This window comes from Botryllus schlosseri, chromosome 2, assembly GCF_051294905.1.
Source record: "Botryllus schlosseri isolate E-star chromosome 2, Bs_hap1, whole genome shotgun sequence".
NCBI lineage: Eukaryota > Metazoa > Chordata > Ascidiacea > Stolidobranchia > Styelidae > Botryllus > Botryllus schlosseri.
In genome coordinates, this window is record NC_137237.1 from 39,127,705 (window position 1) to 39,271,883 (window position 144,179).

The window sequence follows — 144,179 nt, forward strand, 5'->3', positions numbered from 1 at the left end:
AAGCTGGGGCCAAATATCTACGTTAAACTCACCATGTCCATTGCTGGTACACTCCGGACAAATCTAATCATATCGGCATGCTATGGGCACCGAGATCGGGAATATAGTCATGTTGTGAAGATGAGCAACAGGGATTCGCATACCGTAGTCGCGCGAAGCGTGAAAATTTTTTCATGTTCATGAGGGGATTTCGTCATTGTATTATTAGTATTGTTTCACACATAACTATCAAAATTCATCTTTTCTCGGCCCATGTGATCAGATTCACCGGTACAGTTTAGGCAGGGGGTGTCTTCAAAAACGTAGAGAAGTTATTAATGTTGTGGAGCATCTTTGGGTGGGCCAATTCTCATTAGTCTCCTATGTTGCATGCAGTTATTTCTTGAATTCCTATTATAATTGTCGTTATAGTGGGAATATATTGGATTCGCCAAAACGCAGGCCTACCAGAAAAAAAAATAATTCGGGATGAGGAGAACACAATAAAAAATTGGTATTTCTTTATTGGGCACATAATTTTTCTCTGCTGTTCGCATCTGTACTGTGGGACTCAGATAACAATGGTCACTGCTATATTAACATCAAAAATCAACTCGCATTGACGCGCGCGCAGCGCGAAGAAAATTTCAAGAATAATTCAAACATCTCATTAATTAGGGAGTCAATTCGTAAATTCAATTTGCATAATGTTGACAGCCGCCAACACATCATAATTGAATTGAGTGTCGACGCCCGCATAATTTTTCTTCTACTGCCATAGATTGGCCGCCCCAGGATTAAAGAATCGATATTGGGGTGGTTAGTTATAGACAAGGTAGCCTATTTGCTGGAAAACTATCTACTCGTAAAGCAATGGTCTCTTGTAGAGCCCGAAGTCGTTTATCAAGCCTCCCGGTCTTGGCAGTGGTTGGCCATTGCACGCCAAGGCAATATGCGCATTCATATCAGCAAATTATTCCTCCATAGAATGCTATTACCATGCCGAACCGAAGGATTAGTGATATTGGGCATAGTAGAATGGCTTACTTTGAACAACAACAACAATATGTTTAAACTGAAATCAATTTCGGCATTTCGAAATGGTTCGCTGAGCGTTCTTCCAAAATGTCTCCAAATCGGGCCGCGGGCCGCAAAACATGACCTCGCGGGCCGCGTGTTAGTGACCCCTGTTATAAAGTGTAAATTCCCTCTAAAATTGCTCTGAAAGCCTGAAACTATTCATCAAACTTCACTATCACATCAATTGCAAACGCTACCATGCAGTGGAAGATTCACTATTTCGCCACATTTTCACTCCATGATGATAAAACCTGACCCTAAGACGATTCGTGACTGAAATTTGTGAGTTGGATTTGGACGCGACCTTTCTTAAAATTACTTGAACTCGGGCTGACTCGATGGAAAAATGAAAATGGCTCGAGTGGACTCGGAGTGACTCGGAATGCCGTGAATTTGTTAGAACCACGGACGCAACAAACTAGTCGCGTGTCATGGGAATAAATAAATCAGAAGGTCGCAGTTTGGTATTTCGCTAACTAAGCAAGTAGTTATGACAACCAGTGGCCATCTATTAGTTACATCTTAGGTCGCTTAGTCGCTGAACCATGTTATTAAGGCCACTTCAAGGTACCGAGTAGCCTACCGTAGTGGTACGCTCCAACGATGGCTCGTTCGGCGTTCCGACATTTCTATTACTAGGACGCATTCATTAATATATTGATGATATATTTATATATTTTTCCGCTCCTATTTTCGAAGATATTTGACCATGAGATTAATAGCCTACTTATCAAGAGTATACCCGCATCTTGGATTGGAATTACACTGCCCAACCCAAAAATGTTGTGATATCAGATCAGTCTCTATTATCACTCTGTTAAAATCGAAATATAAAAAGGCGATAACTTTAATGATGACATCATACATTTGTCTGCTCATATTGTGACTATATTTTATAATTAATATATATCAAGTACAACAAGAATTCCATTCAAATAGTTATAAATGTGATGATATTTTTCCTGCCAGGCCTAAATTGATACAAGAGTAAATCACATTTTGACGATGTGTGTTTATTGTCAGCCTGCTGGATCTCCTCACTTTCAATAGGACAATTCCATCCCGTCAAATAAGGCCTACTTGGAAAGACATATAATACCCCTATATATGCTGCGGCCCGCGGCGTCGTCAAAACTGGAAAACTGGCCCGCGAGGACATTTGAGTTTGAGACCTCTGCTTTAGTCAAAGATCTCAAGCTGCGGGTCGTTTGCCCGTTCCTGAGGATCGCGAATATGTTGGACGAAATCAGCTTCCAACATTTGCAGAACATTTTCAAATTGCAGCTGGGTTTGCGCCTATTAAATGTTGGAAACCATCGGATGTGCAACCAGCTCGTGGAGAACGGCATTGCGTATCATAAATCATTTTATCCGTGTGATTTGAACATGTCTTAGCGACGTATAACTACGTTCGGTGTATTTTCGAAGTCATCAACTCCATCAGCGTAACTGCTAAATCTGATCACATGGGCAGACAGACAGAGAGAATTATAGTGATAAATGGAAGAGCCAATTTTATTCTTTCCTAAAATTTAAGAAGCAAATGCACATAGAGAGCATAGATGCATGTATAGTGAGCCCCGCGGAAGTTGCATCGATCACCGTATATGGTGGGCCTCAGAACAGTGTGTTTTGGGTGGGAGTGAGCTGAAAACTGTTGTTTCGGTAAAGGCTACAGCACACAACATAGAGAAAGAGAGAGAGGGAGGGATGGAGAAAAAGAGAGATAGAGAGGGGAGAGAGAGAAAGAAGAAGTTTGTTGCTGACCAAATGAGAATACCGACCCTAGTAATCATCAAATTATCGAGATAGCCTATTTAACTAACTCAACATGCCTAATTTACGAATTGCTGAATTTAACGGTAACCATCGGAAGAGCTAATGTCGAGGAACTCGTCTAGGACTCACAGGTCACTTCACTGCTCCCTAGAATTATAAAAATTACTATCTTAATTTACTCTAAATCCACCGTGAAGGTGAAAAGGTAAATCTAATTATTTTCGTAATATTATTTTACGATGGATATATAATACACAAAACGTTGCTTAAGCAATTTATTCATGGAAATCATAAATATATGCAACATCATACAGTTACAGAGATTTACTTTGGTTGTATCATTGTGAATATCATCAAATCCGTTTCTCATATCGAACAGTCGAAGCACTGGGTTGAAAAAGGTTAGTATACCTTAAGGATAATATAGACACGATTGAGGAGGAATCTATGTAGTCTTGAATAAAAATATATATAGTCACAATAAAAACAAACTGCTCTTAACGTCATCATCATTGGCTTGTGTTCTTGCGATATCATGACAGCCCCCGCCTCGCCGTTCACTTTGGTCAAATTATCTACATTGGTGCTAAGGATGAATACCCGTGGAATGTCATGATCCGCAAGCTCGTTAAGCCGATAGGTCAGTAACGAGTGGTGTTACGATCACGCTTGTAACTATAATGTCAATTTGGCGATGGTATGGTATTCGCAGGCCTCACAAAGCTATAGGATTTATGACATTAGTGAGGCCTAAGAAAATAGTGATATCAGCGAAGATCAGTGCCCTTCAATCTGTGTGACGGTTCACACTTGTGCGAATGACAAGCTTAGCGCGAATGGTGCGAATGAAAATCCGGATGAGTGCGAATGGAAATTGTGCATATTTCTCACTTTTTCTGACGTGGAATAATTCAAATAAACTTAATAAGATATTAAGTACAATGAGTCCATAGCTTTTATAGTTTGGAAGCAATTGTAAAAATTTGTTGGTAGCTGTGCTTTTCTAGTTCACAAGCGAGGAACGCTCCCGATGCGTTTATATTGCAAAGTTTGAGACAATTTTCCGCGCCAGAGGATTATACGTCACTGCCTAGAAAAAACAAAGTAGTGAAATCGGTATCAGTTGCTCGAAAGCATCCGCCGTGTACGGACCTTGTTGGTAGGGCTGGGCACAATGATTCGAGTACTCGAATCTGAATCGAGTATTAATTTTAATGATTCGAGTCGAGTACTAAAACACGATTTTTTCGAGTACTGAAATTATACGCTCCTCGCCACTGAAAGGTAATTTGTCAAAGAGAATTGTATTTTCAATACTAATTTTCGCTATTGATGCCTTGAAACTTTGATTGGCCGTATCGTAGCATACGAAACATATAGTACAAAGCTACGAACGTTACTGGAAATAGCACATTTCCGAAGTCATGATCTTCCCACAGCATTGTCACCAATTGCAATGAAATCGCTGCCGTCGAAAAAATACCAAGGTATGTTTAATGTAATGGATAACAGGCATTATATTTTTTGTGGTCGCATAAAAGATATGTAGAATATTTGAACTTTGACATATTACATTCTGTTATGACGTTACAATGAGTGATACTCGATTACTCGACTCGACTCGAAGCATTTTACGTGATTCAGAATCGAATCACTCAGGTACTCGATTTTGCCCAGCCCTACTTGTTGGTAATAGCGACCGATGCCAGTTTCACATTTGACATATTTGAATGCAAAGTATTGGAATCTTGGTACATATTCATGTTGGTTGGCACCATAATTTTGCGTTTATCACGGCGGCACCATCGACCTTCTTCAATATTAACAATTACGGCTTTTAACAGTATATTCATATTTATTGACTCGAAGAACTTTTCGCGTGCCTCTTATCAAGAGCAACCGGCACGATAAAGGATACAGAACAGAGATGGATTCAAAACCAAATGGCGAATTGTGACGCAATAATGCAAATTTATAAATAACATGAATGGAAATTCAGCCATAGCAACAATGCAGCGTATATAGCAACAAGCAACTTGAAAAGTAGAGCGCGTGAGGTATAAAATACAAATACAATGAGACAATGCAGCAACACAGAGGAAAAAATTTGAACAAAAACACGGACGAACAGCTAAGCAACGACAACTAGTGTGAAATTTTAAGATTATACAAAAATTCTTTCTGGCGACAAAGGACCGGGTTGTTTAGTTTGATGAAAGTGGATTCCAAAGCAGTTAAATGAAACATTGATCTACCCTTGGATAAAACTGAAAACATGTCGTCTGAATAGTTCAAGGCGCAGGACGGGTTGTCGATCAAATGCTGGCCAATTGAAGAACTGCCTGTCAACACTTGGCTGTACGATTGGGATTTTGATGCGTGTTTGCATTGCTGAGTGACACTTTCAGAATCAGGGGACTGCGATGCCGATCTTATCCTCTTAGGAACGTGCTGTTTGATACGTTCTAGCAAGCGTTGGGATGTGCGTCCCACGTACCGACTGTCACAGTGGCATTTATATTCATATATTACCATACTTTGATGAAAAGCAGGCAGCACATCCTTTCGCGTGTTTGGCAAAATTTGTTTTGTTGTATACACAATCCTCGCATTAACAGTGTAGTAACAAGATTCGACGCATGATCTGATTGATTTGGTGAATCTATTAGAAGCAGAGCCAAGCCAAGGAAGGTGTATGTACACTGGGCATTTGTTAGGGCCGAAAACTGTAGGTTGTCTGAATTTGCGCATTTTCTCCGCAATAGCAGAGTCAATGATGCAATCGGAATATCCATTTTTGGACAGAATGGATCTAATCCAATCTAATTCTGTGGGCAATTTGTCTTTAGAGCAAATCATGAGTGCTCGATGCACAAGGGTGGAGATCAAATTTAATTTACGCTTTTTCGGGCAAAAGGAGTTCCACCTAACATAATGACCGGTGAATGTTGGCTTCCGATAGACTGATGTGGTGAATTGGTGACCCGTTTTTTCCACCAATACATCAAGAAATGGTAGGGAACTATTTTGTTCTTTATCTACTGTGAATTTAAGGGATTGGTGCATTGAATTTAACGTATCAAAAAAGGCATCACACTGTCGCTCACTTTGAAAAACTACAAACGTATCATCAACGTATCGATAATACATAAGAGGTTTATCAGGGCCCGAGAATAACTTATTCTCATGGAACCCAACAAAAATATTCGCGAGGGTGGGTCCCAGTGGTGAACCCATAGCAATGCCGTCAATTTGCTTATACATCATATCGTTGAAACTGAATTCAACCGACAACAAAACAAATTTTGCCAAACACGCGAAAGGATGTGCTGCCTGCTTTTCATCAAAGTATGGTAATATATGAATATAAATGCCACTGTGACAGTCGGTACGTGGGACGCACATCCCAACGCTTGCTAGAACGTATCAAACAGCACGTTCCTAAGAGGATAAGATCGGCATCGCAGTCCCCTGATTCTGAAAGTGTCACTCAGCAATGCAAACACGCATCAAAATCCCAATCGTACAGCCAAGTGTTGACAAGCAGTTCTTCAATTGGCCAGCATTTGATCGACAACCCGTCCTGCGCCTTGAACTATTCAGACGACATGTTTTCAGTTTTATCCAAGGGTAGATCAATGTTTCATTTAACTGCTTTGGAATCCACTTTCATCAAACTAAACAACCCGGTCCTTTGTCGCCAGAAAGAATTTTTGTATAATCTTAAAATTTCACACTAGTTGTCGTTGCTTAGCTGTTCGTCCGTGTTTTTGTTCAAATTTTTTCCTCTGTGTTGCTGCATTGTCTCATTGTATTTGTATTTTATACCTCACGCGCTCTACTTTTCAAGTTGCTTGTTGCTATATACGCTGCATTGTTGCTATGGCTGAATTTCCATTCATGTTATTTATAAATTTGCATTATTGCGTCACAATTCGCCATTTGGTTTTGAATCCATCTCTGTTCTGTATCCTTTATCGTGCCGGTTGCTCTTGATAAGAGGCACGCGAAAAGTTCTTCGAGTCAATAAATATGAATATACTGTTAAAAGCCGTGTTCAAGTTCTGTACCACCAACCAGTTATTCAAGTATTAACAATTAGCACATTAGATATGTAACAAGTGCTGTTTACTCGTGCGTCAATAACTAAGTATTAGAGGCCGTTGAAACTAAAATTAGAGTAAGAACATTGGTGTCTTAGGTTCGATGAATCTTCATCTTGCATTACATCGAATTATTAAGTCACTGGGCAATCAAATTCACCACGATGACGTATGTCTTACAATATTCCTTCTGCAGCCTAATTCGACTTTTGAAACTTATTCCTCTTTGGCATTATTCCAGTCAGTTGGCAAATGTTGTACGATTGCCCTAAGAGCTATCCCGCAGTTGGGAACCCTGGCCGATATAACTGTATGTTAATAATGAATCTTATGCAATTATGACCTATTCAAGAGGGTGTAAGTGTTGGCTTTGACAACCACAAAGATAATGCACGTTGTTCGTGAATGATATGTTGATTTGTGAATTGCATGAATAAGAAGTGAATGAAGCCTAAGCATATTCATAAATAACCGTCATCAATTATTCGTATTGTGTAGGATTGCATTGCACTTCATTTTTGTTTTTAACGCCCACCATACCATCCAATCGGCTAACATACCTTAGTATGGTGAAGCATCTTTATCGAATGTTGCCAGAAAATGAACCAAAGGTGCTAGTCGCTACATTGATGCTACGATTCAAGTGTAGTATCACTCTTCTGTGCGTTCTAAATGCGAACGCATTGACATCGCGATCACGTAACATGTTGATTCAGTGGAAAAGTGAAATTGTCGCGAGTGAATATTGTTCTGGGGTTCGCCTGTCAACCTTCGAAGGAAATCACTGCACGATGCCCCCGGGAAAAGCAACCACTTTGAGAACAACGGAAGTGCGATATCCGTGATTTTTGTACTGCAGTGATTTTAGTATTTGATTATTTAATAATACGATAAGCTGAATGTAAAATTATGAAGCTCTGTACCTCCAAGAAGCTCTTCGAATACAAAAGTGATAAGTTAGTTTCTTCATTTTCTTTTTGTGTAATAAATTCTGGCTGACTAGTGCGAATGAGACTAAAAAAAATACGAATGGAGCTGTAAAAGGTTGAACAGCAATGTTCCTGCCTTTTTTTGCATACTACTTGGATATGGTTCCTTCGTCTTTTGATCCCGGAAACCTAATATGCTTTATTGTGAAACAGACTATTTGGGTCACAAACGTGCAAAATTTCGTTGATGAATTCGAGTCCGATAGTTTTGATCGTCATTTTGTGTACAACTTTCTGGTTTTACCTGCTATGACGGTAAGATAAATATAGGCACATGAAGTCACGGAAGACAATGAGCTTCGGATTGAAAAGAAACAGGCACTGATTCCTACTATCGCTGACTATCGCATTTTTAACTTTGCAACTACCTCCCAAAGGTGTTTCACATATTTTCGCACACTGTTGGTTCCAGAACCCGCACTTCCACACCATCTCGGATTTGGTATCACGCGGCCTGTTGAATATTATAGAGTCGCTCAACCCGCCAGTGTACAATCTAAGTTCAGTAGGTTCGCGATCTTCAGCGAATTATCTTCGCCGCATATTCTGCATCTGCGTCTGAAGTAAAAGCGTTATGAAATAGCGAAGAAAAAATGTGATGAGTCAATTCATCCTCCGTAGGAAAATCTGTGATATATATCATCTCCCTTGACGAGTGACTTTTATGCGAAAGTAGTAACGATAGTTACTAAAATGTAGCATGGAGAAGAACCAATTGTCAAGCTCATGTCAATTTTTTTAAACGGGGTAGACGATGCACTGGCAACGTATTCGGTTATATGATGATATACAATAAAAAGAAAGCAATAGATAAGAATGGTCTTGAAGTATTCCCTGGCATATTGCATTATTACGATATTTTCTGTAGGGAATCAAAGAGGTTATAGAATCATGGGAAATGGATTATGTCGGCTATATCCGTGCTCTTCAATCGGGTGTACGCCCGAAAGTTACCATAACTTAAAAAAGGGTGCACCAATTTAACGGGTGTTACTGGAAAATAATACCCAGACAGGCTGATTACTAGCTTACGCAATAAATAGGCAGGTTTATGCTTCAGAGCAGGTTGGCTGGATGTACAGTACAGTACAATTTGGCACAACGTTCATGTCACGAGTATGAGCAGCCAGAAGATTGCATTCGATTGGTTTATTTTGCTACTGGTTGCTTTCGGAGTAGAACATTATGGAGCTAAATTGTGTTTAGCTTGCGGCTTCTTTCTTTAGTTTAACATATAATAAATGCAACAACATAAATAATATTGGACATACGTAAGTCCTTCAACCAATGCTGGGCTACAAAGTTTCAATAAGAGACATGTACGCTGAATTAAGAGTAAGAACAGTAGATACCATTTTAGCAAGAGCGATGAAAATGAATTTAGCAAGATGTTATGGCACGTCGATATGTAAGATCGTGGTCTGGTATCTAGAGTGCTGATAAGAATTTGGCATTAGCATTCATCATATCTGGGGTGAACAATTTGGGAGTGAATGTTAAAAGGATGTATCATTCTGACAAAAGATGAAAGATGAAGAGCACTAGGTTCCATATATAATCGAAAATGGTATAACGAGTAACACAAAAATATTCAATCAGGTATATGTAATTATTTTTAATTCGGCTTTTCTGACACGTAGCATGGTATGACTTGCAACGATGTGAGGGATTAACTTTCAATAAGCGTTTCCGCAACGTAAGTACGTATAATCGTATTATAATATTAGGATTTACAAGCACCGGCATTTTACATAGGATTATTAGCAAAACCTTGCGTGAATATCAAATTTATATGGCATGGAACACATAGGATAGTATTACGAGATTTAATGATAGGGCGTAACCTATACTTGAGACTTGGATTTTATTTGATTTTAATATAGCTTGAACGAGAAAGATTTTTGACTTTATCAACTTTAATAATACCCACACAAATTTTACAAAGATAAAAAGGGTAATGTATTCAAGGAATTAATTTGGCTCAACCTTTTTTAGTACCATCCACAGTTATTTGTGACCAAAAATGTCATCGGCACCTATCAATCGAAAATCATCATGCAACACGAAAATGTTGGGACGCGACCCTTGTTATTGAAATTTCAAACAAGTAGGCTATCATCCAGCATCGTCGCGGTTGCCGCTGATTATTTCTGGCAATTTCAAAAGAGTTAGGCACCACCTTTCTCCTCAAAGCTCACCGCATTACAGGCCATCAAGTGTCTTCTTATGAAACAAGTGCTTGTTCCGTTACAATAACTACTATAGCACGCAGAAGGATGTCCTTGTAGTGAAGTGTAGTCAGACTGTAGCTTATGACGTACTATGAGCGTTGTTGTAACGAGATGCTTCTATCCGGAACAATAAGCAGCGACCTTATGTAGATTTTAGATGTTAAGTTATTGCATTGTGAATAAAACTGCGATAATGTTCGAATCTGAGCAACTAACTGCTCTGCTTAGTTTCAACATGCGCCAAAAAAAGTTGCTCATGTAAATATTCTCAGATTGCACAGAGAACGTCGAACAATGTTAACAGTAACAATAAGAAAGGTAAGACAGGTCGGGCAATTTGTTGGAAAAACTTTTTCAGGCCAGCCATTCTGCGTACTAAATGGCTACAGTAATTTCCTGCACATAAATGCAACGTCTGGCATAAGGGTATCCTAGAAAGTATAAGCAACCAACTCTAAATTATAGAAAATAGGATATTTGGCCATTCACTTTTCTTAAAAATCCTCATGATGAGGACATACGGTAGGCGTATGTGAGGCAGAAATCGCAGTTTATTGTATGACCCAAAGGTTTCGGATGCTCCTGTTGACCGAAGCCCTTCAAACCAACAACATAACTTTAATTAATCTGCCGCGAACTCGCTACCGTACAAAATCACAGCTGCCAACTCTATAAAGTGCGCACAGTAAATAAACTAAATGCAATTGAATTTCGATAACCAGTGTTGGTCGCTCTAGCTCAATCGAATCTGAATGTTCATAGCAGATTATTGATCAAAGAATGCAAATTCCTTTTTATGCGAATGGTATTTACTGATACCAAACTGTCTTGTGACACCATGAGAATCGATTTTTACTAAATTATGATTATTGTCTCAAGATAAAAATTACCTCTCATATTGCTGACTCAGATGTGCATATTCAGTGTATGTCTGGCCATACAACCGCCATCGCATAACACTTTTGATTTCGCGATCATAATACTGTGTCAATTATAAGTTCTCTCCTGGAAAACTACAGCATTATGCATACTCGCACGCTTGGCGCGGCTGAATATCTTATAGATCGTTATCGGTATTAACGCGTGACGGACAATATAAGGTAACAGTACATAACTATTTCGATTGGGCACAGACAGAAATCACTATATACTTTGCTATAGTCTTGACTGGGCGGACAGATGTTGGCGAATTCATAATTTCATAATTGCTAATGCTGCACACATAGTCGCCAGCTTCCAACATAGGCCATGAGTAGATTCTGGTGAAGGTGCCGGTCAGCATTTACCAATGTCAAGCACGCTAAATTGAGAGGTTGGGTCGCGCAACATTTTCAAATCGGAATTTGGTTAGGAACCCATGATATGTTGCATCTGGATTTTAAAAGTCATCCGGCATTACTTTTTATTCTGGAACTTGGGAGCATCCGCAGTTTCATGTGACCAATGTCACGACGGAATATAGTGAGCTCAAATATCTGTGATGTTGGGATACAAGCGGAAATGATAAGGCAGCTCAGACTTCATAAAGTAGGTATCGACAGCGACTAATGTTCAAGTGAAATCAATTTCGTAATCTTCCTCGAAATATAACTAAAGAGTAGATGATTTGCAATCTAGAAACCGTCATTAAATCGAAAATAACATTTACAAAGATCTATTTAATATATCGTATATGAGCTCAGAAAAGGTATAATAGGCCTACAATTTATTTGATTCATGGCTTATGCTGGCATTTGCAGTATAATTGCGCGCTAAATAAAATATCTTAATGCACTTTATCCGTTTGTTGGGTACTGCGGAAATCATTTCAATGCTTTTAATATATCAATTCGTAACTACTATTTTGTTCAATATGCATTACAAACGGGGGTTAGAGATCATAAAATTTCAGTGCACCCCGCACTCACAAACAAAAACGATCTACATGTCGTTATATAGTTTTACTTCTCAAGCATCTCTGTAGAAGGAAGCGAGAATTTCATAGCGAAGTTTCCAGCTACAATTTAAGAACAGATGTTTTCAGCAAATAAGACAAGGTACGCGACAAATAGGCGTTTCATCACTTATCTTGATTACACTAGACCAGCAGAGATGACAAACTCGATTGGGAATCAAACTTTGGGATAGCAGCGGGTCTAACCATTCGACTAATACCAAAATGTTATCTAATGGTCCATACCTTGTTTTTCTTTCAATGGAATTCTTCAGTTTCAAGCCTATAGATAATGTCGGATATACTACGGGATTTTTACCAAGCCACAAGGTTCCGAGTCTCAAGTTCATTACACTTTAATAGTTTCGACCCGATTCAACTCGAGTCATTTTCAACTCACCACCGAGTCAATTCCGCGTTCAAGGCAGCCGGGAAAGGGAAGAGTACGAATTAGATACTGTTGGTAATCGCGTCGGAGTCCAAGTCCAAGTCTCAACTGTTACAATAGAGTTGAAAATACGTTCAACTCCATTCTATCAACTTTTGATGTGATATCGACGACCTCGCATTCATAATATAGTCATTTCCTCACTTGTAACATGTGTTTTCGAATTTTTCCGGTTTATCATAAATATTGAATTCGCCGATAAATTTGGTTGAACAACTTACATTGAATATCTGTTCGCAGTTTCTTGTGAAGAATTGTCAAAAAAAAAGACTTCATGATTTGGAACTATATTGCATCCTGCGGAACATGAACACAACCATCGATGAAACCAGCTCCAGCTCGGACATGACACTTACAACCACGGCTGCGCTGAGTAATAAAAGCTTAGGCGAACAAGAATATCGCATTATATTGATAGTATTCGCAATTATTTGGAGTTTCGGATTTGCGTCAAATCTATTTACGATTGTAGCGCTGGGTATCATAAAAAGAACGCCTCTTAATATAATCATCATCAGCCTATGCTGTTCTGATGTTGTGTCAGCCGTTGCCTCACCTTTCGTAGTTCGGCAAATTCTGTTCACGGCTGCTCGAATTGATTACCCGTGGAATATTGTGATCTGTAAAACTATGATCCCGATTCTTTCCGCTGTTGGTGCCATTACAATCCAGCTCGTTTTGGCATTGTCAATTTGGCGATTGTATGCCATTCTACATCCTCAAAAGGCTCTCAACTTCATGTCCTTGAGACGTGCTGATCAGATCATAGTATTATCGTGGGCTTTTTCGTTGGTACTGTTTGTTCCTCTACTTGCGTATCACTTGAATATAGTCCAATCGTCCATTTTTCCTGAAGTTGCTATTTGCTATTCGACGAAGCAGAATAGATGGATCACACACCTTATCAGTGTTATAGATGTTGTGGTAATGAATTTGGCCCCTATAGGATTGATCATCACGATTAATGTTGTTATTGGGTTGGCTATGCTTCGGTTGAAAATCAAAAGACAAGAACTTACACGGAATCACGATCGTCGAGACAAGGAGAAACAGGCGTTGTACCAACTCTGTCTGATTACGGCATCCTTTGTAATCGGATATGTACCCAAATTTATCTATTGCATTTGGAGCTTGGTTGGTTTTAAAAGTCACCGTACCCACGTAATCCGATATCTGTTATCACATGGATTGCTGAATATAACAGAGTCCATCAACCCGATCATATACACTCACAGCTCTGAGGAATTACGATCTTCGATGATGCATATACTCCACAGAGTATTCTGCGTCTGGAGACAATACTGCAAGACTGAAGTCCCGAATCTGAAGCAAGTCGGGAATGACATTGAAAAACAATATGATGCCACTAGCGTATGAATCAGCGGTGCAATAAAGCATATATAGTCTGTATAATCCTAATTTTTCTATCCTTGTTCAATATATTGAGGTTTTGTGCAAACAATGCATTTCATTTAAGCCTATTCAGAGAGGGTCGAAGAGAGTTGTAGGACGTAGGCATATACTAGAGCAAGTCCAAAATGACTGATGCGGATTAGCATACTACCACTATGGAATTTTTTTGATCACTTCTTTCACATCTCATTTCAGCCTTGTCCGTGTGTATTATAAAAAAATACCGTTTTGTTCGGGTTAGCGGGCTTTTAGTATTTGGATCGTTTACCAGGGGGCGTTGTGCGAAACACTGCTGGGAAAACATTGCGAACCTTTTCTTTATAATATCATTATAGACTATACATGATTTCATAAAATAGGTATCTCTTGTTTAAAACAATCTGAGATTTCTGTTCTGAGGTTGAATATCTGAGTATCACGTGTCAGACATATCCTCGAATCTACTTATAAGTAGACATATAAATTACGAAAACCAGTACTGGGCGATTGTTTTGATCGAAACAGACACTCCTAGTTCGCAAGTTGTTTCAGATGTCTAAAAGTATATTACAATGCACATGGAGTTTTAAGATAGGGATGCATCTATTCTTGAAATATTATAATTTATTATAAATATAATTCACACTGAATGACTAAAAATATAAAATATGTAATATAGTCGTAATCCAAGACAAAGATATAAAAATATCCGAATTTGGTCCTCGCAGCATGTATTTCGATAATAATTTGCTACTTGCTTTCACGTTATTTCTGCTGAGATTGAAGCTGTCTTTAGCGTTTATTAAGGATTATTAGGAATAAACTGCAGCATTTAATTAGACTCCCATAATATTTATCACTGAGCAGCATTCTTAACAACTTACTTAGAAATAAGGTCTCATATCTCCTTGGCAGTTTGATATTTCGTGACGCAAAGTTTAAAAGTTTTAACGAGGTTCAACGGTAGCTTGCAGGCATATGCATCGGAATCGGAATTAGTGCATCTTCCTTATACAATTGAATAGTGCATTCATATTGAAATAAACCCGAATATTTTCGGCTGACACTCGTCAGGGGTAATCGTGAGCAATTAGTAGAGAATTGGAAAGAACATTGTATATCAACAATCGTATCACAAAATATATTGAAGTTCTGTACCTCCAAGAAACTCTTCATGTATCTTCCTTCCAAAACGGGGCTGTATTACTCATAACCAGAATAACTGGTAATGAATGATTCGAATAAATTCATTTGTCGATTCTTGGGGTATGGTACGCATCATTTGGCAACAGATCCCATCGTGTTCAGGTGAAAAACCGTTCTTTCAACGTATTACGACTAGAGTCCCTCCCAAGTGTTTGAGGCATATCCCGTGTAGGCCAGGGGTATCAAACTCAACTGACGTCGCGGGTTGGATTAAACACGTCAGATCACTCGCGAGTCGCACCAAAATGCCTCAATCCCAAAATATCTCAAAATCCATGCTCTTGTTTTGCGTTCGAATAGATCAGTAACCAGCAGTGTTGGGATGACCCGAGTCATGACTTAACTCGTGTCCGACTCGAGTCACCTTTTTCGTATGACTTGACTTGACTCGAGTCACCTTTTTCGTATGACTTGACTTGACTCGAGTCACTTTGTCAAAATGACTTGACTTGACTTGACTCGGCGTATCATAAATGTGGATTGACTCGTGACTCGGAGCAAAATTCACGAGTCAATTTCAAGTCATCAAATAATCAGTGTCGATAAAAATCACTGTATCTTGCACATATATATGTTCGGATTGTTCGCGAAACGCTAGAGAAGGGGTGGGCAATTATTTTTCTCCGCGGGCCAAGTGAGAAATGGAAAATACGTCTGCGGGCCGAGTTAACAATTTCAGTTATATTCTCGCGCTATTTTAATTTTATTTCCAAATTACATTGTAAATAAATGCTGCACAGTGAATGTGTTGATGTTAGGTAATGAGAAAGTGGCGGTTAATTAAAAAATTATCTATTTGGCGTCATGATTCAAAACAATGTTAAACATGATACATTTCCCTCTCTTTAAACCCCTACCCACGTTCTTCTACTAATACACTAAAACAGTGTTTCTCTGCGATTTTTATGCACCCCCCCCCCCTTTATGATGGTACAAAATTCCATGCCCACCCCATATCATGATATCACAACATATCAAAAAAGAGCAACCATAATGCCATCAATCCCAACGGATAGTTTGATGGCATGGAAGGTTATGGTTGTTAATGAGAAAATTCCGTAATATAAAAGTCGGACAATACATAGAGCAATACCTATACTATAAGCTGGGTGAAATCGCGCAGAACGCGAAAAATTTTTTCATTTATCTCCGGCTTCGCGCCCTCCTTCAGATACTTCCACGCCCCACAGTTCGAGAACCACTACACTGAAATGAATATGGGATAGTAGAAAGCTTGTCTTGGTCGCTGCATTTCGAGCAGTGTACAGCTCAAATAGCCTTGATGTTGAGCGAAGTTGAGCCCTCCCTTGACCGTGTGTTTCGTGTTTTTGTCATAATTAAAATCCTTTGACTCGGCGACATGCTCGGAAAAAACTAAAAACACTCTAGTATACAAATATTTAGTGCTCTAAACTTTTTTTGAATTTCTACTTTCGGCTTTCTGTTTTGGATATGCCCGTTCATCCTATACGGGTGATAGATATGATGAGTCATATAGCAGACGCGAGCACTGATTGACTTGTTTTACGAAATACGGATTTGGAAACGCCTCACGTAACAATTTGAAACACGTACCGTATAATGCGTAATGTGACAATGGCAACAAATGTTTGACCTAAACTATATGAAAAGAGTGATTTCTTGTGAATTTCATTGTTACTCATACTTTGCCACATTGTAGGCAACGTAATCGTGGCATATTAATGAACAGGATTCAAAGTATAAACGAATTTCCTGCTTAGTTGATACAGCCTATGGTTTTAGCTCGCGCATCAACATTCAAAAAGCAGGTTTAATGTTATAAATTCCCAGCAACCTTTCGCGGGCCGCACAGAATGGCTTTGCGGGCCGCATTTGGCCCGCGGGTCGCACTTTGCCCAGGTCTGCGCTAGAGTAACCCGTGAGAGCATTCAATGATCGTGCCTTTTACAGAGATTCCATTGTTCTCTCACAAATAAATTGACCGCAAACGCTTACAGCTTACGCACTGGCGTAGCAGCATTCGTGTGTTGAGCGCCGTCGAGATAGGACGTCTCATCGTGATCTCGTAAAGTGACACGCCTAATTAACGACTAGCCGCGTAGTCGACAGTTGCGTAGCAGTAGGCTTATATCAGCTGAAGCGTTCTGTAGCTCTGTATACAATAGTTGTATCGCATATTGGTGTGATATAAAACAGTCAAGTTATGTCAGGTAGTGGCGGGGCGCAGAAGCGCTCCGCAGATTCAGAACTTCCTGGGCCTTCCTCGAAGGAGGTAGCGAAGGGGAATTCTACAAGATTTGGTATTGATGAGTCAGTGATTATAAAGGGTGTAAAAAAGCGCATTCGGCAATACAATCCGTTGACTATAAATAAATCGTTATACGCAGTCCTAGGCGGTAATTACAAGGATGTGAAAGTCCTTCCCTCTGGAGATATATGTGTAAAATGTGCGAATAGTGACCAAGTTTCAAAGTTACTGTCATGCACCGATCTCGGATCGAGCACAAATCCGATAGAGGTGCAAACGGAATTATACAATATCAGACCAGTAGAAGTGAAGGGAGTTATTACAAACGTGCCACTAGAAATGTAGGATGAGGAGATATTGCATTCGTTGGCAAGCCAACATGTTACGTTCGCGCGTAGATTCTCCTATCGCGCTGATGGAGAAACTATACCCGGTAAATCAGTGCTTTTGTGCTTCGCGTCGACAATCTTGCCAGCCGTGGTTAAGATAGGATTCTTACGATTTAGGCCTCGCGTATACAATCAACCGCCCACGAGGTGCTATAATTGCAATCGCTTCGGTCATAAATCGAAGCATTGTCGAAGCGCGCAGCGTTGCTCTAAATGCGGAAACCGCCACACCCATGACAAGTGTGACAGTAGTGTTCTCCACTGCGTTAATTGCGGCAATTCTCACTCTGCTCGATACACTGGTTGCCCAAGGTATCAACAGGAAATTAGGATTCAGAAAATAATGGCGAACACCAAGGTAGACTATTGGACTGCGCGGAATACGTTACAAAACGAAGCTAGTGATCCGGTAGTGCCACCTCTCAGTGAATTCCCACCATTGCCGAAACCGAACGCTACCTCGTATAGAATTGCGGACATTTCTCCAGAAGTGTCGAATAAAAACGCCCTACCAGGCCTACCAGATGAAAACCAGTATCGCCAAAGAGTATCTCAGCAACAAAGCTCAATAGTGCAGAAGACAGGGGATCATATCACTTTCCTAATTTCCGGTTTCTTCAATTTCATTGCCGAAGTCATGAAAAACACGCTAACAAGCTTTGTAGAAAAAAAACGAATCGACATTGAAGCAATCATAGAAAAATCAAGCGGGGGAAAATCTTGGTATCTCGGTGACAAATAATCACGCGTTCAATCCGAGTAACGGCAATCAAGTTAACCAACTCAATGCCATGATGACGACTCCTCAAGTCGATATTGGAGGTGCGATCGATCTGACCTTTAGTGGAGGAAATAAGATGGATAATTTAGAGTGTATGGAATCGCATAACAGTCAACAAACGACCGAGCCAACAATCGAGAATACCACGAATGTGACTGACGGTGGGGGTCCACTCCTCGCGAAAGACGTACAAGATGTCATAAAAAAGTCGGGTATGGACAAAGGACGTTCTTCACGATAAGGCAATGGAATTGCCGCGGCATATATAGAAAGATCAATGAGCTGAAACATTTTTTAGAAGAATTAGCGGAAGAGCCGCAGATAATAGCATTACAAGAGTCACACTTGGTGTCCCGTTACAAGCCGAAAATCCGGGGATATAAGCTCATTCGAAAAGACCGAGACATATATGGGGGTGGGGTCTGCTTATTTATCAAGGAAAGGGTACAATACGAGGAAATTGAACTGACCGGATTGGACCCGATAGAAGCACAGCTTATCAAGGTTGAAGGGATCAACGTCATGAACATTTACGCTCCACCAAATCGATCACTTCTTAAGGTCACTCTAGAAGCATGCATGAACTCTCTGTCTTCGAAATCAATTATTGTAGGCGATTTTAATGCGCATCATCCATTATGAGGTAGCAGCAGCACAAACAGATATGGGCGGAACCTTTACGAAGTGATCGACAGCAATGATTTTGTGATTACCAACGTCACGGCAGGCACTCGCATCAACATCGCGTCGGATTTTGGTGCCACATCTCTGTTAGACTTATGCATTGTATCAAATGATATCGCACTCAAAATAGAAACCACGGTCACAGACCACTTACCAGGAAGCGATCACTTTATCATATTCAACACGATCAATATCCCAATCGCTATACCAGAAAATCACTTTCGCTCATGGTCATTCCACAAAGCGGATTGGGACAGGTATAGGCGAATTGCTGAACACAAATTAATGTCAGGACTTCAAAAGGGCGATAATACCATTGAACATGCGGTCCAAGCAATCATACAAGCGGCACGAACATGCATTCCTGTATCAAAACCCCACAGTAAGAGCTGTGTTCCTTGGTGGAACGAATCCTGCTCCAGAGCAGTTCGTCGCAAACGAGCGGCGTTTCTGAAAATGAAACCATCATTTCATATGGATTCAGTGATCGCGTTCAAGAAGCAGCGTGCAGAAACAAGAAAAACAATTTTAGCTGCCAAAAAATCACACTGGGAAAATTTCTGTTTATCGCTGAATAGCAATTCGAAATTAACAAAGGTCTGGCGAACAGTACGATCAATGATGGGGACCCGTACGTGGAACGTCATAAATAGCCTCAAGTCCCAAGGCATTAATTTAACAGACAACGCCGATAAAGCAAACGCGCTTGCTGGACAATTTGCGTCGGTCAGTAGCGACCAAAATCTAGATTTGCAGTTCAGGGTCAGACGACAAGAGTTCAAAAACGAATACATTGTGCCAATTATGCAAGCAGAAAATACAACAGACGACGGTATTAATAAGCCTTTCACCATGAATGAGCTGGAAAGAGCATTAAATCGAGGAAAAAGTACAGCTCCAGGACCGATGAAATTTGCTATCAGATGATAAGAAATCTTAATCAACGCAGTCGAAATTATCTGTTGTCAATCTTCAATAGATATTGGAAAGATGGGTATGGCGGATAGGTGTACCGCACATACCCTCTCGACGTCGGATGAACAATTAACAATCATTGCTGATCATTGTGCGCGACGGTGTCTGCATTCCGACTATTTAAAGAAGACCTTCGTTAGATGCACGCCGGCTTTTTATCTGACGATCGACCGACGCTGCACGACTAACGCTGTTTATTTTATCCAATCAATGTTTTATCCTTAGTCTGTTCGAGTTTATGTTGTACAATAAAGTGCTGGCCAACGTATTCGCCGACTCTCTGTTGCGGACCCTAGAGGGAACGCGGCGTATAGTCCATACTCAGGTAGCGTGCTCCACCGCGCCATAATGGGCTTTGCCCGGATCACTGGCGGCACGCGATAATCATCCCATTGCCAAAAGAGGGCAAAGCCAGGTCCGACCCAGCGTCATATCGACCCATATCGTTAACGAACACCACGTGCAAAGTAATGGAGAGAATGATAGCGAATCGCATGAATTGGTTTCTGGAGATCAAAGACCTGATTAGTCCTGTGCAAAGTGGTTTCCGGGCTCGAAGATCGACAACAGACTGCATCATGACTCTTCATGATGAAATATACAAAGGAATCTGGAACAAACGCTCAACAATAGCAGTATTTCTTGACTTCCAGAAAGCGTATGACTTGGTATGGCGAGAAGGTGTGATCTATAAGCTTCAGAAGCTTGGAATATCCGGCAACATCCTGAAATGGATATATTCATTTATCAGCAATCGCACTTTCCAAGTACGCGTAGGACAAAGTCTATCCGATACATACACTCTAGAAAATGGCACTCCCCAGGGTAGTGTGCTAAGTCCGACTTTATTTAGCGCCATGATTAATGATCTCCCCACAGCAGTGAACAGCACAATGAATCTGTTTGCCGACGACGCATGTTTGTGGGAAACAGGACTGAACATTACCGCATCGGCGAAAAATATCCAAAAATCTTTGGATGAAGTGCTTAAGTGGACAACGAAATGGGGACTTCGTGTCAATGTGCAAAAATCAGCTGTAGTCATATTCTCCAGGCGTAGGAAACTACCACAAGTAAACCTTCAGATAGGAGGTACACCACTTTCAATCAATAAACAACATAAATATATTGGAATCATCTTTGATTCGCGCCTATCCTACCGACTTCACAAGGATGCGGTCGTGGAGAAATGTATTCAAAGGATGAACATTCTGAGGGTATTAAGCGGGACATCACGGGGTGCGAGCAAACCTTGCCTTCTAGCTGTATATATAGAGCAATCATTAGATCCATCATTGAGTATGGCTGTGAAGCTTATTTATTTTCGCCACTCTATATCATACAAGCAATACAGAAAATTCAGAACGCAGCTCTGAGAATCTGCTGTGGGGCTTTGATGAGCGCGCCAGTCTACGCCTTGCAGCATTCCTGCGGTGAACCACCAATTCACATAAGACAGCTTTAAGCGTGTTATAAGTATCGCAGTATTATTATGGCAACTCCAAACCACCCCTGCATATCACTAACTCGAGAATCTTGGCACGAATTCTATTCCGAATCGCATCAGTTTATTACGTTTCATATGAAAACCAGATCCGCGTCTATCCAAAATATTGTTTTACAGTCTAGGACACCGAGTACAGTGCCGCCTTGGGTGAATGGACAGCTTGCCGTCGATATGAAATTGACGCGTATCACCTGCGGGGCACACCATCCTGAATACATACGTCAGGAATGTGAACATTACATTGCGACGCGCTATCGTACCTATACGAAAGTATACACCGACGGCTCGGAAACAAATACGCGCGGTGGTGCAGCATTTTGGGTCGAAGAACTTCAATATTCTCATTGGGCCACGCGTAACGTCAAACAATCGATATTTTCCTCGGAATTATATGCAATTATGTTAAGTTTAAATTGGGCGAGCAACGCATGTATGCCGTCAAAACAGTTAGCGATATTCTACGACAGTCAAAGCGCATTGATGTCCATCAAAAATAATGGCAATTCGAATAGTTTAACTGAAACTATTATCTGACTCTGCAGAGACCTGGCAACAAAGGGAGTACAAGTGACGTTCATTTGGATTTCCGCTCACACAGGAATACGTGGCAATGAAAGGGCAGACGAACTCGCAAAACTCGCCTCTAGCACACCTGGATCCAACGACGAAAACGAAATCATTATGTCACTTGCCGAAATGAAGTCACACACCAATGGAATATGTATTGAGAAGTGGATGTCGGAATTGAACGACATCGAGCAAGACTCTTCGTACCTACGTTTACACGCACCATTCTCGTGCATTCCCCGTCCACGAAATTTGTCGCGGAGGGAATCATCCATTATATTGCGACTACAAACTGGACACTGCAAATTGAACTAGTCGAGTCGAGAATTTTTGGTGACTCGACTTGACTAGAGTAATTTTTTCAAATGCTTAAAATGACTCGACTCGAGTCAATTTTTGTATTGACTCGACTTGTACTCGAGTCATTGTACATGACTCGAAATAAGGTATATGACTCGAGAGTAGGACGGTCAAGACAAACATTGTAACTTCAAAGTATAGTAAAGTTACCAAAATATTGGTATTTCGTTTATCAGTCCTGATACTTGAAAAATAGCGCCAGAAACTGATAAGACTGAGGAAATGACTGTGTTCTGGATGCGAGCCATTCGAAATCACTCTAGCAGAATTGAAAAAAGTGGATTGAACTGAAAACCGAACAGTGAACATAATGACTTGGACTCGGATTCGAGTCAAGATACTATGACTAGGACTCGAGCCTCTACTAGCAGACTTGGACTCGGACTTGACTCGAGTCAAAACTATAAAAGTGAGATTGACTTGTGACTCGGAACCTTGTGACTTGGTTACAACCCTGGTTAATTAAGACTCGAAAATGAAACGTGTCAAAGCCAGTGGAGCTTTTTTTAGGAAGAATAAGAAAGCAAGACAAGCAGAAATAAAAAAGCACGAGGGAGCTATACTAAAATTTGTAACCTCTTCTGGCTCAGATGTTTTCTTAACATTACAAGAGAACGATTCAAATGAAAATCAAGACAATAACGCTGAGCTCCAGAAAGATACTGAAAAGATGAGCTTATTTGTAGAAACGCAAGAGACAGTCTACCAAGAGTAATAGGCCTACCAATGATATCAATTATGCATTGCCTGTTACACATAGACGAAGGTGAAAACAACGAAGAAGCAATTGCAGTAGTCAACGATCTGCCCAAAAATCCACGCATATTTGAGCATGAGAATTCCCAAATTCACAAAGTATGCATGGAAAAATGGAAAGAGCTTTCGATGAGATTACAATCGCAACAAACAATTGACAAGAACATGCAGAAACATATGCAATGCAAAGCTACTTGATTCCACATCATATTTCTGCTCATGTCTGAAACCTTATCTGACCATTGATCTGACCATTGGTGTTTCAATTGCGAGCTATGAGAGGAGCTTCTCAAAGCTCGAACTGATCAAGTCTTATTTACGTTCTACCATGAATGATGATCGGCTATCAGCTCTCCTGTCTATAGAAAGAGACTACGTTCAAAAACTTGAATTTGAGGATATTATCGCTGATTTCGCTTCGGCGAAAGCCCGAAAAGTTAAGTTTTGAGGCGGCTATTGATTTTCTATTTGCACAGTACATTCGTTCGCTATTTCTTGTCATTATTATTTTTGGCCTTATGAACGTTGAGACGGCGAGGCTGACACGCGACATATTATTTGTAATTATTTTTATTGACATGATTGCTTGAACATGAATCTAAGTCGAAATTTGCTGCGGTCTACTTAGGGGGCGGCATTTTAAGCGAGGGCCAGGGGCGGCAGCACATGCTGCTACGCCAGTGCTGCTGAGCCAGCTAAAAACAGCATATTTGGTCATGGTCATTGGTCAATGGTCATCCTATAGTTGGCCAGGCCCTCCGAGCGCTCAAATTTAACAATACTGATCTCAATCGAAAGCTATTGTTGCCTTGATTCCGGAAATAGAATTTAAATGCTGGTCTGAAAATCGGCATTGTTCCGAATAGTCGCTCTATATACTTTCCATTATCATGGTCAATTGGTCATTGTGTTGCGGCGCTCCAATTGTTAGGAACAATCGGCCTTGACTGCTATTTCGGAGTGATTCCATTGTCATGTTAACATATTAATTCATGTTTTCGGAATCAGCTTTCGATTGAGACCAGTTTGATTAAATTTTATCTCGCGGGACGCCAGCTAAAGGACTGCCAATTACGCTGCTTTTAGCCGGCCGTGTACACTGTGCAGCCTCATTTTGCCGCCCCTTGGAGCCTGCCGCCCCTGGCGCAGAGCCAGAACCGCCAAGTGGCTGCTACGCCACTGAGCTTACGTTGTCGTAAACTAGTATAGTAAAGTAATTTGATAGCAAAATGTCTATTTCTGTTCTCACTTTGACAAGACCTGTTGTTTTATTGAAATTGAATTCTAATATAGTCCTCAACCATTGGCGCAGGCTCGAATGGTATCATATTGATTTGAAAATTGGTAATGTCTTGAATCTTATCAATTCCTTTCTTCTATTCTCTATTTTGGCTGGTAACCAGGGCATGGTATGGTATGGTATGGTATGGAAGTATGGTATGGATCGATATTTTGGTATGGAATATGGAAGAATGCAAGTATGGTATGGAATGGAAGATTTTATTCTATGGTATGGAACGACATTTCCATGCTTCCATACTTTGGTATTTTATACATTTTATCGTGATCTGTGTAAGCTTCATGAATCGTACGTTGATCGCTGCTCACGATCGCTTTTGTTATGTGTGAACGTGAACTATTGAACGCTGTGTAGGTACAAATACGCGCTTGTGCAACGGTTTTAGGAGGACTTGGAATGGGTTGCCCGACATATGAGCATGCGACACAATGAAAAACGACGGTTAAGCATGCGACGCTATAGCATGAGGACACATTAGCATGGTAACACATGAGCATAGGGACACATGAGCATGGGGGCACATGCGCATGGGGACATATAAGCAGGGTGAAACATGAGCAAGGGGACACATGGGCATGGAAACAGATTAGCATGCGACACTTGAGCATGGTTACACATTAGCATTGAGACTAATCAACATGGTTACATATGGTAGGGTTGCCATACGTCCGGAATTTCCCGGACATGTCCGGAATTTCACTGAAAAATCTGCGTCCGGGAGGAATTTCTAAAATATGCCTAAATGTCCGGAATTTTGAAGGCTTGAAGCAGGCTCAAAAGTTTTTCGTAAATCAACATAAACAATATTATTTTCAAGCAGATATATGCTATTCAAAATTGTTCTTCGCGCCGCGCGCGAGTTCATGCAACGTATAATGATATTAGCATAGGCACCAGGCACCACCCTAGCCAAAAATGTAATCAAAATAAATATAAATAACCATCACTTACGGAAATAAGTCTGATTGTAATCGCAATTTTAAGCTAACAGTATATTCCTAGAGTTGGTTAAGACCGATTGGATGCTTCAGTCACAGACAGTGGTTCCAAATCTTGAGGTCGTTTGCCTTTTTTCTGGGGATTGCGATGATGTTGGACGTAAATAGCTTCCTAGGCCGTGAGTGACGTAATTAGCTTCTTAGGCCGTGAGTAAGTTTGGGCAAGCTGAATTTTTTTAGTAATCATGCAGCTGATCAAGTTTTGAGCTTTGCGATGGAACATTTTCAAGTCGGAAATGAGGTCGCGACCATAAAAGGTTGGAAATCACCAGATGTGCAACCTGTTGGTGCATTTTATAGAAGCCTAATATATATGGAAGAATCAATATTATTGACAGAATTCATACATAAAATTTAAGAGCCAAATGCATATAGCAAGTGCCCAACAAGTTACATCGACTACCCTATGGTGGGCCGAAGAGCAGTGCTTTTTTGGCCGGAAGGGAGGAGAAAAAAATGTAGTTTCGGACCTCATTAAAACACATAAACAGATAAACGCACCGACCTAACAGTATAGCAGGACTGTCAAACACAATCCTGACAGGCCAGACACGGCCCTTCAGATGATTTCATCCGGCCCGTGGAGAAATCTATTGCAGACCCTAGCAAGTAGCAATCACCAGAACTCACATTACAGATAGCCCAATTCATGACCTATGTTCCACTCCATTCCTGTATAGCAGTGGTTCCCAACCTGTGGTACGCGTACCACTAGTGGTACGCGAAGGTCTTCCAGGTGGTACGCGAGTAGATTCTATTTTTTTCGACCGAAGGGAGTTATTTTCAGGTGGGGTTGATTTTAATAAGATTGTTCTCCAATAAACTTATGGCTTAGCATGGCATCATTGTACTCGACGCTAGCTTCTCGCGCTATTCCCAATCTCCTAATTTTCCCTTCTACGTCGGAGTGCGAGCAAGGATTTTCATCCCCGATGACTGTCAATTCGAAGAAACAAAACCACTTGTTGCGCCCAAGCTGCATGACTTTCGATGCGCTGTGAGCAAACGTATGCCACGCATCGACCAGCTAGTGGAAAATGAACAAGTGCAGCCATCGCATTAAATAAATTGACTTTTGTTGTTATTTCATTATGTTGTTCGTTTTGTGACTGGTGGTGAAAAAACAATTCCATGCATCCCATCAACTCTGGCTGATAATACCTAGTGCAGGGGTGGCCAACCTGCGGCCGTAGAGGGAAATTTGTGCCGCCGTCGAAATGCAATTTGAATTTACGAATTAACTCCCGATTTCTTGAAAGCTTTTAATTAATCTTGGTAATGTGACTTCATTTTTCGATTTTAATACAGTATAGTGCCCTTTGCAATCAGAGCCCCACAATATAGATACAAACAGCAGCAGAGGAAAATGATGTGCCTCGTATAGAAATACCAACTCGGAATCGTGAACGCTCCTCACTATACCGACAATCCTGACGGGAGGTCAAGAAATAACAGCATGCAATAAAAGAATGACTACGCCCGAAGATGCATCATAATTTATAACTGGCCCTAAATTTTCGAAAACGCCCCCTGCATCAACTTTATACCGGTGAATCTGATCACGTTGGCTGAGAAAGGATCAATGCTTGATAGTAATATGTAAAACTACTAATATCAATGACGAAATTCATTCGTGAATCTGGAAAAAATTTCGCGCCTGGCGCGGCTCTAAGCAGTCTCTCGCCATTATCAGTGACCACTCGCAATTTCGGTGCGTATAGTAAGCCTATATCATTAAATTCCGCAGTTCACCAGAAATGGTCATATACACCTTGACCTGACTATTTGGCGTCCAGCTCGTCCATTACGACTATGCCCTGGAATGCTGCCGTGGGCTACATGAGTGGCCGAAATGCGGCTGTGAATGGCAAAAAAGTTGGCCACCCCTGGTGTAATAGAATTTGTTATTACACCACGCATAGGTCAAATACGTGATTATTACGTCATAAATGGCGGAAATTCGCCTTCGGTGCGCGTACCTTATGTAGGTGGTACGCGAGCACTGAAAAAAACCTCTAAATGGTACGTGGGTGGAAAAAGGTTGGGAACCACTGCTGTATAGTGTATACCAGTGGTTCTCACCCTTTTTGTCTTCTCGAACCCATTTTGGACTGTCATGGACCCCCGCAAACTCCCTGAAGTTTTAGCCGGGGTTGACACTAGAATTCCAACCCAAGTGTTGAAGGTTTATCTCGGCTGCTCCTCGCCATCTCATCCCCGTAAGCCGTGTCTTATAAAAAGCCTAGAAGTGGGTCGTGCTACAAGTTGGCAGATACGGAATCTAATGCAGGAAAAACGGCCTGGTGAAAATGACCAATTGACCATTGTAGTCGACAAACGCCATGAATACCCCACACAAACAAAACAAACAATACACAGTAACGAAGTGACCACTGATCATTCATGAGAATAGCATAAAAGCCTATTATTTAAGTAGTAATTGGGAAGACTTTTATTTATTCAAAGCGAATTCTGAAGCTAAATGTTTTGAAATACTTGGTGGTGTCTTAAAAATCTGCGCCTTCGATTTGATTTAAACGAGTGTTGAAAATCTGTCTCCACAAACAGAGGTGGTGGCAAATGTAATAGTAACGCGTAGCGCTTGCGACGACAGATTTGGGTACGATCGCAAAAGACATGGCATCAAAATTGACAAACTAATTTATTTCATTGAACATATAACGTCAGGCCTGGACATTTCTATCAAGCAGCTCATCTTGAAACTTTCATGGAAAACAGTTATAGATATCACAGTAGAAAATGGATTTTTATAAACGTTACGAAGTCACCGTGATTGTTGAATCCAACTTTTTAATTTTACACAATCCCTAACAAATCACCTCTATACAGCAAAATATTTGTATCAGTAGGATATTGACAATTTAGCAACTAAAATGAGTCAGCACAGTAGGATATGTCATCTCAGACGGCCATTCTGTTCATGTGAGTTCTACTAGTAATGAAGCGAAACTGCCTCGTGATTTTCCTAATTAAAAAATAAAAATGAGGTTATCAACTATTTTGTAAATTGAGAGGCTTCGCGGACCCCCTGAAAATGCTTCGCGGACCCCCGGTTGAGAACCACTTGTGTATACAGTCGATGGGCAATGCTTTGCTAGTGTGACGTCATATTGACGGACAATGTGTCAACCCTCATTTTAAAATCCGCTAGTGGGCGCTAAAGAGTGTCCGGAATTTGATTCACAAAAATATGGTAACCCTAACATATGGGCATGGTAGCACGTGAGCATGGGGGCACATAACCATTGGGACACTTCAGCATGTTGACACTTGTACATGGTGATATATGAGCATGGTTACATATCAGCATGATGACAAATGAGCATGAGGACACTTGCGCATGCGACATTTGAGCATGCGACACTTGCGCATGCGACATTTGAGCATGCGACACTTGAGCATGCGACACTTGCGCATGCGACATTTGAGCATGCGACACTTGAGCATGCGACACCTGAGCATGCGACATTTGAGCATGTGACACTTGCGCATGCGGCATTTGAGCATACGACACCTGAGCATACGACACTTGAGCATGCGACACTTGAGCATGCGACACTTGAGCATGCGACACTTGAGCATGCGACACTTGAGCATTTTTCATATATTAGTGTGCAGTTAACTAGCGTCAGAATCATGGATTTATACCAGTCCGTACATAATATATCTCCCCTCCTCCGACCCTAATATCCCCGCTCCCAACTTTAATACCCATCACCCCAACCCTGATCTTGGGATACCTTAACGCTAACGCAAACCCTAACCCTAGTCATGGGATACCTTAACCCTAACCCTAACCAACCCTAAGATCCCCCCTCGCAACCCTAATACCCATCACCCCCACCCTAATCTTGGGTTACCTTAACCCCAACCCTAACCCTAACCAACCCTAATCTCCATCACCCCCAACCCTGGTATTGGGATACCTTATCCCTAACGCAAACCCTAACCCTAATATTGGGATACCTTACCCTTAACCCTATAACCCTAACCCTAATATCCCCCTCCCAACCCTAATACCGATAATTCCCGACCCTAATCGTGGGATACCTTAACCCTAACCCTGACCAACCCTAATCTCCATCACCCCCAACCCTGGTATTGGGATACCTTATCCCTAACGCAAACCCTAACCCTAATATTGGGATACCTTACCCTTAACCCTATAACCCTAACCCTAATATCCCCCTCCCAACCCTAATACCGATAATTCCCGACCCTAATCGTGGGATACCTTAACCCTAACCCTGACCAACCCTAATCTTGGGATACCTTAACCGCAGCATGGACCCTAACCCACTTCGAACCCTAATGTTCCCCCTACCCACCCACGGCACGTAAAACTTCCCTATCAAAATAGACCCGCAAAATAAAATAATAAGTCCCGTGTCGAAATGCGAATTTGGAATCGCTTTCGTCTCACAAAAGGATATATTCTTTTAGTTCGTCTGATACGTGTAAACGCGATTCCAATATATGTGGAGCAATGACAACCTTTATCGATTTACCGCGATTTTTGAAGCTTTTCACACAAATCTATATGGTCACATGCTCAAGTGTCGCATGCTCAAATGTCGCATTCTCAAGTTTAACATGCTCAAGTGTCGCATGCTCAAATGTCGCATGCTCAAGTGTCGCATGCTCAAATGTCACATGCTCAAGTGTCGCATGCTCAAATGTCGCATGCTCAAGTGACACATTCTCAAGTGACGCATGCTCAAGTGTCGCATGCGCAAGTGTCTGCATATCCACGTGTCGCATGCTCAAGTGTCTGCATGTAGACGGGTCGCATGCTCAAGTGTCGCATGCGTACGTGACCCCATGCTCATGTGCACATTTGCTCTTGTGTCCCCATGCCCATGTGTCCATATGCGCATGTGTGCCCATGCTCTTGTGTACCCATGCTCATGTGTCGTCAAGGCTCATGTATCGCATGCTCATGTGTCACCATGCTCAAGTGGCACTTACTAAATTGTCACCATGTTGATGTGTCCCTATGCTCACGTGTATCCATGCTCGTGTGTCCCTATACTCATGTGTCCCCATGCTAATATGTCCTCATGTTAATATGTCTCTGTGCTCATGTGTCTACATGCCCACGAGTCGCCATGACCAAAAGTCGCTATGCTCAAGTGTCGCTTGCTATTGTGTCGCATGCTAATATGTCCACGGACCCTTGGAATGACATGATTTTGTGATATAATAATGACAACAGTGATCTGATATTCTATTGAGTCTAGACACGACTTCTCCGAGCATAGTCTATCATGTGACGCAATAATTGGTAATGTAGGCAACTACAACTATACCTCATTCCTTGAGTGACGACAGCTCACAAGCAATCATGATGCAACGTACTAATTGCTCAATGCGATTGATAATTACATTTCTTCTGAAACATTGTCCGCTCCACACATTTATACTATTTGCATACCGAGATATCTTATTGGTCATTTTTAAAACGCTCTCGCATTAGGATTATAAATTAGGGAGTGAAGTAGACATAGTTTGAAATTCTCGCCATGCTAACCCAAACCAAATGCTGTACTAATAATCACGCAGATCGCTGCGGTATTGATCGCCTGTAGCTGGGATATTTTATGGGTGCGCCTATATTAGAAATTATTTCGCGAGTATTTACTTCAAACTTGCATGTGCATCATGCCAATGTACCGGAAATGCGATGATATTCTTATGGAGCAGGGGCGGGCAACTTGGCCAGTCGGTGGGCCGGATATAGGAAAATTAAGTACTTGGCAAGCCGGATTGCTGAATGGATACATTATTCGCGCATATATGCAAGGAATAAATCGAATTTAATGAATGTATTTTATCGACAGCAATGTCATTTCAAAGCCATTTCTCGCCGATAATGACAATACAATGTGGATTTGAGAACAGCATTGTCATACAGGTGCCGCCATGTCTGCTTCTCTCTGATCAACTAACTCACGGTGCAATCCTTAATTAAGATTTCAAAGCGTTTCATTAGTCCGGTAACAAAAATTTACCAAGATATCAATTCATCAAGGTTGAGTACATCATAAATGCCGTTAATGCAAGTCTTCTCGCTTCGACGAACTTACGCGTAAGCTCCACTCTCACACGCTACGCAGTGCGCACACCTATATAATTACATACGCAGTCAACAAAAAATTATGCGTTTAAGCAAGTGGTGGGGTATCTCGGCTGACTGGGGCCGCGGGCCACATTATCATGTAAGACGGGAAACTGTCCGCGAGCCGGACAAAATCTCGTCGCGGGCCGCATCCGGCCCGCGGGCAGTATGTTACCCGTCCCTTTTATGAACGGTCCTAGATAACAATCTGCTGACTATCTCATTTTGCTCACGGAAGCTGTAGAGTAGACTTACACGGCACCTCACCACCGTGGGCTAAACCTCACCAAAACAGACTCTGTAAAACTATCACCGGGAATTTGACTCGCATCATAGCTAGTTTAAGCTATTATGACATCCGAAATATCAATAATATAGGTGCTAGAAAAGGTACTATACTTATGGTATTGAAGTATTTGAAAGTATGGAATAAGTATCAAGTATGGTATGGAACAATGTAGGTATGGTATGGAAAATTGCAAGTATGGTATGGAGAAAGTAAGGCAAGTATAGAGTTTGGAAAATTCTCGTTCCATACCATACCATGCCCTGCTGGTAACTATTAACTGAGGCTATGCAATTACTTACGTAGTGTAGCAGTTATACGTATATGTGAGCGATACAGCGCCTTCTTGCGTGTATATTTAACTCTATATTCGTTCATCGGTTCAAAATCAATGGCCTCTCAATCTGTGTCTCAAACAGCTAGCAAAATGCAATGACGTAATCATGCCTCGTACTTCGAAAATGCAACTTGACTTGAATTGTGACTTGACTCGTGACTTGACTTGACTTGACTCGAGTCACTTCCAAAAATCGAGTGACTTGACTTGACTCGAGTCACCTTCGGAAATCGATTGACTTGACTTGACTCTAGTCAAAATGCGCAATGACTCGAAATGACTCGTGACTCGAAGGTAGTGACTTGATCCCAACATTGGTAATCAGCCTATACACATAATGGTATATCACATTATATTACGTATCATATTGGTTCTATTCTAGCTGCACCTTTATTCGCAAACAGTGAAATCAGCAATAATACGATGATTGGTCGGCTGAATACGGTAATAAAGCGATTATACAGCGGCTCTAACGATGATATAAAGTGGCATACTTCTATGCTCCCTTCGTTTTACTGATATATTGGCATCAACCCCGCGTATGCATTTTGAAGAATGCAAAAGATCTTGGTGAAAACGCGGAGGTTGGAATTTTCTTGATATTAATATATATCGATTCGGGTTTGTCCGAGGCTGGAGACTCCTATTATATTTTCCATGTAACATGCATAGTAAAGATTCGCACTGGCGTTTTCGCTTTGTGAATAGCAAGTTTTGGGTCACTGAAATGCATCCCACTTTGTTGTCTTCTCGAAATTCGGTGTCATTGTCAGCTACCTGATCCTAACGGTGACTAGAAACCGAAACACCACAGTCGGGTGGTTTTAATGTAGCTTATAAACGGACAAGACATGTGCCGCCTTGAAGGACTATTTAATGGCAGTATTTCTTACTGAACATCTCAACATTTGTTAGAAATGTGCTGGATAATATACGTATTTTTCAATCTACTCAGAATTGCTTCGCGGGCCTGATGAAATCATCTGCTGGCCCGGTTGCGGCCCGTGGGCCGTATATGTTTGACACCCCTGTCGTGGGCAGTGTTTTAAAAAAAAACTGGAAGTGGGCCGTCGTCGGATACAGAGCTACAATAAATGCAATATCCCCCTGGTGTATGTATACCACCATTGTATTCGAAAATTGCCATGAATTTAACAAATAACAACAACAACAACAACATATTGAAGCCACCAGTTGTTTTATCGTGATTTCCGTGTTCGACCAGATTAATTCCTGAGATGGAGTCACATAACTGCCTTCGATTACGTTTCGTTTGTTATACTCAACTTTTCAATACTAATTGCATCATATTAACTACCTGCCCATATAGCCACATCCTTCGAGGCGATCATTGTTAGATGTAATGAGCCTTGGAAATATTCCCAATCGGAATTCCTCGATATTCGATGGCCCTTAGGCGCTTCCAATTCACCACATTATTTACTTGGAAGCCTTGCTTACTACGAAGATTGCGCGTTTGAGCCGTAGAGCATGTGCGTATTCGGCATTTTATCAAGCGATGGTTTGTTTATTGATGGTGTACTAATCGGCTTGAGTACAAGGGCGTGGGTGAATTCTTCCGCCGATAGTGGCTCCGATTCCTCCGCATTTCTGAATGAAATAATATACTCACCTGTTTTAATATTCCCTATAGTTACCGATCCTGAGATGTCCACAATTTGCATGTGAATTGAAATGATGCAGTGATCGGTTCTAACCACATTTCTGGTGAAATGGTGGAATATCTACTAACAAGAGGGTTTGATGTAGTCGCCAAATCCAACAGTGAAAACCGGACAGAGTTAACGGACGGGGTTAGGAAACGATAAACCCATTCTGGCGGAGATTGCGAGATTCAGCACTTACACGCCAGGACTATACAGTACGGATACTTAGCGAAAAGATTGTGTATTCCCACCGTAAGGGTAAACTAAAGTATAACCTGGCGTAACCACGTTTTCGTGATGTCGATCGAATATTTTACCGGATGTGATATCGACTGAGCATCATTTCGTTTTCCCGGTTTAATTATTGCATGGTTTGCACAGATTAACAATATCAATGGACGCTGTTGTCTCTGTATAATCGATCTTTAGCTTGGTTATTTTTTTTACTTTGCGGAACGGGCGGTTTGATTTGGTGTAAGGCATTGTTTCAAGTCTTGAGTCATGAAGTTCCTTTTTACTGCATTTGCGCCCATTGTAATTTTTAAACGTTTATTGGATTAATATGTGGTGCCTGATGTATATATATCGAGGCGTAATGGCGATGTACGTTCTATTCTCGTGTAACACCTTGTGGGTTTGAATCTAACTCTTTTCGTAGATTTCTGCAGTAACTAGTTTTTATAATGGTGGCTAATGGGATATTCTATTGAATAGTTGCGCATAGTAAATTAGAAACGATATAGTAGTTCCCAAGCTAGAGCTACTCTCTACTAATCGTAAAGTTTTCGACGAAATACTATCGGTGTTTCATTGTCATATTGCATCACCTAACACAGACATCAAGATGAAAAATGTTTCAAGCGAGCTGGTAATGCCTCGCCTGCAATTTTGAATTTACCTCTTTTCCAATTGTAATATGTAAGCGAAACATTGAAATGTCATAAAACAACCAATTTCTATGTCAAAAGCTCCAACTTCCCAAACATCACGGCCATATTGTTTGGATTGGAAGTTCAATAAATATTGTTCAATAAACACTCCGGTGCGTCTAGGATTACATCGACTTTGACTTCAATATAATTCGCGAATGAGGATTAAGATATCACGATGTCACATCCGTGGTACGGAAAAGTCAATAATCAAATCAATCAGGTATAGAGACAGTCTGCGATACAACCTGGAGTATACCAATAGAACATTTGTCCAGTCGCAAGCTTCAATCGAACGATATTTCGTGATTTTAAAGGCGGATGTCGGATGACTAGGGATGAGTAATAAATTAATGCAGTAAACGAAGGTACAAGATCAAAGTAGTAAGCGTTAGTTGTTCATTTAAAAGTCCACTCAAATACATGTCGAAATAGGGATTACTAAGACATGTTAGTACTATTCCATGTGTAAGTAAAACAGGGGGTGTTGCAAGTAATCAAATCAGTGGTTTTAAATATAACCGATGAGTCTTGTTAATTTCGTTATCGGGACATATCTTTGTGACTGACTCTCATGACTAAAAGAACCTCAAATATCTGAAATTTTGAAATTCAGTCAGCTACGTGATACAGCGGCTTTTTTGATCTGTTGCCCTGACAATTTCACGCATCGAAATTTTGCAATGAAACATATCACAAATCTACATTCCACTTTATAAAATTCCAAATGTCAAAAGCATTTAATTGTCCATAAAAAAATTTGAAGTATAATGGGAAGTACTGTGTAAAAACAAAAGAGATCACGAAATCATAAACATATATGTCGGCGCATATTCACCAAAAATGCATTTGGCGAATGAATGTATCAGAGAGAATATAAAAAAAAACAATCGCCAATACGGACGGACAATATTCACTATCGAAAGATAGTGGCTCCAAACCTGTAGTTTGCCTTTATTCTGGGGTTTGCGAAGATGTTGAACGTAATCAGCTTCCGAAATAGGCCGTGAGTAGGTCTGGGCAAATGTGCCGACCATTAATTAGTAATCAGCTTACGAAATTTGGAGCTGGGCAAGTGCAAATTGGAAATGGAGTCGCGACCATAAAGGTTAGAAACCCCCGAATTTGCGGTGTTTATATACCTCAGTGGTGGTAAATAATCTGTGATAAATAATCTTGTCGGTGTGGACATGAACATGACTTAACGATATAAAATTGCACTCCTTGCATTTTCGAAATCATCATCCACCACCAGTTTCACCGCTAACTCTTATCATGTGGGCGGAGAGAGGATCATAACAGTGACGTGCGGTCCAATGAGGCAGGTGAGGCAATGCCTCACCTGTCGTCTGGATGAGTAAGTGAAAATTGTGAAACCCCTCCATGAGTCGATGATTATATTGATGTTACACATCCACGTTCATAAATAACTAAATTTGAACATCTTTTTCATCCAACATCATCAATTTACATAATTATCATCAAAAATACACCGCGAAAAGAGAGGTGAGGCACAGGTGAGGCACGGGCGGGTCGTGCCTCATCTGCAACAATGCAATTGATGATATATAGCACGGAATTCTTAATAACTGGTATCAATGAAACGCTATGGTCACACTGATTCCGGAAATCTAAATATTAACAGTGTCAGGGCACCAGAACCCCCAAAAATCGCCAAGGAAGGTGACCTTCGCCTTTATTACAGAAAATGCCATCGTAAAGAAACAATGGCTAGGTGAGGCACAAACGAATCTGCTTCATGCACTATTCGCTAACAATCGGACAATCGAAACATTTTGAAACGCGCTATCGATTTCGGAATCCAACAGTCTTGTAGAAATTATATAAGAAGCGACGGCCAATGCGTAATGCGAAGCTAATACATCCCCTTACTTATGTAGCTGTTATGTATTTGCATCCATAGCTACGTTAAATTGTGGTATGTGATAGCTACTTGCATAGGTTTCATTGTCGTTGTTCGTGTCCTTTAAGGCTGCTGCACACTGGCTCTCGCGACACGACAAAACGAGAGAATCGCGCCGGTCTGTGACAAAACCATGCACACCGCGTCGCCAGACTACGCAACAAAGCATCGGCGAGTGGGCTGCGCAACTCGCCGACAAAGTTGAAAATTTTCAACTTTGTCGTGAGTTGCGCTGCTCCGTGCTCATTCGTGGTAGCGTCGGAACGTGAGATCTCTAGTCGAGGTCGCCATTGCGTAGTATTTTCAGGTGTATTAGTTGAAGAATTTTCCTCATACTGCGGTGAAGGCTATGTAATAGTGCTATTATTATGTCAATGGTAACAGTAGCGGCATAGTCGTGTACCGGCTGTATATAGCTCAAAAGCTCTGTGTTGTTGCTGTTGTATTATTATTACCGGTAGTGTAGGTCTGAAGCGCTGTACCATTATATTAATATTTGACGTTTGATATCACGGATCGGTGCAGAATGCACAGAGATTAGGGTCTTTAAAACTCCTATAATTTCATGCTAATCAAATGTAGCTCAATTCATCACGAGCCAATATCACCCGTCTGCTTAACAATCTATATTGGTGTAAATTGAAGAATTCGCAGATAGTAGTTCAAACCTAACGAATTAAGCTTCATAATGGATCTCAGGCGAAAAAGAGTTTTGAATACCACTCTGAAGGCCTGTGTTGCGTATAGTCTCTTCGAAGAGTTTTTCCGAGTGTCGACAGGTCTCTGAAGTTGCCATATCCCTCTATCATTTTGTAAGTAAATCCATTTAAAATGCAGGTCGTATTGGACACATGAGCTCTGGACGGAACGGGACATGAAGTCTGAGTTTCTCCTGGCCGAGAATTTACTCTCTAGTGATGGTGACCCAGAAATGTGTCATAGATACTTCCGAATGTCTAAGGAGCAATTTCATGGATTATTGGACATGGTCGAGGAGGCAATTACTCACCAGGATACTAATTTTCGAAAAGCAGTTTCTCCACAAAGAAGACTGATTTTGACGTTGAGGTTAGCTAGAACATTAGATGCATTACAGAGATGTGTAATCTAAGATTGCATTTACAGATTCTTAATAACCGGCGCTAGTCAGCAGGATTTGTCATTCTCATTTCGTCTTGGCCACACCACTGTCGGCACAATAATTGATGAATGTTGTCGAGCGATTTGGAAAAACCTGTTACCAGAGGTGCTTGTTCCACCATCAACCCAGAAGTGGCTTGATATAGCCAATGAGTTTTCCAACACCTGGCAATGTCCAAATTGCATTGGAGCTATGGATGGCAAGCATATCAGGCTTAGGGCTCCTATCGGCTCTGGTAGCGAGTACTATAATTACAAAGGGTATTTTTCTCTCGTCCTTCTCGCTGTATGCGATGCCAAATATCGTTTTGTTCTGGTGAGCATTGGGGACTCTGGACGTCACAGTGATGGTGGAGTCTTCAGTAATTCCACTATGGGTCGAAAATTCATGAGTGGTTCTCTGGCTATTCCAGAACCAACCTATCTTCCATCGACAAATAGGGTGATGCCATATTTTTTTGCATGCGATGATGCATTTCCTTTGAAAATTGGAATGCTCAAACCATACCCAGGTCAATTTCTCGAAAGAAGTATGAGAATCTTCAATTATAGACTAAGCAGAGCAAGGAGGGTTGTTGAAAATGCCTTTGGACTACTGGCTGTTCGGTTTCAAATTTTCTACCGCCCCATCAACTGTGACATTGAGAAGGCTAAAGTAATTGTGCAAGCTGCTGTAGTCCTGCACAATTATATCCAAGGATATTGTGAAACCAATATTAACCCGGCTGGTATACACGGTGATACTGTTGACCCCGACGGAAGTGTAGTTGATGGAAGCTGGCGTTCTGTGTTACCAAGGGCCGTCAACTTGAGACCTTTGGATTCCTTTGGCTCAAATAATTACACAAGGGAAGCTAATTATTATAGGAATTCGTTGATGCAGTATTTTGTTACAGTTGGCGCTGTCCCATGGCAGTGAAAGTGAGGATTTAATTTGAGCATGGATTGTTCGAACATTGAGTGTGAATGTCGAGAAAACTATGAGAATTTGAGAACAATTGCATTGTTTCCAGAATTTGTTTGCATAGTGATTATTTGATTGTGTTTTGTGCATGTTTTCTTTTTCAGTCCAGTTGTATTTCCAAACATATCGTAAATTCTGTACATTATTGAATGATGGAATATGAATTCAATCGTCGCTTGATTGATCTGGTGTCACAGGACACGTCAATCTGGGATACCAGTCTCAAGCAGCACAAAGATAAAAGTGTTACTGAATGTGCCTGGAGAGATATCTCTTCTCATCTGCTTGTGTCCCGTAAGTTTGATTCTGGACTGTCTTCATCAGGCCATTGCATTATCCCCATTTGTAATTTACCATTTAAGCTGATAGGTGCCAGCGTCGCTGGACCAGCTTGCGGACTCAATACTCGAGGAAACACAAAAAGCGCAGTGAGGTGCCGAGTGGAAGTGCAGCATCAGTGCCAGAGCATTGGGTATATTATACTCAAATGTCATTTCTGGATCAAGTTGTGAGACACAAGAGGTAATGCAGCATAATATTTTTGCACTGAAAAAAGTGAGATTGGTAAATTTGTGTAATATTTGTTTTCTAGCACCGTCGACAACTTCGTTTTTGCGGAGGATAATGCTGACGTCAGCGTGTACCTTTCCAGTGATGGTGATGTTCGGTGTAAATATTTAACCACATCTTGCGTTTTTCAATTCATATTCTTTCAGATGGAGATGTAGATGTAGTGCAGCCAGATATTAGTGCTGAGAGTTCTTTGCGCAAAGACAATAATTCCAGAAAGCGAGCATATCGTGGCACTGAGAAGACCAGAGTTCAAGTGATGTTTCAGTTTCAATTATAGTATAGGCCTTCTAGGATTAATGTACATCAATGTGAGGTTTCTATTCGGCTGAGAGCGAAGCAGACTAGGGCCTAGGGGATCTATGCAACTTTATAGAGGATTTTTAGACAATTACCATGGCTCAGGGGTTGTTATGAATAGTTTGCTGACTTTTTTTTTTATCAGTGTTAGGATATAAAGATGTAATTTTTCTGGCTTCGGCACATAACCAGTAACTTTTATATATTCAGGAGGAAATGGTGAAGCTTCTACAGAAGTCAACGGAAGAGGTTGGCAAGTTGCAGGATCAGTACAGCAGCTTCGGAGATTTCATCTCCGACCAGCTGCGGTCAATGCCGATTGATGAAGCAAAATCAAAAATGAAATTGATTTCTGAAATCATTTTCCAGTAGGAGACAAATAAATGTTGTTGATATTTCGTTGTACGATCCAAATCATTTATAGGCCTACAAATTTTACGGGGTCTTTTGCGACTTACAGAGTGTATAGTGGTTATATTTACAGAGACTGCCACATATCTCTAAAAGGTACAGAGAAGCTAGTTGACGTTTTTCCAATGATAAACGAAGAGAAATATCTCGTTTCCAGGTGCCGTAGGTGGTTAGTTGATGTAGTACATACATATTACATAGCATTATTATTTGTGAATAATCCATCCTGCTTCGACCGCTGGCTGCCACTAGAGAGCTCCCGCAACACAGGTGTGCATCTCTACGCCACTGCCACGATCGAGTTCGTGACATGATCGGGGAATCACCTGTTTTAGTCGTGTCGCGAAGCCAGTGTGCAGCAGCCTTTATGCTGTGTTCAACTGCAATCCCTTTAACCCCTCATTGTGGTATGTGATAGGCATATAGGCTACCTACAAAGCCTGCGTTGTTGTTTGTGGTCAGTTGTGCCACTCCTAAACACTGGATCTAGTGTATTTTGACTTGACCTAGTGCATTTTCTTTCGAAATTCGGCAAATCTAGTGTTTTTTCACTGAAAAAATGTAACTGAGGATGCTTTGTTGATGTTCTTCGAATAATTTATGCCGGAAGGCCTACTTGAAGAGATAGGAATTATTATTTGTCTAAACTTGCCCATTTAGCACAATAGGACCAGTCCTACATGTATCATAGAATGTGGAATTGCAACGGCTATCAGTGTGCAAAGAAAATGCTCTCTGTAGTCTATACCCGCTGTTGTTGTCATTCACATTTCAGGTATCTTTATCAGGTGCCTTACGTGCTTGAGGGCGTGTTGTGTGTGTACGTGGGGGGGGGGGGCGTCACCAGCCATGAACCTCACCGCACGCCACTGGATCATCATTATACAGCAATGTGTACTGAAAGAACCAATTTTATTGACATAATTCATTCAAATCATTTAACGTCAAGATGCATATACTAAGCCCCCAGAAGTTTCATCGATTACCGTATACGTTGGGCCCAAAATCAGTGTTTATTAATATAATAATGTACACGATACCCCGATAAAGAGTGACGACTCAGGACACATTATGTCACAATGCTGAAGTAGGCCTACATGCTGACGTTTTAAACGTAACCAAATGTATAAACTGGATCAATCAAATGATATAATATTCCCATAAAGTCAATATCTTTCGTCGCTTTGCTGATGTCCAAACGGTCTATGCCGGACCGGACAATATATCCAGCGCCTGACTATTGCTACATTGATATATAGCTGAGTATAAAATGGGTTTCTACACTTGTGTCCGATATTACCATAATATTTAGTTATACAGTACAAAAGAAGTCACATTTGTGAGATTGGCAAGGTGCATGCTCGTTTAGGGTTGATTTTTCATGCTGCCCGAGCCAAGCATATAGTGGCCAAAAGTTGAAATGCAGTGAATATGAGCGAAATATATGTATATAATGACGTGCAAAATTGTGATTTATAAATAAGGTTCCCAATGCAGAATCTACTAAGGTTCGTCTATGAACGTGAACCTCTGAATTTCTGAGGTTCACGCACAGAACGTGAACGTGATCCCCACGTTCACGTCATCCGAGGCTGAGGGTTCGAGTCCGACCGTGGTCCCCTTCAGAATTCCTACCTAAGTGTTGGAGGTCTGTTTATGGCTCCTCCTAGCCATCTGATCCATGCAAGCGTTGTTTTAAAAAGCCCAGAAGTGGGCCGCGCTATAAGTCGGTACGTACGAAATGATAATGAAGAATGTCGGCCTGGTATAAATGACCAATTTAGTCTAAACTCGATGAATATGAAACACAACAACAACAACAACAACAGATGCGAACAGCAGAGGATAATGATGCGAATTATATAATAAATATACACTTGTTATCATGTGCTCCTCACCAACTTGAGTTGTTTGTGGTAGGCTATGCTTGAGCGATTCCAATATCTTTCCGTTATAACGACAATCCTGATGGGCGGTCAAGAAATAACAGCATGCAAAATAGTGACACAGTTTAGGCAGCAGTCATTTTCCTTAGAATGCTACCGTATTCGAACTTCGCCTGGAAGGATTTAAATCTATGCACCATAACACAGGTACAATATCAATGCGTCTTAACCCAATGCGACACCGCGTGTGTTAAGATGCATATTTTGAAAATCCCTCAGCTGCAGTTCGAATACAGTGGCTTTCTAAATAAAACGGCTTCAATGATTTAACTTCAACTTCAAGTTTTTTTTAATTAAAGGGCATTCCACGTATCATGAATGAACATGAATGCTGAATAGCTTGAGATTGTTGCTACTTACGTCGCTACGGTTGTCCAAGAACACCTTTCTACCGAAGCAATTACATGTTTAAAATTAATTGTAATTGTAATTGTAATTGGATATTTGTAGCATTGAGTAATTGTAATTGTAATTGTAATTGGATATTTTTAGCATTGAGTAATTGTAATTGTATTGTAATTGAAACATGCAAGTTGGTAATTGTACTTGAACTCAATTATTGTAATTGATCCAACTCTGGTTAGTACCATTGGATGTAATGCGTCTTCAAAAACGATGCAAAACAAATTTGACTTAATTCCAACCCGTAGAAGCGGGGTTATTTGAGCTTTTCGTTGATAAATCTCGGATTACTCTTGATTGGTGTATAATCCAAGAATTATCAACGAAAAACTCGAATAACTACGCTTCTACTAATCGGAATTCAGTCAAATTTGTTTTGCATAGAGTTTGAAAACAACTCAACAATTTCAATGGGTTAACAGAAAAATTTGATTTTTCTTTTCAATTTTCCCAATAAATTAAATTTTTTAATTGGATCTGCGGAGTTTTATACTCGTTGGAATTGAACTAAATTTGATGTGAAACGTTTTTAAGGGTAACCTGACAATTTAATCAGTGGATGGCTGGAATCCGGAAAAAAAGTTGATTTTGAACAGCCTTAATGCACATGGGTCTATTCCAGGAGTTCTGAGGCCTTTCTTGGCCGTGGCCCATTTTCCGGTTATTAAATGTGCTGTGACACACCTGATATCTTGGAGTCATAATCCTGTTTGATGCGTGGTCGTGGACAGCGCCGATATGCCTATTTCTCTAAAATATGCGCATTTTTCTCTAATTGATGATATATAAATCTCGATCTCCCGGGATATGAAATCGCGCCAAGCGCGAAAAAAATTTAAAGTTGAATAGATATCCCCCAATAAACGACCAACGAAATAATCTCGGGCCCCTTCGAGCTTCCCCTATTGGGGGTGTGGGTGCGGCAGTTACGGCCCTGGTAGATCATTTGCTAAAACTCCTAAGTAGATTATTTTCGTGAGCTGCTCCATTCACGTTGCGGAACACAATGATGAGATCCCCGCACTGTGTGATCGGGACTTTAGTGATACTATTGTGGGGAATATTATAATCATTCTGGGCCAGCATCGAACAATTCATTGGTGAATGGGGTACTACAGAGAAGTAGAGAAAGATTTTTCAATATGCATGATGTAGGATACTTTGTATGTCTTGTACCAAAACAACTGAAGTTGCGATGTCAGAATATTGAATTCAATGATACAATCAATTCCTATGACTCTTTCATTATGTACAATGATTTCCAGGCCGGATATTTTAAACCGACTTCAAAGATTAATGCGCTCCGTTAAATCCTCAGTCCATTAAGATTCGTTGCGGTGGTGCAGTATACCTCCGCCAAAAGTTGCTAATAATTTGCAATTATGGCTATTTTAGCTTGCAATAATACGGCCTGCCGAAGTACAGTAAATCTGTACATCAATCGCACTTCATTGCGAGTTCATTGCATACCCTTTTCAACGGCATACGACATATGACCCTGCCGGAATACTTGCTACTTCAGTATTATCTTCCAGTTATCATAAGCTTGAAATTATTTTAGTTGCTGTTAGCCGCAGGTTGTCATAGCCAGTAGAAAAAACCACCGTTTCTCCCTAACGTTTTCGATTTGTACATACTGATTTCATACGTGCCACTACGTCTAATCAGAGTCGGATGAAAAGCTTTATGTGGCCTACGTATAATTAGATAATACGAATATATTTTAGCGAATAACATAAGAAATATAACTGAACTTACATTAATTCTGAAATTTTCTAAATAGCTTCGTGGCCCACCTCAAAATGCTCTGTGGCCCACCCTTTGAGAACCCCTGGTCTATTCTTAACGGTCTTTGTCTGGATATTAAAGAAAGCAACTAAGCTACGAAATCCGGTCTAAATGTGGGCATATTCATTGTCGATTTCGGCCTTTCTGTCTCGGTACATACTCGCTCACAGAAAACTCCTTTTTAATGCCAATCGAATTCTTCGACTGTCCTTATTTTTGAGTCCATGTCGATGGCAACCCTGAGGTATTGCAAATACCAATTTACCGGATTTCGTTTGTAGTTAGACAGTATCAATACATAACTGTTATAACGAACCTAAGCAAATTTGAAACTTTTTTCAACTTCTAACTAGCAATAGTTGAATAGTCCTGGTACACACAGTGTTATACAGTAGTGGTTTGTAAAGTTTTTAGGCCGCGACTCAAATTGGAGTTTAGTGACACCTCGCGGCCCATGCCTCACATGTCGAAGAGAATGCAGTTTTCATATTGGTATGCTACGTTTTTACGGGCATGCATGACGTAGCCTGCGTAGACAATAGCTGCATGCAAATCAACTCTATGAAACATTTCAGTCGCACGCGATTTCAAATTGCGATGCATTATGTTACTCTATTGTCGCAATTGTACTACACATGTCCGTAACAGCACTTCGTCAGCCCCCCCCCCCGAAACATTGGTCTTGGGTCCCTTATAGGATGAAAAACCAAACTTCTATGGGGCTTTGCCCCCCACATACCCCACAGGTTATACGTGTTTTGCGTGACTTCTAATCGACATTTATTGTACTGTCTAATAAGACACATTACTTCGCCTGAACGCGCCAAGTGCGAAAATTTTCAACAATTCATGATTGAATCGGACAGTATGATCGGGAATTGTATATATGTTGCCATCATTTTTTATCCTCTTTGTACTCCTAATCAGATATCCCGGTAGAGCTGAATGAGGTGAAGTGGAAACTGTAGGGCCCATAAATAATGATTAACCATATTGGTGTGGTATAATAACCTCCTTACATGATGCTGGTACGTGACCTCCTGTCTGCTATGTCAAAGATATTGAAATCGCCAAAACGCACTAAGCTAAAAGGCACAGACGAAATCAACTTGGTATTTTTCACTGGCAATTAAATTTTCCTTGCGGGTAGTCATTTGTCTTGAGGGGTTCAGATTGCCAGGACAAGAACATTTGGCTCCAGTCATTTAGGCACTTATGATCAAGGTCTATGTATAAATATCGAAGTTTTCGGTCAGCATAAGGACAGTCCAGCTCGACCCATGTTTTCTCGCCGCCGATCGTTCTGACATACTTCTTGAGGTCGCATGGCATGAAATTCTATGTGTCTTGGTGCGTCGTGGCATGGTAATGGCCGACGCCGAAAAGCCCATTTCTATAAATCAGAGGTCTCAAACTCAAATGTGCTCGCGGGCCAATTTCCTACTTTTCGATGGCGCCGCGGGCCGCAGCAGCAATAATAGGGGAATGTATTTTCGAGTAGGCCTTATTTGACGGGACCTTGCAGGCTGACATTTCACACGCAATATGAAAATGTGATTTACTATTGTGAATCCAAGAAAAAAAATCATATTTTAAAATATTTGAAAAAAATTATTGCTGTACTTGGCATAGTTGTTGTATATTTAGTTAGTTGTAGACACCATGCTAGAGTAGAAATGCATCAGGACATCGTAAAAGTTGTCGCGCTATAATTTTGCAGCTAGCGGACTTTTGACGTGTCACAGTTATATGTGAAATATTTTAGAATTTTACAAAGATTTATCTGATATCAGAGCATTGGAGCAGTACAGTCTAATCCGTGTTTCGGGCATACTCCCGATAACAAGGCTATTGATTATGTCATTAGCTGAGTCAAATTAAGTCAGCGTTAGATTTATTGCCGAATATTAGAACAGATCTACATCAACTTGAATATAATGATTACTGTCCCATAGCAATAGCAATGTCCAATCGCCGAAGCATTCATTGATCTTCCACTGCGCGGTGACTTTTGAAAGTGATGTAATAGTGAAGTTCGATGTGTAGTTTCAGGCGTCTGGAGTAGTTTTGGGGCGAATTTCCAGTTTTCAAATTAAAAAAATATATTTGGCAGTTAAATATTTTCGAATACTTCGAAATCCAAAATACCGTCGCGGGCCGCGCTAAATGGTCTCGCTGTGACCTCTGCTATAAATCATGGAATTTTTTCTTTTTTTGGAGAGGGCGGATGAGGGGGGGTAGTACCCAATAATGTAGACGTCTGAAAACACTAAATCGCGCATAGCGATAAAACATTTTAGCAAAAGTTGCATAAATTGCAAAATAATTATAATTTATGCTAATTTACGAAATGATTTTGGGCCGCCTTTGAGCTCCGGGTTGGGGGTGCGGCAGTTACGGCCCTGGACTACATTCGTACCACTCAGATTGCAAGGACGGAACTGTGCCGATACCGACCATTTTGACAACTGGACATATCGATGGCCCAGATTTTGGGTAACCAGCTACGGTAATTCTTCGCCAAGGCTTTATCGCCGCCGTTCTGTTTGGCACCGCACTTTACCGAACCGCATGCTGGCCGGAATTTCATGTCTTCATGTGTACCGGTGCGAAAGGGTTTTGCCTCTAAATACATGTGTATCACAGCCCCGCACCCACTCGTGGCCTACTCCTACACTAAATCAGAAATCTCATCATGAATTCAAACCAATACGTGTAATACAAAGGTCGATACAATTTCCTGATAAAGTGATGCTGTAGTAAAGACTTTTCTGATTTTCTCTCTCATTGTCAACAGCCCCACTACAGTGACCTATAGGATATTTGAAAACTACTCACAGAAATTATTCAGCTGTCACTGCTTCATAGAATATTACATTGATACCAAGATATCAATACTTTAAGAACTCCTGTCATATGACTGATAACATGTTGTTTACTGTGATAGCGTACATGCAAATAGCATGTTTATTGTTTATATCTACCGTGAAATTACCGTATTCATTGCAGTAAAAGCAAAACGCATGTCATCAACTGCACTTTAATTTATACACAGTGGAAATCTATAATTTATTTAATACAGTAATCCTCTGTGATATTTACCATTTAGATGCAGCAATGCGTAATTTGTAGAACACCACAAAAATGTCAACGTCGTTATTCTCGATAACTTTGCGATCTGACAGATCATCGCGGCGTGATTGCGTCTACTAACTTGCGGCTTGGCCACATTGCATTTTCTAAAGCTTGACCAACTCAACGCTAGCATTCCTGTAAAACGCTTACGAAGACTGCCTTCGTATTTACCACGTATGATGAAGAATAGTGTAGTTTCTGAGCGGCATCTACAATTTGTACGATGATTGTGCAATGAAACAGCCGAAGGAGATAGTTGATACATCGAATATACGTGTCGATCTTCAATAAGTGCCAACGAAATGACAATTACGTCAGCAGGGTATCTAAATCCAGCCTCACGGCGGCTCGCCTTTAGTCGATCTAGTCAATTGCTATAAATCAGGAAACTTCGTAGACTTGGGTATTTAAGACTGTATACTTACTGGAGCATAGCAACTTGATAAAGATACTGTGTCTGAATAAAACTGATTACTTGGCCGATATAATGATTAAATGAATGACAGATGTTGTCAAGTTCTATTTTTCAAATTGAGAAATAAACGTTTATTTGAATTGTCGCTCGTGAGCTTTGTGTATGGTAGAATCATAAATAATTGACAGTAAAAGTGTTAGAAAGTTGCCACGTTTATCAGATCAATACCTCCTTGGAATAATATTCAGTCGATGGCAACCTGCAGGAAGCTGTCATCCCTGTGCTAAATAACTGATCCACTATCAGGACCGAGTGATGTTAACCAAACTTGTTATGTTAGCAACAACAATGACTTTCCCACGTCCTTATCATGACAATACCTCGATAACAAAGTACATGAAGGCATGGGGCGTAATCTAGGGTTACCATTTGTCCTCCTTTAGGAGGATTTGCCCTCCATTTTCAGGTTTTTGAAACTGTCCTCCGCGGACGCCTAAATGTTCTCCTTTTTGGCGATTCGTCCTCCTTTACAGCTTTTAGAGCAAAGAAAATGGATAGATTCGAGTAAAAGGGACATAACTGACGCTAAATGGGAAATTCAGGGTTCGAACGAAAGCGACGTCCTTTTTTTAGTCAGCCAACCATAATGTCGGGAGAAATTTACCATTTTTTTTGAATTTTACTGCAGTATTGAAGTCTGAAAAATTTGGAAAAAGTGTCCTCCTTCCCCGATTGCAAAATATAGTTCTTCTATGATCCATCCCACTTGTAGCGTTATTGGAAACAGCTATTCTGAGCGTGTGTCATGTCCCGTTCACGGACTGCATGGATGTGAACCATGCCAAGTTTATCAAAATCTATTTAACGACAGCAAATCTTGATGTAATATTGCACTGAATCACCATGGCATAACGATAAAACTGAAATTAATCCTACAAATGTAAAAGCATTTTCCAGATCTACTGCAAAACAATATTAAAAATATTTCTAAAAATCATCAGTATAACAAGGTCAAACAGTGAATCACACGCCATCGACTGGTCAACACTCTCTCAACACATTTTATGTCTAGTCAATGCAATGGCTTTTCCATTAATCCATATTATCAAGGGTGAGGGTATGACTGTCGAAAATAACGGGGAGATTGCGCTTGATTTCGAGGCGATAGGGTCCATGGATTCATTCGTATATTTATACGGAATAATTGAAAGCAATCGATCTTGTTATATCGTTGACACGCCCTCATCACACCCATCTCGGCACACCTCAATCTCACGATCAATCCCAGCATAGGAGATTGTACAGTATACACGTTCTATCGCAGTGATATCTAGCAGAGATGAGCGGATTCGGAATTTCTATGTCCTAATCTAAACCAAATCCGAACCTTCAAATCCATATCCAAATCCTAATCCATAACTTTTTCATATTCAAGTCCATGTCCAATCCTAATCCGATTCTAACTGGAAATTCAGAAAAAATGCTAATTTATGCAAGGGAGGAATTGGAAAGTTTCCTTTCACAACCAACGATTCCCTAGATTCAAGATAACTTAATAATCATTAAGTTAACGACTGATCTGAATAAAGTTTGTCGCCATTCACCACACGACATATCGATCTCCCAGAAAACAGGTAAATTCAATCCAAATCCTAATCCGTTCAGAGAAAAAACTCTAATCCTAATCCAATCCAAATCCGACAAAACTTCACAAATCCTGTTTTTTCAAATCCTAATCCTCATCCATGCTCAGCACTGATATGTAGTTTTAGATATCCATCGCAAGCAGCTCTTCAAGCGGGGTCACGTGCGATCCTGCTCTCGTCTTTGTAACAAGCGTACAGGACAGCGGCACATAGTATTGTCTCGAAGAAATCCAAAATACACAAAAGCATGTGAAGCGCTAGCAATGTCTGTAGTTCGAACAGTAAGAGACGACCTTGCATGATCTGTAAAGTGGTTACAGTGTTAGTTTATATTCTAACTATGGGTCCATGAACCCTTTGGGGGCCTGTGGACTAGTTTTAAGGGGCTCATAAAAGAGCAATGTTGAAACTAGAACTATAAACTTTAAAACAAAATAAATTACATAATAGGTTGCGGGTTTCTAGTCCGATCGAGGTCTATCCAGAATCCTTGCCACGTATTGAAGGTTTATCTTGGTTGCTCCTCGCCATCTGATCCGGGTAAGCGGCGTCCTAAATTAGTTGTCATTTTCTGCCTAAATGCGTTCTGTTGGCTGTTGTACCGTACGGATGGCTTAACAATCACTCACAATAGTATTAAGTTGTGTATAAGCTTTTGTTACTCTGCATTAAACCAAGTCACGTCATAACCGCGCTGTCATGTTTATAAAAGTTACAAAAATTAGAAAGACATTGATATTTCTATATCGATGTACGCTTAAACCAGTGACGAAGCTACAGGCTAAGACAGGTGGTAATTATATCAGTGTGTAGCCTACCTATCCGATTATTGTATCAACGTCAAAAAGATATATACATTTTGTTCGAAATATGTCGAATGAGGTGTAAAGTATGTCAAGTCAAAGATTGCAGATGTATATGTATGGCAAATCGTGTGTGGGGTTCCCGGTGCTAGGGTGGTGGATTAAATAAATATCATATCGGGGGTATTTTGTTCTTCAGGCGTCTGATATGGAAGTAAGCTGTATACGGCATTATTGCTTTAAGGAACATTAAGCTCAGGCCAATTACCACGAACAATGGAAAATATCATGGATAGGCCTATACAAATCGGTAGGTCGAACCCATTACCAAGTTATAATTTTATTCAAGAAACAACTTTTCGTTCTTGTACAAATAGTTACTCACCAATTGCATCTCGTTGTAAAGACTATGCGTAGAAATAAAGATTCGAATTTCGAGAATCGCGGCTAGCACCGACATCACCCCGACTACGATTGCGCAAAGTATTACAGATATCATCTAAACATCAAATATAATATGTTAATATGTATTCCGAGAACAGATATGGAGTAATTGCTAGTTCCGAGTCAATACCACCAATTGACTCCCTCGGGGATATATAGCTATTAATGCTGTGGTTCAAACACAATATCCACGTTTTCAGATTGTCCAACATTATTGTATTGTCATATACTGTAGTTAGGAAATGCCGGAAAAGATAAACGTCACGTTGATATATCTATGTTTTATAGTGGCGTTGTATTAAATTTTCTTCTCACTAAGAGCCATAATCATGTACATATTTGAAGATGTTCGATATTAATTCCGTGAAGTAAAGTCACCACGGTGGCGAGATAGCGTAGTGGTATAATCCACAGCTGCAACACCAATGGGTTGCGGGTTCGAGTCCGACCGAGGTCGATTCCAGAATTCGTTCTTAAGTGTTGGAAGTTTATCTAGGCGCCACCTCACCATGTCATCCGCGTAAGCGGTGTCCTAAAAAGCCTAGAAGTTGGTCGTGCTGAAATCCGGCAGCAACGGAATAAAAAATAAGGAATATCGGCCTGGTGTAAATGACCATCCGGTCGACAAACACCATAGTGAACATAGTGACATAGTGAACTATAGTATATAAAATGAACTCGGTGAATTTAACGTAACGCACAAAACCTGATTGCATCGCGTAGGCTATGTATGTCTAAATATGATAGATAGATATGGTAACCTATAAATTATAAGACCTGTCTTACATGTGAATTAGAAAAATTGAATGTACACCCAATACGAATACGAATTCGCCAATGCTTCATGTGAATGCCTTCAAAGTATGAATGAAATACCGATAATTATACATACCTTACAAAACCCATTGAAACTCCCCGCGATGCATAATAGGAACGTTCCGAATACAATGAACTGCAGTATAAAAATATCAGTTAAATCCTGTGTGACAACGTCCCATAAATAAGGTACAGAGGAGTAAATATAATAAACTCTCTCAGTTTGAATATATTAGGATTAGACTTTAATCATTACAAAGCATATGCAGACCCTATATACGACCTACACACATTAATTCGCTATCAGTAAACGAGCATTTGCGTTCTTGATTCACACAGCCATTTGTTTTTGACGTACTCAATATAACCTCGAATTTGCTGGTTTAATTTTATCCCTACCATAAATATAAACAATATACACAAAAATGTGTTTGGCAACGTCGGCCAGACGTAAGTTATGTCGGCGCCAAGGGTTCAATTGGATTTATCTGCCACGCATATAATCCCGGAAAGGATTGAACAAAACATTCGGTCATCTACCCGAGAACATAGCCAGTGCTATCATCATGGGAACCTAGCCAGGATTGACTGCTAAAGTTTCTAAACCAAGATCAGTGATCAAGGTAGGTGATGGTAATAATGCTGTTTTAAACTTACCACGATTCCCACGTAAAGACCGGGGTCTAATAGTGCAAAGAATCCCCTATTCAGCAACGGACTGAAAGCTATCCCACCAAGAACAGCGCACAGTAATCCGACAGCAATGTGGTATTTCTGAAGTAAAACAGGGAACATTCTGAGATATTCTCACGTACGAACGATACTTTAGTACGCGGCAGAATAATTCTCAGTTATAATATTTCTTTATATTATTAGGTTTATTATTCCTGAAGGCAGGTCAGACAATATAGTTATATGTGGAATATTAGGACACATCATACACGCAATTTCTGACGCAATGGTAACGGTGATAATACTTCGACTTCGGATAGAAGAAATAGTATAATAGTGACTTAATATGTGGTGTACCCACGCATGACAACGCTAAATCAGATTAAACGTCATCACTGATATCTTCATTGTCGTTATTCCATGTAATAAGTTTGTAATACTTCTGAATCATAAGACTTTCGGATTGCTACATAAATTGGCGCCTAAAAACTAATTACTATATCAATTGTCAATATTAAGGCGTTACAGAATGCATTTATAATAGTCATCTAAAACTCGGTTAATATATACCCGTAATAACAATAAGACATAACTTTACGAAAATTAAGCTTACAGAAGTCGATTACAACATGCTGAAGTCTCACGCTGGCGTTGAAAAGTCAATTAGGTCGTTAAATCAACTTAATAAAGGGGGGCAAACATCGGATAAAGCGCATATATTTTCTTAACGTTACAGCATTGGAAGCTATAGTAGTCGATCCATTGTCTGATAAATACACTAATGAGTCTTCACGCCCAGATCAAGTATACTTAGGAGAGATCGGCGGGTACATTTGCGTCGGGAATGCACGGTGAAGTTGTTACAATATTTTCCGTGGCTATATTGTGATCATAAGACATTGGAAATCGTGGATAAGACAGTGAACAATAATTACTTACCGCGAAAAAGTGCTTGCTTTTTGTCTTCATTTCGTTTGCAGATTCCCCTTCTACACGATTTTGCTTTTTATAGCTAAAAGCTAGGTTATTGAATATGTTGATAATAATAATTTAAGTTATTCCGATTATTAGTTGAAACTATTTACAACTCCAATAATTTTCTGTGTTATTCGAATACGAATGAGCGGAACAATTTCCACCATTCTAATGAACATGTATACAGAGTGTCTCTACTAATGGTTCCGAACCTTTTTGGATGTCGTGCTGCATTTCAAACTTCAGAGTACGTATGGAGCCGGATGAAAACACTCGAGTAGGCTACTTATAACGAAAATTTGAAGGTAACCAGCTTATCTCTGGATCTCACCATCCAGCTAATTCAAAAGCATGTACATCAGGGGTGTCAAACTCAACTGACGTCGCGGGCCGGATTCAACACTTCAGATCGCTCGCGGGCCGCACCAAAATTCCTCAATTCGAAAATACCTCAATATCCGTGCTCTTATTTTTCATGTGAATACTTCATTAACCAGCGTATATACACAATAGACAGTAGGCTATATCACATCATATTACGGATCATAGTGGTTATATTCTAGCTGCACCTTTTATTCGCAAACAGTGGAATTGGCAATAATAACATGATGATTGGGCGCCTGAATACAGTTAAAAGCCGAGAGAACAGTGGTGTAGTAGGGCTGGGCACAATGATTCGAGCACTTGAATCTGAATCGAGTATTAATTTTTATGATTCGAGTCGAGTAGTAAAAGACGATTTTTTCGAGTACCGAAATTATACGCTTCTCGTCACTAAAAGTTAATATATCAACGAGAATTGTAGTTTCGATACTAATTTTCACTGTTGAAGCCTTGCAACCTTGATTGGCGGTATACCGTTACATCGTAGCAATACCAAACATCTAGTACAAAGGCACGAAGGTTACTGGACGTAGCACATTTCCGAAGTCATGGTTATCCCACAACATTGTCACCAGGTGGAATGAATGGTCGAAAAAATACCAAAGTATCTTTTATGAGATGGATAACAGGCATTATAATCTTTGTGGTGGCATTTACGGTACGTATTTGAACTTTGACATGTTACAATCTGTTATGACGTCATAATGGCTGATACTCGATTACTCGACTCGACTCGAAGCATATTACGTGATTCGAAATCGAATCACTCAGGTACTCGATTTTGCCCAGCCCTATGGTGTAGTGTACGAATATAAGTGCCACTGTGATTGTGGCTACGTGGGAAGAACGTCAAAGCGTCTGCAGGAACGCATAAACCAGCATGTCCTCAAATTTATCAGAACACGTGCATCACGCTCGGTGAAAAGCTCGCCCTTAACTCATCCACTAAGCTCGATGGTGACCAATCGAAGGCCATTAATTCTGCAATCTGCAAACATCTGTTGGATAATCCGATTTGTGCGAATAATTATAGAGACGACAAATTTCGTGTTATTGGGAGGGGTCGTTCAAATTTCCGCTTGTGTGCCTTGGTGTCGACTTTTATCAAAATACACCTACCGAAACTCTGTCAACAGAAGGAGTTCGTGTGCCACCTGGGAATAGTGCACTGAACGCTCTCTCATTCGAAGTTTCATGCTGGTGACGTCATATTTTGTGACACGATTGCTGATATACAATGTTCTTTCTTATTCTCTACTAGTTGCTGACGATTACCCCTTACGAGTGTCAGCCCGAAAATATTCGGGTTCATTTCAATATGAATATACTATTCAGTTGTATACTGAAGTTCTGTACCTCCAAGAATCACTTCATATAACTATTCACAGAAACAAACAAAAACTGTCGACTGTTATAGTTTTGAGGCATATTTAGAGGTCAATCAGAGCCGCGGTTGGGAATCACAGGTCTATACTGTATAGTACTATACGTAGCATACGCATATACTTTGAGTTTTTAGATCCCGTTACTCAATATAATGTAAATTTATTGTGACGTCGCTGCTAACAAGCAATAATTTGTAGTATAGATATGCAATGAACAATCGATTGGCGAATGGTTGTCTGTATCAATTCTATCAATACTATTCTCAAGACGCGAGTAGCATAATTCAAAAAGGCCCTCGGTTCAACTGCGCAATATGTGACGACTCAACTTTATGATAAACTGCAGCGCGTACTTGATATGATAAAAATTTTCGTCGTACAGTGATTTATTAGTATATCTCATATGGAAAGAATAGTGGTTGATCGTTTGCCATAAATATCTCGACATCACTGATGTTTTATCGACGCATATAGGTCAAATCATATCCGCATTGATCAGGCTATCTCACATATCGACAATCAGCACTATCGCCAGTGAGGAAACATCTATTTTTACGCATGGATATTGGATATGAATTAGAACATTGCGTCGTCACGTTGTAGCTTATTCGAATATGGTCAGTAGAAACAAAGCCTATATAGTACGCCTGTCGTCTCGAGAATGCTCAAAGTGTTTAGATGTAGAGAATCAATGCCTATTTCTATCTTGATCTTCTGAATACGAGGAATATTTACAACGTAACGCGCGTATGCCATACTGCCTCACCCACGTCTAAGAATCACACCCGCCCTTTACACTTAGGTCGTGTTTATTCTGCAAGGTTGAGCTATTTGAGGCGTCCACTTGGAGTTGGGCCTTACCGATCAAAACCACAATAGGAATATAATACAATGACTTACAATATCGCGTCACCCTGATCCCTTCATATACCTTCAAATTCATCCATCATTGAAAGAGATCTGTTCTATTTTGGTTGTTTTCATGGCAGATCTGTTGTGTGAAATCGTATTGTGTACAGATTTGACTTGATGTTGACGAACGAGTCCTCACCGAATACCAATGAGATTAGAAATCGCCATTTACTTTACGATTCGGAGTGGCAGTGCGAACCCTAAGGTTTGCTATTACTATTGGTTCAATTTTAAGTAAATCTGTACGTTACCATTTGATGTGCGAAGTGTTCGCATTTCAACATCGCATAGTTACCAACATCTGAATATCATGTCCCCGATAAAAATCTTTCGGTCCCTGGATATATTTAAAAAAAATAGTACACCCCCGTGAACAGAAACCGAATCCCCACTACCCCAAGCAGATGTCATCATAGCATTGGGTGTGCCGAACTTGAATACACATACGCCTAATTGTACACATAGATGAGCCGCAGCATGGCTTTACACTGTACGCCGCGGTATCGTGACCGTGACCTTACTCCGTTTTTTTTGCTGTTTACTACACCCCTGCATAATACTATTCAGTAAACTTATATTTAACATATTGGAGAAGATGGGGCACAACAGGTCATAATCACATTTTTAGTTATAAAAATATTACTAATCCAGAAATATCAATTAACTTAAGCAAAACGATGGACGGACATCCAACGCACATTTCCAAAGAAAAATGATATGAAAATACGAAGAAATAATCAAAGCACAGCCAATTGACAAACGTACCTTTCTTGTTCCATAGGTGGGGTACAACGGGGCAAGAGGTGGAGCAAAACGGGACAGTATTAAAATTTAACATTGCAGCAGTTCGCAAGAAAATGAGAACTGCTGAAAAATGATGGATCAGAAGGTGCCTTGGACCAGTTTTAGTATACTCCCCAAAGTTTGGAATCGCATTCAAACTTGCACGAAGATCGCTGCCAGCTCATGAAACCACATTGATTATAAGGGGGAGGGGGGTGAAATAAACCCAATGCCTCCATTTATTGTGTGACGATTCAAGATATGTTTTTAATGGGGTAGTGGTGATCGTTATGCTTCTGTGCACTCTATGTTGATTTGTTTATATTTTGTAAAATTTGCCTCTTGTTATCAATGGAACATTGTGCCCCAACCTCCAAATATGCCCAACCCACTTGTTCATTGCAACAAACGCAATACTGCGCCTAAAATAGCATCCCAGTCAACAAAAGTGTGTATATTTAATGCCGGACCAGGCGAAGATAGTGAAGGAGAGAAGGGATCGCAGCCGTTTTCTCATTATAGTGAGGCGGCACCTTGGATGTACAAAAACTGATCGCTCTCAAATTCAAAACATCGATTGTTGTTCTTTCCATCGACGGCCGGACGGATTGGTGTCAACGCTATTAACCGCCGTGACGTTCCTTCAGTCTAGCTTTGCCAATGAGCTTTGCCAATATTTGTGAGCAATTGAGCGTGGAGTGATTGTGATGACATAAGTCATCGGATGTTGTTTACGGCTGCACACTTGAGTTTTAATTATATTCCGCCGAACCGGCGAATTGTATTTCCGAGATTACAGCGATGGCAGGGAATATGAATGGAGTTCTTCGTTGAGATAAGTTGTGTCGTCTCCAAGTAGAGACTTATGAAGAATGTGATTGGAGTAGGCTGACTCTGGATCTCCTCTCTTAACTGATACGATACATGAACTCCAAATGGACGAATATCTTATTAAAATACCGTTGAAAAATTGCTGGTAATATCCTGGTAAAACCAATTACTCCAGTAAATAAAACAATATATGAACAGATCAACAACAACAAAACAATACTGGCTACTCTCACCACGTCGCTCACGTAAATGAACACACGTGCGCTCCAAAGCAGTATAAGTGGCGAGTGAGCCATAAAGAAAATAATATCCACCGTGACAAGTTGAGTAAGAGATAGTTCTGGCAATTGATGAAATTTTATACATGCTCGGTTAGATGGGTATTCCTAGTCAAATGGTGTTTCGTGTAGCAGTTTAGTCAGATTAACTGCTCGTTTGTGGTAGGCTGGTAAATTGGAGTTAATATAAATGCTTACTTTACTTTTCCGTGGCCTGAAGTGTCAGATTGGCGGCGGTGAACAGTGTGATACTTGACAAATTATTTGAGCTCTGAACGTAATGCGTACAACCTGTCCGTTGATGTTTGTAATGCTAAACCGCGGAAGTGTGTCGTTACCCCGTACCGAATATTGGTGTGTTGCAGTGTTGGGATGACTCGAGTCATGACTTGACTCGAGTCAGACTCGAGTCACCTTTTTCGTATGACTTGACTTGACTCGAGTGACTTTGCAAAAATGACTTGACTTGACTTGACTTGACTCGGTGCATCAGAAATGTGGATTAACTCGTGACTCGGAGCAGAATTCACGAGTCAATTTCAAGTCATCAAGTAATCGGTGTCGTAAAAAATCACTGTATCTTGCATATTTTCGGATTGTTCGCGAAACTCTGTTGCAACCCGTGAGAGCGACCACTCATGCATCCATTGTTCTCGCACAAATAAATTTACCACAAAAGAAGTGATCGGAGCTTACAGCTTACGTTGTCGTATATTTGTAGTAAAGTAATTTAAAAGCAAAAGATCTGTTTTTTCTGTTTTATTCAAATATAATTAGAATCTATAGTTTATACACTCGTCAACCATTGACGCGGGCTCGAATTGTATCGCAAGAAGTAGGTGGATCATGTATTGCATCTTGTCAATTCGTTCCTCTATTCTCTTTTTTGGCCGGTAACTTCGTAGCTATAAACTGAGGCTATTCAATTACTTACGTAGTTTAACAGTTCAACGAATATATGAGTGATACAACTCTTTCCTGCGTGTATACGTACTCTATATTCGTTCGTCGGTTCAAAATGCAGAGACCACTCATGCAACCTGTATTTTAAACAGCTAGCAAAATGAAATGACGTAATCATGTCTCATACTTCAAAAAGGCAACTTGACTTGAATTGTGATTTCACTAGTGACTTGACTTGACTTGACTCGACTTGACTCGAGTCACCTCCAAAAATCGAGTGACTTGACTTGACTCGAGTCACTTTGGAAAATCGATTGACTTGACTTGACTCGAGTCAAAATGTGCAATGACTCGAAATGACTCGTGACTCGAAGGTAGTGACTTGATCCCAACACTGGTGTGTTGTGGTTATGGCTTTCACATCATCTGTTGGTAAAATCATTAATGTATGCATTGGTAACGGAACATGGGATATTCCTAAACTATCTATTGTCTGTGTCTACAATGTCCGTGAATGAATTTACAATCATGGATGTTCGTTATCCAGCGGTTCGCATTTCAGCTGTTCAGTCAAATACTATATCCTGTAACAATTTCTAATTATTATTTGTGATACTCATTTCAGTTGATATACGAGTTATTTTGTTGATATATTTAGCCTTTATTTTACGATAGAGACTGAAGCCATGAAGTGATTGCGGTGCGCCCTAATATCCGTATAAATCTGAGGGGGAATTGAAAAGAATGCAGCGATGGAGAAGGCAGCAGTTTATAAAATATCGGCCTCCGATCATTCGTTCAACCTGCAGTGACAATGTCCATGATCAGCCCACTATCACTATGAAATAACACTGCACGAATACGAGGACAGTAGAATTACCCAGATATCAGAGACCACATCATGCCAGAACTTGACAGAAATATTAGGCAGGCTCTGAATAAAGTCAGCGTGGGTATGTAGGCTGCTGATGGGAGCTCTGCATTGCCTTGCTCCTATTCTTCCCGCCAAGGTACGGACTTGCTTGATATGCCAGATTTCGTCCCTATTCCAATTCAAGAGAGAAGAAATGCTCATCTCAAGAACTGGAATAGTTGTATCAAACTTGTCTCGGAAAGAAGATATCAATGTTCCATGCATTTTATATGACTGTCTGTCTGGTATTTGTATGTATGATCGTGGTGGATTTTATTGTAACTAATACGACAATAAAAACATATCGTCAAATTGTGATATTTTGCAACGCAAGTGTCAATGTCTGCCAGAAAGCAACTATGATTCTGGTAGCGATAGGGGCACTAGCGGTTGTAAGATGCAGTAGCCAGAGGGTTAATGCTCGACGATGAAAGAGTTAATGAGTCTGCAGCTGAAGTGCGAAAAGTGTGTCTTTCGAAGCATCATTTTGGCATCGAAAGCGTATGATAGGCCGTGCTTCCCATTTTGTTGACTGGGATACAGGGCTAATAAATGCTCTGACTAATCTGTGTACTAATTTCAACGAAGACAAACCAGATCTTCCCACCTAAGACACAATCACAAAGGCGGCGACGCGGCGAAATCAAACCATATCAGGATTACGGCTGATACGGCACTACTAAATCATCGAAGCGATGTTTTCTTCCTGACGGATTTTAAAAATATTCACGATGTACCATTGTGCCTCACCTTTCCCTTATTATGTTGCATTCAAACGTTGTGTATATGTTTCGCAATAGGATATATTACTCGAGACTGAGACGATGTCATAAAGTAGTAGTTAGTAGACACTGGACATTGATCTGAGCAAGCAAGAACATATTTACCATCATTGAGATGGATTGGGTACCGGATGCTTGCGCTAGCTAGTGGGGAATATTTTGCGGCAAATAACGCCAGAAATGGGATCCTTTCGATAACTATATCATCATCGTTTAAATGCGAAACAATTTTGTGGAAGATGAGTAATTCCAGGTAATCGACGTCATCCCTTTACATTGTCATAAACATTTTTATCCAAACTCTATGATAGGCCTACATGAAGATATTAAACGCGCTAAAATGCATAACACAATAGTTCGTCATTGTCGTGTGATAAAATTTCCCACCGTAAATTCATGATTTTATGAAATGTCAAACCGTAATGACATCACTTCTTCCGTTAGGAATCGTGCCAAATTTTTAGACAACAGCAATTCAGTCTCTATGCCAGAGAAATTTGGAATTGTATATTTGACAGCTCTAAATTATGGCTACTTTGAACATCCAGTTTTTACCGGCTGAATATTGCCACCTAGCGAATTCGGAGAACATGTAAGTTTTATCGATTTCAATTACAGACAACGGTCACAGTGATGTCACGCCAGTACAGAGTGATTTACTCATAAACATATATCAGGGACGAATATCGAGTTAATTACAAGGGGCGTTGTATTGATCACATATATGTAGAACAACTAGGCCACGTCGGTAACACTCGATGGTAGAATATGAAGCCGTAGAATGTCGAAACAAATTGATATGATGCAATACACAATCCACCAACGCATCCGTACGATAGAATTTAAGCTTGTACCAATTGTTTGACGAGTGATATAGGTGCATAAACTAATATATCAGTTCGAATTATAATATGCAAGAGGTTCGTTAAGATTAACAGTGAGCAGAAAGACTCTGCTATAGATTAGGGTTGCCATATTTTTGTGAAGCCAATTCCGGACATTCTTTAGCGCCCACTAGCGGATTTTAAAATGAGGTGTAACACATTGACCGTCAATATGACGTCACACTAGCAAAGCATTGCCCATCGACTGTATACATTATACAGGAATGAAGTGGAACATAGGTCATGAATTGGGTCATCTGTAATGTGAGCTCTGGTGATTGCTACTTGCTAGGGTTTGCAATAGATTCCTCCACGGGCCGGATGAAACCATCTGGCGGGCCGTGTCTGGCCTGTCAGGATTGTGTTTGACAGCCCTGCTATACAGTTAGGTCGGTGCGGCTATCTGATTACGTGTTTTAATCAGGTCCGAAACAACATTTTTTCTCCCCCCTTCCGCAAAAAAGCACTGATCTTGGGCCAACCATAGCGTAGTCGATGTAACTTGTTGGACACTTACTATATGCATTTGGCTGTTAAACTTTATGTATGGATTCTGTCAATTATATTGATTCTTCAATATGCTAGGCTACTATAAAATGCACCAGCAGGCTGCACATCCGGTGATTTGCAGTCTATTATGATCGCGACCTCATTTCCCACTTGAAAATGTTCCGTGGCAAAGCTCAAAAGTTGATTACTAAAAAAATTCGGCCTAGGAAGCTGATTACGTCCAACATCATCGTGATCTCCAGATAAAGGCGGACGACCCCAAGATTTGGAACCACTGTCTGTGATTGAAGCATCCAATCGGCCTTAACCAACTCTAGGAATATACCGTTAGCTTATAATTGCGATTACAATTAGACTTATTTCAGTAAATGATGGTTATTTATATTTATTTTGATTGCATTTTTTGACGAGGGTGGTGACTGGAGCCCATACTAATATCATTATACGTTGCATCTCGCGCGCGGCGCGAAGAGCAATTTTGAATGGCATAAATCTGCTTGAAAATAGTATTGTTTATGTTGATTTACGAAAAACTTTTGAGCCTGCTTCAAGCCTTCAAAATTCCGGACATTTAGGCATATTTTAGAAATTCCTCCCGGACGCAGATTTTTCAGTGAAATTCCGGACATGTCCGGGAAATTCCGGACGTATGGCAACCCTACTATAGATATAGTACTATTCGTGTATGACTATGTAAGCTAATCACTTCGTATGCGGTTAATCTATTTGTGACTTACCGACGGAGGCAGAACAAAACCAGGCTCGGCAATCGTTGAATGACTGGTTGCTCACAAATATCGTATATGCGTGCCGGTACAGCGATTGAGTCGACTCCGCTTACTGGGAGACTTGAATTTGACTCGAAAATTTTGCTTCTAGTTATGAGTCATGTTAAGTCATCTGAAAAAGCTGACTCGAGTCGTCCCATCACAGTTAGGTATGGGTACATCTTACGATTTCTAAGACAATTTGTTATGTCAATGTCACGCTCTTGACACGGTGTACAATGCTATCTGCAGATACCCAGCAGGGGTGGGCAAACTACGACTCGCAACAGCGTTCTCTGCAGACCGCGAAAGTCTAAAGAAACTTATTAAAAATATTGATAAAATGCGTTATAAAAATCGAATTATTGCAGGAGCTTGATTAAACTTTATCAATTATCGTGCACCCGTCATCTGTCCTGTGCGAATATCGGGTATAGGCTAGTGATGAACAGCAACGAAATGACCATTCTTGAAAATAACATCTTGGCCTACTCTTTATGTAAAAACTGGGAAGTCTTTAATTATTTCAAAGTGAAAACTGTAGCTAAATTTCTTGAAATACGCGGTCGTGTCTTGAAAATACGAGCCGTCTATTTGATGTGAAAGACTGCCGAAATTCAATTTCCACGAAGATTGGTAGAGGCGAATATATCGCTAAAACGACACCGTTCGGCAGACCTGATCAACGTGCGGCCCGCGAAAGGTTGCTTGGCATTCACTACAATAATCCTGCTTTTTAAATGTTGATGCGTGGACAAAAACAGTAAGGTGTATCAACCAAACTGAAAATTCGTTTACTTTGAAGCCTGTTCATTGATATGCCACGATTAGTCGATTACGCTGCCGACGTATCTCATATATGCGTAATCCAGATTCAAAATGAAGGCAATGTGGCAAAGTATGAGTAACAATTAAATTCACAAGAAATCACTCTTTCCATATAGCTTAAGTTATTGGGTGTCCAACTCAACTTGCATCACGTACCGGATTCATACCTTCAGATTGCTCGCGGGCCTCACTAGTCAAATGATTCCATAATAGTACCTCAAAACTTCTGCCCCTGATTTTCGTTTGAGTACTTCATTATCAAGCCTATGAACATAATAGTATATTATGTTATGTTACGGATCAGGGGTTCTATGGCAATAATACGATGAATGGGCGGTTGAATACCGTTATAAACGGTTGAAACAGAGGCTCTCGCGATGATATGAGTTGTCATATTTCTATGCACCCTTGGTTTTAGTCGTGTACTGGCGTCACGCGAACTCTGTATCCACTTTTTTGCCCTCTCGAAATAGGGTGTCAACGAGGACGACTTGTTCCTAATCGTGACTAAAGTGAAATCACATGTCGGATATTGTTATGGCCAATGAACATACTCTATCATTTGCTGTCGTGAGGGATTATTTAATGAAAGTGTTTCTTGTTGAAATCCCAACATTTGCTATTAGAAATATGCTCGATAATACACGCAATTTTCAATGTACTGAAAATTGCTTTGCGGGCCGTATGGTTGACAACCCTGGTTTTGGTCAAACCTTTGTTGCCATTGTAACATTACGCATTACGCATTGTTACGCGAGGCGTTTCCAAATCTTTAATTTGTAAAACAAGTCAATCAGTGCTAGCGATTATTATATGAATCCTATCTATCTCCCATAAAGGATGAACGCCTGAACTGTAAGTCAAAAAGAGATAGCTGAAATTCAAAGGTTCAGTGCACTAAACATTTGTATACTGGAGTTAGGGGTAACCCGTGCTTTTAGTTTTTGCCGAGCATGTCGCTGAGATTAAGGATTTCAATTATGACAAAAACACGAAACAGTCGGTCAAGGAAGGGCGAATATCAGAAAAACTGCAAACTTCGCTCAACATCAAGGCAATTTGAGCTGCATTCTGCTCGGAATGTAGCTACCAAGACAAGCTTTTTACTATCACATATACATTTCAGTGCAGTGGTTCTCGAACTGGGGGCGTGAAAGCATCTGAACGGGGGCGCGACGTCGAAGTTAAATTAAAATTTTTTCGCGTTTCGTGCGATTCACCCCCAGCTTATAGTGTATTTTTGCTTTGTGTATTGTAAGACTCTGAATTTACAGAATTCCCTCATCAACAACCACAACATTTCATGCCATCAAACTATCCGTTGTGATTCCAAGCATTCTGGTTGCTCTTTTTAATATGCTGTGATATCACGATATTATTGGGCGCGAAATATTTCACTATCATAAAGAGACGGGCCTAAGAAAAGTTTGAGAACCACTGTTTTAGTGTCTTAATAGATGAACGCGGATAGGGGTTTAAAGAAAGGTAAAAATGTATCATGTTCAACATTGATTCGAATCGTGACGGCGAATAGATATTATTTTTTTTTTATCTAACACCCACTTTCTCATTACCTAACACCAACATATTCACTGAGCAGCATTTACTAGCAATGTAATTAAGAAATAAAATTAAACTAATACGCTGGAGAATATAGCTAAAAAATTGCACTCGGTCCGCCAACGTATTTCTATTGCTCATTTGGCCCGTGGAGAGAGAGAGAGAGAGAGAGAGATGATATTCTTTTTCTCTTGCACCATCGAGATACTTTGACGACGGAGTTGCGATACGGCTGTGAGGTCATATAGTCTGCGCCCCCGTTTTTTTCTTCTCCATGCTAGCCGTGATTGCTGAGCGCCTAGCAGGACAGCTGCGGATATCAATTTTCGTGTCTTTGGTATGACCCGACCTGGAATCGAAACCACGACCTACCGATCGAGAAGCCGGACGCATAACCACTACACTATCTCGCTCAGAAGAGGAAAGCGGAAAATAATTGCCCACTCCTGCCTTTGGGTATGATCGCAACATATATTTGACATCTAAATTGAGAAACAGATTTTTAGTGAATATATAATGTCCACCATAGTCATTTCTAGCAGCTTATCTTATCTGTAATAGCAGTTATACATATCACAGAAAAAATGGATTTTTGCAAACAAATCTTATCCGAAATCCCAAGAAAACACATCTAAACAGCAATATGTTTGCTTGCTTAGCCAATATTCATAATGTTTCGACTACATTGGTCTATTCACACCGGTACCTTATTTTTGATTCCGTATTTACCTAATTGTAGCACGACCACTTCTAGACTTTTCACAAGACACCGCTTACGCGGATCACGTGACTAGGAGGAGCCCAGATAAACCTCCAACACCTAGGCAGGAATTCTGGAGTCGACCTCGGTCGGACTCGAACTCCCAATTCATTAGTGTTGCAGCAGTGAATCATATCACTATGCTATCTCGCTACACAGCAATATGTTTGTATTAGTACGACATTGGCAATTTGGAAATTGAAATGAGTTTTCACGGTAGAATATTTCATCGAAGACGGCCGTGCTGTTTATGTGAGTTGTGAAATTTTAGCAGTTATGAAGCGAAACTGCCACGTGATTTCTGCAATCAAAAAAATACAAGTTGAGTTATCTACCATATAGCATTGAAGGTTTCGTGGACCCCCTGAAAATGCTTCGCGGACCCCGGTTGAAAACTAGTAGACTAAGGGTTGGTGAACAGCGCAAGGGTTCGTCAGCTTAAAAATAGTTCAGAACCTCGGTCCTGGGGTAGTGATTGGCAACCTGAAATTAGCTATAATTAGTTAACCGGATATGTTTATAACAACTTTCGCTAGCCTTGTGCGTTGCATTTACCGATGATCTATATATAAGCATATAAGGACGTCGATGAATAGCTTTTATCCGCTTGAAATAGACCCGAGTGTGATGTTTGGTCTACTGCTGAACAAATAGGTCGCAACCGAAACGGGTGTTTACTCTACACACCGCACACGCTTCATTCACAGCACAGCAAATTTTCCTGTCGTCTGGGTGGGTATATTGCCTGATAGTATGTGGGTTTCCACACGATCATCACCATATTAGCGCATATAATACAGGCAGATGTCAATGAAGCCTGTTAGGTTATTTTATGCATGCTTGATATCTTCATGAACTCAACATTATGCCACTGGTAACTTTGGTACTTTCCTATCTATGTACGCGGTCAGAAACGGCATGAACTGTGTGTGCTTTTCGACATTCTACAGGGGATTGTGTCCATACCAGCGTTTCTGAAATGGATATGGTCTCATTAAACATCCCATTTCGCATCTGTGGGGTTTGAAGCCAAATTACCTTGAAACCTTGTACTGAACCAAGGTTTGTTTTTGATGTTGCTTTATGCACCAATCTTATGAATCGAATGATCACGAAAACAATATAGGCTATCGCCTGTATTTAGGTCAACTAGTCAGTGTGTACATTTATTGAGACCAAAATATTTTACCGTAAAATAACGTCACAGATGCCATGTTATATAACAATCGGATGTATCGACCGAACCACAAAAACTAAATTTGGGGGAGGACAAATAGTCTTTAACTCTATATCTCTAGGATGCTATATGTATGATTTTCAAAGACTATGTAGTTTTCAAATTATGTGCATGTCCTGGCGTAAACCGTCGTCATGAGGGGTTATTCCTGGGTATGCGTATGCATCTTGCAATTTTTGAATGATTTAAATTTTAAAGAATCACGGATGTATACAGGATTAAAAGCTATGTTTCTAGGAAGAGGTATAATCGCTATCATGTTCCACTCTTATTATAGAAGTAAATTTTGTCAAACTTGAATATGTGGCTATATCGATGAGTCAACGAATACAGGTTTACTTTTAGCCTACGGTTTTTACTGGTATAGCTGTCTCACTACATTGTATATCTATTTTGATGGGGTACTGAAAATAAATACTATACTATATAGTACCTGGTGTCTCATAGCCAATTCAATAGCTAACCCTGATTGGGTTTCACACCCATGGACGCACTAGCAACGAATTATACGGTACAGTCATGTCGAAGAATCTACTGAGAGAAAAACCAACAGAGAAGCGGAGTAGGACTACGTCAATCTAAAAGTCCGCGGGGAATTCCTACGCATATTGTTGCAGGGGAAACTAAACCATCGGCGTATGAACTGTCTCTCTCTATATATAGGCTACCTCAATGTACACTCTTCATTCAATCAGCCACTGAATTGATCACTTAAAATTCAATCGTGAAGATATAAAGTAAGCAGGAGCTTCGATAATGCTGAGTTGCTGTGTAGTATTGGTCGCTTTTACAGGTAATATATCATCCAGTTTCATCACACTACCGAAGCAATAGGAATAGATTCAGTGTGGTTAGTGAATGAAACAATTACAGAGCCCTATTGATCGGTGTATTATCATCGTTAATAGACAAGTGGTCAACCATTGGGATTTTATGAAGCGTTAAGGTTTATACTTTTCGCTTCATTGCCCGTTACTCACCTGTGAGCAAATATCGTATGTAACAGCGGCACATAATATTCAGTTGGTCTGTGTGAGATTCTTTTGATAATCATCGGTATTGACTCTATTCGTTCTATTCAGCCTTTGCCGCGTCTCAAGATCTGAAGTGTATAGGGCGAGATTTATGTACCGACACTGTATCCGGAAAAAGCTCCACGTGCGCGAAATGGGGTTACGCGTGTTGTGTGGTACGGGGTGAAATCCTTCAGCTATCGAAGGCCCCAAGAGGAACGATGTGCTGCCATGGTACGTGAAATTAAAATTACAAGGAACAGCTAGAATCTTGCGTCATATTCATATTATATTTTGTGGTCGAAGAGATAAATATGACTTTTATGTGATATAGGTTTAGTATCAACTTCTTTAAATCGTCACCATTATTTTACCCATTGGTTTATACATGTTTTATATCAGTGTTTCCTAAAGTACGGGTCGCGAAGGTACCAAATTTGTGTCTCGTATACGTACCAAAATGATCATTACACGAACGTAATATTTGGAGAATTTCTGATCTTAGTAAGGGCTCATATTGTGTTTTAATGCGCGGTTTATTACAATGATTGATAAGCGCCAGTTACTATGATGGAAAGGGTCGTGATATTGACACCTAATTGAAAGTTGAGACTGGGAAAGGTTGGAAATTATTCATGTATGCATACGCAAATGACACAATACAACAGAGTTGAATACTACGATAAACCTTAACCGCACTATCACATTGCATTAATGACTTTATTGTATAATACATTATGTTTCATAGAAATGTGTTGAGTGCTACGACTGGTTGTTTGCACGTTATCTGTATCATAGGCACAAAAAATCGTTGCACGCTAACACTAAAATGTATCACTTTCGATGTGTGAGGTTTCTTGGGTCGCTAGACATTGATAAAACTTACCTGACAAAATTTGGTTCACGATATAAAACGGTTGATAACCATTGTCTTATTGTAAAGGTGTCGGACTCTACAACATGCAAACTCATCTATGCCGAGAACACACAGTCGTCCAAAGACCAGGCGTGCGACATTGTCCGTCAAGCCAAATTTTATACAACCCTTCTACGCAAACATGCTGTCAGGCTACCAGAGACAGTCAACCGACAGTTCATCTGACTGAGCCTAACGGCTTATGCTGCGGATCGGATTACGTCAGTGCCTCATCAAAAGGGTGTTGCGACGGGAAGCCTTACGACAAAAGTACGGAATGTTGTGAAAGTTCGAGGGTGATGCCGAAGGAAGTCTGCAAATTAATCCGTAACGAAAGAGGTATATGTCCCATATTCTTGAGCTAGCCGATAGAATACTGTACTTAGGAAAACACCGTTAAATACTGCCGGTAAAGTAGGCTACGTGTGCTTGCGTGGGTATTTAATAGTTTAGGTTCTACGCTATATTGTGAATTTCTCCCGACCTATTGTACTTGGGTAGGTTTTCCCCTTCGACAAACACCTTTTCCTATTGTCGGTATACGAGCGTGTAGTCGCACAGTTGGATATAGGCTACTGGTCAGTGGTAACTAGTTCATGACTTGAGATTATCAATGGAGCGTTATGTACGTTATACGCAACTCATCAAACCTGGACAACGAGAAAATTTTAAGCTTTTCAAAATTAAAGTTGCAGTAGAGTTATAGCTATACATATTGTTCGAAATTAAATTAGAATTAGAATTACCGAATTCGCGAAAACTCGGACATTGAATCAATTTCCGTTAATGTCAAATTGATAATTCATAGCCTACTAATGAGTATGAGAACAGCAAATGTCTGAACATTGGGCTTGACTCGCTTCGCACTATATAGCTCTCCTGTAGCATATACAGCGAAATCAGATATTAGATTAGAATTAATATTAAAACATAAAAACATTGTGAAAACTGGATCGAACTTGAACTTCGCTCTAATTAAGTCTAATTGGAAAATTACAATTGTTTAGGTGTTTATGTGTGACCCAGGCCACCAAGTATGATCAAAATTGGTGGTGTGGAAGATTAGTATTGATAAAGGTAGACTCGAGCCACATTTAAGCCTCCGTATAGATTTGTACATGATAACCACCGTCATCAACAAATGCTTCCCATGTCTTATTGTATACAACTATTTTAAAGATATGTATACGACCAATTGGTTGTAGCATATCGTCTTTACCGGCACGATGAAGCACAATATTTGCTTTTGTCAACCTATTCCTCGTCGGCAACCGCCGTTCAGTTGTGTACCCACCAGTAAAGATTCATTTGATTTGCAGACAACGGTATAACTTGCGCCGGTCCCTCTATATGCAAAGACGAGCACACCGGCGAAAAGTTTCAATGCATAGAAACAGATTTCGAATGCTGCAGATTCTCGGACGGGAGTGTTCAGCTCGTCAATGCGCCGAGAGGGACAAGCTGCTGCCAAGGTATGATATCATCGTGACACTGTCCTCATAAGCACAATACAGAAATGAGTGGAATCGGTATTCTGATATGTAAATCTGGTCGGAGATATGGCTTTAAATTCCAGTACAAATTCAAACCTTGAGTTATGTCGTATCATGGTAATGTCAGTTATCAAGCATGATTATTAGCACACCCAATATACTTCCACTTGAACATTATTTCAGCAAAACTACATCCTTTTACCACTTTGAATTCGAGACGTAAAAAGTAGGTACCCTCCACCAAATCTACTTTTAGAAGCTACATAATGAACAACTTTAAAGACCATCCATTTTCTACTTTCCCTGGAAATAGTTTTAACATGTCTTGAAAATCGCTACTTCTACTCGTAATGAAGTATAAATTTACGACGTTGCTCTAACTTGAGTAGAAATGCGGCCCAATACTTTGAACACCGCGGAGTAAACCACTACTGTAATTCCATGTTAAAATCCTAATCACGGTTACCAATATCGTAGTGCACTTCTGAATCGATGCTCATCACTGGTATATGTATACTATCACTCATACCGGCTTTATTCGTGAAACGTCTCAATGAAGAAATTTGTCTTGGAATCTTCAATGTAATTATTGCAATATCTTCATCTCTACAGGAGCCGGTATGTACAATCATCAAACCCACGTTTGCTCCCGTGGGTCAGTCATCAAGAGGCCGGACACTTCACTCTGCTTCAACAGCGCCCTTTTCTACAACATAAATACGCAAGTATGCTGTTACGCTACTGACAACACGCCTGTCGTCCACATGAAAAACCCCGACAAGTCCTGCTGCGGGGCTCACTACATACGCGACTCGACCCAAGGCTGCTGTAACGGCTCCCCGTATGACAAAAGCACACAATGCTGCAAACGCAAGGATGTTTTTCCGAAGCACGTGTGCGACAATAATTACACGACTTGCCCGCCAAAAAGTAAGTGATTGACTATCAATTTTCAGTGGGCCGAATTTATAACAATAACAAATTCTCTAACAGATTGCACCCTCGATGAGAACGAATTTACCGCGGATTCGAATCTAAAGGGAGCCTTATATGGTGAGTAAAATAAGTAGTTGTAATGAGAAACCTGTATATGTACTTCAAGATACTTTTGGAGTTTCATAACTCCATTATACAATTGAATAATATTTTCTTATTAATATAAACCCGAATATTTCCGACTGACACTCGTCAGGGGTAATCGTAAGCAGCTAGCAGATAATTGAAAAGAACATTGTATACCAACAACGGTATCGCCGAATATGTAGGCTACCGTAATACAGGAGCTATGATAGGAATCACAATATCGTTGTCACACTCTTATAATCCCTTAATAGAGTCTGAATCGTAATAAGTGTGACACAGCAAAATGCCTCACAGTATAGAACGACGCAAACTAATACTCCGTCGCTTAAATTGTTTTTTTTGCAAATGGTAAATTCTATATATATTTTGGTGTATCAGTTGTAATCACAATTTCATCTCCTGCGTCTACTATAGTTGTTCTAGTATTCTGACTTTTTGTCATGTATCATCATATTCGCTATTGAATGTCCTCTTACTCGTAACAACTATACACAAATTAGTAATGGAGCGTTGAAACAATTCAACTTTACCTTATATGGGAAGCTGGTCCGATTAACTAAATACACACTATAACGTGCTTCGCTAACTGGAATGCGTTTTCACTATTCAGTTTACTCATTTCAAGCGGGGGAAAGCGTCAATTTCAAACACGACTACGCATTTTTCACTGTCACGGACGTAAAGCAACTGAAGGGTATCGCCAAAGGAAAAGTAACGTCAACCGAAAATGCCAGGGTAAAGAGGTTGGGACTATGGAAATGTGGATGCTCCGCTGATTTAGAGGATGGCAGACGTTACATTTTATTCACGAAGTCTCGATTGAGATCGAGCTCTTCGCGATTGCGTGAAGGTAAATTCCACATCAGCACTGTGGAAAACTCGGCGGCACTCTTGCAACTGTTCAATTTGTGATTGTCCACTCGCAAGACAAGCAAGCGATTCGCGACGTGTTCGAACGTCCAAAGAGGATGATTGCGAACTGGAGTTAGTTGGTGGCGCACCATTCACGCAAGCGTGATCGAACGGGCTATCACTTCACGAAGAAACATAGCCAGTCAATGCAGTAAAATGTTTGTTTTTTTTCACGGTAAATCGCAATCTTATACAAAACATGGATCATTTTTAAAGTTAATTAAGCCACATTCTGCCATAGCTGCCAGTGATTACACGTTTTGACGTCTACCGCTAATATTTACTTATGATTTCAAATAAGTAGCTAAACCCAAGTTTTATCTGCACTGTTATTTTATACATCCAATTGAATAGTGACACTGCGTTTCTGTGAAGACAACAACACCGCCCCAGCAATAGCGTACGACAATATTTATTTTTTATAGTAATTTATATAAGGCAATTTTTTTTACGAATTTTTTGTTTACTTCATATGCATATATATGTAGGCCTACATGTAACGATCACTGTGTGACGTAAAACAGCGCAATATTTGCCATTCCTAAAGCTATTTCAACAATCTATACTGTACTTAGGTTATATCACGATTTTGCACGCAATTCTTTCTCACGACATTTTTGTACCCTCCATCATAACTCTTCTTGCCTATTCCCAGTATTTTTCTATGACATTCCAATGGATGTTGCGCCAATCATTTTCAGATAAGCTGAAATATATCTGTCCCTGCAATCTTTTCATGTGAATAATAGAAATCATCGCATTGGTAACGAAGTTTTAAGAGACTCTCCTTTCAATATAAATTGATGACAAAGCAAAATTACCTGCTGCTTAATAGTTGCGGAAGATATATTTATGATGTTTTGTTGCGTTTCTCGCTTATTTCGTTTATACATTTTCAGGTTAAATACGCATCATACATCACGGCTATGCAGTGAATAATGATCGATGTATTTTGAAGCTTCTAGATCACAACGTGTTAATTGATATTCATATGCATAATTTTAGATAGATATAAATATATATATTGGAAAGTGTCTGCATAACGTACTGTCAATTGAATGGTTCGGGCATGAAGCAAGCTGGTTATTTATTGAGAAGCTCAATGCAGGTTCGGTGCTAGGCTTTGTCGATTCTCATTTGTTAAAGGTGATGTATCTATCTATGATTTGAGTGGGCATGTGCTTCGATAGTGCTATACATTGGTAATTATAATACCGCGTAAAACTGGTTTGAATTAAGATTAGCGGTTTGGGTTAGGATTGACGCCAGGATTCGTTTTGGGCTTGTAAAGTCACATTCGTAAGTGTCGCAACCGCGAGAAGCATATCGTTAGTCAGGTCAGTCCAGTACAGATTTGTAGTTGATCAATTTCTAATCAGCATGCAAGATTATGAGGTAATGCAATACGCACTAAAATAATTCGGGACTTGAGTAGTTGGTGGGACTATCATATATTATTGATATGCAAGCTACACAATACACATTCACGGATTTCGCCTGTCGCGATAAAATACGGGGAATATAACGGTAGATGGTGACTTGTTCAGCAATCGAAAGGAACTTGAGGCATAGAATCACTCCGATTCTTCACAGTGCGGTATTCAATTTATGTCATGTAAACACGAACTAATCGCTCTGGGATGTTGTAAAACAATGGGAGTCGCATCATAACTTCCTGGCGGTACATTTCGTCGGGAAATACAACGGTAGCGTTAACGTCTTGAGCCTAAACGTCAATTTGTTCAAGAGTTGTGAGAAAGTAACTAGTAGAAGAAAATGATATATTGGAAGTGCAGTGGTCCCAAAGTGATTTTTGTGGGAACACGGGTTAAATATGGTTGGTAGAGTACCATTAGTCTCTGTGAAAACCAAAACTACGAAATACCAGTCTGGATACACGACAAAACGGCACCCACTCTCAACACGTTCATCTCTGACGCACGATATACAAAGCTACACCCAATACATTGAGTGTCTTTGATAGAATTATCAACACCTCATTTGGAAAACAACAGGAAGTACTAGCATCAACTATACCGCCAATATATCGCGTATTTGGTTGTATTCAAGTAAAATACCCGATGCAGTTTGGAACGTCATTACATTTGGTGCAACAATTTCGATTACGTTTCAGTTTTACTAGTACAATGACACGATTCTTCCTACGTAGATGCCCTGTAGAACACTAAACACATATGCGGCGAATTTCGAATACGAATCCAATGCATATAATCTCCAATAACAGAATCATGGGTACCACAAGGCAGTGTTGGGATCAAGTCACTACCTTCGAGTCACGAGTCATCTCGAGTCATTGCATATTTTGATTCGAGTCAAGTCAAGTCAATCGATTTTCGATGGTGACTCGAATCAATTCAAGTCACTCGTTTTTTGGAGATGACTCAAGTCAAGTCGATTTAAGTCAAGTCAAGTCACGAGTGAAGTCACGGTTCAAATATAATTGAATTTTCGAAGTATGAGTGATGATGCAAAGACATTACATTTAGGTGACAGGGCGGAAGACAGATTAAATGGCTATATATTTTGAATCAAATAACGAATATAAAGTTGAATATATATGCAAAAAGGCGCTGTATCGATCACGCACATTTAGAGCTGTTAATAAAATGTATGAGTAACTGCATACAGCTACATGCTACAGTCTGTTATTATCAACCATAACAGAGGACCGAATACGAAGCCTCGAGAAGTTGAAATAAAATAATATGGTACAGCACACTACCCATCTACACATCCGCAAGAATATATTAACGCATAAACTATGTTCGTTCGATTTACATTATACAAGAGAGTTGGTAAAGGTGGGGACTTCGTAATGTAAGCACTAAGCCGTCTAAGAAATAAAGATAGGTTTCTATTGGATTAATCTTCTACTACGACATCGTATGCTGTGATAGTTTCGTTTGCGGTCAATTTACAATCGGTGAATGACTGGTTGCCCTCACAAGTGACATTGGCGTATCGCAAACAACCCGAACATACACAAGATACAGTGATTTAATCGACACCGTTTACTTGATGACAAGAAATTGACTCGTAAATTTTGCTTCGCGTCACGAGTCAATTGACATTTTTGACGCGCCGAGTCAAGTCAAGTCATTTTTGCAAAGTGATTCAAGTTAAGTCAAGTCAAGTCATACGAAAAAGATGACCCGAGTCTGACTTGAGTCAAGTCTTGACTCGAGTCATCCCAACACTGCCACAAGGCAACATGACAGGATCACTCATTATTAGCCAACGACGGCCAATTCGCGGCACCTTGTACCGAGTCGGCACCTTGTACCGAGCCGGCAACTGCGAGCGTAAACCCAAGGTCAGTTGCTTGTTGTCTCAGAGTAGCCGGTTTCAAATCGCAAGGCCAGTGCAAACCGAGCAAGTTACGCAAATATTAATAAAATTAAGTAGATCGGATTCGTGTTTGACGTTCGTCCTACATGTTTACTACGGGATGTATAATATAGCACCAATAGCCCGCATCTCGCGCTGTGCATTTGTAGGTACGTGTTCCCGTTGGTTATTAGGAAAAGTGAAAAGTAGCTTGTTGCTGTTTTCGTATTCATGGTGTTTTGACCTTAGTTGCCATTCAAAACCAGGCCTCTCTGTTCTTTAAAGTGGTTCCTAACACATTTTTAGGCGACTCATTCAAAACAATATTTCAGAACGGTAAGATATTGCGACCCATACAAACACATCTGGTATTTTAACGATCAAGTTGTCACGCAATTTTGAGGCAGAATGATTTCGAACAATGCACAATGTTTCAACTTGAATACAAGCCATAGGGTATATTATTTGAGGTTTAGTGATGTCTTCAAGTTTTCAACTATATTTATTGTTATTTTTGTGGATTCGGATACAATATGCCTGAGAAGAAGAGACACAAATAATAAATCTGGCTACCTATAAGCTTGAGTCGTGATACATCCGTTGAGATATACTGCTTTAGAGTGAATTCTGATCCACCGGCTTGAACGAACCCTTTTGATCTGGGTCAAGACGGATCAGAGGGCAAGATGGAGCCTGGCAGAACCTCCATCACGAGTTCAGGAGTTGACACGGACGGTAACAGATTGGCGTTGCAGTTGTAGAACGTTCTATTGGGCTATATCGATATTGGAATGTTGTTTTTTCATATACAACTATTACCGCTACTATTTACTTATCTAAAGAGCACTCATCGTGTCATTCGGATCGATGTGAATTGTGAACTTTTTCGATAACGACATCGGTTGCGAGGCTCATTATAGGGGATTTTACAGTGCGTCTCACGCTATGAATACTGACTGTTGCCGGTGGATAGTGTACAGCTTCAACAGAAATCTAGAATATTAAGTCGCGATAATATTAGGATGTTACTGACTGCCAGCATATTCCAACACTATACCAGTGATTCAAATACTTCTTCAACTTATGGCATGCCAGAGAAAATATAAAACGCTCGCGGCACATTCTACAAAAGAAAACATTTTTTCACTTGTCAATGAGAGGGACCTGCCCGCGTCTCTTTATTCGAACACACAAGACAGAAGTGAAGTTGCATTGTGGACAAACATACCCGTATTTTGTCGACAATTCCAAGTTAATTGCTGTCAAAACATAATATTCACAAAACCACGACGACGAGATTGATGATTTAATTTTGCTGCATTTTCATAGATCAAGCAATAGGATGTGAAAAAAGGCAATTAAAACTCATTCAGCTTTTTTTTATGGAAAACTTTTTTTTTAAATCAAATGCAGAATTTAATTATTTATACAGTTCTCTTCCAAAATTCCCCAACAAATTAGGCGACACATCTGAGAACCTGCGGCTATACACACTTGTGTGCATCGGAACACAGTTTGGGAATAAGTGAACATTGACGCTCAGCCAAGCGCATCAAAATGAATTACAATTCACTGGCAAGTTAATAGTTGATCGTTAGATTGAGACACTGGATAGGAGAGGTGGTAGGAAACGAAACATATCTACTTTTTCGAACCACTCAAGCACTTTTGATCAAGTACTCAAGTAATATCGATTTGTTGTCATATCAATTCAACTTCCGATAAACCGCTTTTTAGTCTAACCTGATTATTTCATATATACTGATTTTTTCAAGTATGAAAACTAGTCTGGAAATATGTGTGCATTCGTGTTGTGTCTGAATGTCATGCCAGCTGTATCCCGCTAACTGAATCCATGCATTTGTAGCGCCATGTGTCATTTCAGCTTGTGCTGACGATGCACCTTGCTACTCCGGATATCCACCTCCAATTATATCAGCTGAAGGTATATGTCCTCTCGAACAAATCTACTTTTCCAAACTACCTACTTGGGGACTTAACAGACCTTCCAGACGTTCACTGCCTAGTTCCACTTGAAGTCGTTGTGACATGCTTCGGAAAAAAATAATTCTAATCGTAGTATGTAGGAATTCCCGATGTTACTCCTACGTGAGTACAAGCCCTAACTATACTTCTATAACATTGGCTGGGTAGTGGACATACTTCTATTTCTGCTATCTCGAAGAATGCAATTCGATTTCGGAATACATGCAGATTTTCACGTCGTTATTCACGACATTTGGAAGTAGATGGGATTAACAGACGAGCAAAGTCATTGAAATGGATAAGGTATTAATCCACCAATACAAGGAATAAATCGTATCTAATCTAACCGTTAAGTTTAAAGCAGTGATTCCCAACCGCGGCCCTGTATTTATAAAATACACTAGCTTGGCTTGGAGTATGCAGTTTTTAATTAGGATTGCAGGAAAGTCGTGAGTAGACTGCTATCGTTACGCCCCTGCTGTTTCAATGCGATGTGCCATAACTTTCCAGTTGAACGTGCAGTAGCTATAGATATAGGTAAAGACAGGACCATAACTGCCGTACGCCAAACCCCTAATGGGGGGGGGGGGGGGGGCGAGCTTCAACGGGGCTCAAAATAATTCCTTGAATTAGCCTGAATTATAGAGTATTTTTTGAAAATTTATGCATCTTTTTCAATTTTTTTGCTCTAGGCGTGATTTCATGCTGTTACATATTTTGATTTTTAGGTACTCATCCCCGAGAAAAAATGCGCAAGATTTATAGCAATGGACATTGGGCATATCTGCGTTGAATATTACCGCGCCACGACGCATCAAGACATATTAAGTTTTAGGCCATGTAACATGCGACTCTAAGAAGTGTGTCAGAACGATCGGCGGCGAGAAAACTTCGGCTGAACAGGACTGCCCTGTTGCTGACCAAAAACTTCGTTATATATACAAAATACTGTCTTGGCAATCTGAACCTCACGAGACAAATACTATCCCGCAGGGAAAAATCATATTCCAGTGAAGAAATACCAATTTGAAATCGTGTGCGTCTCTTAGTTCAGAAGCCTACGTTTGGGCGATTCTATATTTTTTGATGTAGCAGACTGGAGGTCACGAAATAACATGTTACGGAATCATACTAATGGGTCCTACAGCTTCTAAGACACCTCCCTCAGCTCTACCGGTAAATCTGATTACGTGAACAGCGAGGACAAGAAATTGATAGCAATATATATGCAATTCTCGATCATGTTGACAGATTTTATCATGAATTATCGAAAATTTTCGCGCTTCACGCTGGCTTACTTGACGGTACGACTAGTTTCCTGGCAAAAGCGAACAAGGTGATTCGGGTAGGTTTATCAACCTATGGGAGCCCTAGACCCAAGTTTATTATTATTTTATTAGGGGGGGAGGGGCTGACGAAGTGCTGTTTCGTTTCGGCCAACGGGTATACGCACGAAGATGTTTAATTATTTTTGAGAGGCCCTACCTTTTTAAACGCACCTTCCTCGGCTCTACCTGTAAAACTGATTACGGGAGCAGAGAGAGGATAGAATTAGATGGCAATATATAGGCAATTCCCGATCATATTGACCGATTCAATCATGAATTACAGAAAATTCTCGCGCATCGTGCGTCTGGGCGTTAAAATCTCACTCACTAAATCTCCCCAAAAGCTGCATAATTGGTCTCTCACGACCGAAGCGTCCGCATAATTTGACATGTCCGGTCTTTATCGAAACCTGGTGTCGCACTGATTCCAAATATACAACTTGAAATCTCGCCAGGGCAATAAAACTACACCGAAATAACCACCAAAGGTCGATTGTTCTGAACAATGGGAGCGCAGCAACACAATGACCATAACAATGGCTAATGGCGTCAAGCAATTGATCGGAACGATGCCAATTTTCATATTTTGATGACTATTTTGGGTCCGTTTCATTGCCCTGGTATTCGTGCGGCCCCGACCGTACTCTGAAATTCTAAATTTGGCCCTGACACCGAAAAAGGTTGGGAGCCACAGGTTTAAAGTATAGAGACCAAACACAGTATTTTTAGGATTATTATTGTACTTCAATAGCTGTTGAAGTCAATGAGACATCTGTGGTCCATCAAGGTTGTGAACAAGTTCTTTAAAGTGTGCCTGCATGTCAAACGTAGAAACTCTTGGGAAAGAATGCACGTGAACGTCAGTTAGATTGTTAATGTTCGTGGTCGAAAATGTTTGCTCGCAAATGTAGGTAGACCCGAGGGTCACGTTATCATGCATGACCAATCACTGTCTGCGGGCCACTCAAAATCCCGTCACGGGTCGTATGTTGCCGGCCCCTGCTATAACTGATAACAACAAGATGCTGATACGATTGGCTTGGCGACAGTTAATCGCTTAAAACCGGCACTATATTGATGCGTGAAGTAAGACGTTGCTTTACAAACCCGCTGGCACCATCCACACTTTCTGGTTGAGTTTTTGCCGCCAGATGACACAAGGTAAATAAGAAAGGTGATTTTAGCTGAATTTAACCATTCACACAGTGTGGTCATGTTGAAGTTATGTCTTTAGCGAACCAGTGGTTGTAATACATAATTCAATACAATATTAATTGATTTCATGGTTGGTTAGAAGATTATGGTTGTATTTGCCGTAACTGGCAAGGTTTTTTGTGCAAGAGTAGCATTTATTGGGATTGTAAGATATTTATAATCATCACTTTCCTGCAAAATCATATTATGTCTTACTCTTTTTCTATACTATCTTCTTTACTTTCATTCAGTGTGCATGCCTCCTCTTTACATCGCCTAGGCCAAGGTGGGTGTCAGATTCCATAGACTACTCCTTGTCGCTTCGACATCTTCCTGTCTTTTCATTGTATCGCATTTTTGTGGTGTATTGAACTGATAAAATTGCTAATAAACCAATGATGATGATGATGATGATACTCAGGTATCGGTGAGCGGCTGAGATTTCTAGCAACATTTTGATGCCGTATTTACGGTCGCATAGCGTCATCTGGCGGAGTCAGCCTGCAACGTTCATGAAATTTTAGAAATTATGGTAAAGATTTCATAGAAAGCCGATCTGTACCGAAAATATGTCTTGACGGATCGTATTTAATTACATATTTGGTGAGATCAGGAAATTATCTTTGTAAAAAAGCAATGCGACGGGCTCGAGTCTCGTGAAGAGAATTGTTCGCTTATTTTATAACAGTTGTTCTTAACTTGCTCCTTTGGGATTTCAATTAGGCAGAAAAGCTGCTTTTAAGTAGGTCTTTTCATTACAAAACTAGAGAAAACTGGGAGGGTGATTAATGGAAGAGAATCGATGATGAGATAAAATGAATATATTTCCGAACTTGTTGCCCCATAAGGCACATAGTGGCATACAAAATTGCTATTAACAGCCTACTGTTGTGTAGTTATAGTTATATGGTAATAATAATATTGGATATTAAAGTCATGATATGGTGCTGCTTATAATGACGAAGGTCTTAAGCATCACCAATTAATTAATTACATCGAAATATTCTAAATATATCCTGCTCACTATACTCATAAATTAGTATGTTAGCTCTATAGAAGCCTAGGAGGAGGATCTCACCAGTTGCTTGTATTTCCGCTCTGTGAATCAGTTACAGTGCAATTCATACATGGTGTATTTGTAGTGATTTTAGCTACTCCAAAGAGCAAAAAATTGAATACAATTGAACCGTAGAACCCTTCGTGCATACCATTTAAATAGCACCAATGTACCATTAGTGCTATGTATATACCAGATTTTGATTACCACTGTTTTATTTATTAGACTACGGAAATATATCTGAAAGGATTTTTTTGGCAATCGGATGTTATTTTCCGCAATGGCCCGCTGGCAATAAACATTCTCCACGTCTTAGATGATTGGAAGTTTCATTTCATTTCCTGTAAGGTTGCGCGTTTGATTTGTAATGACTTATGTAGGCCTACTCTTCATTTCAAAAAAAGGCGTTCGGTTTACTTGATAATTTTGTAAGCTCATTTGTGGCGTACGCGTCAGTATGATCATGGCTAGATAGAAACTCTGACTGGTCCCTGTTCGTCAAGAGACTATAATGTTCGCATATTGGTTCAAATCTTTTCAAGTTCGCATTATCTATTGATCAAGTTTGGTGATCATTTGCATGTATTTTGTGATCGATTCAATCCCGTATCACGTCGTGATCGCTTCCAAACGGTTTCAGGTGACTCAAGTGGAACATCTGTTAGCGATAGAGTATGATGTATGATATTCGTCAAATTCAATCTTCAGCAGCTAAAATCGATATTATAGAGAAAACTAAATTTCAACTCTATCATGTCCTTGCCTTCACAGGTACCTATAGTTTTACTAATTGAGGCATTTGAGGACTTCGGTGACGCGGTTGTTGTAGCATATCAGCGTTGGAGTAGTAAACATGCTACTCCTTTCTACCCCTGTGTTTATCGAAAACTTCTCATTTTAGTTTTCTATTTTTTGGGTTATGAACGTGTCAAAATGTGTGGCGAAACAGTTATTCGAGATTTGGCCATGCTTTATGTGAGAGTAGCCCTGTAAATGGTTGGTAGGATACCCTCGGCAAGAACATTCAGAATTACTTGGTATATTTTATAGCAGGGTTGGGCAAACTTTTTAGCTCGCGGGCCGCATTCAACATTTGAATTGATTCGTGGGCCGCCCTTTAGCAGTGTTTGGATCAAGTCGCTACCTTCGAGTCACGAGTCATCTCGAGTCATTGCACATTTTGACTCTAGTCAAGTCAAGTCAATCGATTTTCGAAGAAGACTCGAGTCAACTAAAGTCACTGATTTTTTAGAGACGACTCGAGTCAAGTCAAGTCATAATTCAAGTCAAATTGATTTTTCGAAGTATTAGTGACGATTCAAAGTCATTACATTTTGCTAGCTGTGGCTGTGTGAAAGATAGAATAATTGGCCATATATCTTGAATAAAATACCTAATATAAAGTTAAATATGCCTGTAAGGAGGGGTTGTATCGCTCAGGCACACGTAGAACTGCAAATAAAATACATGAGTTACTGTACAGCAGCGGTTCTTAACCTTGCCTCCAGCGCTGGCGATTTTGAAGGGGGCGCTAACGCTCAGTGGGGCGCTGGGATCAGGGGGCGATATGGGGGCGCTAAAGAAAATATCTTCGCATTAGATGATGCGGTAGTATGGCATGTCCTTAATGAGTATTCAGAGCAAATTAACATTCCACAGAACATGTCAAATCCCGAAATTTTTGGTCGCGCTTATCGCGACGATTTTTGCTACATATTCTATGTTTTCATAAATGTAGTGGGTTATTATAATTCATGTAAAACGAATTGCGCGTACTGTTAGATCGCCAATTTCCCGTTGAGACACTGCCGTCACGCTCGCTAGGGTTATTTTCAACAAATTGTTTCGAATTAGGTATTAAATGCTGCAGCGTGTGAAAATCGAAGAAGGAGGCACTGCATATCACTTTTGAGAGTGAAAGCCCCCTCGTACATAAAATAAGTTTTGAAGCTTGGTGCACGTAATGAATAACTAAACATACTTTTATTTGAGAGCTATAAAATTAAATCGTTAGAATATTTCTTCGTCGTATCATATCGCTATAATATATAATATGAGCTGCTTTGTTTTGAATACGTTTATGTTAAAATGATTAACTGGGTACAGTACTAAATTCAATGTCAGCAGAAATATGCATCCCATTCTCAGTTGACTTACTTGTAGTTACACAAAGCACTAAGACAAAATCCAATACCAATAATTTTCCCGTAGTGCCAATCGCAGATGTGAATTAGGGATGGTTAGAACCACAGGGTATGAGACCGTGCCCGATTGTTGTTATAACAACCTTGATTTGACCCTGATTATACCACACGCAATTATTATATGGTTTATTGTAGTCAAATGGTTCTCGCGCGCGATTAACGCGCGAAATATTTCCAATACCAAAGTCCCGATAAGACCGACTTAGCAAACCCTTGATGGGCGATTTTGAGTCCCATGACTCATAAGTGCCCTATTACGGGCGCTTGTGCCAATAGTACCTTGGTGCAACCCCAAGGGGCTGTCACAAGCGTCAACGGGGGGAGGTTTACTGCGGTTCCTCCGGGTTACCCCTAAAAAAAATAAGAAGACCGACTTAGACCTCTTGCCATGATCGAAACTGCTGCAACCCTAACCCCCAATCGGTGAGCTCGAAGGGTGCCCCAAATTATTTCGGTGAATGAACATAAATTGCACATCATGTTTTGACGACTCCCCCACTGAAGAATACGCATAAATATAGAAAATAGAAATAGGCATTTCAGCGTCGGCCATTGCCAGGCTACGATGTACGAAGACATATGTAGTTCCGGTCAATATGGGACTCCGAGAAGTGCGTCAAAAATATCGTCAGCGAGAAAATCTTAGCCTAAGAGGATTGCCCGTATATTGACAGTAAACGTCGATGAATATACGTCTAATTGTTCATAGGTGCTTGAATCGCTGGTGCCGAATTATCTTGTCGTCGCAATCTGCACTCCACAGGACAAATAACATCCATCAGAGAAAATTATTTGCCAGTGAAGAAATACCAATTTTCAATCGTGTACTTACTTTAGAATAATACGTTTATGCGTTTCAATATGTTTTGACTATATAGCGGACAAGAGGTAACAAAATAACAACATGTAACGAATTAATTGTACAAACGGGTATGCCCGAATATGATCAATTATAAATTACGTGGCTTTCATTTTCCGATACAACAGCTCACTCAGCGCTACTGATCAATCTGATTACGTGGGCTGAGAGTATAAAACGTTTATAGCGACATACATATACAATTACCACCTATTCATTCATGCATTATAAAAAAAATTGGCGCCTAGGGCGACCAGGTCACGCAAATTTTGCTGACCATCGAAATCACGCGACGGGGTTCTTAGGGCGAAGCCCTCAGAAGCTTGATTTATCACGCAATGGGTGCACAAGACAATCGTTTTTAGGGGGGCTGACGAAGTGCTGTTACGGCCCTTTCTCTTACCCATTGTCTATATTACAGTCCTTACAATATGACGTGGGGGGCGCTGGAGCACGATAATTTTTGAAAGGGGCGCTGGAGGAAAAAAGGTCAAGAACCACTGCCCTATATTGTAACGCCCGTAGTTTAGTCGAAATGCAATACGGAGAAGTTGTATACGATACGGTGTAAACATTTTGCGCGATTAGTAAACGTTATAGAATTGAATAGTATATTCATATTGAAATACCTCGAATATTTTCGGCTGACATTCGTCAGGGGTAATCGTCTGAAACTAGTAAATAATTGGAAAGAACATTGTATATCAACCATCGCATCGAGATTGTGGATCGGAAGAATGCTATATTGTGTAGCTTTATTTCCGGAAATTAAAGGCATTACGGCCATAGCCAAATTTCATGGCCGGCTGCAATATACCAAGTTAGTATCGATGATAAGTACTGTATATGGCCCAATCGTGGTCAAATGCATGATCAATTATGTTCTGTTATGGGCGTACAGTAAATAGACTAGGTGAGAGCGAGAGTTTAGCTCAGTTTATATGCATTTTCACCGGAAATACCAGAAGAATAGCGATACAATGAAACGATAGGAAGAAGATGAAACGATCTGGAATAGTCTCTATATATCAATTAAAAACACAAAAATGATGTGAAGAATGCAATAAAAAGTAGGATATCCGGTAAATGAAACAGGAAATATAATGGTATAGAAAGTTAGAAGCGATGAAGACATTATCAAAACTGGTAACGGGTATGTGTTGATTTGTATCTTTTTTTATATAGAAATAGACCTAAATATTCGGCTGACGCTCGTCACAGCTAATCGTATGCAACTGCATAGAATAGGAAAAAACAATGTATACCAGATATCTGTTATAAAATCTCTATAAGTTCCCCAAAAGCTGTGAGATTCACATGACATTCTGTGGCCGGCCACAGAACAGATCAGAGCTCGCTGTGGCCCGTGCTTCCCCCGTTCTGATATTGATTTTCAACCTTAAGATGTGCAATGTGCATTGTGCAGTTGCAATCAATTGTATAGTTAGTTTTGTTAGCCACGCTCAAACGTAACAATGGGTGTCATGCTTAAGTGATTTTCTGTGCTCAATACTTGTCTGTTTATTTCCTTCGGCCTCATGTTCTTAGCAAGATGTGTGTAGTGCAGTAATTTGTCAGGCTTAAATTGGTTGCATTGAGACCTTTATTCAGTTAGTAAATGATTGAATATTCGTATGTTCCTGCATTATATTATAGTGTAGCGATATTTGGTGTACCACTTGAACTTGGTGCTTTCTATGTGCGGCTTTGGCCATCTACAATAAACGGTTGCCCTGGAGGGATGCATAGTGCCGAGTGATTGATGCGTATACTACCACACTATCGCCAATACTCCACAAGTTTTATTTTGTAAATATGCAAACCCACGATTAAACAATATAATGATGACAATGTCCTTCATTTTTCAACCATGTTTATCGTTTATGATGAGTCTGCGATGTGAATAAGTAATACATATATATTTGATCATGTAGTTTGAGGATGTAGGGGCAGTTTTTAAATCTTTCGTGGATTGCCCTGATTCATTTATGAATAATACAATACTGTACTGGAAATTTGTCTTAATTAACTGCAGATTTTTTCGATTTACGCTTAAGTAGACTCGACTATATACCTCCTTGAATGCATAATCTATGTTTCATCGAGATACTGGATCGGTCAATATGCGGTCATTTTACCTGTTTTCTTGTTTTCAATACTAAATGCCGTAATCAAAGTACCCGAACGAAACAATTAGGGAATAAAAGAACCAAAAATATGTGGAATATACTCTTTCAAGTTCCAGAAAAGCTGTGAAATCCACATAACATTCTGTGGCCGGCTACAGAGCAGCTCGCTGTAGCCGGTGCTTCCCCCGATCTGATATGTCTTTCCAACAGTATAGGATATGTAGTTGTAAACAATTCCATAGTTTGTTATCTTCGGTATAACTGAATAGCTGTGAATTGGATAATGCCAGGCTGATACAATCCTTCCTTTTCTGTATCAGGTGATGAGTCCGCGATATACGGTTATACATATTTGATTATCGTACTGCTATACAAAACATACGACGCTCGAGATCCTCAACATCAATGGAGCTTGCACTCATTTGCACGATGAGAATTGTGTCGATGAATCTATGAATATTTCTATGTTGTAGCAGCAAGTGAACTTGACACACTGCAGATGTGCTGCAAATGTAGAATAGATGCAACGATGTAGCCTAACCTACCAGTAATATTGGTAAAATGTGGGGCTTTGTTCCCAGAAATTTGATTTTGGTCACGTTTCCGATCCTATATAATTTGTATGTAGGCTATATCCACCTAGGTGCCGTTCTTCCAGGTTGAAACAAATAATCTACGAATGAGATGCATGTCGCAGTCACTAACGATGCCGTGTATGCCAGAGGATACTTGATTACTTGGCTGCAAGGATCGTTTTGTATCGCATGTCGTTGTCAGATCAAGCTGCTAACCGATGTGGTGGGCATTGGACGTTAATGTGCCTGCTAGGCCTATATAATTAAATTACTGTTATAATAATAGATAACTCCAGATACTTTGCGTCATCTAATGCAGCACCATCGATCGATGCGACATCAAATGCAGCGCCATCGATCGACGAAAAAATGCCCATGTCAAGCCTACGAATTGACCAATAGGCATGATATATTTGTGGCTGATGCAGGGAACAATGTGCCAATGTGATTTCGCTAGCCTTCCTAGCCGACATGATATCACCAGCCGACTCAAACCCGACGTGCGCTAGCCGACTCGAATCCCTTGCTCACCTGTATTTGAAATGTCTTCTCGACGACGACGACAACTATCGGTGGAAGATATTGCCAGGTCGACCAATTTCCCTGGTGCCCCGAGGATGCCGCCACCAGTGGTACATTTCTGGTCTCATTCGCCAGAGTCGTGGTTTGTTTCGATCGAAGCAGGATTTTCAAGTTATGGAGTTACGGACTCTGCGTCGAAGTATTTTCATGTTCTGGGATGTTTGGACGGCAACCAGCTCGAACCGATTCGTTTAAAGTTACCTGGCCCAGAAGACGACGACTGCTACGAAGTATTGCGTGATCTTCTGATGCGTGAGTACGCTATTCCAATACGAGACCGTGTTAAGGAGCTTTATAGTGATCGCTGTAGAGATTTAAAACCCTCTGAACTCTGAAAAAATCACGAAATGCAATGAGGGCTTATCAAACACCAAGTTCTGACCGTTATTTCAAAGAAACGTTCCTTCGTCATTTGCCAGATCATATTGCTGGGATATTGTCGCCACATGTAGACGATACCGTGGAACAGTTTGTCCTACGAGCTGATAGTATATAGCCTACACCCGCGCTTCTCCTCGTGAGGTTTCAAATCATAGATGAATTACAACGAACTGTTCAATCGATAGCTCGAGAGGTCAGGGAATTGAAGGCGATACCTTCGGCACGACTTTTACCTGCATCGGGCGGACACAGCTCGCACAATTTCAATCGTAGTTCCGTTCCTCGCCATGAACCCTAAAGAGGTGACCGACCAGATTTTCGGACGCTGTCAAACCGTTCTGAGACACGTGGTGAGGTAACTCGATTTGCTCATCGGTGTGGTACCAATCACTTGTGCTTTTATCATGACAAATTCGGTGATCGAGCTCGAAATTGCCGTCCACCATGTTCCTGCTCTTCAAATCGCCCTTTTTTAGACGGAGGCCTCGTGAGGGATCGCAACAATTTTCAACAGTGAACTCCGAATGTCAAAACCCTTTTATTGCATGTGCGAGATTCGATTTCAGGGCAGATTTTCCTCGTCGATACAGGAGCAATGGAGCATCCGTTTCTGTATTGCCGACTTCGAGTAACGTTTTCGAAAGTAAACCAGGACTAAGCCTATACGCTACAGATCAATCAAAAATTGTGACGTTTGGAACGAGATATTTAAGGATCGAGTTCTCCGAAAGACACAAGTATGGAATATGGATTTCGATTCTATGTTCCTGATACACACATTGTCATATTGGGGGCTGATTTGATTAAGCGATTTTCCCTCGTCGTTGATTTGAGGACCAATCGTCTGATTGATACTGTTTCAGGAGGTTTCATTCCTGGCTGGAAGTGTAATCCAGTAGTTCGCGGGTTGAACTGTATAGCGCCTGATCACAATAGGCCAGTGGTTCCCAACCTTTTTCCACCCACGTACCACTTCGAGGTTTTACGCAGTGCTCGCGTACCACCTACATAAGTTACGCGCGCCGAAGGCGGTCAAAAATGTTTCCACCGTGTTGAGCTGCGGAAGGCAGCGAAACAGAAAATAAACTGCCCAATTTAAGGCGCAGTATATGATTTCTGTAGTGATTCCATGATGACTTCTTGTGGTCAACCATATTAAAACGGAATTTGGTTAGATAAGATTCCCAATGCCCAGACGTGATTGTGTAATAGTGATACGTCCGGCTTCTTGATCGGTAGGTCGTGGATTCGATCCCCGGCCGGGTCAGACCAAAGACTCGAAAACTGGTATCCGCCGCTATCCTGCTAGGCGCTCGGCATCCATGGATAGCATAGAGGAGAAAAAACGGGCGTGTAGACTAGATGACCTTACGATCGTATCGCATCTCCGTCGTCAAAAACATCTCGATCAGGGGTGGCCAACCTTTTGGCTATTCACGGCCGCATTTCGATTACTCATGTGGCCTACGGCCGCATTCCGGAGTATATTCATTATGAACTAGCTGGACGCCCAATACCCATGTTAAATTTTCCATGTCCATTTCCTACGAACTCCGGACTAATCTATGCATTGATATGGCCCTACCATACGCACCGAAATAGCGAGTTGTGATGTCATGGTAACGGACATGATCGCGCGAAGCTCGAAAACCTTTTTTCAGGATAATGAATCAACTTTGTCAATATTATCAGTAGTTTCACATATTACTATCAAACATTTATCCTTTCTAGTCCCATATGATTAGATTCACCGGTAGAGTTGATGGAGGGGGTACTGGACAAGTTATATATGATGATTTGATGATGCATATTTGGGTGGGCCAACTGTTATTAGTCAATTTGCTGCATGCTGGAATTTCTTGACCTCTCATCAGGATTGTAGGTAGTGGAAAGATTTGAATCGCCCAGAGGTGCCAGAAACAGATTTCTTTCGTGAGGAGCACACGATTTCGAGTTGGTATTTCCATATGGGGCACATCACGTTCCTGTTGTTCGCACCTGTTTTATGGGGCGCAAATTGCAAAGGGCGCTTCTATACTAACACTGAAAAATTGAATCGCGCATAGCGCGAAGAAAATCTCAAAATCAATTAAAATCTCTCAAAAATTCAGGAGTTAAATTGTAAATTCAATTTTCGTGTCGACGGCCGCCAACACATCCTAATTGAATTGTGTGGCCACGGCCGCACAAATTTCCTTCTACGGCCGCAGTTTGGTCACCCCTGATTTCGATGGTGCAGGCGGACACGAATACCTCCTTTTCTCTCTCTTCACTCGATGCTTTCAAATCTACCCCACTTGAACTGATAACTCCCTTCGGTCGATAAACAAAAAATCTACTCGCGTACCACCTGGAAGACCTTCGCGTACCACTAGTGGTACGCGTACCACAGGTTGCGAACCACTGCAATAGGCCATATGTAGATCTTTTGTCGAGCTTCAATGACATTAACGTTCCACGGAATGCAGCAGTACGAGCTAATCACGGTACTGTACATCGTATTATTACTAACGGATGTCCCACTTGTTCTCGCTGTCGCCCATTGCCGCCACATTTGAAACAGAAGGTGAAGAATCGATTGCAAGAGATGTTGAAGTCCGGTGTAATCATTCGCTTAAAATCGCCTTTCGCCTCTCCTATTACTGTCGTACCAAAGCGGTTAGACAATATTAGAATCTGTGTCGACTATAGGAAATTAAACAATCAAACGGTCAAGGATCGCTGGCCTGTCCCATTTTTGCGTGATTTTACCAATGAACTGTCGAACTGTAATGTTTTTAGCAAAGTTGACTTAGCGAAGGCGTACCATCAAATTCCTCTTCATCCGGACGATCAAGAGAAGGCTGCTTTTATTTGTCCTGAAGGACTATTCCAACCAACGACGATGATGTTTGGCTTGACCAACGCTTGTAGTACTTTTAGCCGTTTTATATCCGAAGTAACCGAAGGACTGGACAATATTTTGTGGTTTTAGACTACATTTTAATTATTGCGACTCGAACTGATGAAGAGCACATGGCAATATTAAAGGAATTGTTCTCAAGGTTTCGTAAGTTCGGACTGGTCATAAATGACGATAAGTGCAGTTTCGGTAAAGAAGAAATCGAATTTTTAGGTCACCATTAGTCCCTTATCATCAAAAGTTGAAGAGTAATCTCTAACTATCCTCGTCCCGAAAAATGTGAAACAACTACGTTCATTCCTTGGACTAGTTTGTTATTACCACCGTCTTGTCAAAAACTGTGCCGAGATTTTGAAGGCACTGTATGACGCGGCCAATGCAGCATCGAATAAGCGTGATCGTGTCAAATGGACAGACAGTGCTAACACAGCTTTTGAGCGCATCAAGACCGAACTGTCCGACAATGTCATATTATCCCACCCGATTCACGATGCTGAACTGTCATTTGTGGTAGACGCTAGTCAAGTCGGAATTGGAGATGTTTTGCTACAGAAATGTGGTGATTCGTGGTTACCCTTAGCATTCTTTTCGAAAACCTTGAACCCGACACAGCGCAAGTACTACGCATTTGATCGCGAGCTTTTAGCGGCTTATTCAGCAATCAAGCATTTTCATGTCCAGCTAAAGGGTAGGAAATTTCAGCTGATTACCGATAATGACGGTCTTGTAAAATCGTTAAGGAATCCGACCGACAAACTTCTGGATCGTCAAGCAAGACAGTTGGAATTCATCGACGACGACGTCAGACATATCAAAGGGAATCTGAACACAGCTGCTGATACTCTCTCCAGACTGAATGTGAACGCGATTTTTCCGAACACTGTTCCCATGACAGCGGAAGCATTATTAGAAGCCCAGAAAGATGATGATGAGCTCAAAGAACTCCTCGCTAACGCCGGTGACCATTCGTTGCATCTCGCGGAAGTGCATTTCGAAGAGTTGAACGATCCTATCATCTTCGACAAGTCGTTACCTGGTAGAGAACGTCCTTACGTTCCTGCGCCACTTCGAGATACTGTGATGCACAGTGTGCATGATATTTCGCACCCCGGTATACGCGCGACCACTAAATTAATGGCTGAACGTTATGTATGGCCCGGCATGAAACGGCATGTGAACGATTTCGTCCGTCATTGTCAGCAGTGTCAACGATCGAAGATTCATAGGCATACTCGAATTGCAATTAACAGTCTTCCCGTCCCTTCCGAACGCTTTCATACGGTTAACGCGGACATTTTGTCACTCCCGAATAGTTGCGGCTACTCGTATATTGTGATGTGTGTTGATCGCTATACTCGCTGGCCCGTATGTGTTCCCATGATAGACATTCGTGCCCAAACTGTTATTGATGCGTTTAGTTTTGGCTGGCTGTCAAATTTCGGCTCACCCCGTAAAGTAATAACCGACCGAGGAAGTCAGTTTACCTCGCTGGAATGGACTCGGTATATGCAATTTTTGGGTATTTTCCATATCACAACCTTGGCGTATAAGCCGGAACAAAATTCTCTTGTCGAACGCTATAACAGAACTTTGAAAGCCTCCCTCCGCGCATTAGAAAGTCCTCATAATTGGTATCATCATTTAGGCTTAATTGTTTTAGGGCTGCGATGTTTTGTCAAGGAAGATCTCGGTTATTCACCAGCAGAGCTTGTGTATGGCACTTCCCTTCGATTACCCAGTCAATTAGTCAATCCCTCTTCCAGTGGTAATAACGTTAATGAGTTCAACTACGTCGGTGAATTGAAGCGCTTTTTCTCAGCTTTGGGTGAGATGCCGACTAGGTTTCATTCGAATCAAAAATCTTATGTCCCAAACGATTTGAATAATTGCACGCACGTTTTCTTGCGGATAGATGGTCATCGTAGATCACTCGATCCGTTTTATTCTGGACCACATCAAGTTTTAAAACACACTCATAAATGTTTCACAATTCAAACGAATAAGGGTCCGTATGACGCCTCAACCGACAGGCTTATACCTGGCAGACTTCCCATCGAGCGTCTCGACGAATTGACGCCACCGCAAGTTGACACTTCGCGAACAAACTCTGTGTCGGCCAGTGGCCGTATTATTCGTACTCCACACCACTTGAATGATTTTGTGTTGTCACCAGTATTTAATATGGATATTTAGTGTGTTACTCATTCACTTTTCCGCCATCACTTGTATTTTTTCGCAACAGGCTCCTTCATCTCCTGTGTGTTCTATAAATCGTGTCTTGAGCCTTTCACATTGTAAAGTGCATCATTATCGCTAAACGAATAATTGTGTCGTTTATAGCTTTACCACCACGCCCATCTCACTTTCATTAGTCGTTAGAACATTTAGAATTGAACTCGTATTCGAAACCTAAACTGTAATCACTACCTTGTCATGCTGGTAGTGTCCTTCATTCGTATATACTTGAATCGCCGACTGATGTAGTGTCCATATTATATCCTAAAGCTTTTACCAACCAGGGGGGCCCTTGTAGCGTACCGCTCCATGATTAACCTGTAATTATCCCCGCTGATCACTGAATATGTTACTGCTAGGCTACGTCTTGTTGTGTTGTACTCTTTTACGACCCAGTCGCCTTTGAGTCACCGTCCGCGATGCCAGTCGCTCTTAGTCTCCGTCGGACGAGCATCGTCGTGTTTTAGCTGTTTTAATAAAAAGGTAATGCTGATGTGTCTACTTTGTCTCACCGAGACGCGGACCCAGAAGAACGCGCGCCCACGACAGATCACGCTATAGTGCTATAGAGTGACATTTAGAGGGCTCTGATCGCAGGTAATTATATTCACGATGGCATCCATGTGATTTTATGGTAGTGAGTCTTCCGAGTCGAGGTAAAATTGCCTTGCCAGATAAACGTGCTACCGCCGAGATTCGTTTACAGTCTTTCGCGCCGAAGGCCGTGGGATTAAGCGACCACGCCAACTCCAATAATATTCATCTCTTTGATAATATCGAGAGAAGAAGCGTATCGGAGTCGAACCAAGCATCTTGTCGTGCTACCTTGCTCATACCCACTGCCACCAGACGAAGGCTACTCTGCCAACTACGAATACAATGCGTGCCGCAAGAAAACGCAATACAACAGCTATACCGGCCATCCACAAATCCGGGCCGAAATGCACTTCTTCAGCCCACCCCCAAAAACGTTGGTCTTGGGACCCCTACAGGACGATAAGCCAAACTTCCGAGGGATTCGCCCCCAGACCCTACAGTTGGGTGGATATTTCACCTGTACTTGTGATCACATGTATTCTACTCAGCGTAAGCAGAGAGTTTACGTAACTGATCGCGCCAATGGCTAAAATTTTCGATCATTCACAACCGAAGCGGTTTTTCGCGGCCGAATTTTTGGTCCATCTTTCGGAGTCCCATGTTAACCTAAACTTTATTATGTGTTGGTGCTTCGTGACGCGGTAATGGCTGACGCCGAAATGCCGATAAATCCGGTCGTCTATTAAGCAAGACATTTAGGCACACTATTTCGTGCAAAGCGCGAAAAGAAATTGAGAAATGCTGGAAAAAGTTTCAAATAAATACGCTGATTTATGTTCATTGGCGAAATAATTTTGGGCCCTTTTGAAGCTCGGCCCCTCTCCGATTAAGCGGTTTGAGATCCCCGAGTTACGTTCCTGCACAAAATGAATGAATCGAAAACCAATGATCAAACTGCGCTGTTTAGCGATGAGTGAGCTCGTATCTGTTCTGTATTTGTCGCTCGCATGTCGTCGAATAAAACGTCTTGAACTTTAAGTCAAATCGAACATGTTTCCAGCCCTAATGTTACCTCACGAAGTTATGAATCAGTTTAAAATTTGATGTTTTATATATTTTATCAATGGACCAGCGTTCAACATTTTTCTTGAAATTAAAGAATAAAATTATAATATACCTGGCGGACCGGCAGGAATGTCGTCGCGGACCGGCGGTTGAGAACCACTGATTTAGAGCAATTCCCACGTGTTAGTCACTCATTATTGCATAGCTGTGGCAGTAGCCTATAAAGCCCGGTGCGCTGGGTAGCTGTTTTTAATAGCGGGCGAACTGCACTGCCTAAGACAGACTTGGATGCAATATAGATTGCCCGGTTTCGCCCTCAATTAGGCTACCCTAAATCAACACAATTTAATTAAATTCCCAAACTGACCCAATTTAGCATGGCAGTACAGAACGACGCCGTGCTCTCTGTGATCACTACCAGCATTAGGATTAGTCTCAGTGAAACCTACCTTGAAATAAATTGATGTCCTGTTCAATGTTTATTTGCTGTTTTCAAACAAGTTTTGGGAAATTTGTTAGAAATGTTAAAGACTCAACAACTGGAATGCGGATTTAAACTTGGCGCAAGACATACCATATATACATACTTACACATACACACTCAAATAGCCTACTGAATGCAAGAAATCTAGTGACAATGAATCATGCGAAGTACCGAGAAAATTCAAGTCAAATAAATCTGCTATGAAATATCCTACTTTATGGTAATATACGAAGATCTGGGATCAATGTGGCTGGCCCCTGGATACGTCAATGCGTCAAAACTGTTGTTTTAGTCATCATCAAATTTCGCGGTCATGTTAATCATATTTTGGTTGACCTTGCAATTGCACCTGATGTCATAAATAATTTCGACAATTACCTCGCAGGCCACACCCAACCTTCTCGTGTGCCAAATTTGGGCTGCTTGCCATGGGCTGGCCGCACCTGATCTGTATGGATATTAATAACAGATGATTGGTGGTACATAAAAATTCTATTGAAAATTCTTTGAGAGCAAATGTTTTCACGATAGAGAAGTTGGAGTCGGATTCGGAGTCGAAGTCAGGGTCATTCTCACAAACTCCGACTCCAACTCCAGTCAGTATTTTCCCCACGACTCCGACTCCGACTCCAGATATTATAGTTTTCACGACTCCGACTCCAGTCAGTATTTTCCCCACGACTCCGACTCCGACTCCATCAAGCGAAAATTACCCAGACTCCGACTCCGACTCCACCGACTCCGACTCCACAGCCCTGGTATGTATACTATTATATCAGGGATGGGCAACCTGCGGCCGCAGAAGGGAATTTGTGCGGCCGTCGACATGCAAATAGAAATTACGAATTCACTCCCAAATTTTTCAAGAGATTTTAATTCATCATAAAATTTTCTTCGCGCTCCGCGCGATTCAACATAACTTCATTTTTCGATTTTGATATATAAGCACCCTTCTCAATGTGAGCTGGAATCGGTATCGTGTGGTCCTCGCGAAAGAAATATGTCGATGATACATTTGGGCGATTTCAATATATTTCCACTACCGATATAATTAATCGACAATCCTGATGGGGGTCAAGGAATAACAGAATGCAATGAAGTGAATAACAACAATTGGCCCACCCAAAGATGCATTATCATTTTTAACTTGACCTAAATTTTCCAAAGCACTCCCTCCATTAACCCTACCGGTGAATCTGATAACATGGGCAGAGAAAAGATAAATATATGATAGTAATATGTGATACTGCTACTATTAATGACGGAATTCATTGGTGAATCCGAAAAATTATCGCGGTCCTCGCGACAATGTGCAATCACAGCAACTATTAATAGCATTGCCACTCGCTATTTCGGTGCGTACAATAGGCTATTGTGACAAGTAGAATAGTCCGGAGTTCACCGGGAATGGATATGGACAGATAAACATTTGTATTTTGCGTCCAGACAGTTCAGTGCGGCTATGCCCTGGAATGCGGCCTTAGGCTACTTAAGTAATCGAAATGCGGCCGTGACTAGCAAAAAGTTGGCCTACCTCTGTATTAGATGATGTGCTCATTTTGACATGACGATAAGTGTGTGTGTGTGTGTGGGGGGGGGGGGGGTCACGAGGGCGCAATTTGTTTGATCATCGCCAAGGGATGCGCATGTCCAAAAAGGTCGAGAACCGCTCATACACGCCATATGACAAAGTAATGGCATCGCTGTACGGTGCAGTGGCAAGTTGCCGTGGAGAGAGACCTATAATATCGCACCTCGCAATGGTGTAGTTATATCAGTAATTTCAAGCTGAGCAAATCTGCCTCCGAAAATCTACTTTATATTAATTTACGAAAAAATGGGGGGGGGATCACCCTTCCCCTGGCTACGCCAATGTCCGTATCTTAATTTGACCCATAATACGAAGAATATATAGAGCTGAAAAACATGTGATGATGGGATAGAAATGGAAATGATTAGGCATCTTAAACTAGGGTTACCATATTTTTGTGAAGCAAATTCCGGACCCTCTTTAGCGCCCACTAGCGGATTTTAAAATGAGTTGTAACTCATTGACCGTCAATATGACGTCACACTGGAAAAGCATTGTTCATCGACTGTATACACTATACAGGAATGGAGTGGAACATAGGTCATGAATTGGGCCATCTGTAATGTGAGCTCTGGTGAGTGCTACTTGCTAGGGTCTGCAGTAGATTCCTCCGCGCGCCGGATGAAATCATCTGGAGGGCCGTGTCTGGCCTGCCAGGATTGTGTTTGGCAGTCCTGCTATACTGTTAGGTCGGTGGGCTATCTGTATATGTGTTTTAATCAGATCCGAAACAACATTTTTCTCCCCACCCCCTTCCGCCCAAAAAAGCACCGATCTTGGGCCCACCATAGGATAGTCGATGTAACTTGTTGGGCACTTACTATATACATTTGGCTGTTAAATTTTATGTATGAATTCTGCCAATAATATTGATTCTTCCGTATATTAGGCTACTATAAAATGCACCAGCAGGTTGCACATCCGGTGATTTCCAGCCTTCTATGGTCGCGACCTCATTTCCCACTTGAAAATGTTCCATGGCAAAGCTCAACATCATCGCGATCCCCAGATAAAGGCGAACGACACCAAGATTTGGAACCACTGTCTGTGATTGAAGCATCCAATCGGCCTTAACCAGCTCTAGGAATATACCATTAGCTTAAAATTGCGATTACAATCAGACTTATTTCAGTAAATGATGGTTATTTGTATCACTTTTGATTGCATTTTTGGAGAGGGTGGTGCCTGCTGCCCATACTAATATCATTACACGTTGCATTAACTCGCGCGCGGCGAAGAACAATTTTGAATATCATAAATCTGCTTGAAAATATAATATTGTTTATGTTGAATACGAAAAACTTTTGAGCCTGCTTCAAGCCTTCAAAATTCCGGACATTTAGGCATATTTTAGAAATTCCTCCCGGACGCAGATTTTTCAGTGAAATTCCGGACATGTCCGGGAAATTCCGGACGTATGGCAACCCTATCTTAAACGTCATGAATTGGGTATCAACAGCGCCAAGTGCTAAAGTGAAATCAATATCGTAATCTGTTTCAAAATATACCCATAATGGAGATTGCTTGCAATCTTGAAACCGTCATTAAAGCGAAAATAACATGTACAAAGATAGATATAATATTTATTTTATGAGCTCATGGAAGAAATATATATAGTTTAAATGGATTCAAGGCACATGCTTGAGTTTGAAGTATCATTTCCCATTCAATTAAATATCCTAATGCACTATATATATCACTTGAGTACTGCGGAAATAAGTTCGCTGCTTTTAATAAATCAATTCGCACATATATATAAGCTTAATGAACATAAAATTCCACTGCTTTACGCGCTCACCAACACAAACGAAATCCCTGACGTAAATGAAGGTTGAGTGATCAAGCATCTCTACAGAAGGAAGCGAGAAGTTTATAGTGGAGTTCCAATCTACAATTAAAGAACATATATTTCATCAAATACGTCAAGGTAAGCAACAAATATGCATTTAACACTTTATTTTGACTTTTCTAGAGTTGCATAGATGACAAACTCAATTTGAGAATTAAATCTTGTGACTGCTAGAGGACCAGGCCAGCCGAATAATGCCAATGTGTTTGCTAAAAGTCCGTAGGTTATACCTTGTTTTTTCAAGAGTTTCTTGGAGGTACAGAACTTCAATATTTATCCAATAGTATACTTATATTGACCAAAATATTATCGTCAGCAACTAGTAGAGGATTTGAAAGAAACACTCGGAGCAAAATTCACGAGTCAATTTCAAGTCATCAAGTAATCCGTGTCGTCGATAAAAATCACTGTATCTTGCATATGTTCAGATTGTTCGCGAAACGCTGGTTTAACCCGTGAGAACGACCAATCATTCAATGATCGTGCGTTTCACGGAGCCTACATTGCTCCTCACAGATAAATTAACGGTCAACTAGGTGATCGAAGCTTACATCTCAAGTTGTCGTAAACTAGTAGTAATGTAACATAATGAGCAATATGTCTATTTTAGTTCTCGGCCATTACCTTAACCAAACCTCTTGTTTCAATGAAATTGAATTCGAATATAGTTTATATAGTACTCAACCATCGGCACAGGCTCGAATTGTATCATATCAGTTTCTAAATGGGTAATGTATTGCGTCTCATCAGTTCGTTTCTCTATTCTCTATTTTGGCTGGTAACTATGAACTAAAGCTGTGCAATTACTTACGTAATTTAACAGTTCTACGGATTTGTGAGCGATACATCGCCTTCTTGCGTGTATATTTAACTTTATATTCTCTCATCGATTCTGAATCATTGATCACTCAATCTTGAACACTCAGAGTTGCAGTGTCAAGTTGTATACCAGAGTACAGCGCACTAATTGATAGCATGCAAATCTTGGCTTCCCACAGACTGATATAGAAACAGATACCATGATATCCAGTCTAACGTGTAACATGATTTATTTTAAAATTTCCGTTCACTGTTGTTGTATAATTTATACAAACAGGGGGCGAAGTAATTCATTTTTCCAATAGAAAAATCTTAGTGACTAGCTAGTTTAAATGAGATGATTTGGTTTACAAGACTCGTCTCTTAGAAGCCTTACAGCAATGTATAATGTATATATATCATCTACATATCGTCGGGACAACAACAATGGTTTGACGAACTCACGCTGGGATAGAAGCTCGCCGCCCTCATTATATCCTATGATAATGTTAGCTAAAATAAATCGCACAGGCGAGCCCATTGTCACGAAGTGTATTTGCTCATCCATGAGATTTTTAAAGCTAAATTCAATAGAACAGGTTACGGTCTGTAAAAGTTCAACGAATACGTTACGCGGGAATGATGGTGAGGGTAACTTTACGCTGTAAAGCGCATTGACACAGATATCATTAGTCTCCTGCAGCGGAACGCTCGTAAAGAGACTCGAGATATCAACCGACCTCAGGAACACTTCTGAACTTGGCAGATCCAAGTGAAACGAACAGCGATCACATTCCGTGCCGTACAATTCCCGAACAGGTTCCAAGATCTCAATAAGTCATTTTGCCAGCTGATGTTGAGCAGTCTAGTCATGAAAAGTATATGTCACACCGGGATATTCTATTCGTGAGCTTTTGGTAGTCAATACATGCGTCATCTTTGCGATCCTGTTGGTCTTATTGCGCTGTATATCTCCGCCGTCAAGACATCGCTCTTCTTCAACGCCAATAGCCGACGTACAAGTCGTGCTTCAATTTTGGCTGTGATATCGTATTCAGAACCCGATCCATGCGAGATTAATTTTATTGTCATGCAATATTGATTCCATTTTCGAAATGTAGTCAGCTTTCTTCCGAATGACAACACCGTATCCCTTGACTGGTTTGGTGATATGGATTTCAGGGTTGGAACGTAATGCTCTGATACCACCCAGCAAACACCCGATCTCCCACGGACTTACGGGTACGTCCACAATTGTGCCCAATCGTCCCACGTCCCACTTTTAGTGACTGAGGACTTGCTCCGTAAGTCACAAATTGACGTCCAATTATGTAACTCCAAGTGACCCCCAGAGGAAGTAACTTTTAGAGTGCTCCTATGCCAGTTACCAATGACCATCCTAGTGGATGCCATAATAGTGTGATGCCTGGATGCCACCTACACAGTAGTTGATTTGGATGTCCTTACTGGAAAATCGTTTCAATGAACTCAAATGTGCATTATTCTGCAGTCAATGCTAAATAAGTTGTGTTGAATACACTCATGATACAAGTGAAATCTAGTGGAGTGAATGTTGATATGGTGATGACTTTCCCATCGCGTGGAATTTCACAAGCCCGGCTATCGATCATTGTGGTCGCACAGTGCTAAGGAGGCTCGATTTAATGTGCGATACAGAGACACAGTTGCTTATTTTATTGTGACATTACTGAGTGGAAAATGCCCACATCAGGGGCAAATACTCGAAATACATGTGAAATCTTCCGACATCAGAACTTGATAATCGTCATGATGGGATTGTCATGACTATTCCAATCACGGAACAACGCAGTAAGCAATCCTCTCCGCTATTTCGATAATGGAGTCGAACACGCCTGTTGCTACAAATTCATCCAACCATAAAACCAGAAGCCTGCCTTCTTCTATTTGGCGAGCATCGCGCATGCGCGTGTAATTCAATTTGATCAGCGTATGTAGCAATGGCGGAAGGACGAATTATCACAGTAATGGTTTAGTTCTTAATTGGAAATGTTAACGGCGTGGATTGTGAGATGTCTCTATCATGAGTACCGGAAGGGCAGGAAGCTTGGTATTTGAGTGCTATATTTAATAAACAGCAAGAGTCTCGACTCTCGATCATCATGAACTGCTGATGCGATAGTGAATTCGACTATATGATTATAGTGACACGGCTGTAATATCAGCTATACAGACGAAAGTGATCGACCCGCTGCTAATCGGTAACGCATGCAAGCCGATGGTAGTACATTTGATACTATATGATAATGTATTGATCATAGAAGTCTGATTTATTGTGCTCTGTTGCATAATGTCTCACAAGCAATAACTTGACATTTCATGTGCATCCTGTGACAAGTTTTACAAGGATTTCTTAGGACTGCAGGACCCAATCAGCAAACCAGATGCCGCATAAAGTAATGTACCGGTATTTTATAACATATCGGTATATACTGAATTTTGAAATGTTATGTAGGCTAATAGAAATGTGGAATGTTCCTTTATGGAATGTGAGATTGCTGAATTTGTGGATGCATGAAGATTGTAGCATCACATTAACATCCATTTTCGTATTTTTGTGTCCACAACAGTATATAACCATCTATAATAGCGTTAATAAAATAATTGAGGCTTTCAGTGAACATGAACATGTAAGAATTTATGGCAATATTGGTTTGTATTTAGGGTATTTTAGGAGCAACATTATAATAGTTTGTTAGCCCATCTTTAACCTCGCTCTAATCAAAGGATACTCCAACACTAAACCAATTATAAACTCTATAAACTTAACATGTTCATGGTCTGGTGCAGACGGGTTGTTGGCAATGTTACCGCAATATTGGCACGGCCTCCGTGCATATACTTTTATAGCTTGATTATAACTTTCGATATTAGTATATATACACGGAAACATTGCCTACATTGCAGCAGTATTAAAAAAGTAGGCTATGGATGGGCCCTAAGGAAGGCTGATTGCTCGATGGTCATCTTGCCGTCGATAAGAAAACACAACCTTGTTATCAATGGTTTCTTACTATATATGGATGGGACATATCTGTGTTTGTGTATACAAAGTTACTTTATTTCTACCAGGAGACTAGATATTGAACAGGCAATGTTATGTAGTTCTAAACTTCAGAGGAAGGCGCCGCAGTGGTGCATTGTTCATGGATCAAGATGTTGAATTATGTAAGTTGAAGTTACGAACTATATATGATGATTTATGATTGTTCAATAATTAGCAATTTATTACCCTGAAAAAAGTGCCATCGATGATGCGGGAATATACTATTTACGGTGGTTCGCAATCGGGCTGCTAAAACGTGCTGGATGGAACTATAATTTTATTATAAACTGCATTCTTATAGTGGCATAGAGCGTGTAATTTCAGTAGGCTGTCTTGAAAATAGTCACATACTTGGCTCAAATCGTAAGAATTGATACTCGTTCGAGATTTGAGTAACCATACCAATGTGCTCAGCCCTACTGATTAGTCATTATAGTGAGTAGAATGTGGGAATGGTCCAGCTTGAACTTCATTGTCTTTGTTATTTTTTACAGGATATTCTAGATTCCTGGCTTGGCTTCTTGACAAATGGCTTCACTACAAACATTATAATAATTTTGATTATTTAGATCGACAATGTCTTCAATTGATAGTGTTCAACAACGCCAAGAACACTGTACAAAGAATGTCTTGATGACTGGAACCAAAAACGTTCGGAAGTACTACTGCCACATGGAACAAGCGTTGCTGTAAATCGGTGCTGTGTCATCCTCAGGAAAAAGTCGAAAGGTATAAAACATTGATTACACTTCATGGAAACCAGAGGCTATGTGAAAGTAATCATCTTTTGAACTGAAGTAGATGTAATGTTATGGATTTATACACACCTAGAGGTAACAACTTTAAAGTTGCGTTAGATCTACCTGAAATGGAAGTAGATAATGCAGTTCTGGAAATTATACAAATAATAAGTTTTAAAAAGTAGATTTGGTTGAGGTGTTGCGTAGGCCTTCTTAGCGTTTAATCATAGCTGGTGGTCAAAGTAATTATTGTTTGCACTGGAGTTGAAATAGTTGCAATTGCAACGCCTTGAATTTCTACTGCTGTACAATTAGCCATTTAGCAAGCTTGTAAAATTCACTTCAAAATGAATTAAAAAGTTCTAAAAGAAAATTTTGTGCTCTATTCTATCCCGAGGGTTCTTAACCAGGGCCCGTAGACCCTTTCGTGGTACGAAGCACCACATCAGAGGGTACGGTATTCATCGTGGAATTAGACCTATATGCTGTGGTTCTCGTGCTATGCGCAATTTTATGTGAATTGACTCTCTGATTTTAATATAGGTACCATCAGAAATTGTGTTGAAAATAAATTGTGGGCTGCTAGAAATCTTTTAAGTAGCATGAAGGGTGCGATCGCTAAGGCTAAGAAACAATGCTATTACTATGGCTAAAGTTGTTATTGATATGTTCCAATAATAATCGAAGGCAACATCTAATTCTGAATTAATTTGACTTCGGTAATGACAGTAGCAACAGCCTACTTATCACGACTATATCAAAACCCGGATTAGGCTACATCGCTCAAATGCTCAAATACCAGATCAAATTTCAGTAGATTTTAAAATACCCTACAAAAAACTGTGACACGTCAAAGGTCCACCAACTGCAATATTATAACCCAGAGTTTGACGATGTCATGATGCATCATATTGCATTATCTCTATAACTCATTATTTTAACAAATTATGCCCAGCACAAAAATAATTTTATTGAAATATTCAAAACTGTGATTTTTTTTCGTGTCAAACGTGGATGATACAATAGTAAATTACATTCTCGAGATGTTTGTGGAATGCTTGTCTGCAAGCTCCCGTCAAATAAGGCCTACATGGAAATTATACATTGAATATCCTTATCTTGCTGCGTCGTCAAAATTCTGGAAAATGACCTGCGACCACATTTGAATTTGAAGCCTCTGCTCTATATGATGTGACAACATTAAGAACAAGGAAAAGTTGAAATATCTATCTCCTATGCGACTTCAAAGAAAATGAATACCGGCTCTACATCACATCGAAGAAAGTTTTTCAGATTTAAGATAATTCCTATTTCATTGTACTTTGAGAGAATACATTTGTCATTGACACGATCGTGCGTAGCTACGTCCTACATGTGCCGTGTTCTGCGATATGACCAATCGATGTTTTTGGGCCTCGCAGTGGTACATAGAATCGGAATTCTAATTCTTGTTGAGTACAATTTATGTACCCTAAAAGATCATCTGTTTCGACTTATCGTTACTCTATTCAGATCCGTGGCAAGCCCTAGTTGTAGTAGGTGGTAAGTTCGAAATGAAGGTGGTCAAAGTATTCATCGTTAGTACCGTACTTAATAGTATAAATAGCGATTTACAAGACATCAAACTACTTCCAAGTGTCGACACGGTCAAAATATGGAGACTTGAGGAATGTCGTAGTTGTATGCTTTTAAACAAAGATAAGGAAAGTAATCATTTTCAGCACTCAATTAGAAATATTTGTAGCGTCAGTAGTCTAGTACAAGTAAGAGTAACGCAATGTATTTCTACTCGGGTTCAAGCACTCAAGCAGCGATATACACGGCTTATCAAAACTATTTTAGGTAAAGTAGACGTTCTGGAAAGTACTGAAGAATGTACTTGAGGTGTTTCCACAATTTAATTTGATTGACGGGTTGCATACTCCGTATCACTACGTCAGAAGCTTCCCGCACTCGAGTAGACATGGTAGTATCATCATAAATTATCACTCAGCACAAGTAGAAGTAGCGGAAGCGGATAACAAGACATATCACAATTAATGCACGAGGAAATAGAAATTGAAGCCCTGACGCAAATTCCAAATGATCTGCTGACATTGTTGTATATGTTTCAGGCAAAACAAAGACCAAGAAGAAAACTGTTGTTGCAACCAAGTTTATTGCGAATACGCGCTCGCGCTCTTAACATGATGCTGTGCAAATGATGCATCGTTTTATCATATGCAATGTAAATTGTTACTTATGATTGCTTCATGCTTTTCCCTGTTTTAGTTGTATTAGCAGTTGTACTTTTTCAAAGTCATGTGACACGTTTATTTCTAATTTCATGATGCACTTCAATTGAAATGTTTGTAATGGTAATATAAAATTGACTTAGAACTTGCTGTTATGTACAAAATCCCACTGACACATTTATTCGTAGTGATTTCCTGATCGATTTTTCACATAAGCCTGAACTTTGTTAACAAGTAATAGTTCATTAGTTAATGTTGTACTTGTATTTTGCAATTGTCGTTTTCCAGTAACCCAATATAAACAGTTCGTTAGTTTATATGATGTTGAATTCCATGTAATTGCACCAGGTGTGGAGGGGAGTCCTGATATGGTAATCCCGAGGAATGAAACAGGTGGTAAATGACATATCCTTAGGGAGTCACGTCACGTCCACAGTAGGTCTGACGCATCCATAGGGAGTCAAGTCACGTTCACAGCAGATCCAATGAGTCCATATGGAGTCGCTTCACGTCCATAGTAGACCAACTCAGGAAGTGTTTAGGACGCTTCTAGTAGTCGACAAATCCACTCCAGGGAAGTAACACTGGGCGCCCTGCGGCTATTCCGCAGGAAGTCAACTGGAAATCGAGTGTTTGCTGGGCAAGGAAACACTCTTTGTTCATCAAAAATCAGCCTTGTCGATAGGGCATCCGCAATACGAATGCGCGAACTCCAGGGTTGTAGTGACTCCAGTCATGACTCGACTTGAGTCCGACTCGAGTCACGATTTTTTGATGACCCGACTTGACTCGAGTCATTTTCTCAAAATACGGAAATGACTCGACTCGACTCGAGTCAATCTGTGTATTGACTCGACTTGGACTCGAGTTATATATGCGCACCCATTGGAGTATTTGGTTGTATTAAGGAAACGAAACTAATTAACTATTAGAAACTATAACTGAATTTTGTGATGGAGAACCCTGATCAACGTGATTGGACGTCCAGAATAGACTCCATGGAAAAAAGAATAACAAAAAATCTTGAAAGCATGCTGCGATCCATCATCGAAAAGACCTTTCAAAACTCGATGGCAGAATTTAAAAAATCGATCAACGATGGAATCACCAAGCTATCTACTCGTATCGACAAGCTATTTACCAGATCTGACTTGATGGCAAAAGAGATGAAATCCCTTAATGACTCCATGGAGAATATCTCATCTGAAATGGCAACATTGAAGACGCAAAACTCAATGCTGGATAAAAAAATTGATGATATGGAGCAAAGTCAAGTTTTTATTTGCAAGGAATATGAAGACCAGAAACAAAACATGAATGAACTTGAAGGATTACTAAAAGATCTCGAAACATGGAAAACATCCGTTGAGGAAGATGTGAGACAACTAAAACAGACCAGTGAAGAAAATTCATTTAGTACGGATGAAATGACTTGCATATGAGGCGAAACAATCTTGAATTCCATGGGATACCCTTTACAAAAGAAGAAAACACTGACAATCTAATCATTCGTGCTGTCGCAGTTCTTGGGATAGATGTCACAGCCAACGACATATCCATTTCTCACCGCTTGCCTTCAAAACACCAGAGTCTACCGCCGCCAATACTGGTCCGATTTACTTCATTGAAAATGAGGAATCTCATCCTGAAAGCACGAAACAAACTGTCGAAGATTGAAGATTTTGGGATCCCAAAAATGACTTCACTGTTTATCAATGAAAATTTGACCAAGAATGCTCGTGACCTGCTCACCGCTGCCAAAACTTTCAAAAAGAAACACGACTATGATTATTTATGGATAAACAATGGCCGCATATTCCTAAGAAGATCCCCTGGTGAGGAAAAAATTCATCTTCGTTGTCAAAATGACCTTGACCAGCTGCAATAATTCCTTGCTATCATCTACTGACAATCTTCTCACATCACTGCCAATATGGCGAGACGACGCTGCAAAGCATGCTTTGAATATTGCGAATCTGATGACCCAACCCTTAAATGTGTTATCTGTAATTGCTGGTTACACCAGAGATGTGTGAGTGCTTCTGATTTTCAGCCTAATAATGCTACTGCCATACAGCATTATTGTAATGTTTGCCTAAACAATAATCTTGCTCTTGGTCATTCTTATGAAACATTGTGCCAAACCACTACTTCCCCTGCAGAGATCACTGATAGTAACAAATTATCAACTAAACAAGTAGAGCTTAACAACCTAAATGCATGTAAATGTATTGATTTTACAGCTGATTCTATTCAAATACCCAAGACCAACCATTTTGCTATTGGTCATGTAAACATTGTATCTTTGCAGAAAAACTTCGACAAGCTTCATGAATTTCTATGCTCACTGGGTATCCCAGTTACATTACTTGCAGTCTCTGAGACCAGACTTCAGAGTGACCCAATTAGTAACATAAATATTGATGGCTATTCTTTTATTCATAGCCCAACCATATCCAAGGCTGGTGGAGTGGGTTTGTATATACATGATGACATAACTTACCAAGAGAATCAAGAATTTGAAATAAAAGGCTGTCAATGTGAACAGCTATGGATTGAAATTTCTGGTATGCCAACCTTCCTAGACTCCGTTATTGTTGAATCAATCTATAGACACCCAAGGGATAATGTTCCCAATTTCATGGAACAATTTTCCTTGACCCTAGAATTATTGAACAGTAAAGATAAAAAATTCATTATCACCGGTGACTTCAACATCAACCTATTAGATACATCACCCATGGTCAGAGAATATCTAGACATGATATCAAGTCACGACACTGCTCAAATTATAACCCATCCGACAAGAGTCACAAGAACATCTAAAACACTCTTGGATCATACCTATACAAATATTGCTGATCAATCAATATCCCCTTTTGTTGTGGAATGTAACTTGAGTGATCACTATCCAATATTATGTCAATTTGGATCTCGTCTTAAACGCTTGAGACCAAAGTACATGCGCAGAAATCTGCACAAAATTGACCTGACCTCCTTCTACAATGACCTTGACTGCTTGGCAGATAAAACCGATGCTGTGATCCTCCATGATAACAACTTTAATGAAACATTTGATTACTTCATGAAAGAAATCTCTTGTATTGTAAACAAACATGCACCTTTAAAAACTCTATCAAAGCGTCAACAAAGATTATCAAATAAACCTTGGTTATCTCTTGGCATACTGGTATCCATTAAGCACAGAAACAGACTCTACAGATCACTGAAAAATAAATGGTCAGAATCTAGACAATTGCAATTCAAAAAATATGCCAACTTACTCTCTCAAATCAAAACGAAAGCAAAGGAACTATATTTTAAGAAACACTTTTCTAAACATCAAAATAATCCACGTGAAACATGGAGATCTGTAAATCGTGTTATCAACAGAAAATCCAAATCCAAGGCACCTAACAAAATAAAAGATTTTGTTTCTGATCAAATGGTCTCTGATCAGTCCCGGATGACTGAGATCTTTAATAGTTTCTTTTCTACCATCGGCACAAAACTCTCGGAATGTTGCTCGAATGATGATGGCGATCACCATCATATTTTTGGAAAACGCCCAAGTTCATCATTCTATCTTCAACCAACGTCACCAAATGAAGTCATAAGTGTTCTATCTACACTGAAAAACAATAAAGCTCAAGGTCACGACCAACTACCTGTCATTATTGTCAAACACATAGGAATTCACCTAGCAGATACCATCGCTAAATTATTCAATTTCTCATTTTCTTCAGGGATATTTCCTGATTACCTGAAGATTGCACGTGTGATACCTGTATTTAAATGTGGAGACAAAACCAACGCAAGCAACTATCGACCCATTTCGATATTGTCACCGTTTGCCACTCTGCTTGAGAAAATATTATTTGAGAGACTTAACAGTTATCTCAATAAAATGAATCTCTTAAACTCAAATCAATATGGTTTTAGAAATAACCACACAACCTCTCAAGCTATATTACAGGTTACCTCGAGGATATATGAGCTCATTGACTCTAAAAATGTTGCCACTGGCGTGTTTTTAGATCGGAAAAAGGCATTCGACTGTGTCAATCATTCCAAACTAGTTGACAAACTTGAATTCTATGGTATACGTGGACTTGCAAAAATGTATTTCGAATCTTACTTAAAAAATAGGAAACAATTTGTTCATATTGGAACAACGCGTTCACAATTGCTACCCATACAGACTGGTGTACCTCAGGGATCCGTTCTCGGGCCCCTGCTGTTCATAATTTACATCAATGATATTGGTCATTTATTTAACAATGACATCACACTGTTTGCTGACGACACCAGCCTAGTTATACCCGGTAAAAATTTATCTGATGCATTTGACAACATTAACACTAAGCTATCGACAGTGTCAAAATGGATGGCATCTAACCAACTTCAGCTCAATGCCTCCAAAACCAAAACTCTCGTATTTCATACACAAGTGAATCGCAGTAGAATTATAGTAAATAACGCACATCTTGATACACATAAAACTGTTAAATATCTTGGCACTATCATTGATGATAAACTCGGATGGTCTGAACATATCAACAATATAAAAACTAAAATCTCGCGTGGTGTCGGGGCTCTCTATCGCCTTAAAAATTTAATTCCTCATCAAACTCTCAGATCAGTCTACTATGCCTTAATTCACTGCTATCTCATTTATGGGATCCTAGTTTTGGGACCTGCTGCGAAAAAACATCTGCAGAAATTGCAAGTCTTGCAAAATCGAGCCATACGAATTCTCTGTCGGAAATCTAGATATGAGAATTGTAATAGCATGTATCGTAGCGTTAGAATATTGAAAGTGGAAGACATTTTCAAATTTGAGGTAATGAAATTCATGCATAGCTATCATCAGGGTGAACTGCCACTATATTTTGATAATCTGTTCAAGATACCTTCAGATACCCACCAACATCATACCAGATTTTCTTCTAACTTGTCTCTGTCTGTGCAACACCACTCTACCAGTCTAGTGCAAAATTCAATCAGTTTTATTGGTGTCAATGTTTGGAATAAGCTGCCACCTAATCTCCGCAATTTAGACTCTTGTGCTTTTAAAAAACAATGTTTTCAATCTCTTATCTCTAACTACCGCTAAATTGTATTTGCGTTGTATTTCAAATTGGTCCATGATACTGTGTCTTATTTTCCCTTTCGTTCGTTAGTTTATTTTAATTTTTTTTTTTCATTAGTTATCGACTGTGAAAATTGCTCCTGTCCCGGGTGGCTCGGCTCTGAAGACTTTGTCATATCGAGCCTCCCGTCTACCTTGCATGTCGCATTTCACTGTGACATTTTTGTAGTGTTATGTTGATATGTAATGTATACGAATAAAGATTCTCTCTCTCTCTCTCATAACTCGTACCAAGTCATATGACTCGAGACTCAGAGGACCACGACCGACATTTCATTGTAATTTCGAAGAACAGTAAAGTAACCACCCTATTGGGATTACGTCTATTGGTACTGGTACTTGAAAATGCGACCAGAAACTGTTAAGAGTGAGGAAAATTAGGATATCATAAATGCGAACCATTCGATATCACCAAACAGACTTATAAAAACAAGACTTTAACTGCAAACTGAGCAGTCAACACAATGACTTGGACTCGGACTCGAGTCATAATACCATGACTCGAACTCGAACCTCTGCTCGATGACTTGGACGCGGACTTGACTCTGTGGTGAAGTGAAAATGACTCGACTTGACTCGAAACAAAACCTTAAAAGTGAGAATGACTTGTGACTCGGAGCTTTGTGACTTGGTTACAACCCTGGCGAAATCTGATAATCGAGCTTTGAGAGCAGGTATGTCCTTGTCTGATTTAGGTTAATGGTGATTTAATTGGCTAATCAGAACTTCAAATTCCTCAAATACCTCATCACCAATGTCCCCCCTAAGCTGCGCACAAGATCTGTGACGCGCACAAAAAAGCCGAAGTGATGATTTTTTTTAAGTCGTTTCGCACTGTTGTCCATGGAGTCGCGCGGTGAGCTAGTGAGTGCGCGCATTCTCGTTAAAAATGAGAGGGAACATTACTCGTCACTTTTGTTTTTCGGTAGAATGGTTTAGTTTCAAGCCTAGGATTGTATCCAAGTCTCAAGGTTCCTATTCAAAAGTCAATTCCACTTTCATAATTGTGAGCAGAGTCAAGTCGAGTTATTTTTAACTCACCACCGAGTAAAAGCACGAGTCCAAGTCAGAAAGAGAAGGGGTGAGTCCGAGTCATACTGTAAGGATTCGAGTCCGAGTTCAAGTTATAGGTTCAACTCATTTCGAAATTCACAACTGACAACACAACACAACGACGGCCTCTTATTTAGACTATACTCCTTTCTTCACTCTTAACATGTTTATTGAAACAGATAAAAGACACATTCTATACCTGTTTTTCAAGTATTGGTCCCAATACAAGAGACTTGAATCAAATCATATAAAATGTCTCGGATGACTTGGCAGAGTCATGCGCAATGATTCGAGTCAATACACAAAGTGACTCAAATCAGGTCGGATCATTTTCAATTATTAAGAAAATAAGTCGAGTCAAGTAGGGTCAACCAAACATTGCGTCTCGAGTCATTACAAACCTGATGTACTATAATCCGAATTATACGGAAAGCTTGTTTAATTACTCAATTGAACCAAGTCGCGATATCGATGATTTTAGGCTATGTTAACATTTTCATATTGCAACTGGCATACTTTAAAGGACATATTTCTTGGATAGAATAAAATAAAAGGAGGTATGGGTCTTTTTGAGTCACAGCAGTTCATAGCAGTGTGCTGATATATTCTTTGGGTAGGCCTACTATGTAACTTATGAAAGTTCGGTTTTGGTTTTTCGGCTTCTTTGAATAGCTAGTCCTACATTTCTGTCTATTTTGCAGGAGGTTCTGTAACACGTGTGGACACTTCTACCTTATCGGAATTTCTCGTCGGTGTCACACTAGTTATTATCAGTGACTAAAACGCAACGTAACCGGTTGACGAAAAAATGTGACTTACCGAACTTGTTGAATATTTGCTACCTTGAGGGATTATAATTTTTGTGCGAGTATTTCTCATTACAAATCTCAACTTTTCGTAGGAAGTCTACTTGTGTACTTGTGTACCTGTGGTCTACACGCTAGTGCAAGGTGTGTGAGCAGGCAGTCATTCATTTCATTGTATGGATTTACTGTGCCTCTCTCAGTATGCCTGCAATAAATTGACTGACGACAAAGTAATCAGAGTTTACGTTGTTGTAGAATGGTAGTAATATATATGTCGCAATGTACTTGCGCTCTGTAGACTGCTTGGTGCTCTCAATTACCAACCGGTTATATGATTTAAATCAGACTGATACAGTTTATGCATTTATGTTACTTGTCAACAATTGGTGCAGGCTCAAATTCTATCATATGGATGTGTAGGTCTACGTAGATTTTGTATTGCATCATTATTATATTATTTATTCACAGTTATCATTATTATTATTATGTATAAAAACAGCGACCTAATACTTTTTAATCATCTTGGAATATGCAAATTCCTGACTCACACCTCGTACATCGAAATTTTGACCCAACATGACCGACTCGACTGGACTTGGCTTGACTTGATTCGAGTCAAAATGTTTAATGACTTGCTACGACTTGTGGCTCGTGGGTATAATGTCGCGATCCCAAGAATGATAAATGATTTTATGTAATTCTCATGAAATCCTTTCGGGTTATCATGGGCATTTAGGGCTGGATCGCCGATTTATTTAGTGGAACAACTTACATTGAATGTCTGTTCGCAGTTTTCTGTGAGGAATTCTCACAAAAGGGATGACATTGTTTGAAGCTATATTGCAACCTATGGAACATGAACACAACCATCGATGGAGCCATTTCCAGCTTGGACATGTTGCTTACAACTTTGAATACGAAGCAGAGAGACATTTTAGGAAAACATGAATATCTCATAATATGGATAGTATTCGGAATTATTTGGGGTTTTGGATTAGTTGCAAATCTATTCACGATTGTAGCTCTAGCTAGAACAAAGACAACTCCTCTGAATGTGATCATAATCAGCTTGTGCTGTTCTGATGTATTGTCAGCCCTTGCCTCGCCGTTCATTGTTCGACAAATTCTGTTCAAGGCCGCTCAAATAGATTACCCGTGGAATAACGTCATCTGTAAAACTGTGATCCCGTTTCGTTCAGTAGTAGGTGCCATTACAATCCAGCTCGTATTGGCATTGTCAGTCTGGCGATTATATGCCATTCGATATCCGCAAATGGCTCTCAATTTCATGTCACTGAGACGTGCAAATCAGATCGTAATATTCTCGTGGATTTTGTCGTCGGCTCTATTTATTCCTATATATCCTTATTACTTGAATTTCGTACAATCGCCCATTATTCCTGAAGTTACGATTTGCTTTTTCACGAAGGAAAATGAGTGGATCGCACAACTTATTAATGTTATATATGTGGTGGTGGTGAATTTGACCCCGATAGGTTTGATCATAACGATGAATATTATTATTGGATTGGCCTTGCTTCGTCAGAAAATGACAAGACAGGAACTTACAAAGAACAACAATTTTCGAGACGAAGATAAACAGGCGATGTGTCAACTCAGTCTGATTACGGCATCCTTTGTAATCGGATATGCACCCAAGTTCATCTACTCCATTTGGAGTTATGTTGGTTTTAGAAGTCAACGTATCCGCGTTATCTCATATCTGCTATCTCATGGATTGCTGAGTCTAACAGAGGCCATCAACCCTATAATATACAATCTCAGTTCTAACACACTACGGTCGTCATTGAGGTATCTGCTCCAACGTGTGTTGTGCATGCGCAGACAATGTTGTAAGTCCGATGTCCCGGAGAAGAAACAAGCCGACAAGAACATTGGAAGTCAATATGATGACACTGACGTCTGAATTAGAGGTGCAATAAAGTTTATAGGCTCTACGCATCTTATTTTTCTATCATTGTTCAATATATTCAAAATTAATACAAATGAAACATTTCGTATAAGCATAATCAGAGAGGGTCAGAGCTGAGGAAAAAAATCATGACAATTATATCAAAGAATATTCGGCTGATAAAAAATGACTAATGTGGATTAAAATATGTTAAATTTTCGAAACAGCAATTTATTACCGTCATACTGTCTAGGTCGACCAGTTAATGTCACGTTGTATGTGCGAGTATGTATGTGCGAGCGATAAAAAGTCTTTTCCATGTATATTTATCAGGGTTGTAACCAAGTTACATGGTTCCGAGTCACGAGTCAATCTGACTTTTGTGGTTTTGACTCGAGTCGAGTCGAGTCATTTTCAATTCATTATTGACTCGAGTCCGAGTCCAAGTCACCGTTTTAAGGGCCGAGTCCGAGTCATAGTGTTATGACTCGAGTCGAGTCCAAGTCACAGTATTGAAGTCATGTTCAACTTATGTTTTCAATCCTGCTTGGGTGATATCGAATTCCTTGCTTGCCAAACATGCATATTTATCCCTATCATAGTCTTGGCACAAGTTTATTTAGTTAGGCAGATAACAGACAGTTCCAGGCCTCATATACCGATGCTACAGATAGACGAGACAGGCCGCCAATACGATAACGTTACTAATCTTAGAACTTTAAATCAAATATCCGTCTTGTCAGTCTGATATATCACAAATAAAAGCATTCAATTTTATTACGAGCACATCGACGACCGCTCACAAATAGCTGATAGAGAATTAACGAATTCACGTCTACATACTATCTGATAGAGGACCTACGAATTCACGTCTAGCTAGATACAAGCTGGTAAAGAATCAACAGATAAACGCTTATGTAGAGGTACAGTTTTGCTTTCACATCATATTAGGTGGTTCGCCAGAAATAAGGTCAACTTTCCTGCTCAGCTGCCGAAATAGTCGCCGGAGCGTTACTTTAGTGCTGATTTACTGTTGTCTTAGTCGAATTTGCCCTACATTTACCAAAAGAATCTCAAAAATGAGGACAAAATGTCAAAAAAGAGGCTACTTCTTAAAATTGTTAGATTATCTAAAAGAACTTAAATTTGGCTTAATTCCAACCAGTAGAAAGCAATGCTAAGAGAAAATATTTTGGATTAATTACAAATAGAGACTTTCGAAATGTACCGGCTACCTCATGATATTGTTAGATTGTGTAAAAATATGATTCATAGAAAATTTGGCTCCATTCCAACTAGACGAAGCGGAGTTATTAGAGTGGAATATTTTGGATATGAAAAAATAGTCGACTTACTGCTAGTATGTAATATATTATATGAAATCATTTCTCACTAAAAATACTCCATGTATTTTCAAATCCAAAATTTTCTCCTCTCATTTCATTGATTCCACTTTTTCAAATTAGGCCAGATTCAGTGTTCTTTTTATGCAACCTAGCGATTTTATCAAGTAGCCACCCAGTAGAATAAAAAAGAAGGTATTTCTGATCGGCCCTATTGTACAAATATCACACAACATTAGCCATTCATTATTATCACGTGCACAATGCACATACCGAACAAAACGTCAAACGGACGGAGGGTATTGTGTGTTTTCACAGACAGCAGATCAAATCAATGAGTGACACTTGAAAAATACTAAAGTGGAAAGGAGATTCTTATATATGTTGAGGTGGCATGGCCTCAGAATAATCCACATCCACTGGATACATGTTCCTCTGGTGCATTAGATGCAGGAATTGAAAAGCAATTTTGAACCACACTGAAGAGCATTAGATACTCATCCATTCTAGTCGGCCAAAAATGCAAAGAATCATCGCCTTCATATCTACACATGAGCTTATCAGTCTCTTCCAAGTAGACTACTTGACCATCTGAGTCATTTCTTTGGCTATAATTGAACTTTGCTTCGATTGTTTGCTTATATAATTGAAATGTCTTGAGTACTTTGATCGCGGAGGATCTATTACCTCTTCATCACTGGATGATTTTGTACAATGCATTGCTCTTTGCTACTATTTAGGCTACCATTGTCTTTTGTTTTTACGGCGGCGCATATCTGATATCAGACGAGTGCAACGAAAGCAGTTGTGACAAATAGCGATGTCGACAGAATTCGTCACATGCGTTGATCTAACCATTGTGATTCGCAACTTTCTTCACCTTCAAGTCACATAAAATAAGCCGAGTCAATGACTTGAGTCGAGTCATGCGTAATGACTCGAGTACAAGTCGAGTCAATCCAAATATTGACTCGAGTCGAGTCGAGTCATTTTCCCATTTCAAGAAAATGACTCGAGTCAAGTCGAGTCACAAAAAAATCGTGACTCGAGTCTGACTCGAGTCGAGTCATGACTCGAGTCATTACAACCCTGATATTTATCTCATTATTCGTCCATCATTCAGAATTCGGACTCAATCTGTATTTAAAACAGCTACCAAAATGCAATGACTTTGAGTTATGCTTATAACGGAATTTTCACTATCGCCAAAGGAGGAGTGTCTAAAAAAGTTTGAGAAGCACTGGGGTATACTGAATACTGAATGGTTAAGTGAGGCACATTAGGGTTATGACTCGAAAAAAGAAATCTAAATTTTGTGTGTCCTGTGGTCACAAATGATCATCTTTTGTATCTTGATTTGAAAACTGACAAAGGGTAAGACTGTTTTAACAAATAACTTCCGCAGCAAAATTTTCCAGTTTTTAGTGTGTGAGGGATAAAGTTTATTTTATAGATTCCTACTTCGCTGTCCTCACAGCGGCACGCCGTTTGAGAACCACAGCACTAGTGTATGCGTTGTCCATTAGGCGATTTCATCTCGTTCGATATGCTCATTCATAGAACTCTCGGTTACATGTCAATAACTGAAGATAATAATTTTCTCCTTGGGTATTTCCGTTAGCAAAATTAGTACCTCTTCCCTACATGCGGCTTGAATATTGTTCAATCGTAAATCTAACCTGAATTAGGAATTGCCATATCGCTAAGCAGAATACAGGGATGGATCACATTTGGACCATTCCAAACCTGGACAACAAAAGTGGTAACCACCTCATTTTATAATCTTCTGAAATTAGGTACATGCGTAGATGAGTTCATTTCGAACACAATAAACTTTATTCGAGGATAATTGAACTCTGGGGTCAAAAGTTATGCCGTTTCGAAATTTGACAATTTTCAAGTCGTTTCATGTCCACAGCATTCAGGTTTTATCAATGCAATATTCAAAAAGGTGTAAACAGATGTCGGATTACAGTTGAGATTGGGAACTTGTTTTTCTAAGTAGCCAGCTTAATGGTCTATGTTTCCAAGGGGTATTAAATGTCATGCGATGTAGGGTTAAAAAGGTAAATGGAGGCGAAACGTTATCAATGGCTTGAAATAGGTAATGCGCTACACAAATTAAACTGAGGATTGTTTCGAAAGCATATAAAAATATTCCGGCAAGTAGGGAATGATATGAAAGCTGCCTTCAAGGAAAAATTTTCAGAGCTGCTTCATTTTAATTTTGAGACTGTAAGGTCGCGAAATTGCACGCTTAAAAGTACACTGCATTTGTACAAGGAAATACGCAAGTTTGGCATATGCTACACCAGGGGTGGGTAAACTTCCCAGCTGGCGGGACGCAGTCAACAATTGAATACTTTTGCGGGCCGCATTATAGTATAATCGGAATTATAAGTAACGACGCAAGTTTTTATTTAAATATACAGTAACCATATAGTAACCGAAGACATGGAGGCAATACACAAACAATTCAAACATTGATTTGATGAACGAACACGCTTAAGAAACGTTACCGAGATTTTATAAGCAGACAGTTCTCCATCAAATCGTCAACATTGGGGATGAAAGTTGGTTGAGTTGATTTTTAAGCAATGCCGGAAATTTGAATATGGGAGCAGCGACAGGCTCATAGATATATGCTGCGTTTGGCCAACGTCAGAACGCACAACGCAGGCACAGGATGTCCTTCAATATGCTGCAGCGCGAGGCGCGAAATTGTTTTTGAAGTGAATGTATGATATTGGTCATTATGTTACTTGTCACTATATAGATTGCATGTACTAGGGATGGTGCGTACGCCTGGAAGGTTCAGGTTCGTGTGAACGCGAACCTTTTTGAAAGGTTCTGTGTTAACGCGAACGTGAACCTTATGACGTCACGTGACGTCACATTGCTAATTCCATCTCTACATTTCATCTTAATGTAGGCCTACACATATATACCATATCGACGATAAAGTTCACATTATGACACAATACTGAAGTACTTGCTGACTTTTTGAACGTCACACAATGTATCAACTGGGGCAATCAAATGCTTTATTAATCCTAAAAAATCAATATCGTCCGTCGCTTTGCCAACAATTTTAACAAGGACTTGCAAGGGCATGTAAGCTACGCCGTAACGGTCGGGGTCAGACCGAACAGTGTATTCGGCGTCGGACTATTGCGACATTGATATTGTACAGATGGATCACCAACGCTTGCTTGATTTTCTACATTAGACAACGACGTATTTTTTATATCAATTTCAACGATTGGTTGAATAATCATCATTCGCTGACTACTTACACGTATTGCATTTCGTTCTTGATGTTATGTGATTGCGAGTCAAGCTCACAGCTGAGAATCAGTAAATATTCACAACCGGAAAGCTGGATATTTCGAGCAAACCTTTGTAACATAGCAAGTAAAACTTTTTGGAGTGGCAAGGTGTGTGCTTATTGCTCGTTTAATGTTGATTATTTTATGCTGCCAGCGCTTTGCATATAGTAGTCTGAAGTTGAAATGTAGAGAATTTGAAACATAGATGTAATAATAACGTGATAAATGTTGATACATGAAAAAGGTTCACAGTGCAGGCAGAACCTACCAAGGTTCGTTTGTGAACGTGAACCTCTCGATTTTTGAGGTTCACACACAGAACGCGAACGTGAACCTCACGTTCGCACCATCCCTAGCATATACCTTATCATTGTCAGATTCATCGTTAGAGGTGATAGGAGCGATGTCATGATAGAGTTAGAGGGCACGTAATCATACATCTGGAGCTATATTTCCCTGCCGCACGGTAGGATTATTCAGGAGCTTCTGGTCCGGCAGGCGAATTGACATTAATTACTTTTTTGAAACATGCGGTTATTTTGTGACCTCAAAGAAAAAAAGTAGTCTCCATTCAGAAGATGGATCACATGCTCCAATAAAAATTATAAGGGAAACTTCGTTGATGAGATGCGCACGATTCCCAATTGCATTTGTTCACGGGGACTAATTTTTCACTCTTCTGGTCTCATTTGAAGGCGGGACTCAGATTGCAAAGACAGGGACATCTGGCGTGATCTTGGACCAAAGGTCTATTGCCGGCGAACGTAATAGCATTGCATTTGGTAATGGATGAAACTTTAGCGGCCCTGGTGTGTCTTTTGGCGCTGAACATCCGGTGCCTGATTGTCCCACAACAGCAGACGGCACACAACAATACAGTTGGATTCAATTCTGTACATCGTGTGTATTTTAATTTGGTACTATTTTTCATGTTTATTCATCGGGAGATGCGTACCCGATAGTTATACAATCAACTGACACTATATATCGCGCCTAGCGTGAAGAAACATTTCAAGTTGAATACATCTGCCCTACAATACTGCACCTAATGTTGATGTAAGAAAACATTCGAGAAATTTGAGGGGCTTGGCCCCTTTTGACACCTTCCGGCTACTCATATGTCGTCATATTCAGCCTACACCCTAAAATACGTTTCAGTAAAAGGCTTGCCGTGTTAAACTTTTTTTACTGTTGTCTAAAACATTTGAATAATTCGGTGTTTTTATTTTGCTCCTTATGATAAATTGTGTAATTCGGATGATCAAAATCACATGGCGTTTCAAATTGCAGCAACAAAAGTTTACGGTTTTTGTATTGACATGGATATCTCATTATGAATGAGTTGAGACCCAAGTTATGAATGATTTACACCTAACTGCGAATAGAGGACGAATCTACAATGCGTTCATGAACCGCTTTTTCACGTACCGCACTGAAAGTTGGAGTTATAATTTAAAGTCCCAATTGTGATCCGAACTAATTCATCTTTGTTTTTATTTTCGTGGATGTTTAGCAACGGGAACGTTTCAAAATACGTTGGCCGCGAGTGTGAGGGATATTGCTGCAACTATAAAATATTTATCAATATTTTTATCACGTTTCACGATGCCTTCGTGGGCCGCACAAAATGTTGTCACGGGCCGCATTTTAGCCCCCCGCCCCCATGTGCAAGACCGATGGTTTCCATACTTCCTGACTCAACACTCCTTATTACGATCATCATATATTTATCACTTCCTCCGAAGTCAATATGTCAGGTTTTATCAACCCATTTGAAACCAAGAGCTGTTTCTTGTGTATATAATAATGAGAAGGGCTACCAGTTACTCCAGCCGTTTACCAGTCCGTTGTTGAATTTCTCAGTTTTGACATTCGGAGTCATCTCTTTTGTTAGGGAGCAGAAACCCCACCTATAGTCCTCTGAATGTCAGGACAAAGAAATTCAACATCGCACATGTAGATGACAGGAGAACTGGTATTTATTATGTAATATCAAAAACAAATTCGCCTAAACTTTCTCTCCGAAGTGCATCCGTGGTTGTGAGTATGTCCATTCTGATGGCTACCCCAGGAAATTGATACATTGTCTACAAAAAATGCAGAACAAATTTGACTCAATTCCATCCGGTAGTAGCAAATTTATTTGAGTTTCACTTTGAGAATTCTGGGATTACGCACCGTAAAAGCTGTTTTTTTCCATATCCAAAATATCCAACTGCAATAACTTTGCATCTACCTGTTGGAATTGAGTCAAGTTTGTTTGGCATCGTTTTTGTAGCCAACGCATCAATTTCATGGGATGGCGAGAATGGACATATTACTCACAACCACGGTTACCCTCCGGAGAAGAAGTTTAGGTGAACAAGAATATCTCATAATATGGATAGCAGACATGGGGTAATCGCGATTAGTAATCGTAATCGATTACGACGATTACAGCATTTTCAAGTAATCGTAATCGCAATCGATTACATTCGAAAAAAATCCAAAGTAATCGTAATCGTAATCGACTATTTCACATATCTAATCGATTTCTTCGTGAAAAAACGATTACTTTTTATTCGTACAAAGACTATGACATGAACAGAACAGTGAGTATTCTGGAACAATGAAGAGTCCGATAATACGCCATACTCATACGCAGGGTTGCCATACCGTCCTTATTTCTAAGATTTGTCCTTATTTTGAAGGGCCACGTCTTAGAAAACTCAACTGTCCTTATTTTAAAGAAATGTCTTTATTTTTGACTTGCGTCCTTATTTTGTCTTATTTTCAACAACTATAGAAGTTCGACCGTTCTCCTCTGGTATCTGTGTTGCATAATATTCATAAATTTGCGTAGAGATTTTATGACATCATAAAGTAAAGGAACTATCGTGACGTACACACCATAAGATTTGACTTCTAAGTGGTGAGATAGCTCGGGCCGTGAGTGGTTTCGTCTGTAGCAAGCTACCACGGCGGACGTCATTTTAGCAGTAAACAGCAGTACCAGGTTCCTGCTGTTTGGTCTACAGCAGAATAAGCTCAAGCTGTGGGGAAGGCAGCATCTATTGCGTAGTGAAAAAAGGCGCAGTGCAGTTTGGTTGTTTGTTTTGGGTATTCATGGTGGTTGTCGACTACTATGGTCATTTACATCAGGCCGATATTCTTCTTATTTTTCGTAACTGCCGACTAATAGCGCGGCCCACCTCTAGGCTTTTGTAAGACACCGCTGACGCGGATGAGGTGGCGAGGAGGAGCCTAGGTAAACCTCCAACACTTAGGTATCGGAATTCCGAAGTCGACCTCGGTCGGACTCGAACCCGCACCCATTGGTGTTGCAGCCGGGTATTATACCACTGCGCTATCTCGTCACGGCGCAGCGCAGTCGACACATTGGTAAAGAGTAGTAAAGCTATTAGTCATTGATAAATTGTTCTAAATTATATCGCTCTTGCGCACATAGTTTTAGCTACTAATAAGGCTAAATTTGATTAGTTAAATGAGCAGGCGTAAAAACGTTTTTCGTGAATATTATTAGAGATAATTCAAAGGTATCTCTAACGAAGTTTTAAGGGCAAGTGTTTCGAACATTGCAATATCTGCAATTGTGACATTAACCTGGAGGCCATAGGAAAGACCGCTTTCTAAACTCACATTGATACCCCAAAACACAAGAAGTGTGTCATAATGATTAATTAGAGCCAGTCGATGATTAGTTTTTCTACAAGTCAAGAGCACCAACGTGTAGGGCTGACGAAGAGCTGTTTCGGCCCTGAGTAAAGGTAAACCTCGACCTGAACTGTCGTGAGCACTTTTTAATAACAAGGAGTTGCAGCAGCAGATTGTTTCTGGCGAGAAGTATGGAATGTGATATACCACGGCAAAGTATGTTCAAAAACGCTTTTTTATGCTAATATCATTTTTCGACTGTCCTTATTTTTGGGTCTGTGTCGATGGCAACCCTGCTCATACGTCTGATATTCAGATGCTACTTCCCATTATTATGTCACAAGTAGCCTATTCGCTTTGCTTGTCATTGCGTAACGTATTGCCCACGCGTAGTAAATAGATACTGTATTCGATGTACAATTTGTACATGTGTTTGAGTGATTGTAAGAACATCCGCCATGCCTCATATCAGGTTATCAATGCAGTAGGATAAAAATCACAACTTCGCCTAGCTTCAAATAGTAACGTATGTATTGATGTTTGGTTACGCTTAGTTATAAAGCAGTTTGACTCTTGCTGCTTGACGAGCGTCGAGCAGTATAGGCCTATTGACGTACATCGGACGGAGATTTGAAATTTTGTACTCATCAAATTGAACATGACGGCAACAACATCAAAGAATTGAATATATACGGCTTAATATCGATATCTTTATTGTAGGCCGAATTTTATGTTCAATTTGTCTTATTCTCATGGCCCTACTTGAAACGGGGACCAATCGTTACGTCGCTATTCTTTACTGAACATTTGGATCGGCAACCATAGCCATCCACATATACACCATGCTAGCGTGGGTTAAAGCTAAAATCAGGACCGAAACAGCACTTCGTACCCAAAACATTAGTCTCGCCGCCAGGATGATCAGTCAAAATTCTGGCTTACCAAGTTCATCTGTTCCCTTCTTTTATGACCGGGCTTTTAGCCACAACTGGATGACATGTTTTGATGCGATGTAGCATGTAGATTCGCTGTGCATTTTCTTTCAATTCGCGCCAAGTGCAAAAAATATTTCAAGTTCATGACCAAATTTCGTGTATAATATTGGGAATTCCATACATTACTATTCATTTTTGATCCTCTCTCAGCCCCGTGGTCAGATATACCGGTCGAGCTGGGAGAGGTGGTGTTAACGAAAAGTTAGGGTATGCAATTCATAATTATAATATCTTCTGGCGGGCCCAATTCCTGACCACCCGTCTGTTATAGTCAAAAGTTATTGGATTCACCCAAACGTAGCCGACTAAAGTAAACTAAAGAAAATCTTTCGTGAGACGCACACATAAATTGTCATTTTTTACGGGTGAATTTTTATCCGAGATGTCCTGGTGACACTTGTATTGTGGGGCTCAGATTGACAGGACAGGGTTATTCGTCGCGCCCCATCCATCGTGGTTATGGACAATGGACACATACGCATAGTTTCGGCCAAGGTCTCTTTTTGGTAGCGCGCTGAAACTGAATATGTCCCGGTGTATCGTGGCGCGGTAATGGCCGGCACCGAAATGCCTAGTTCTATAAAGTATGCATATTTTTTCTTGAGGGGGAGAGGTATGCATTCCAAAATCGAGATATTTAGCGACATTAAATCGCGAAGTGCGAAGATTTTTTTTTTCAAAATTATCAACTATCTCGAAAATACTCTATAATTTAGGTTAATTTAGGAAATAATTCTGTGTCCCCTTCGAGCTCGCCCTTGGCCCCCTAATCTTGGAAGGTTTGCTTACGGCCCGAGTTAGAATGCAGATCTTTTGATGCAAGAAATCATTAGCTGTATAGTTGAGCAGTGGGAATATTATGACGTAAACAAAGATGACATGATGACGTCGCATTTAAAAATAAAGTTGTTTTCTGATGAGGCCTTTACATCAAAATCGTTATATTGTCTTCCAATATGTGTTTAAATAAAATTTTAAGAAGCAAAATAAATGTAATCGTGAGTAATCGTGATTCCTTTTCCAATGTAATCGTAGTCGTAATCGACTACTTCCTGATTTTGCTGTAATCGTAATCGTAATCGCGATATCCAGAAATAATCGTAATCGCAATCGATTACATTCATGAAGTAATCATCCCATGTCTGATGGATAGTATTAGGGATTATTTGGGGTTTCGGATTACTAACAAGTCTATTTTCGTTTGTAGCGCTAGGTAGAACAATAACTAATGCTCCTCTAAATATGATCATCATGAGCTTGTGCTTTTCGGACATAGTGTCAGCCCTTGCCTTATCGTTCATAGTATGACAAATACTGTTCTAGGCTGCTCAAAGATAATACTCGTGGAATATTGCGATCGGCAAAGCTATGATCCCGATGCTTTCAATACTGTGATTACAATCCAGCTGGTATTAGGATTGTCAGTTTGGCGATTGTATGCCATTCTCTATCGTCAAAGGCGCTCAGCTTCATGTCATTGAGACGTGCAAATCAGATTGCAGTATTCTCGTGGATTTTGACGTCGGTACTATTTTTCTCTACAGGCTTATTACTCGAATATTGTAGGGTTACCATATTTTGGAAATCTGAAAAGAGGACAATTTTTCAGAATTTTCAGACTTTCAAAACTGGTGGAAAATCCTGAAAAAATGGTCAATGTTTCCCACTTCGTTGTCGGTTGACTACTAAAAAAGGTCAATTCTCTCGCTCAGCGTCCAAATTACAGTTTTTCTGTTCTCATTTTCAAGTGGTTGACTTAAAAAAAGGTCATCTCCGGCTCAGCTCTCAAAATACCCACCTGAGCGTTACTTCGGTGCTGATTTACGGCATCTCAGATGATTTTGGCCGTAAATTTGACCTAAATTCTCAAAAGAAGACAAAATCTCAAAAAAGAGGACAAGAGGGCGTCCTCCGAGGACGCTTTCAAAAAAGTCAAAAAAGAGGACAAATCCTCTTAAAACAGGACGTATGGTAACCAATGTTCCCTCTAAGCTGCGCACGTGCGCAAATGCGCAGTGCTGAGACGGTCTCTGCGCACACAAAATCTAAGCTGCGCACAAAAAATCTGCAGTGATGACTTATTTTTTAGTCGCTGCGCACCGTTCTCTAAGGGACCGAGCAAGCGCGCAGACTCGTGTAAAATTAGAGGGAACATTGTCAGGGGCAAATAGTGTTATCGCAGAAGTCTGAAACCGAGGTACAAGTGCGGCCCGTAAAGGTAAATATTGCGCTCTGTGAAGAAATGATAATTTGCAATGACGTGCGCCTCACGAAAGAGATTTTTCTTTTAGTATATGGTCTCGTACGCGTGAGCGATACTGATATCATTTCTATAGCGCAATCTTTTCTGGGAATGGCGAATTAACATGGTTTAACAAAGTGACAAATAACAATGGACTAGCTCGAAGTTAATCATCGAGAAACTAGCGAATAGTATTCTCCGCGTGGCATATACATTGCACAATATTTACGGTACAATTACATGCCGTGAATTTTCGAAGTCATCACTTACATCAGGCAAATCTGATCACGCATGGTGACATAGGATAATATGCAGAATATGCTAGTAGAAGCATCAATATTGTTGAAAAAATCCATCCCCTTGCATACGTTGATCGGGAAATGCTTCAACTGCGCACTGTAGGGCGTTGAATTACATCAGCTTCTCAGCAGCATAAATTTTGATTTTATTCGATTCGTTTGAACGGGAATCTTCTGTCGATAAGGTCATACGAAATATTATTTTTCTTGTTTCAGTCAGACTTGAATATTCGTATCACAATGTTGGGATGACTCGAGTCAACTTTTTCGTATGACTTGACTTGACTCGAGTCACTTTGCAAAAATAACTTGACTTAATTCGGCGCTTCAGAATTGCGGATTGACTCGTGACTCGGAGCAAAATTTATGAGTCAATTTCAAAGTCATCAATAAGTAAACTGTGTAATCCCTGTATCATGTGTGTATTCGGATTATATTAGCGATACGCCGGTGACACTTGTGAGAGCAACCAGTCATTCACATATTGAACGTTTCACCGTTCCTCCATTGTTACATCTCAAATATATTGGCCGCAAACGAAATGATCACAGCTTACGTTCCCGTAGTAGTAAGTAGATTAATTTAATAGCAACGAATTTCTGTTGTTTCTTAGACGGCTCAGTGCTTACATTGCGCAGTGCTCACCTTTACCAACCAGCTTGTATGATTTAAATAGAATGAATATAGTTCATGAATTTATATTCTCACGGATGTATAGCTGGGTAGTGTATTTTACCATATCAATTTGTTTGAACTTATCGAGGCTTCGTATTCGAATCTCTATTTTGGCTGATAATAACATTAATAACAGACTGTATTAGCATGTAACTATACAGTTACTCACGTATTTTATTAGTAGTTCTACGTGTGTGTGTGCCTTTGCGATACAATGCAATTTTGCATGTATATTTACCTTTATATTCTTTATTTGATTCAAGATAAATGGCTGATTAATCTGTCTTTCACACAGCTGGCAAAATGTTGTGACTTTGAATCGTCACTCTTACTTCGAAAATTCAATTTGACTTGAATTATGACTTGACTCGTGACTTGACTTGACTTGACTCGACTTGACTCGAGTCACCTCCGAAAATCGAGTGACTTGACTTGAGTCGAGTCACCTTCGAAAATCGATTGACTTGACTTGACTCGAGTCAAAATCTGCAATGACCCTACATGACTCGCGACTCGAAGGTCGTAACTTGATCACAACACATGACTGTTTGTCTTGATACTAATGAGTGCATTGCCGGCATTAAGACGTCCCACCAGTGTTTTATTGCGGTAGGCCTACTTCGATCGCGTGTAAAGTATTGATTTGAAGTGCGTTCTCGTGTGTGTATGTCTACTAGTAATCTATATGTCACCATTGCACGGATTTATTGTGACGTCACAGATGGTCGCACAAAATTACGAATCGCCGTCTATAGTACTTGCGGTTACAAGCGTCCATTTGTGTCACTACAAGTGTTGGCTAGCTGCTTGCCTGTGTGGCCAACGTTGAGTGAATACTTGCTAATTCTGCTTGTCACTATTTATCATGATCGCGTTTAATGATGGCAAAACGAATGGGTAGTTTCTTATGCTCATCCTTTCACCTAGTCAAATTAACAAAGAATTGCGATCCGTTTAACATGGAATGGTTGTCGGAGCATGTGAAAACGTAAGACAAAACTAGATACGCCCGAAGACGTTTAACTATTATTTTGGGGTCCTACCTTTTCCAACACACCTGACTCGATCAGCTCTACCAGAAAATCTGATAACGTGAGCAGAGAGAGCATAAAAATTAATAGCAATATACCGACTCAATCATAAATGATAGAGTTTTTTCGCGCATCGCGCGATCAGACGTCACATCCACTGAACTGATACCTTATATAGATGATAAGCAGCCTAAAAGACCGCACGGACCAGGGGGGGTCTGGGGGCCGAAGTCCCCCAGAAGTTTGATTTATCACCACATGGCGGCCTATTAGCGCACTGTTGTCCAAGGGCCTGCGCAGTGAGTTGGCGTGTTTGCGCAGACTCGTGAAAAATTAGAGGGAACATTGATGGTAACCTTAGAATATTGTCTAATCGTCCATTATTCCTGAAGTTACGATTTGCTTTTTCACGAAGTAGATTAAGTGGAACGCACACCTTATCTATGTTATAGTTGTCGTGGTGATGAATTTAACCCTGATCACGGCGATTAAGATTAGATTCGCCTTGCTTCGACGGAAAATGAAAAGGCTGGAACTTACAAAGAACAACAATTTTCGAGACGAAGAAGGCGTTGTGTCAACTCAGTCTGATTACGGCATCCTTTGTAATCGAATATGCACCCAAGTTCATCTACTAACAGGGAATCACGATCTTCGAGACGAATAGAAACAAGAGTTGTGCCAACTCTGATTGCGGTATCCTTTGTAAACTGATATGTATACCCAAGGTTGTCTATTGCATTTTGAGTTTAGTTGGTTTTAAAAGTCATCGTTACCTTAATGCAATAATAATCTTAATCTTATATTTGCTATCGCATGGATTACTGAATTTAACAGTCTATCAGTTCGATCATATGCAATCTCAGCTCTGAGGAATTGCGATCATCGATGAGGTATGTACTCCTGTACATATTCTGCATGTGCTCAAAATGTTGTAGGCTAAGTCTTGAGTACCGAAAAAGGACGAAGCTGCGAGTGACATTGGAGGACAATTTGATGACACTGCCGTCTGAATTGGCGATGAAATAACGCATAAACTCTGTACATAACTAATTTTCACATCCATCATCCATTTTCAAATTACTGAAGTACTTTTCCTCTACTTGCAGTACTTACTCAAGCAAATCCATTTTCCGTTACTGCTAGTTCCACCTCCTCATCTTGTGTGACTTATTTTTGGCCATTTACTGTTTGTCAAGTATAAGTATTACTTACTTTCAATAGAAGGGAGAGAGAGAGGAAGGGAGACCAAGACGCAGAAATTCCGAGTCCAGAATTTTCACTATGCTTCACGCGAAATATATACGGAGTGATGAATATATTACCACGGAAGCATCGGACAATACCGGCTGCCTGGTTTATTTATGCAGTTTCGGGCCCCATATAGTCGCACATATGTAGTTAGATTCGTAACGGTGCATAGAGCTCTGAGACATGGTTGGAATTATACGATATATCATATTTCAGTCACATTCCTCATCGGGTTAAGCGGTAATGTAGATTGTAGTATTCCTTACAACTTTTCCGCATAGTCCATCATCGTCTTATTAGCTATACTGGCTTGGTAATACGCTATATCGCAACATTGTCTGAGCGGGGTTGAATTCTGCGTCGCTAAAGTTCTACTTCTACTACTCGAGTAGCCTTCCTGATTAATTTGTCCAATTCTGTTGACTACCTGAAGACTTCTGTTATATTCCATCCTTTCATTTCAACCTTGTTCGTGTGTACAACAGTGTTGGGATCAAGTCACTACCTTCGAGTCACGGGTCATCTCGAGTCGTTGCACATTTTGATTCGAGTCAAGTCAAGTCAAGTCATGTCGAGTCACGAGTCAAGTCACAATTCAAGTCAAATTGAATTCTCGACGTCTCAGGGACGATTCAAGGTCATTACATTTTGCTAGCTGCGAGAAAGACGGAATAATTTGCAATTTATCTTGCATCAAATAACGAATATAAAGTTTAATGTGCATGCATGAAGATTAGGGTTGTCCAAAATTTGGAAAATCTTAAAAATACCCCGTGATTGTGTCTCATTCCATAGATTATTGATAAAAAATAACAATGAGCCCAAAAGAAGCTCACGGGAACGCCGTTAAGATTTCGGCCAAAGCGTTTTAAAGTAGCTGCCCAAGAATGGGCGTGCCACCGACCATAGAACGGCGAGAAGACTAGTAATCAAATAACCACGGCTCCTGATTGGCTAATTGGCTATGCTTCAATGATCACCACAGCAACAACTTGCTGATTATGTGCTCAAGGAGTCTGCTACCGGTGGGGATTCTGAAATCGCGTTGTTGGTAGGTTGGCAGATGATGATTTAAGATTAATTCAGGACATGTTAAGGTACGAAATACATGATGAACAATCAACAGCTGCTTCACAAAAATTCCTACAGCATGACTGCTTTATTGGAAGGAAACGGCTGTAGCCTACATGCCGTGTTTTCACCGAGGGAAAGCAAAGGCGCTTATGCAAGCGGTAAACGAATTCTCCGTTTGGAAAGGATCCATCATCAGTGAACACAAATATAAAGCTTATCAATGACACGATACCGTAATTTGTGTGATCTTATTAGGCTCAAGCTGTAATATATAGGTGACGTTTTGAATGATATTGGAATCGGCTGAATCAGCGGGTTATGCTTGACACTCATCAGATGCTTACAGTAAATTGAATTCACCTGTAAGTGTTGCTAAAGTCCCTAATGATAACGCACACTCGCACAGGCTATGCCCAATGTGGTATGTCAAAGTCCCTATTGATCCCGCAGAAAATAGGTGTAAAGATAATCACAGACTATACTGCATAGTATCCAGCATAGTTTGGACATGATATCCAGCATTGTGCTTACTTTACACCTCTTTTCTGCAGCATCATTAAGGACTTTGACAACACTTACATGTGAATTCAATTTGCTGTAAGTATAACTGCCAAGCACAACCGGCTGATTCAGTCAATCCCTAGAGCATTCAAAATATCAAATATATACTACAACTTGAGTCCAATAAGCTCACACAAAGTATAGTGTCATGGTCAAGCTCTATATTTGTATTCACTGATGATGGATCCCTTCTGAAACGGGGAATTCGTTCACTACTTGCATAGGCGTCTTTGCTTTCCCTCGATGAAAACACGGCATGTAGGCTACAGCCGTTTCCTTCACAGCAAAGCAGTCATGCTGTAGAAGTTTATGTGAAGCAGCTGTTGATTGTTCATCATGTCTTTCGTACCTTAACATGTCCTGAATTAATCCTAAATCATCATCTGCCAACCTACCAACGACGCGATTTCAGAATCCCCACCGGCAGCAGACTCCTTGAGCACATAATCAGCAAGTTGTTGCTATGGTGATCATTGAAGCATAGCCAATTAGCCAATCAGGAGCCGTGGTTATATGATTACTAGTCTTCTCGCCGTTCTATGGTCGGTGGCACGCCCATTCTTGGGCAGCTACTTTAAAACGCTTTGGCCGAAATCTTAACGGCGTTCCCGTGAGCTTCTTTTGGGCTCATTGTTATTTTTTATCAATAATCTATGGAATGAGACACAATCACGGGGTATTTTTAAGATTTTCCAAATTTTGGACAACCCTAATGAAGATGTTGTGCCTATCACGCACACGTAGAACCTCAAATAAAATACGCGACTAACTGTATAGCTATGCTACAGTCTCCTCCGCTATGCACTCGGCATTCACTATCCGGAGCATATATCCACGAACGCATTGCGAGAACTCACAGGAACGGTCCCATGCCGTCTACTGGCAGTTGAACGACGCTTCCGCCTAACCGGCCATCTAGTGCGGCATCAAGACGAGCAACCAGCCGCCGCCATCATCAATCACATTCCCACGGGGCCATGGTGCAGAGGTGGCTGGAATCGTAGAACATGGCGCTCGACAATGGAGGCTGATCTAGCGCAACGCGGGCTGTCGCTTGAAGACGCCCACGACCGCCTACGTTGGAGACGCTTAACACGAGCCCAAAACTGATTATCTCGATGTTCTTTTGTCTCCTGTTTTCTTTGGCCCTTTTTTATTTTATCTAATTGAAAAGTCGATATATATATACAGTCTGTTATTATCAGCCAATAGGATCGAATACGAAGCCTCGAGAAGTTGTATCAAATTGATAAGGTACAATACACTACCATTTACACATCCGTGAGAAAATAAACGCATCAACTATATTCGCTAGATTCAAATCTTACATGAGGGTTGGTAAAGGTGATCACTGGGCAATGTTAGTACTGAGCCGTCTAAGGAACATAGATAGCTTACGTTGCTATTTTATTATTATTATCATTATTCTACTGCTACTACTGCTACTACGACAATGTAATCTGTGATCATTTCGTTTGTGGTCAATGTATTTGTGATGCAATAATAGAGGATCTTTTAAACGTACATTCCGTGAATGCCTGGTTACTATCACAAGTGACACAGGCGTATCGCGAACAATACGAACATACACAAAATACAGTGATTTAATAGATACCGTCTACTTGATGACTTGAAATTGACTCGTAAATTTTGCTCCGAGTCACGAGTCAATCCGTATTTTTGAAACCCCGAGTAAAGTCAAGTCAAGTCATACGAAAAAGTTGACTCGAGTCATCCCAACACTGGTGTACAATGAGCGAAACCACCTTTTGTTGGGGTTCCCTTGCGGTTAGTACCTGGTTCTTTGACTTCGGAAGCGTTGAGTTTAACAGATTGCGAAGCACTTCATTATGATATCATCATAAACTATTCATATCTTCATGTTAAATGTATTGTTTATTTAAAACTATCAGAGGATTCACTAAATTTGATATATAGTCGTCACCAATGTTCCATCTAAGCTCCGCACGTGCGCAAATGCGCAGTGCTGACACGGTCTCTGCGCACAGAAAATATAAGTTGCGCACAAGATATCCGAAGTGATGACCTTTTTTAGTCGTTACGGACTGTTTTCCAAGGGTCTGCGCAGTGAGTTGTTGAGTGTGCGCAGACTCGGCAAAAATTAGAGTGAACATTGGTCATCACATCCTTCAACCCATATTGGGTTATACGTTACACTACAAATAGAATTTACGAACACTAATGATGGTGTTTCTGCGCGGCAGTCTGAATCACGCGTTGCCTAATACAGGCGCAGAAGCCTGTCTAATGGGTTATCTACGAATGCTAATCGTTCTAATTCATAAACGTATTTCACGAGTTTAATTACAAGTTAAAATCTGATTTAGATCTGTAATGAATTTTGTAAATATTGCTAATAGGATTTATTTTATTATCGAATAATCGTCTTCAACATGGCCCGCCAGCAATAAATTCCCGCCTCATTATCTAATCGAAAGCTCAATGTTATTTCTAGGAAGGTTGCACGTTTACGTGGTACAGCTTTAGTGTATTTTACATTCGGGAAAAATTTGCTTTTCAGAATAACCATGTCTTGAAACACGAATGATATGCATTCGCTATGTTACATATTTGATTCTGAATGACTTAGTGATCGCTCTTAAAAACATTTCCTGGGACTTCGGTGTAATCAAATTCAACCAAGACACCCATTCAGGGTAGGAAACGATAAACATACTCTAGACCAGTGGTTCTTAACCTTTTTTCCTCCAGCGCCCCCTTTCAAAGATTATCGTGCTCCAGCGCCCCCCAACCTCATATTGTAAGGAATGTAACAAGGACAATGAGTAAAAGGGAGGGCCGTAACAGCACTTCGTCAACCACCCTAAAAACGATTGCCTTGCGCACCCATAGCGTTATAAACCAAACTTCTGAGGGATTCGCCCAAAGAACCCCGTAGCGTGATTTCGATGGTCAGCAAAGTTTGTGTGGCCTAATCCTGGTCGCTTTAGGTGCCAAAATATTCTATATTGCATGAATGAATAGGTGGTAATTACATATATATGTCGCTATAAACTTTTTATCCTCTCAGCCCACGTAATCAGATTTACTAGTAGCGCTGACTGAGCTGTTGTATTGGAAAATAAAGGGCAGTAATTAATAATAAACATATTCGGGCGTGCCCGTAGGTACAATTAATTCGTTACCAGGGCCGTAACAGCAATTCGTCATCCCCCCCCCAAAAAAAAAACCGTTGGTCTTGGCCCCCCGTAGGGCGATAAATAAAACTTCCGAGGGGCTCCGCCCCCAGACCCACCTTCGGCTATCCGCTATTTGTTGATACTGGTCATATCTACATTGGGTGTGCATGTGCATTTACTGAACCAGCTATTCTCGCCTAGACGCGCAAAGCGCGAAAAATTTCAATAATTATTGATTGAATTGGTCAATATGATCGGGAAGTGCATAAATATTAATACCAATTTTAGCCCTTTCTCTGCTCACGTAAACAGATTTACCGGTAGAGCTGATTGATGTGTGATTGAAAAGGTAGGACCCCTCAATAATAATTATACATCTTAGGGCGTATACCCGTTGGCAGGAACGAAACGACACTTCGTCAGGCCCGCCGAAAAAAAACTTGGGTCTTGGGCTCTCATAGGGTGATAAACAGACCGCCCCCCATCACGTTATTCGCTTTTGCCACGAAATCAGCTGTACTGTTTAGCGAGACAGTGCGAAGCGCGAAAATTTTCGATAATTTACGATAAAATCGGTCAATAAGATCGGGAATTGCTTATATATTGCTATCAATTTCTTGTCCTCTCTGCTCACGTTACCAGATTTACCGGTGAAGCTGAGTGAGGTGCAATGTTCCCTCTAAGCTGCGCACGTGCGCAGTGCTGACACGGTCTCTGCGCACAGAAAATCTACGTTGCACACAACAAATCCGAAGTTATGACCATTTTTTTAGTCGTTACGCACTGTTGTCCAAGGGTCTGCGCAGTGAGTTTGTGAGTGTGCGCAGACTCGTCAAAACGTAGAGGGAACATTATGAGGTGTCTTGGAAACTGTAGGGCCCGTAAGTAATAATTAAACATAGCCGGGCGGGCGGACCCGTTGATATGACTTCGTAGCATGATTTCGTGACCTCCTGTCTGCTATATCAAAAAATATAGAATCGCCCTACGGAGAAATCTAGTTCTATATATCCCTGTCGTTCAATCGTACTAAACTAAAAGACGCACACTATTTCAAATTGGCATTTCTTCACTGACATATTATTTTTCCCTGCCAGATGGAATTCGTCTTCTGAGGTTCAGATTGCCAAGACAGGAACATTCGGTGCCAGTCATTTAGGCGCCTATGGACAATTAAACCTATATGTGTTTTGTAGGCTATAAATAACGAAGTTTTCGGTGTTAATTCACTCTGAATACTCATTAAGGATATGTCCTACTACCACATCATCTACTACGAAGCCATTTTTCTCCAGTGCCCCCCATACCGCCCCCCTGAGCCCAGCGCCCCCCATATCGCCCCCTGAGCGTTTCCGCCCCCTTCAAAATCGCCAGCGCCCCTTGGGGGGCGCTGGAGGCAAGGTTAAGAACCACTACTCTGGACAGAACGGTGATATCAAGCACTACCATATCTTTGATGTGATGATGGCGGCTATTATCAGGACCCCGGTTATATGATTGGTGGAGCAGGTATAAACGATCTACTGATGGTTAGCCGGATACTTTCATCTGCGTCTGTTCTTGAGTCACATAACACCCTTCAAATCACCGTGTTAGAGTTGTTAGCGTACATCGAAATGTTGAGGCAAAAGTTATTTCACAATTTGCTACGTTAGATGTGTGTACTCCATAAGCAACTGGTGCTCTTTTCAGCAAAACAAGCGGAAATACCTAGTGTTGTATGGACTTATTGCTGCACTTTCCACTGACATCAAGTTACGAAATTCATCAAATGGACGGGTACTGGCTCATATCATCGTCGTGTATAACTCGGTGAGTCACATCATAGGTTCGCGTTCGTGCGCGCAACTTTACTTTTACAAATTGAAATGGTGGGTTGTTTAACGCATTTAAATACATGCGACAAAACCGACTTTATGTACGTTTACCGGTATTCTAGTAATTCCTAACTGGGATTGACCTGAACCAGTCGCCGTTCTGCAGGAGGTCAAGGCACTCTTGACTCATAAATATGATTCGTGATATCACGCCTGTCTTTGCCATCATTGGTTACAGGCAATAAGGTGTGATCGGTATTCAAATTGTGACTGTTTTAGTGGCACGTAGTGTACTTTCTGAAATGCCGATTCAACCTCCAATATTTCTAACTAAATTGCAATTGAACAGCTCCCATCGCGCTGCTGCATTTTGACAGAACAATACGAGACAGTTTCTAAGGCGAAGCGTCGAATTTCAAACTGATCTCTAAAGGGCTATAACTAGGCTTACCATACGTCCCGCTTTAGGCGGGACAGTCCCGCTTTTTGACGTCTTGTCCCGGCGTCCCGACCAGTCAGCCAAACGTCCCGCTTTTTAAGGCCGGCGGGTATTTCGGAGTGAAAAACGGTGATTTGAGCTCTGAGCGGAAAGATGACCTTTTTTTTTTAGTCATCCACCTAGCAATGCGGAGAGAAAAACGGTATTTTTGAGCTCTGAGCGGAGAGAAGACCTTTTTTTTTAGTCAACCGATCAGAAAGTGGGGATAAATTCACCGGTTTTTGAGAATTCTTCTCCGGTTTTGCAATTTCTGAAAAAGTGTCCCCCTTTTAGATTTCCAAAATATGGTAAGCCTAGCTATAACAGTGGTCAGACCAATCGGCAGTAAATATTTACCATAGTAATATCGTTTTGTTTGAGAGTCCAAATTTAATAGCTTGTTCCTTCAAGACTCTATTGAAACGCAGTACTAGTGTGCACTAGTAATATATAGTAATGGATTAGAACAGGGGTGGACAAACTACGACCCGCTGGCCGCATGTTGCCCGCCTCTGATTTAAATTAACAAAATCACCGCCAATTGTGTTCTTTATCACATGAAAGATTCCACGATGGACATTTTTATTTGTGAAATCGACGTCGCGTCTGTTTATTTGAAACCAAAATTACGAGATCGCCTGCTGTGCAGTGGTATAATCCATGTTGGACATATGTGTTTTAAAGAGACCGATCCGCGAAAAAAAATCATTTTTAGTACTGATCCGCAGAGCAAATATGGTTGGCGACTTATGGTTTGGTACATGGTACTTCGACCGTAGGGGGGAGGCATTGTGTGACGACAGGTTCGGAAATATCATTATTATATCATGACGAACTTCAAATCAGTTCTTGCAACACTTATGATTTGTTAAAACCTATCTGAGTCTCGGCTCAGTTTACAATCTGCTTATCACATGTATCAACCATTCTTTGGTAATACGTGTCATTACATATAGAATTCAGGAACACCGATATTGGGTTATAGTTCTCAAATACTGTTATAGGCCTACCAGGCAGCCTCTTCCAGAAGTCGGGGGTTGTATTAGCATTCACATCGAAGGCATTGATTTTATGAATAAGGATGTATGCAGCCCAAATAATAATAATTCAAATGAAATTTATATTCAGTTGAATGACTGAAAATATAAAGCAACCCCATATAAAATAATGTTAGGTTAGGAGGAGTTTAGTATCTGGTTCTTCGACCACGGAGACGTAATGTCTGACAAATTCGGAAGCACTACGTTATGATATCATCTTCATGCAATACGCATTGTTTATTTAAAACGATATGAGGCACCATGAAGCCGAATATCTCTTCTTGGCATGTTTGAATCCATTGTGGGTTTACGGTACTATACAAATATAATTTACGAGCACCAATATTACCAAATGATAGTTTTGGAATAAAGATATACGCCTACTTTGCAAGCTTTTCCTGAAGTCATAGTGGAATCCACATTGAATGCATGAATTTCCAAGGTAGTAACGTGTACAAGCCAAATAACAATAATGTAAATGTACATATTATACACGTTCAGATGAATGAATCGCAGTTGGCCCGATCTGTGCGCATTTCGTCAAAATTTTCCCTATTTGCTAACACATTACTTCTGCTCAGAACGACGCTCCGTATTGGCTTCATTAAGCATTTTAGTCAATAAACGTCTGAAACATTTAATTAAACTCTCATAATATTTATCGTGGAGCAGCTTTCACAGCAACTTACTCAGTAAACAAATATCGGGGCTCATATCCTTTTGATAGTTTACAAATGTCAGCGGGCCAACTTAAAATTTTTGAAGCGGTTCGTCGGTAGCTTATATAGCCTACATAGGCATCAACGAGAAATTGACGACAAAGTATGTATGAATTCTGACTAAACAGAATTAACCCACAATTCGCGTCGGAGCCTTCGGGGCTTCGTCACCCTGTCGGGCAATTCATTGTCTATATCGCGGCCTTCGAGCAATGCGGTAAGTCGACTTGCTCCACATGATCCATTCGTGGAAACCTCCCTCAAATTATACGATAACTGTGATTTTCCGGAGGTCTGCGACTGTCATGCCCACACATTTGATCAGTTCTTCCCCGCTTCTCGCGTCCCAGGATCCTCTCCAGTCCAGCACTATACCGGCGAAACGTATTACCTCCATCTTTGTTCTTGATTCTACCAGGGCTTTGGAGCCGGAGCCCGGAGCCGAAGCCGGAGCTCTACATCAAACTCAGCCGGAGCTGGAGCCCGTTATTTAAGGAGTAGCTCCGGCTCCGACGTATTTCATAAGATGCTATTATATATATGCAACAACCACATTTGCTGATTTATCATAATTGAACAGCAGGCCTGAATTTTATTGCTGTTCACAGCAATGGCATAGAGTAAAGTGCGTTCTATTGCAACTATGATGTTATCGACAATTGACAAGTATTCATTATGACGTCACAAGCCGGCACGGCGGCACCTATGTCTTCGTTGCTACATCGGAGTCGGATGTTACTGACGGCTGACAGACTATAGATTACTATAGATAACTATGGGTAAAATAGTAATCTATATAGACCAGGAATGGCCAACCTTTTAGGCTAAAGGGGCAGATGCAATTGACGAACGAGTGCGCGGTCTACTAGCCGCGCCAAGAGAGTAAAATTTTCAAAGTTTATAAATAAACCAGGTCAATAATATTATTACTTGAGTATATTGCGGGTCTACTGGATACCGCCCGCTATGCTCAGTTTGCAAGGACACGACTATTCGGCGTCTGGTCAAATCGATATGGAAGATCTCCGATAATATGCGACAATCATTTTGTGCCTACATTTCACCGTCGACGATCTTTATGCGAGCGCAAACGCGAAAAGACTTTCTCTCGTAATTGCGAATACAGTTAGACTCAATCGGGTAAATTAGGCGTTTTTTTCATTTTCAGTAGGGGGTAGGCTACCAAGCAAGAAATCGTGTGACAATTAAACACGCGAAGCGTGAAGAAAAATTTCACTACTATTTTAATTTATTGTAATGTACGACGATTTACTGAAAATGTGACTGGACCCTGGATCTGCCAATGCGTCGGAACTGATATTTTAGTCATCAACATCCCAAGTGTCGCAGCCAGACTTGTAATTTTTGGTTGGCATTGCAAGTTCACAATCTGAGCAATTCATTTTCGATAATATAATAGGATATTGCCTGGCGGGCCACGCACAACCCTCTCGCGGGCCAAATTTGGCCCGCGGGTTGGCCATCCCTGATATAGATAGGCCCATTCGATAATTTCCGAGCCGGAGCTGGAGCCGGAGCAGTGGTAATAATGCTGCTCCGGAGCTGGAGCCGGAGCTAATGTATGATAGAAGAAAGCTCCGGAGCCGGAGCTGGAGCAGTTTAAATTTACGGCTGCTCCAAAGCCCTGGATTCTACCCATTGCACGATATGTGGAGTCTGTTAGTTGAGTCTGGTACTTGAGTAGCTTTCCTGCCACTTTGACCACCTCTAGTTATATACTATCATAATTACACTGGTCAACACTATTTTTGTTGACTTTGATCGGACAATTGTTTCTGACTAAGTTTTGGGCGTGAATTCAAAAATGACTTTGGATTAGGCACCCACTACATTGTCTCATAACCCACATAATATCACTATTTTTAATATTTTGTGTTTATTGTATAAAACGTTTCAAAAACCACCAGCAGTCGAGAGTAAATCAATAGACTTCAAATAAACATTTGCACTGCTTTATTTGGTTGATTTAAACTGATATTGCTTCTACATGACAAATAAAGTGCGAGTTTCAGGGTCCAACTTTACGCTAATAACCTATAATTCTGTAGGTTGTCTAGTTTGATACTCGAGCAACAGCGAGTTAACATATGTAGGCTCCAATCTACTCTTGTATCATACCCTCATCATCTTCAGATGTTGGGGGACATTTTCTCCTTGTCCATCTCTTACCATGTCAAGGTTTTTATGGAAATTATTTAGATATTTTAACTTTTTTGAATATCTGCTGTCCGACATAAATATACGGCAGTGACACATGTGAATCGGGGTACACGGGCATCCCTGTTGTCTATCCACTAGAAAATACAATATTTCAAAGCTGACACATATGATTCTATCGTGCTCGTGATTTTGCAACAATTCAATGTTTCTGTATTACTATTAATGTTTCTGTATTATTCACGAAGACTAACTGAGTGTGCAATTGTTACTGCACCAATGACTTTGCCATTTGGAGAATGGCGCACTTTAGGCTCCTTTTTGAGCTACCTATAGGCATTTGCCATTCACTTGACTTGAAAATCGGGATTCCCAACTCCTCCGGTAATCCATGGTAACGGTGTCATGCCAATGGCAGTATCACGGAAATACACAAAGCTACCGAAAGTAGGCCTACGAACAAAAGGCTGTTTCTCCTGGTAGAAAGTGAGATACCTTATCTACCTTGCCAAGTAATCTTTTTTCACTTCATAAGGATGTTAAAAGTTCCAAAGATTTCTCTTCCAAGTCCTGAAGCTTATGTCAGATCAATAACTCGTGTTGATGGACTACTCGACGTTCCTAATCAACTTCGATTTCAAAATTCTCATCATTTCTTCATCTTGATCCAAATTATCGAGCGTATAGGCGTTTCAGGTTATACACTGGATAAGCCGAATGTGGCATTGGACCTATAGCTGATGGTTAATGACATGTTTGTTTTTCTTGCCATATCCTGCAGTTTCCATCAAATATGTGTGTGAAATATCCTCGGATAATCGCATCCTCTAACCAAAAATGGGTGAAAACATCGGCCTAGATCGATACCAGTACCTTCTCCCTACATAATTCAATCGAGCCCTTGACTATATAACTTATTCTATGGTAAAAATGTGGATTTTTAGATGATATGGAAAAGTAATGTGGCTAAATTCGTGAAAATTTGCGTATTTTGGGCATATGTCGTAGAACAAAAAGTTGACCTGATAGAAGAAACCAGTGGCATTTTTGGAATCAGCACCCCAAAATTAGCCTAAATCAAGTGCCAAATGAAAATCAACAAATTTTTCGTTCTAAATTGTTGGCCAGTGATAAGTAATGATTCGAATAAATTCGTATGTGCATTGTTGGGGTACGTCCAAGTATCATTTGGAAACATATTCCATCGTGACTAGATGAAAGGCATACTACCGCCAGAACCGCTCTTCCTCGTCATCTGATCCGCGCAAGGGGTATCTTGAAAAAGCCTAGAAGTGTGCCGTGCTTCAAGTCGGCAGATAGGAAATAATATCAAATAGAATATTGGCCTGCTGTAAATGGCCATTGTAGTTATCAAACACCGCGATTATCACAAACAACAGAAACAACAACAACAACAACAGATTACGGCCACTAGGTGTTCGATTGTGATCCCCGTGTTCGGCGCCGTGTTTCAGCAAGTTGCATTATTGACTTCAATGAAGTTTCGTTTGGTTTGCTTTGCTTATTCCAGAATAATTACATTCCGGGATCGACTATCAGCCCTAACAGCTCCATCACCGGAGACGCTCATTGTTTATTGTGATGTGCTTGGAAAGGATTCTTAATCGGGTTTCATTGATATTAGGATAATCTTCCCCGACATGGCCCTCCGGCGCTCCAAATTCACAACATCCTTTACTCGGAATCCCCGCTTTACTAGAAAGGTTGCGCATTTGAGTCGTACAGCATTTGGACATTGTGCATTTCACCAAGGGATGGCTGGTTTACAGACGGTCTAATCAGCGGATTTAACGTAAGAGCGTAAGTGAAATGATCCACATATAGTGGCTCTTATTTCCAACTATTTCCGATGCAGTATCATTTTAGACTGTTCAGATCCTTCACAGTTCCTATTACGCAATGATTCTGGCTCTAGATGTGCATCATATGAATGTATATAACGGTGGATTGAACTGGGAAAGACGTGGTGACCGTCTCTAGAGATATTTACCAAGAGATTCCGGAATACCTATTAGGTGGACATTTTGATGTGACCGTCAAATCCTATAGAGCCAACCGCGCATGGTTGAAAGTTAGAACACGATATTCTAGTGAGGATCGCAATGCTCATTACTACCGTGTCTTTGCTCTAGCACAGGGGTGGGCAAACTACGGCCCGCAACCCTATTTTGTGCGGCCCGTGAAACCCCCTAAAACGCCAAAAATATTACTAACATGCTTACTTAAAATAAAATTGCTGTACTTGCTTAAACTTTTTCTTAATATATTTCAACATGATAATGATAAATTATATTCTTACCGTAGTACTTATTTATTTCATTGATGGCGCGATAACCCGGCCCTGAGGTCCACGCATTTTGAAAGGCATCAATTGCTAAACATCACAGAAAGTGAAGCGTAGATGACTTAAATCGGACCACGACTGTGATTTTAGAGTGGAAACACGAGCAAGTTTATTGCTTTTCGTGCTGTACTTGGAATAACCGATCCACGAGTATGTTACATAGATTCGTTCTTTGCAGGACCGTAACTGCTGCACCCCATACCCACCAATTAGAGGGTCGATCTCGAAGGGGACCTAACATTATTTCGTGAATTAACATAAATTATCGAGTATTTTATTGAAAATTTATGCAACTTCTTCAAATTTCTTGTTGCCTATTTCTTGATTATTGTGTACCTATCTACCAAGAAAAAAACACGTGATTTATAGAATGGGGATTTCGGCGTCGGCATTACCACGCCACGACTGACCAAGTCTTATCAAGTTTTATGTCACGTATTATGCAACTCCGAGAGGTCAGAACGAACGGCAGCGAGAAAACCTTGGCCCGAACTTTATTTTTATATTATGGAAGCGTATCTAAAAGTAACATAGTTATGATGCTGTCCGCATAGTGTGTCTTGGAGTTAAATCAAAAGCACAATCAGCAAATCTATGAAGAGATCGCTGCTCACAGACTCAAATTTACATCCAGTTTTAAGAACGTGGACAACGACTTTCGTCCCTAATTAGACGATAAGGACGACGAGCTTATAGATTTTCGTCAATGTTTCTGGCGCGTGTACGATATCATCAAATCAATGCATTTTTGAAATATACAAATACATAATATTATTTCCATTTTGTCAGTCGTTACATAATATCATACATAATCAAAAGATAATATTGAATTTTAGCTTGGTATTCCAATTTTATATAGTGCGGCCCGCGAGTGGATTCAAATGCTCATGCGGCCCGCGAGCTAAAAAGTTTACCCACCCCTGCTCTAGCATGATTTCGTTTTGATGATGGCGGCTAATAAGCAATTCGCCTGATTGACGGCTCTTTACAGCGATCTTCTGGATAGCAAGCTATTCTCTTCTGCATCTAAGCCTAGGCTTATTATAAATTTATCACCTGATAACCGTATTGGGTCGAAAGGGGTTTGAGTTTTCGTTCTGCCAGATGTGAGGTATGCATAATATTTAGGTAGCCTTCGGTAAAACATGCAGATATAGTTTCATTTCATCATTTTAATAGAATTCTTATCAAGCATATACCAAACAAGATTGAGACACATTAAAAAAGTCAGATTGTGTTGCGATAAGTATGATAATCACTTCAGGCTTTATAATTTGATATGGCGGTAAGTTTTCCGCATGCAAATCCATGATGCAAACCCTGCTTTAAACATATAGCACCAGGTACCCTT

General features: G+C 40.3%; 4 protein-coding genes and 1 long non-coding RNA gene across 7 annotated transcripts; 4 read left to right on the plus strand and 1 right to left on the minus strand.

The window, feature by feature from the left end:
* The first annotated feature begins 9,621 nt into the window (after window positions 1-9,621).
* Window positions 9,622-14,004, plus strand: LOC145434634 (kappa-type opioid receptor-like). The gene is made up of 2 exons (XM_080311978.1): window positions 9,622-11,688; window positions 12,783-14,004. The coding sequence occupies exons 1-2, from the start codon at window positions 11,605-11,607 to the stop codon at window positions 13,917-13,919; spliced, it is 1,221 nt and encodes a 406-aa protein (XP_080168104.1). The 5' UTR covers window positions 9,622-11,604; the 3' UTR covers window positions 13,920-14,004.
* Window positions 14,005-48,021: 34,017 nt separating this feature from the next.
* On the minus strand, window positions 48,022-55,175 carry LOC145434636 (uncharacterized). 2 transcript variants are annotated; one of them, XM_080311979.1, is made up of 5 exons: window positions 53,361-55,173; window positions 52,407-52,523; window positions 51,826-51,885; window positions 50,875-50,988; window positions 48,022-49,989 (listed from the first exon to the last, which is right to left on the minus strand). In XM_080311979.1, the coding sequence occupies exons 1-5, from the start codon at window positions 53,388-53,390 to the stop codon at window positions 49,834-49,836; spliced, it is 477 nt and encodes a 158-aa protein (XP_080168105.1). In that variant the 5' UTR covers window positions 53,391-55,173; the 3' UTR covers window positions 48,022-49,833. The 2 variants fall into 2 exon arrangements, with proteins under 2 accessions (XP_080168105.1, XP_080168106.1); XM_080311980.1 differs by having other exon boundaries at window positions 49,846-50,238; window positions 53,361-55,175.
* Window positions 55,176-63,105: 7,930 nt separating this feature from the next.
* LOC145434633 (uncharacterized) lies at window positions 63,106-73,564 on the plus strand. Of its 2 annotated transcripts, none has more exons than XM_080311977.1 (7): window positions 63,106-65,572; window positions 68,196-68,360; window positions 69,070-69,381; window positions 70,362-70,514; window positions 71,148-71,465; window positions 71,529-71,588; window positions 72,229-73,564. In XM_080311977.1, the coding sequence occupies exons 2-7, from the start codon at window positions 68,348-68,350 to the stop codon at window positions 72,528-72,530; spliced, it is 1,158 nt and encodes a 385-aa protein (XP_080168103.1). In that variant the 5' UTR covers window positions 63,106-65,572; window positions 68,196-68,347; the 3' UTR covers window positions 72,531-73,564. The 2 variants fall into 2 exon arrangements, with proteins under 2 accessions (XP_080168103.1, XP_080168102.1); XM_080311976.1 differs by lacking the exon at window positions 63,106-65,572 and adding an exon at window positions 67,115-67,906.
* Window positions 73,565-102,514: 28,950 nt separating this feature from the next.
* Window positions 102,515-106,010, plus strand: LOC145434637 (uncharacterized). The gene is made up of 3 exons (XR_013913504.1): window positions 102,515-102,841; window positions 103,289-103,448; window positions 105,574-106,010. It is a non-coding gene; the product is annotated as an uncharacterized LOC145434637 (long non-coding RNA).
* Window positions 106,011-113,230: 7,220 nt separating this feature from the next.
* LOC145459621 (kappa-type opioid receptor-like) lies at window positions 113,231-114,654 on the plus strand. The gene has a single exon (XM_080338198.1). It carries the CDS (start codon window positions 113,561-113,563, stop codon window positions 114,629-114,631), a length of 1,071 nt encoding a protein of 356 aa, XP_080194324.1. The 5' UTR covers window positions 113,231-113,560; the 3' UTR covers window positions 114,632-114,654.
* The last annotated feature ends 29,525 nt before the right edge of the window (window positions 114,655-144,179 follow it).

What these genes read in the sequence shown, in the direction of transcription:
- LOC145459621 (XM_080338198.1), top strand. Translation starts at nt 113,561, where the DNA reads ATGAACACAACCATCGATGGAGCCATTTCCAGCTTGGACATGTTGCTT.
- LOC145434636 (XM_080311979.1), bottom strand. Translation starts at nt 53,390, where the DNA reads ATGAAGACAAAAAGCAAGCACTTTTTCGCG. An exon ending in AAAGCAAGCACTTTTTCGCG is followed by an intron (nt 52,524 to 53,360) that starts GTAAGTAATTAT and finishes GTTTTACTTCAG; the next exon opens with AAATACCACATTGCTGTCGG. An exon ending in TTTACAACGAGATGCAATTG is followed by an intron (nt 49,990 to 50,874) that starts GTGAGTAACTAT and finishes ACCACTTTACAG; the next exon opens with ATCATGCAAGGTCGTCTCTT.
- LOC145434634 (XM_080311978.1), top strand. Translation starts at nt 11,605, where the DNA reads ATGTCACGACGGAATATAGTGAGCTCAAATATCTGTGATGTTGGGATA. An exon ending in GGCAGCTCAGACTTCATAAA is followed by an intron (nt 11,689 to 12,782) that starts GTAGGTATCGAC and finishes ATCTGTTCGCAG; the next exon opens with TTTCTTGTGAAGAATTGTCA.
- LOC145434633 (XM_080311976.1), top strand. Translation starts at nt 67,870, where the DNA reads ATGCTGAGTTGCTGTGTAGTATTGGTCGCTTTTACAG. An exon ending in AGGAACGATGTGCTGCCATG is followed by an intron (nt 68,361 to 69,069) that starts GTACGTGAAATT and finishes CTTATTGTAAAG; the next exon opens with GTGTCGGACTCTACAACATG. An exon ending in TCTAAAGGGAGCCTTATATG is followed by an intron (nt 71,589 to 72,228) that starts GTGAGTAAAATA and finishes TTCACTATTCAG; the next exon opens with TTTACTCATTTCAAGCGGGG.